General features: G+C 41.9%; 1 protein-coding gene across 1 annotated transcript; it reads left to right on the forward strand.

The window, feature by feature from the left end:
* Nucleotides 1–28,202: 28,202 nt before the first annotated feature.
* LOC114649870 (lipase member H-like) lies at nucleotides 28,203–112,965 on the forward strand. Its single transcript, XM_028799233.2, has 11 exons — nucleotides 28,203–28,339; nucleotides 73,317–73,380; nucleotides 84,417–84,793; nucleotides 88,554–88,662; nucleotides 90,379–90,480; nucleotides 93,207–93,296; nucleotides 96,191–96,358; nucleotides 101,661–101,750; nucleotides 105,750–105,858; nucleotides 111,763–111,936; nucleotides 112,721–112,965. The coding sequence occupies exons 2-11, from the start codon at nucleotides 73,329–73,331 to the stop codon at nucleotides 112,806–112,808; spliced, it is 1,359 nt and encodes a 452-aa protein (XP_028655066.2). The 5' UTR covers nucleotides 28,203–28,339; nucleotides 73,317–73,328; the 3' UTR covers nucleotides 112,809–112,965.
* Nucleotides 112,966–144,179: the final 31,214 nt, after the last annotated feature.

Consider the following 144,179-nt stretch of genomic DNA (forward strand, 5'->3'; position numbering starts at 1 on the left):
ACCAAAATAGTATAAATTCATAGAAGGAAAATGGAATGAATAAGGTTATCGTTATGGTTTGTCACTGTGGTGTACTTACACAGCAAATGCTATCAATTATCATTATATTACAAATCGATAGACAGTATATAATTATGTGGTATAGCAGGTCCACGGCGTCAAAAGAATGGCCAGTTTTAAATAATCCAGATAGCCGTGCCAGTCTTCGTGAGTGCGATCGCATAACTGTGGGGAGTTAATGCGGTTATTGGGGCGAGTCGCACCTGCACATGAGGGTCCGATCTTTCTCAGTTGCTTCATCGGCTTACTGCTGTGTGTGATTAAGATGCTGCTCCCATGGAGCCGTATAAGTACGGGCCGGCACAGGGGGAAAAAAGAAAGAAAGCAAAAATGGCGAAAAAGTGAGAGAAAGATGACTAAAGGACAATCTTGGGAGGACAATCTGGCCACCTAGAAGTGAACGGTAGCACGAACTGGGGACCTGGAAAGGATTGTAGGCTTTGACGTTCTAGGGGCTATTTCTCCCCTCTGAAAAAGGATATGGAGTGGGGCGAGCAGTGAAGGACCTTCCTAGGCATCCGAGGTACGACTGCGGGACCGTGAAGGAAGACCTGAGGCAAGAGTGGTATTTGAGGGTGGCAAGTGGGGTGACTGCCTAAAGGGGCCCCGCTTTTGAGGTCAGCGTGTCCCTTTAGAGCGGATTTGTCAAGTTATATTCCCCAGTAGATATATATTTGAGATACCTCTAAGAGGAACCATTTTTAAATCCCTCTTCAAAGTCAAATTCCATACGTGTACATCTTTGAAAACATTCCATAGTCCACCTTCATTGCCCGAAAAGGGTCTCCAGTATAATCCCTTCCTAAAATAGGTATAGCCCATTAGTCGCTGGGTTGGCTTCTGTTTTGACTTGGGAACAACTGATGGCTTGTCGCTTATGACTCATTCGTGTTTGGAGAGCCTACCATCGTTTCTTAGTCGAGTCTTTGGTTCAGGTGACTACAGTAGGCCTCATTGAAACAGTGCAGGAAGTGTTTGGTAGTGGAACGTGCAGCAACATTTTATTACTGGTTTAGCTGTATCACTGTCGATGCCATTAGTGGAAGAGATCGTGGCGCACTTTTTTAATAGATGATATCGTTATATTTTGATAAAGTCCTTGTGTTATCTTGCTGAATACTGTAATGACAAAATCCAGTGTATGTTAATATTATTTTTATTAAATTCGCGGACAAGTTTATACAATCCACACATACCGGTAACAGCATTTGATGTAACCGGTCCTGCATGGGGTTGGTTGGCCCGGGGCTCCGCACACCCCTAAGGTTGCCTCTGATGGGAGAAGAGCTGACCTTGGGCAGTCTGGTTGCGCAATTAGAATGCAGCCAAGATGGGGAACGGAGTATGATGTTCATGGCTGCTGAGTCTCCACCAAGGAGGAGTCAATAACCGCATTTTAACTTCTGCTTTTATTGGATTTATTTATTATAGATTTTATCCCCCACTCTTGGTTTTTATGGATTATTTATGGACATTTGGAACACTGCACTGTGGACATTGTTTTTGGTTTGTTTTGAGTTTGTTCAATATGAGATTTGTCCCCATTAGTCAGTTCATAACTATCGATGGTGTTGGGTTTCAGAGGCTCCCATATGTGAAGAGGGAGTCTGGAGTGCACCCGCATTGCCACTTATTACATACTAGAAGTTGTTAATGTTTGCAATCCACGTGTTTCTTGCTGAATGGATCGCGCAGTCATGATAACACACATTAGCTAGTGCCTCTCCACACATAGTGTGTGCTGATTCCACTCATGTATTGGAACAACGTCAGCAAATTAAAAAAAAAATCCCAAGGCATGCACGCGTCATGGTTCAACCAGCATTTTCCCCCTAGCTGGGATTAACAGTTTCGTTTGTTTTGTAATGTCTAATTTCATGTTATCTGTATTTATGCCTCTTCCGTTTATGATGTACATTTTTGTTTGTGTTTGTTTTTAAATGAATGTGGCCTCGGTTATGTCCCTTGTGTGTTGTGGGTGGCCTCCCTAAGGGGCGGGGCCACCTGCCAATCACCGTGTTTAAATAAGGGCCTCTCATAATTCCTTGCGATTCATTGCAAAAGTGCAAAGGACTGGAGTGTTAGGTCAAGTTTATACTTCATGCGACTCATGCTCCAGTAGACATTACTGCTACGCAAGCTTTTTACTGTTTATACCCGAGAACATACTTTACGAAATCTGGAAGGTTCCACCAGGTGGCAGTGTGAGATATCATCACTGTTAGAATAGGTTCAGCTTCGTTGTGTTGTGAATTGCCTGAAATATCCATTAAATTTCGAGGACAACTTGCCATAATACCTCTGAAAAGGATGTTTAATGATTACATCCATCCATCAATCTGGGGATGCACCCATTTCAGCAAGCATTGGGAACAACACAGAAACAAAATCCCTGGATGGGGCATCAGCTCATTGCAAGGTGAACACAAGCACACACATACACACTAGCTTTATTTTAGCGTCACCAAATCCTCAAAACTTCATGTCTTTGGAAGGAAACCAGGAAACCCTGCCTAGGATTATGTTCCGGCCTTGCGCCCTGTGTTGGCTGGGATTGGCTCCAGCAGACCCCCGTGACCCTGTGTTAGAATATAGCGGGTTGGACATTGACTGACTGACCTTGCTAATGTGCAGATCAAGACCAGCACTTGCTGCCAAACGATTCTGAGAGAACAACTATACCTCAGGAATGGTGCACTAGAGTTCATATCTTTTGTTCACTTTCTTGATTCTCCGTTCCAGATAACAGAGTTTTGCCCGGTTGGCACCCCAAGCATTTGGCTTTACTCTGCCTTTACATTTGCCCCACTGCAAAGACTAAGAGGAAAAGAGGAAAAGTGGAGTACCCTGAAGAAAATGTATCCACACAGAAATAACCAGGCATGGGATTCAAATCCAGAATGCAGGATCTGTGAGGCAACAACACTCACCACTGTGCCACTATGCCAACTCTACTTGAAATACTGCATACTGTAAGTAATTTGTCCAGCAAACTGGGCTCCTCTGACAACGCAGTGGTCTCCAGCACAAGAAGGGCAAGAGCAGACTGGACTTCCTGTGGCGACTTAGGTCTTTTGATGTGTGCAGCCAGCTGCTGGAAATGTTCTACCAGTCCATAGTAGCCAGTGTGGTGTTCAGTGCTTTGGGTTTTAGAGGAAGCAACTTGTGTTTAAAGACACAGAATGCCTGAATAATCTTATCAAGAAAGCCCGCTCCATCACCGGGCGAACCCTGGACACACTGTGGAATAGATGATGGTGACAAAATTGGATGCCATCATGAAAACTGTCCTTCATCGCCTCCAGGAAGCTCTCTCATGGAGCACATCTATCCACAGGCTCATTCCACCAAGGTGTGCTTAGAATCATTTCTGGGGGGCTTTTGTACCCACTATTATTGGGGAAATTCAATGGTTCCATCTAATGTCCAAGACTAAATACTTGTACTCATTAAATTAATTTTGCCATTTCTGAACAATATGCATATGTATTTATTTGTGTATGTAGGTAGCATGTATCCATCCATCCATTATCCAACCCGCTGTATCCTAACTACAGGGTCACGGGGGTCTGCTGGAGCCAATTCCAGCCAACACAGGGCGCAAGGCAGGGAACAAACCCTGGACAGGGCGCCAGCCCACCTCAGGGCACACGCACACACACAGACACACACACACTAGGGACAATTTAGAATGGCCAATGCACCTAACCTGCATGTCTGTGGACTGTGGGAGGAAACCGGAGTACCCGGAGGAAACCCACGCAGACACGGGGAGAACATACAAAGTCCACGCAGGGAGGACCCGGGAGGTGAAACCAGGTCCCCAGATCTCCCAACTGCGAGGCAGCAGCGCTACCCACTGTGCCACCGTGCCGCCTGTAAGCATGTATTTATTTATTTAATTATGTGGCCTGTGAGTTTGAATCTTTGTTATCTTTTTGTTGCTGTGTGCATCTTAATTTCTGTTTAAGAATAAGAAATAAAGTTTATCTAATCTAACAGCCAAATGGCCAAATCAGAAACGTTGCATATTGGCGCCCTCTTCTGCTCCTAGAGGGGACAGCAAAAAAAAAAAAAAAAGAAAAGCTGAATAAAAAGTATGGAAAACAGGTAAAGCCAAATGTACTTATTCTTCTTCTAAACTCTTTTAACTAGACTTTATAGAAAAAAAATGCCACCTGATGCAAATTCTGAACATGCTCATATTTCATTCGTCCTCTAACTCAGATCAGGGTCATTGGGGGAGCAGTGACTACCGCGGTAAGACAAGACCCAACCCTGCATGGAGCACCAGACTATGACAGGTCACATTCATGTACAGCCACACTCACTCAACACATTTACCTAACGTGCACATCATTGAAAAACAAAGACATTGGTAGAACATGAAGACCACACTCAAGTAAGTACAAGACGCTGCATTTGAACCTGACATGATGGACATATGAGGCAGCTACAGTGACTACTGTGTTACCATACTGCCTAGTAAAACAACCTCCTTCTCAAGTTTTTAGACAGTGTGGCAGGCTGTGGCTTTAATACAGAAGAACTTCTTACTCCATTCAGATTTTTAAAAGATAAATCACTTTTTTCACTTGAACAGCCCTGTAGATAGATAGATAGATAGATAGATAGATAGATAGATAGATAGATAGATAGATAGATAGATAGATAGATACTTTATTAATCCCAATGGGAAATTCACATTCTTCAGCAGCAGCATACTGATACAATAAATAATATTAAATTAAAGAATGATAATAATACAGGTGAAAAAAAACAGACAATAACTATGTATAATGTTAAATATTAACGTTTACCCCCCCTGGTGGAATTAAAGAGTCGCATAGTTTGGGGGAGGAACGATCTCCTCAATCTGTCTGTGGAGCAGGACAGTGACAGCAGTCTGTCGCTGAAGCTGCTCTTCTGTCTGGAGATGACATTATTTAGTGGATGCAGTGGATTCTCCATAATTGATAGGAGCCTGCTGAGCGCCCTTCGCTCTGCCACAGATGTTAAACTGTCCAGCTCCATGTCAACAATAGAGCCTGCCTTCCTCACCAGTTTGTCCAGGCGTGAGGCGTCTTTCCTCTTAATGCTGCCTCCCCAGCACACCACTGCGTAGAAGAGGGCGCTCGCCACAACTGTTTGATAGAACATCTGCAGCATCTTATTGCAGATGTTGAAGGAAGCCAGCCTTCTAAGGAAGTATAACCGGCTTTGTCCTTTCTTGCACAGCGCATCAGTATTGGCAGTCCAGTCTAATTTATCATCCAGCTGCACTCCCAGATATTTATAGGTCTGCACCATCTGCACACAGTCACCTTTGATGATCACTGGGTCTATGAGGGGTCTGGGCCTCCTAAAATCCACCACCAGCTCCTTGGTTTTGCTGGTGTTCAGGTGTAGGTGGTTTGAGTCGGACCATTTAACAAAGTCATTGATTAGGTCCCTATACTCCTCCTCCAGCCCATTCCTGATACAGCCCACGATAGCAGTGTCATCAGCAAACTTTTGCACATGGCAGGACTCCGAGTTGTATTGGAAGTCCGATGTATATAGGCTGAACAGGACCGGAGAAAGTACAGTCCCTTGTGGCGCTCCTGTGTTGCTGACCACAATGTCAGACGTGCAGTTCCCAAGACGCACATACTGAGGTCTGTCTTTAAGATAGTCCACGATCCATGCCACCAGGTATGAATCTAATCCCATCTCTGTCAGCTTGTCCCTAAGGAGCAGAGGTTGGATTGTGTTGAAGGCGCTAGAGAAGTCTAGAAACATAATTCTTACAGCACCACTGCCTCTGTCCAAGTGAGAGAGGGATCGGTGTAGTATATAGATGATGGCATCTTCCGCTCCCACCTTCTCCTGATATGCAAACTGCAGAGGGTCAAGGGCGTGTTGAACCTGTGGCCTAAGGTGGTGAAGCAGCAGCCTCTCCATGGTCTTCATCACATGTGATGTCAGAGCAACAGGCCGAAAGTCATTCAGCTCATTAGGACGTGATACCTTTGGGACTGGGGTGATACAAGATGTTTTCCAAAGCCTCGGGACTTTCCCCTGTTCCAGGCTCAGGTTGAAGATGCGCTGTAGAGGACCCCCCAGCTCCGATGCACAGACCTTCAGCAGTTGTGGCGATACTCCATCTGGACCCGCTGCTTTGCTGGCACGAAGTCTCCTCAGCTCTCTGCTCACTTGCGCTGTTGTTATTATGGGTGGGGATGTTTTTCCTATGCTGGTATCAGCAGAAGGATGTGTGGAGGGTGCAGTACTCTGAGGTGAGAGTGAGAGTGGGTTAGGGTGGTCAAACCTGTTAAAAAAGTTGTTCATTTGGTTTGCTCTCTTCACGTCTCTCTCAATGGTGGTACCCCGCTTCGAGCTGCAGCCAGTGATGATCTTCATCCCATCCCACACTTCCTTCATGCTGTTATTCTGCAACTTCTGCTCCAGCTTTCTCCTGTACTGCTCCTTCGCCGCCCTGAGTTGGACTCGGAGTTCCTTCTGCACGCGCTTGAGCTCATGCTGATCACCGTCTTTAAAAGCCCTTTTCTTCTGATTCAAAAGGCCCTTGATGTCACTTGTAATCCATGGCTTGTTGTTAGCATAGCAGCGTACTGTTCTTACTGGAACTACAATGTCCATACAGAAGTTGATGTAGTCAGTAGTGCAGTCAACAACTTCCTCAATGTTCTCATTATGAGATCCCTGCAGGATATCCCAGTCTGTAGTTCCAAAAAGTTCTCTCAGAGTATTCTCAGCCTCCGGGGTCCACTTCCTGAATGATCGTGTGGTTACAGGTAGGACTCTAACTTTTGGTTTATAGTAAGGCTGAAGCAGAACCAGGTTATGATCTGCTTTCCCAAGCGCAGGCAGCGGGGTGGCGCTGTATGCGTCTTTAACGTTTGCATACAGTAAATCAATAGTCTTATTTCCCCGGGTGTTACAGTCCACATACTATGAGGGGCCAAACAGGCCAAAAATCATATATTTTTGTACGTAAAGTATTGGTTTACGCATGAACATTATTGGTTTATGGATGATTACTATCGGTTTGCGTGCATACTTAATTGGTTTGCGTGCGAACAATACTGGTTTCATTCATATGAACCATATTGGTTCGTGTCCGTATATTATCGGTTTGTGCGTGAACTATATCCGTTTGTATATGCATAGCACTGGTTTGCATATGAACTATATTGAATTGAACTTTATTACTGGTTCACGTGCGTTTGCTATCGGTTTGTGAGGGAATTGCATTGGTTTGCGTGCGTATGCAATCGGTTTGCGTATCAACTATATTGGTTTGTGTTCGTATACTACTGGTTTGCTTACGTATAGCACTGGTTTTTCATATGCAATATACTGGTTTCACGTGGGTAATATATCGGTTTCGCATATGAACGCTATTGGTTTTGTGTATGCACTACATTGAGTCCTTGTCAGTCTTCTACCGGTTTTATGTGTGCGTACTATGTCGGCTTTGTGAAAGTAACATGCTGGATTTATGTGTGTACTATATCGGTTTTGCGTATGAAACATACTGGTTTGCGAACGCACACTATCGGAATGTTGTGTATGAACTATATCGGTTCTGCGTGCGAACTATATTGGTTGTTCACGTGATCTTCAGTGGAAATGGGCGGGGCAAGAAACAGGAACTCAGGGGCCGGTAGTGTCATGGAGCGTGTAGAGAAGCTGACAGGAGACAGATCTGGGCTTACTTTAAACAGCGGCGTATTTTTTTTCCACACGATAGGTTTGGGAAAGGACTTGGTGGTAATTATTACTATTTACTAGAATCAGCCATTGAGTGTGTAATGAACACAAAGCTGAAGTTAAGTACGTATTTGGTCCTCATTTTATTCGCTTCCAGCTACATGCTCGCTTGCAACCCGCGACTGTACTTTTTCACACAGCTTTTGCAAACTAGTTACTTATTCTAAAGGCAAAATATTCTACATTTACGACTGACGCCTTTATCCAGTATAACATTTAGTTACTACTGGTTACATTTCTGATGCCCAGCGATCCCGCACCGTGCCGCCTAGACAGGTGAAGTGACATGCTCATGGTCACACAGTGTCACTATCAGGACTTGAACCGACAAATGTAGGGTTTAGAGAACAAAGCCCTAACCACAATGCCCCACTGCTTGCACATCTGCAACGTGCATATTATTTGACATGATATGATCGTGTCCATTCTTTGAAAAGCTAAATGTTCCATATTTAGGACCAGTATATGTGAGTTACATCATATTGAGCCACCTTACCTTTCACAGTTTTGTGACAAGGCATATGCTTTTTTTAAGATGCAGCCGATTTTTGCCCTGCCAGATACAAGTACCTGCGTATTTCCACTCCAATATCTGATAAATAGGATTTACTGTGCTATCATGGGCACTGTAAAGTGTTAAATCACGTTCAGCCACTTTAATTTTCACAGTTTTGTGACAAGACAGATTCCTTTGTTAAATTAAAGTTGTGTTTAACATTTTTGACCTGTGCAGAACCAAAATGTGGAATATTTATTTTTTCAAATAATTGATCAGTTTGTAATGATTCTGATTAATGTACATGCTGTAGAATATTTTGCCATGCTGTTAGAATAAGAAGCTGGTGTGCAAAAGCTGTATGAATAAGTAGCTGACTGCAAGCATATACTGGATGTAGCTAGGATTGAATAAAAAGCCAGCAGAATGTGCACCTCACGTCAGCCCCGTGAATATTTCAGAAATACGGGAAAATACTGTTAAAAATAATAACCACCAAGCCCTTTCAGAAACAGTGACATGCAAAAGTATTCAATCACTTTAAAAGTCATCCTAATTTTCTGTATGACAAAAGATTTTTCCACGTTTATTTATTCATTCTTTTTAATGTGAACTCTTGTGCTGTAACAATACATTTCTAAATAAACCATTTTCTGTAGATATTTAACTGAAGAAGAAAAACTCCAAAGTTGATGTTTGCATTAAGTATTCAAGCCCAACACATTCATACTTTGTCAAGAACCCTTTTGCTGCCGTAACAGCTTTCGTTCTTTTGTAAGTAGGCCCCAGTTCTGCACATTGCTCAGGAGTGATTCTGCCCCTTTCTTCTTGGCAGGATTTCTAGAGACCCTCTATGTCGGTGAGATGGCACCTCTGAACAGCAGTTTTCAAACAGTGCCACAGATTCTCAACAGGGTTAAGCTTAGGGCTTTGACTTGGCCACTCCAAAACATTCACCTTTCTGTTTTTGAGCTATTAAAGTGTCACATTGTCCTAATGCTTAAGGTCATTATCATGTTGAAAGATGAATCTTCTCCTGAGCTTTCATAGCAGACTGGAACAAGTTCTCTTGCAAAATTGTGCAGTATATCTGTCCATCCATTGTCCCTTCAACTCTGACAAGATTCTCAGACCCAGCACATGAAAAACATCCCCATAGCATCCCCATGAGACTGCCACCACCATATTCCACTGTAGGAATGTTGTTTCTTGAGGCCTGGGCAATGTTAGTGTTACACTTCACATACCTCTTGCGTCTGCCCAAAAACTTCTATTTTGGTCTCATATGACCATAAAACCTTCTCCCACATTTTAACTGGGTCTTTTTAATGCTTTGTGGCAAACGCCATACATTGTTTTATGTGGACCTTCTTAAGGAATGGCTTCTTTCATGCTACCCTCCCATAGAAGCCTGTTTTATGGAGAACTCTTGAAATTGTGGACCCCAGCACCTTTACTCCAGCTAAAGATCGTCACAGACATCTGAGAGTGACAGTTGGATTTCTAGTCGCCTCTCCCACCAGTTGATGTCTCACTCTGATGTTGAGTTTTGAGGGACAGCCTGTTCTAGTCAGAGTCTGTGTATTTTGATGAACCTTCCACTTTCTGGTGATGAATGCAACAGTGCGCAATGGGACATTCAAACTCTTTTGATATTTTTATAGTCATTCCCAGTCTTGTGCATTTCAATAACTTTGTTTCTCACATCAGTAGAATGCTTCTTTGTTTTCATTTTTGCAGTGACTGTCCACCAAAGATTACGGCCCTTACAAAGGGGGCTGTTTATATCCAGAGAGACAGAAAGGACTCACAAGTAGCACCTCATCATGTTTAATTATGACTGTTAAACGACTGTCACCTTTGTAATTAATTTGTCATTGGTGTAATGATGGAGCTTCCAAAGCACAGAGGTTTAAATACCTATGCAAACATTAACTTTGGAGTTTTTCTTCTTCAGTTAAACGTCTACAGAAAATGGTTTATTTTGTCTTTGGAAATGTTTTGTCACAGCATAAGAAAAATACTGAATGAATAAATGTGTATACATCTTTTGTCTTGCAGAAAATTATGACTTTCAAGGGGATTGAATACTTTTGTATGCCACTTAATGTTTGTGAAAGGGCTTGGTGATGATTAACGTTTAACATCTGAAATGATCACGGGACTTAAGTTAGGTACACATTCAGGTGGCTTTTTATTCACTCCTAGCTACACATATGCTTGTAGTCAGCTACTTATTCACAAACCAGCTTCTTCTTCAATGTTAAGTGCATGGTAAAATATTATACAGCGTGTACATTAATCTGCAAACTGATACATTATTTGAAAGAATAAATATCTCAGATTTAGCTCTTGAACGGGTTGAAAATGTTACACTCAACTTTAACAAAGGAATCTGTCCTGGACAAGATTATATTATGTCAAATAATATACACATTGCAGATGTGCAAGCATTGGGGCATTGTGGTAAGGGCTTTGCCCTCTAAATCCTACATTTCTCGGTTAAAGTCCTGATAGTGACACTGTGTGACCATGAGCATGTCACTTCACCTGAATAGGCGGCACGGTGCGGGATCGCTGGGCATAAGAAATGTAACCAGTAGTAACTAAATGTTATACTGGATAAAGGCGTCAGTAGTAAATGTAGAATATTTTGCCTGTAGAATAAGTAACTAGCTTGCAAAAGCTATGTGAAAAAGTACAGTCGCGGGTTGCAAGCGAGCATGTAGCTGGAAGCGAATAAAAAGACGACCAAATACGTACTTAACTTCAGCTTTGTGTTCATTACACACTCAATGGCTGATTCTATTAAATAGTAATAATTACCACCAAGTCCTTTCCCAAACCTATTGTGTGGAAAAAAATACTGCACTGTTTAAAGTAAACCCAGATCTGTCTCCTGTCAGCTTCTCTACACGCTCCATGACACTACCGGCCCCTGAGTTCCTGTTTCTTGCCCCGCCCATTTTCACTGAAGATCACGTGAACAACCAATATAGTTCGTACGCAGAACCGATATAGTTCATACACAGAGTTGCAATAGTGTTCGTTCGCAAACCAGTATGTTTCGTACGAGAAACCGACATGGCACACACATACAACCAATAGAGTTCAAGCGCAAAACCGATATGTTACCCACATGAAACCAGTATAAGACGTGCATGAAACCAATATAGTGCATACACAAAATCATCGTTAGACCGGCACAGAACGCAAGCCAATATAGTTCATACGCAAACCGATAACATACAACCGAAAACCAATGCAGTTCACTCACAAACCAATAACAAACGTACTGGAACCACTAATATACACACGCGAATCAATATAGTTCATATGCAAACCAGTGCTATGCATATACAAACGGATATAGTTCACGCACAAACCGATAATATACGGACACGAACCAATATAGTTCATATGAATGAAACCAGTATTATACGCACGCAAACCAATTAAGTATGCACGCAAACCGATAGTAAATATTCATAAACCAATAGTGTTGATACGTAAACCAATAGATTACACACACAAATATATGATTTATGGCCTGTTTGGCCCCTCATAACATACTGGGAGAATGCAGGCAATGTTTTGTCCAGCGTCACATGGTTAAAGTCTCCAGCGATTAGCACAAGCGCCTCAGGGTGCTGCGTTTGTAACTTAGCAACAGCGGAATGGATGATGTCACTCGCTGACTCCACGTCTGCCCGAGGAGGAATGTATACAATAACATGTCCAAACTCTCTGGGCAAATAGTAGGGACGTAAACTTACGGCCAACAGTTCGATATCCCTGCAGCAAGTGGAGATTTTGACGTTAACATGTCCAGAGTGACACCACCGTGTATTAACATAGAGAGCGAGTCCTCCTCCTTTGTGCTTACCACAGGTACTTGCATCTCTGTCCGCTCTAACTGTGCTAAACCCGGGTAGCTCCACGTTGGCATCTGGGATGGTGTTATTTAGCCACGTTTCGCAGAAACACAACAAACTGCATTCTCTGTAGGTCCTTACATTTTTCACCAGCGCAGCCAGTTCGTCGATCTTATTTGAGATTGAGTTTACATTCCCCAGAATCACAGAAGGCACCGAAGGCTTGAAACGCCACTTTCTCGCAAGCCGCTTCTTTTTTAGCTTAGTGCCGGCTCTGCTGCCACGATACCGCCTTCTTACCTCGTCGGGTAAATATGGAACCACACCGGCACTGGCATTTGTTCTCAGCGCCCGAAGTTGAGTACTTGAATAGGCGAGTCTCGGCGTGTTAAAATCCATGCCCACGTTGTAAAAGTAAGTGTGTCCAGGGAAGGAATCCACATAAAATAAAGTGGTAGGAGTGATCAATAAATAAAAATAGAAAAATAAAAGTAGAAAAGTACACATACATATACAGTCATACACGGAGCTGCTGAAAAGGCTGCCACTCACGGCGGCGCCGGTGTCCTTTGTGTCTTTTTTTAACTATAATTGGCCAATTTTTGTAGTCAAAAATGTGTGCCCCTTTTTGGATATATTAGGGTTGCCAAATTAGAAAATTAGAAATATGGGACACTCTTAAAATCTAGTATATTACTATATATATACATTTATACATGCTCCCTACACACCCAGACCAATATATTATATAAAAGTAGAGATATAATGTGTTGCTTGATATAAGAATTCCTGCCATGTTCAATACTGAAAGTGCAATTACATACACCACAGTGTGCTTCTGCCTTGTTTGATAAATGTCCATTCGCTGGAATATTCATCACGAAATTTACACTTATGTTTTGGCATCTTGGATGGATGGATGGATGGGTTTATTTTTTAAGTTAGAAAAAAAGTGGGCCATGGCAAGTAGTAACAAGACACTTTGTTCACCCTGTATGTTGCAATGCTGATACAGAACTGCACAGCAACGCGGCTGGAGAGCAAAACGGTAAGAGTGTCACTGTCCTCAGCCAACCAGAGCAACTGAACAAGTTGCAAACTGGCAGCAAACACTCATTTCCTCGTTACATTTGGGTTATTTTCATCAAGAGAATCTGAAAAAAGAAAGTATAATTACTTATAAAGTTACAACTAAGTACCGTAAGAAGGTAGTAAAAATATATTTTTATTACGAAATTTGAAAATGAACTAAATACGGGACATTTGGGTGTCCCTGAAAGGTCAGTATGGGACAGGGGACAAAAATATCAAATTTGGGACATGTCCCGTATATAAGGGACGCCTGGCAACCATAGGATATATAAATGTGGGCATTAATGGATAACAGTAATAATATAATGGGAGGCATAGGCAGAGTGGGCAATAATGTAGTAACCTGCATGGCACTAAAAATGCTGCCAGTACCAGTAAGCATAAACTAATAATGCAATATTAATAATTATATTATCTCTCTATTATATAAAAAAATCTTGGGATGAGACAAGACTCTTTGCAAGAGATTTTCAAGTCCCACAAGACGAGACTTTGGCCATGAGATTTTATCAAGTCCCGCCCTCCTCTCAACCATATTCAAACACACACACAGTCCTCTCACCTCTCATTCATGTGAATGCTTTTGACAGACACAGTTCCTGCTCTCTCAGCTCTTATAAATTTTATTGTTTTCCTCAGTTTAAGTTCCCAATTAAAGAAGATGTATTTTGTCCAAATCTTATTGAACAATTTCATCACAAAAGGTATTCAACTGAAGAAATGAGTACACAGGCAATCCTAGCACTAGAAATGATGAAGTCAAACGAATTAATGCGAAAATTATCGATCAGTTACACAGCAGATTGATTAAATGCGTACCAATAGACTAAGCTGAAACAGTTGGTGGTGATGGTGCGGAGCATGAAAACATCAACTTTCAATATCATGAAGAATATCTACAACCATTAACACCGTCCAGTCTTCCACCACACAAATTACTGTAGAAAGAAGGAAGTATCCAAAAAGGTTATGTAGTACATCATCAGGAGATAACATAAGACAACAAAGGAGATCTTGATACGCCATTTGTATTAAAATGTTAACAGTTTTCTGTTAGAATAGCTTTGGCAAAGACAATTAACAAATCTTGGAGCCAAACATTCGAAAAAAGTAATTTTGTTTAATAGTGAGAAAGAAACAAAATTCACTCACGGGCAGTTATATGTTGTGTTGTCACGATGAAAGTCCAAACACAGAATCACAATTCAATGTGAAATTGACGAAAATTTAATTAAAAAAATTGTTTTTACTGAAGTTTAAAAAGTATTTGTGTGTTAATTTCAAAGCCAAACAGAAGGAATTTGTATGACATAATTTACTTTCAAATTATTACGTTTTGCTATTTTTTAATACAGTAATCCCTCGCTGTATCGCGCTTCGCCTTTCGCGGCTTCACTCTATCACAGATTTTATATGTAAGCATATTTAAATATATATCGTGGATTTTTTGCTGGTTCGCGGATTTCTGAGGACATTGGGTCTTTTAATTTCTTATACATGCTTCCTCAGTTGGTTTGTCCAGTTGATTTCATACAAGGGACGCTATTGGCAGATGGCTGAGAAGCTACCCAGCTTACTTTTCTCTCTCTCTCTCTTGCGCTGACTTTCTCTGATCCTGACGTAGGGGGATTGAGCAGGGGGGCTGTTCGCACACCTAGACGATACGAACGCTCGTCTAAAAATGCTGAAAGATTATCTTCACGTTGCTACCTTCTGTGCAGCTGCTTTGTGAAGCGACATGCTGCACGGTGCTTCGCATACTTAAAAGCACGAAGGGCACGTATTGATTTTTGATGTTTGTTTTTCTCTGTCTCTCTCTCTCTCTCTCTCTCTCTGCTCCTGACGGAGGGGGTGTGAGCTGCCGCCTTCAACAGCTTTGTGCCGCGGTGCTTCGCATACTTAAAAGCCAAACAGCCCTATTGATTTGTTTGCTTTTCTCTATCTCTCTGACAGTCTCTGCTCCTGACGCGCACTCCTTTGAAGAGGAAGATATGTTTGCATTCTTTTAATTGTGAGATGGAACTGTCATCTCTGTCTTGTCATGGAGCACAGTTTAAACTTTTGAAAAAGAGACAAATGTTTGTTTGCAGTGTTTGAATAACGTTCCTGTCTCTCTACAACCTCCTGTGTTTCTGCGCAAATCTGTGACCCAAGCATGACAATATAAAAATAACCATATAAACATATGGTTTCTACTTCACGGATTTTCTTATTTCGCGGGTGGCTCTGGAACGCAACCCCCGCGATGGAGGAGGGATTACTGTATGGGTAATTACTTGCTGTAATGTAAAATAGTTAGGTCTATTATGCAAATGTAACAATTCCCATGAAGATAAAAATCAGTTTAAATTGTACATCCGCATTCCCCATACGCGAGGGACAGAACCGTAAAGAGGCAAGCGCGTAGCACAGGTACGGGGGTTGGCGACTGAAGCGATCAGGCCCCCTAGTAATACTTAAATATAAACATGTAACAATATTAATCATACCATATATTTATATTTATATTATAAACGAATTTCCTGGCTATGTGACATGCACTTAAAATTGCTGCTTTCTGTACTTTTCTGTATGTGTATGGCTTTCTATGTAATGTCTATGTGTAGTGTAATTGGGATGACACCAGTGGTGGATACCACAATGGGCACAATGATCACCTTGTCCTTCCTCCACAAGGGATGTATCTTTTTTTCTGTTAGTTTTGTGTTCTTCAGCATTTTATTTGTGTGTGTATTCTGTAAGTTGTGTGTTTGGTATGGCAGTGTCAATAATATCTGTATTTTTATTTTGTTTGTCGATCAGGGTTATTGTCTGGTCTGATATGATGGGTAGTTTTGTCTTTCAGTATAGTTGGCATTTTCTGTAACTCTCATCTGGTTTGTATGTAGGGGTAGTGCCAGTTGTTGATGGCTTATGCCTGCCATTTGATTGTAATTTACAGCCCATGATGTATTGGATTGTTTTGTGTTTCTTTTGCCAGTATCTGCGTGTCCTGTCTGTAGTGTTAGCATTCTCAAGAAAATATTGCCTGTAGTATCTAGTGCTTATAATTTGATCTTGTATGGCTAGTGCAAGAAGAAACTGTTAATCACTCAGTTATTTAATTATCAGTTTTGCCCTCAGCAATGCTAGTAATTAATTAAAACAATCAACAAGATACCCCACAATGGACAGCAAAGTAATGCAGGCTGAGTGAGGGAGCTCTGATTAACTTTCCAGCCATGATATCAGAAATTTGAATAGATCTGTAAATTTTAAGAATGAGATTAATAAATTGACTACAATCTACAGTTAGATCCATAAATATTTGGACACAGACAACTTTTTTCTAATTTTGGTTCTGTACATTACCACAATGAATTTTAAATGAAACAACTCCGATGCAGTTGAAGTGCAGACTTTCAGCTTTAATTCAGTGGGGTGAACAAAACGATTGCATAAAAATGTGAGGCAACTAAAGCATTTTTTGAACACAATCCCTTCATTTCAGGGGCTCGAAAGTAATTGGACAATTGACTCAAAGGCTATTTCATGGGCAGGTGTGTTCAAGTCTGTCGTTATGTCGTTATCAATTAAGCAGATAAAAGGCCTGGAGTTGATTTGAGGTGTGGTGCTTGCATGTGGAAGATTTTGCTGTGAACAGACAACATGCAGTCAAAGGAGCTCTCCATGCAGGTGAAAGAAGCCATCCTTAAGCTGCGAAAACAGAAAAAACCCATCTGAGAAATTGCTACAATATTATAAGTGGCAAAATCTACAGTTTGGTACATCCTGAGAAAGAAAGCAAGCACTGGTGAACTCAGCAACGCAAAAAGACCTGGACGTCCACAGAAGACAACAGTGGTGGATGATGGCAGAATCATTTCCATAGTGAAGAGAAACCCCTTCACAACAGCCAACCAAGTGAACAACACTCTCCAGGGGGTAGACGTATCGATATCCAAGTCTACCATAAAGAGAAGACTGCATGAAAGTAAATACAGAGGGTGCACTGCAAGGTGCAAGACACTCATAAGCCTCAAGAACAGAAAGGCTAGATTGGACTTTGCTGAAGAACATCTAAAAAAGCCAGCACAGTTCTGGAAAAACATTCTTTTGGACAGATGAAACCAAGATCAACCTCTACCAGAATGATGGCAAGAAATAAGTATGGAGAAGGCGTGGAACAGCTCATTATCCAAAGCATAGCACATCATCTGTAAAACACGGTGGAGGCAGTGTGATGGCTTGGGCGTGCATGGCTGCCAGTGGCACTGGGACACTAGTGTTTATTGATGATGTGACACAGGACAGAAGCAGCCGAATGAATTCTGAGGTGTTCAGAGACATACTGTCTGCTCAAATCCAGCTAAATGCAGTCAAATTGATTGGGCGGCGTTTCATGATACAGATGGACAATGACCCAAAACATACAGCCAAAGCAACCCAGGAGTTTATTAAAGCAAAGAAGTGGAAAATTCTTGAATGTCCAAGTCAGTCACCTGATCTTAACCCAATTGAGCATGCATTTCACTTGTTGAAGACTAAACTTCAGACAGAAAGGCCCACAAACAAACAGCAACTGAAAGTAAAGGCCTGGCAGAGCATTAAAAAGGAGGAAACCCAGCATCTGGTGATGTCCAGGAGTTCAAGACTTCAGGCTGTCATTGCCAGCAAAGGGTTTTCAACCAAGTATTAGAAATGAACATTTTATTTCCAGTTATTTAATTTGTCCAATTACTTTTGAGCCCCTGAAATTAAGGGATTGTGTTTAAAAAATGCTTTAGTTGCCTCCCATTTTTATGTAATCGTTTTGTTCACCCCACTGAATTAAAGCTGAAAGTCTGCACTTCAACTGCATCTGAGTTGTTTCATTTCAAATTCATTGTGGTAATGTACAGAACCAAAATTAGAAAAAAGTTGCCTCTGTCCAGATATTTTTGGACCAAACTGTACATTATACACTTTCACTTTTACTGTTGTGGTCCAGTTGTGGCACAAGACTTATTTTATACCCCAGATACTCTTGTGAGAATAAACAAAAAGTATACAATTTATTTATGACATGTGGATAATACAGTAGAAGAGGGATATTTATAAGTATATGTATTTATCTCTCTCTCTCTGTATATATATATATATATATATATATATATATATATATATATATATATATATAGATATAGATATTGTGGATGGGTGCAGGAACTGCTGGAAGAAACTGGGGTGCCAAATGGGTCGGCAAAATAAACAGACCTTGTTTTTGGGTTGTAGTTTACAAAGGTAAATATGGCTTCTTAGCCATCTATTATATAATGCCTTTCACATCTGCTCCCTTGAACATGGGAAAGTTGTTATATAAATAAAATCTATCTATCTATCTATCTATCTATCTATCTATCTATCTATCTATCTATCTATCTATCTATCTATCTATCTATCTATCTATCTATCTATCTATCTATCTATCTATCTATCTATCTATCTATCTATCTATCTATCTATCTATCTATCTAATAGTGCTTTTCACATCTATATCTATTTGTTGTGGTCACCAGAGGGCACTCTGGCTTCCCAAACACTAGACACAAAAAGACATGGACACAAACTGCCAGAAGCAAAGGCTTTTATTTAGTGTGAAACTCTTCCAGGAAGCAATTCCTACAACACCAGCACAAGTACAAGTACAAGCACCCAGCAACTCTTTACCTTTTGTCTTTCTCTCTCTGCCATCTCCACTCCTCATAGCAAGCGTTGTCCTCCTCCTCTGAACTCTGGCAGGCGACTCTTTTTATGAGATAGATAGATAGATAGATAGATAGATAGATAGATAGATAGATAGATAGATAGATAGATAGATAGATAGATAGATAGATAGATATGAATTAATTAATAGATAGATAGATTCATCAGAGTCAATCCAGACTACCTTTTTCTATAGCAGGGGTCCTCAATCACGGTCCTGGAGGGCTGCAGTGGCTGCAGGTTTTTGCTCCAACCCAATTGCTTAATAAGAAGCACTTACTGCTCAAGTAACACGTCTGCTTCACATTTGTCTTGCTCGTTAAGATTTTGAACCCTTATTGCTTATTTTAGTCTTAAACAGCTGTATTCTTGGCTTTTAATTGCTCCTAATTAGCAATAACATGCAAATGACAAAAGAGACCAGCATTTCTCCATTTAGCTTGTTACCATTTACACCTCTGTGTATATTTATCAGACACTATTTGGTTTAATGAAATACTTGGAAGGAAAGTGAAAAGAAAAAAGTGAAGGACTGAGAATTACTCCTCCATTTTAGCCTTCAAATCATTTGGATGATATCCTTAGAAAGGGGAAGAAAATCTAAGATATGAGAATGACCCAACATAGCAGAGTTAAAGCACTAACAAGCCATGAAATTGAATTATCAAAAGCATTTTTAGAAATAAAATGTATTGCATCTGTTGTTACAACAGATGGCACATCACAAACGTTAAAACTGCTTTTTACGAATTCCAAAAAAATGGCACATAACACAGGTATATGAATTTTATTTTTCATTCCAACAAATGGTGTATCACAAACACTAACACTGGTTTTATGAATCCCATACCAAATAGTACATAACAGAGACATATGCATTGTATTTGTCCTACCAATAGATGGAATATCACAAACAGTAATTGACATTGTTTTTATGAATCTCATACCAAATGATACAGACATATACATTGCATTTGTCCTTCCAACAGATGACGCATCAGAAATATTAACACAGGTTTTAAGAATCCCTTACCAAATGATACATAACAGAAACATATGCATTTTCTTTGTCATTCCAATAGATGGTGGATCTATCTATCTATCTATCTATCACAAACATAAACACTACTTTTATGAATCCCATATTAAATGACACATACCAGAAACATATGCATCACATTTATCCTTCCAACAGTTGGCACATCACAAACATTAACACTGGTTTTATTAATCCCATATCAAATGGTACATAACAGAGACATATACATTGCATTTGTCATCCCAACAGTTGGCACATCACAAACATTAGCACTGCTTTTACGAATTCCATACCAAATGGCATATATCAGAGGCGTATGCATTTTGTTTGTCATCTCAACAGGTGGTAGATCACAAACAGTAACACTACTTTTATGAATCCCATACCAAAAGGCATATAACTGAGACATATACATTGCATTTGTCATTCCAACAGTTGGCACATCACAAACATTAGCACTGCTTTTACGAATTCCATACCAAATGGCATATATCAGAGGCGTATGCATTTTGTTTGTCATCTCAACAGGTGGTAGATCGCAAACAGTAACACTACTTTTATGAATCCCATACCAAAAGGCATATAACTGAGACATATACATTGCATTTGTCATTCCAACAGTTGGCACAGCACAAACATTAGCACTACTTTTATGAATCCCATACCAAAAGGCATGAGACATATACATTGCATTTGTCATTCCAACACATGGTGCATGACAAACATTTAATGTTTGTGATGTGATATCTGTTGGAATGACAGAAGCAATGCTTTTAATTCCTATGCATTTACAGCATATATTCCAACAGATAATGCACTGCAAATGTTAATGTTGTAGTCTACATTGATTACTTAGATTTCACCCCATCCTTCATGTGTAGTAAAGCTAGTACTTAGTGTAAAACAATGTTGGTAAAACTTTAGGGGCTACTCAGGTGAATCTGCAGACAGTTACAGCTATGGAATAAGATATTTGTTTGGTCTTAATAAGACAAAAGAGAAATGACACTCTTATTATAGAGGATGCCTATAGGGTTGCTACTACATGACAAGACCTTGACAAAAGCTTGTTTTGGCCTTAATATGTCTTACAAGGCATCAACAACATTCTAGAGCAGCAGATACCAGAACACTACAACCCCTTTGTCTGTACTCAGTATGACAGCAGGGCTTTCCTTTGCCATCTCCTTATCCTGGAAAACTATTTATAAAAGAGCATCACTCTCTCATTGAAAAACCCAAATTTCCAGCACACACGCACACACACACACACACACACACACACACACACACACACACACACACACACACACACACACAATGTAAATGTGTGCATCGCCTCTTTCTCACTCCACCCAAGTATCTGCCTGTGGGCCTATCTGTGCCATTAACTGCTCTTTAAATACCCCTGGGGTGTTCCTCCATGTGGTTCTGGACTATCCTCTTATCCTTTCCTTTTAATCATGTGTCTGTAATTTTCTTCCAGTGGTACTTTCCTTTGAGATTCCCTTGTTGCCACACACCTTCTCCACTTCTCTCCCTCTCTCTTTAACTGTTTCACAGACGTGTGCTGCAGCCTCTTGCTGGAATTTCCCTGACTTTCTAAAGATTCTTATGAGAAGTCAAGCAAAATGACACCTTTTATTGGTTAACTAGAAAGATTACAATAAGGAAGCATTCGAGGCATATATTGATTACATCTTACCTGAAGAAGGGGCCTGAGCTCCTTAATCTTTTTAGTTATCCAATAAAAGGTGTCATTTTGCTTGACTTCTCATTACATCCATAATGGCTAACACGGTACAACACCCTAATACTACAATGATTCTAACAAATTCTGTTTTGATAAGATGGTACTCCTGGACCTCTCAGCCCTGAAAATGAATGGCACATCCAGTTCTAATATTGAGAAATGGATCTCATTTACTAAACTAGCTGTTAATTTGTACCTGGGGTCCTGACTCTCTCCATTATCCTTTCATTGTCTTCTCCTTTTTGCCTTCTGGTGCTCTGCCACTCTCTAACTCCATAGTACTCTCCGTCTTTTTTTCTCTCTTATGGCTGTGCACACTACAGTTACTTTGACCTTAACCTTTTCTGACAGGCAACACAGTTGCGAGGAATTTCTCTTGATGTTTACCATCTTCAAAATGTCTTAGATGGCAGGGGGAGCCAGGAGGGGCTTATGTTCTTGTACTTTTTTTTCTGTTTGTCTTGGCTCATCTCAATAGAAAATCCATCCAATTCATCCATTTTCTAAACTCACTTTTCCAGACCAGGACCGTGGGGAAGCTGGAGCCTATCCCAACATGACTTGGGCACAATCCCTGGACAGGCTGAATGCACGGACATCAGGAGTCAATCAGAAACCCACCTAACCTGCATGTCTATGAAGAGACTGGGAGCACAAGGAGGAAACCCACATGGACATGGGGAGAACATACAAATTCTACACTGGGAGACTTGTACCCCCGTCTCCTTTTTGTGTCACTGTGCCGTAACCCCGTATATATAAAAATTTTTTGGACTTATTTCAGTAGTTCACTGCTACAGAACAAGACCTCAGGCTTTGCGTAGACACAAAGTGACAAAGTGGCCGTCTTTCCAGCTGGTATTATCTGGTGGTCCGATCACAGTTTGATAGCAGGTCAGGGTCAGTTCACCCGTGCAGTTTCATGGACTGCTGTTAAATAATCCAGAGGTTCTCCAGTTGTGGATATAAATACAGTATAAACTTAATAATACAAGGTGGGTCTTCAATTCAAATGCTTGGTCACGTATGAATGTGTTCCATTATTGTTCACAAAAATATTTATCGGAGGAGGATTATGTAACAATATTTTAGTGAAAACACATATGCTGGGGACACTTTGACCGGATGACTAGACTTGTGAATTATGCAACTTGAGTAACGTGAGATTTTTTCACTGATGTTTTTCATATTGTATGCTGTTGTCCAGTGTTTGTCTCCATAGATGTCTATTCAAAAACTTCTTTGACCTGTGGGACCACTGAACCCCCAGACACAATTGCACAACCCCAAGTCCAAAAAATGATTAATTTGTAAGGAAGACACCTCTGAACAGGCTTCTTTAGATAAGTCACACAATCAGCACAGTCCACCGTTTCTCTTCCTTGCGTGTTTTCCTCCTCCTTTCACCCCTCTCATCAAGGTTTGTCCACCTCATCCTCACTCCAAGTTTCCTGGAGAAGCTGAGCTGCTCCTTTTGTGTCAGACCCAGGAGTGTCACACCTGGGGAGCACTTTTGGGTCCAATAATTGAGAGATATTTTCTAGCAGAAATAGCAGAAGATAACAAAGTTTGTGAATAGGCCTCTATGGAGACAAATGCTGAACGACAGCACACAATATTTAAAACATCCATGAAAAAATATCATGTTACTTGTGTTGCGTAATGCACAAGTCACCCAGTCGTATGCTCAAAGTGTTCTTCTGCAGCTCTGCCTTGTAGTCCCCAAAGTATCCCAGCAGGGCTTCTCATCAGGACTACAACTCCCATCTTTCCCTGGGAGCCCTAGTTTCTGAATGCTGCTACTCCGTGTATTGGGCATTTGTCCACAGAGAATATGCCCATTTAGTGTTTTAAACACAAAGTATGAAATCTTAAAATTCATCGTATACTCTATTGGAAGCCAGTGCAGGGGAGCCAAAACAAGTGACATATGACCCCTTTATGCTGGTGCCAGTCAACCCCCTTGAAGCCACATTCAGAACCAACTGGAGGCGGGACAAAGATGATTGACAGATGTCAGTGTGAAGAGAATTGCAGTAATGTAGGCACGAGAAACAAAAATCTGAATAAGTTTTGCAGGTCATTATCTGACAAAAATGTCTTGACCATAGCAATAGCACCAAAAAAACATCCGTCCATTTTCTAACCCGCTGAATCCAAACACAGGGTCACGGGGGTCCACTGGAGCCAATCCCAGCCAACACAGGGCACAAGGCAGGAAACAATCCTGGGCAGGGTGCCAACCTACCGCAGGACACACACAGACACACCCAGGCCAATTTAGAATCGCCAATCCACCTAACCTGCATGTCTTTGGACTGTGGGAGGAAACCCACGCAGACATGGGGAGAACATGCAAACTCCACACAGGGAGGACCCAGGAAGTGAACCTGCTACCACTGCGCCACCGTGCCACCCACCAAAAAAACAGATATTTATAATAGCATTTTGATGGAAAGTGGAATCCATCATTGCTGGCCAACTGAAATGTGAAGAATCAGATGTGAAGTAGAAATGAAAATCAGCAGCAACACATTCATCCAATGCAATGTCAGCAGCCATACCATCTACACTCCAAAAGAGATCATCCACCTAAAACTAAGCTAAAACTAACTTGGAGACCACCTGGGAAAAGCTTGGGTTGCTGCTGGAAGAGGCTGTTGGTGACACCAGCAGGGGTGCTTACCCTGTGGTCTGTGTGTGGCTCTCAATGCCACCAGTGCAGTGACGGGGACACTGTGCTGCAAACATGGCCCCATCCTTCAGATGAGATGTAAAACAGAGGTCCTGACTGTATGTGATCATAAAAGACCACAGGGCATCTTTCAAAAAAGAGGAGGGTGCGTTCCGATGTTCAGGCTAAATTGCCCTCTGGTCCCAAAACTGTCCCGTCTCTCTAATTGGCAATCTACTTCACCCCTTCACCATCTAATAGCTTATGTGTGGTGAGCACACTGGTGCAGTAAAGTCTGCTGTCACATCATCCAGGTGGGTGTGTCACACACGTGCGCATGGGAGGCAGCTAAAGGGCTCGAGGGAAGACAGTTCTGAGGCATGCCGGGATGTGGCAGAGTGCGCTGATTCTTTTTTTCCCTTGCCTGTAGACCATTCCCGGGAAATCTCACCTGGCTCTCATGACGTCACTTCCGGGACCGAGCCAATGGAAGAAGACCTTACCAGCTCTGGCCCCTGTGATGTCACCTCCGGGCTGATCCTGAGCCAGACCCATATGACCTCACTTCCTGTCCTCCCCTTTAAAAGTATAACCATTTCCTCTATGAGTCAGTCTTGTTGTGGACTCTGTTGTATGCACATCAGTGCTCTATATTTGCATTTTCAACGTTGCAGCCAGGATACCTCATTATACGGGTGGCTGCCCCAAACCTTTATCTGTGTGAAGTCCCATTATTGCGACAGGTGCTACACATTGGTGGTGGCTGAAGTGGAGTGCAGTGCTGGAGACACTGTACAGCAAAAATGGTGATGTCCTTTGAATTAGATGTAAAGCTGAGGCCCTGACTCTCTGGGGTCATTAAAGATCTTTGGGTATCTTACGTAAACAGTAGGGTGTACCCCCAAGGCCTCTTCGATTCTGGTCCCCTAATCATTTCCATCTCTAAATGGCTATCTCTCTCACCCCTCTAACAACTGTAACAAGAATGAGTTGGAGACATTACAAAGGTTTGGGGCAGCCACCCATATATTATGCTTGGCTGAAATTGCTCTTTTTAAGTACACAATGTGAATCATCAGAGTCCAAAACAGAACTGCCTGTACTGAGGCAAGATAGCAATTTTAAAGGGCCAGAAGGGAAATGACGTCTTCATCGCAGGAAGTGGGAGTGGTATCCTGGTGTCCGGAAGTGACGTCATCCTCGGGGCCGTCCAGAGGCGGGATTTCCCGGGACAGGTCTGCAAGGGACTGAGAGAGATAGTCAGTACACTCCGCCGCCCCCTGGCCTGGTGTAGAATTACAAGTGTCTAGGCCCTTCAGCTGTTTCCCATGTGCACGTGTGTGACACCACCTAATAGTTAATGTGGAGTGAGAATACTGGCAGAATAATGGCTGCTGTCGCATCATCCAGGTTGGTGCTACACATTGGTGGTGGCTGAAGTGAAGTGCAATGCTGGAGACACCGTGCTGTAAAAATGGAGACATCTTTTGAATGAGATGTAAAGCTGAAGCCATGACTCTCCATGGTCATTAAAGATCTTTGGGCGTCTTATGTAAACAGTAGGGTGTACCCCTATGTCTTGGCTAAATTGCCCACCATGGCCTCATTGATTCTGGTCTCCTAATCATTTCCCATCTTTAAATGGCTATCTCTCTCACCCCTCTACCCACCTAATAGCTAATGTGTGGTCAGCATACTGGCACAATAATGGCTGCCATTGCATCATCCAGGTGGGTGCTACACATTAGTGATGGTTGAAATGGTTCCCCTCTCTCTATGTAAAGAGCTTTGAGTAGTGAGGAAAGCACTATACTGTATAAATGTAATTACTTTATTGTTATTATTATTATTATTATTATTATTATTATTCAGTATTTGTTTCCTCACACATGATGTCTTTGCAGTTTTTTTGCTGGTAAATCCAGGCTACCACAAGAAGCCAAAGTGATGTACCATAACACCTTTCTAATGATGTGTGCAGGGCCCATAAGTGTGATCTTTTGCTCTTCACTAGCTGATGGATGGCCTGGGAGCATCTTCAAGTTTAAATCATGATCTTTCTTTAATGTGCCTAATGCTCCAACCATAACTGGCACAGTTCTAGTTTTACAGTTCCACATCTCGCTAATCTCGATTTCCAGGATGATATTAGGATGATATTAAAACTCTGCACAGAGTGTGACTGGACTTTGATTTGAGCGCAAATTCCTGGGTCCGTGAAACAGCAGCAGTAACCACTGTGCTGTCACACTGTCTATTACAAATAGCCATGGGGACAATGACAAAAATATTCACACTGATAGCGGTTGAGCTGTGATTTGATTCCAAATTTCTGGTATTATGAAATAGTAGCACTAAGCACTGTGCCACCATATCACCCATAGCTAATCTCCATGAACGAATGTGTAACTATTAGAGGGGCACTGAATGGGCTGTGATTTGAACAAAAATCCCTGCCACTCTGAGCAGCAGCATCATCGAGTATGCCATCACTCTACTATGAAAAATACCCACAGGGAAACAATGTGCAAATCTACATACTGTAGATGGTGACTGAGCTGCGATTTGAGCCCAGATCCCTAGAAACGGGAGACAACAGCATCAACCACTATGTCAACACAACAGCCATTACAAAACTCCACGAGAGTTTCTGCAAATGTCACACAGACGGTCAATGGGCTGTGATTTGGACCCATATTCCTGGAACTGTGAGACAACAGCATTAATCACCATGCCACCACACCATCCATCACAAATTCAAATCAGGAACATGAACAGAGAGAGATGGTGACAGGGTTGTGATTTATAAAACAGAGCACAGAGAGCACAATAACCTATCAAATTCAGCATCAATTAGACAGAAATTCACAGACCAAGACATTCATCTATCTATCTATCTATCTATCTATCTATCTATCTATCTATCTATCTATCTATCTATCTATCTATCTATCTATCTATTATATAGTGCCTTTCATGTTGCCTCCCGAAGTGAGTTTGCATGTTCTCCCCATGTCTGCGTGGGTTTCCTCTCACAGCCCAAAGACATGCAGGTTAGGTGCACTGGCGATCCTAAATTGTCTCTAGTGTATGCTTGGTGTGTGTGTGCCCTGCGGTGGGCTGGCGTCCTGCCTAGGATTTGTTCCTGCCTTGTTCCCTGTGTTGGCTGGGATTGGCTCCAGCAGACCCCCGTGACCCTGTGTTAGGATATAGCGGATTGAAGAAAGGATGGATGGATAATGCTTCTCTAAATTCCTATGTGACACCTTCAATTAGAAATTAGATTTGTGTTCAGCTTTCTGCATTCAATCATAATCTACCAAAAGTTTTAACGAAGCCCAGTGTTTGAAAAAATGTGTTGTCCAATGTAACAGCTGAAGAGAATCACAAACAACAAAAGTGAAAAACTGAAGGACAGCCAGCTTAACCTACATAACATCCCAGAAATCCTCAAATGCCAATGGCTCGATTCTCCCCACATGTTTACGAGACTCGGCTCCACAGAAGCCGCTTATCCTGACTAACTCAAGTCTAATCTCCCCAAGTCAGTGAAAGGACATGAACTTGTGTCACTGCTTATTGGCCCGCCAGAGGCAGGTGTGGCTTCAGTTTCAGTTCATGAGCTCAAAGCAAAGGGGGGGGGAGGGGGGGGAGTGCCGCTGTCGCCCACCTAAGGGAGGGGCACATGCCTTTAAGCACAGAGAGCTGCACTTCCTCATTCGGAGCTCCGGCAGCCACTGGATCTGCCTTTTGGAACGCGACGTTTCCAGTGTCACATGTAAAATCCTCTTTCTGCTATGGTCACTGCTGCGGCGGGGGTTTCTGCACCTGATCTTCCAATCCTGGCACAGTAAGTCATATTTTGTATTCTGAAAGTATAGAAATATTTAAAAAAGGAGATCAATGAAGGAAAAAATCTCACTTTAGAGGAATATTTGAAGGTATCCCTGTATTTGTGATGGACAATTGATAATCGAATAGGCTGTGAATGCACCTTTAGTGAGCCCGTCCTGCTCTTATTTTTAGGACTAGGGCTTCACTCACTCAGCACAGGGACCAGAAGCTGAACTCTGGAAATGTCTTTAGGGGGTTAGTGGAGCACAACAAGGCGTCCTTAACTCCTTCCCATTAGTAGTCTCATGGAGTGACATTAACACAGACCAGGAACCTAGCAACTCTCCTGTATACATGCTGTGTGGCATTGCCGTGCTTGCATTGGATCTCATATTGTACTTTTTTTGGCACTATAGTGAGCAGCCTTAGTCACCCTGCCTCATAGCTTCAATGATCAGTTCCCATGAACTTTGCACAGACTCATGTGCGATTTTGCAGGGGTAAGTGGTCTTGTGTTCAAGTTATTGGCAAACTGTCTGGTGTTTGACCAGCCAAGGTGGGCACATGTCACTTCACTTTTCAGGTCACCACATTGGCTCCTTGTGGCCTCAAGTGTTGAGTTCAAATCCTTGATGGTTGTTTACTGACCAGTCAGTGGCTCAGCACCTGCAGTATGTATATGGAGACACTTGTGGAGTCCTATGATCTTTCTCACTCACACATGTCTGCAGAACAACAGTGTCTGATGGCTTCTTTGCGTGGCACCAAACCTCAGTCCAGACTCTTTCTACATGTAGCCTCTCACTAGTGGAATGAACTGCCCACCTCCGTCTGAACGGCTGGCTCCCCCCCGTGTGTTAAAGAAGATAAATTGATGTGAAAGGCACTATAATGCATAGATAGATAGATAGATAGATAGATAGACATGAATGTCACTATATAATAGATAGATAGATAGATAGATAGATAGATAGATAGATAGATAGATAGATAGATAGATAGATAGATAGATAGATAGATAGATAGATAGATGGGTGGCATGGTGGTGCAGTGGTAGCCCTGCTGCCTCGCAGTTAGGAGACCTGGGTTCGCTTCCAGGGTCCTCCCTGCGTGGAGTTTGCATGTTCTCCCCGTGTCTGCGTGGGTTTCCTCCCACAGTCCAAAGACATGCAGGTTAGGTCCCTAGTGCGTGCTTGGTGTATGGGTGTGTGTGTGTATGTGTGTACGTGCCCTGCGGTGAGCTGGCACCCTGCCCAGGGTTTGTTTCCTGCCTTGCGCCCTGAGTTGGCTGGGATTGGCTCTAGCAGACCCCCGTGACCCTGTGTTAGTATATAGTGGGTTGGAAAATGGATACATAGATAGATAGATAGATAGATAGATAGATAGATAGATAGATAGATAGATAGATAGATGTAGATATGAAAGGCACTATATAATAGATAGATAGATAGATAGATAGATAGATAGATAGATAGATAGATAGATAGATAGATAGATAGATGTAGATATGAAAGGCACTATATAATAGATAGATAGATAGATAGATAGATAGATAGATAGATAGATAGATAGATAGATAGATAGATAGATAGATAGATATGAAAGGCACTATATAATAGATAGATAGATAGATAGATAGATAGATAGATAGATAGATAGATAGATAGATAGATAGATAGATGTAGACATGAAAGGCACTATATAATAGATAGATAGATAGATGTAGACATGAAAGGCACTATATAATAGATAGATAGATAGATAGATAGATAGATAGATAGATAGATAGATAGATAGATAGATAGATAGATATGAAAGGCACTATATAATAGATAGATAGATAGATAGATAGATAGATAGATAGATAGATAGATAGATAGATAGATAGATGTAGACATGAAAGGCACTATATAATAGATAGATAGATAGATAGATAGATAGATAGATAGATAGATAGATAGATAGATAGATAGATAGATAGATAGATAGATGAATGTCTTGGTCTGTGAATTTCTGTCTAATTGATGCTGAATTTGATAGGTTATTGTGCTCTCTGTGCTCTGTTTTATAAATCACAACCCTGTCACCATCTCTCTCTGTTCATGTTCCTGATTTGAATTTGTGATGGATGGTGTGGTGGCATGGTGATTAATGCTGTTGTCTCACAGTTCCAGGAATCTGGGTCCAAATCACAGCCCATTGACCGTCTGTGTGACATTTGCAGAAACTCTCGTGGAGTTTTGTAATGGCTGTTGTGTTGACATAGTGGTTGATGCTGTTGTCTCCCGTTTCTAGGGATCTGGGCTCAAATCGCAGCTCAGTCACCATCTACAGTATGTAGATTTGCACATTGTTTCCCTGTGGGTATTTTTCATAGTAGAGTGATGGCATACTCGATGATGCTGCTGCTCAGAGTGGCAGGGATTTTTGTTCAAATCACAGCCCATTCAGTGCCCCTCTAATAGTTACACATTCGTTCATGGAGATTAGCTATGGGTGATATGGTGGCACAGTGCTTAGTGCTACTATTTCATAATACCAGAAATTTGGAATCAAATCACAGCTCAACCGCTATCAGTGTGAATATTTTTGTCATTGTCCCCATGGCTATTTGTAATAGACAGTGTGACAGCACAGTGGTTACTGCTGCTGTTTCACGGACCCAGGAATTTGCGCTCAAATCAAAGTCCAGTCACACTCTGTGCAGAGTTTTAATATCATCCTAAGGGGTATTTGTAATGGGTGGTGTTATGGGATAGTGCTCAGTTGCCATCTGTGTAGATTTCCACAGTGTTTCCCCTTGGGTTTTTCCAACAGGTGGTGTAATGGCATGGTGGCTAATGCTGCTATCTAATAATTCCAGGGATGTGGATTCAAATCGCCGTTTAGTTGCCAACTATGTAGATTTGCACAATTGGAACATTAGAACAATCTGGACGAGAACAGGCCATTCAGCCCAGCCAAGCTCGCCAGTCCTATCCTCTTGACATCAAGTCAAGTTTTGAAAGTCCCTAAAGTCTTACTGTCCATCACACTACTTGGTCACTTATTCAATGTGTCAGTGGTTCTCAGTGTAAAGAAAAACATCGTAATGTTTGTGTGAAATTTCCCCTTCACAAGTTTCCAGCTGTGTCCTCGTGTTCTTGATGAACTCATTTTAAAGTCACCATCTCGATCCACTGAACTAATTCCCTTCATCATTTTAAACACTTCAGTCGTGTCACCTCTTCTTTGGCTTAAACTGTAAATGCTCAGCTCTTTTAATCTTTCCTCATAACTCGTCGCTCTTCTCTGGACTTTCCAGGACAGTATCATAGGCCCCCGGACAAAGTAGTGCAATGGGGCTCCTGTTTTGATAGGAAAGCAGAAACGCACATAAGCATCAGAAACATCATGGGCCACGATGCTCCTGGGGCCCCTTTCCAGTGCCCTTTGTGCCCACATGTTAAGACCAAAACTATCCATAGCACTCCGGAAGAGGCCTCACCAGTGTGTCATAAGACTGAGCAGAACCTCCTGTGACTTGTATTCCACACATCAAGGCGCTATATAACCTGACATTCTGTTAGCCTTCTTAATGAAGAAGTTCTGTTATGTTCGTCATTTCTTAAGTGACTTTAAAGAGCTTTTTTTTGTAGTTTTTTGAAGTGTGTACTGGCCTGTCGTATCTCTAATGTTAAAGTATTCCAGATTTTTGGCAGGTAGAAATATAAATCCGTCTCACCAGTTCTTTTATGCTTTACTCTTAGAATGCTGAGCATGCCAGTGTTAGAGGATCTAAGATTCCAATCAGAAATGTAAGTGAAGAAGCAGTCCAATGTACAAGAAGCTGTTAGATTGTTTAGAGTCTTTTATACAATTAAAAGTACAGTGGTACCTCGGTATATGTCCGCTTTGGAATAAGTCCAACTTGGTATACGTCCTGTTTGGACACGAAAAATTTTGCTTGGTATATGACCTTTGTTTGGAATACGACTCGCGTGCTACAACACCGCGCGCTACCCTTGTTTACCCCTCTCAAGACTGTGGACACTTTTTGTGACTGAAGACAGAGAAGAAAATTAAAATTAGTAAAAACCTTTTATTGATACATACCAGACAAGAGTAAAATGACAGAGAAATACAGTCCTAGGACACCGCACTTCATCTGCCTCGAGCGCAGATATCCTTGCTCTTTTATACCTTTCTAGTCTCCTGATCGTTGACCACGTAAGCAATAAAAATAGCGTCCTGACTCATTTTGTATTATTCCAATTGGTAAAGTCCTTACCCTAAAGGTATATTTTCTTGTCACACACATCATTGAAAGAAAACTTCCAGAAAGTATACATGCTTTTTGTCACGTACGCAAAACACAAACAAGTTTGATCATTCTGTTCTATTTTCTGTACTTACACACATACATTTTGTTCAATTACATCATTTTATGTTTTTACACTCCTCCCTTTTTGAACAAAATGATGTGGGCAGTAGAATTAAATTGAAATGGTTGATGAAGGGGAAGGGGGGGGGGAAATCGGATGGGGAGGAGAAAATGGAAGAAGCTATACGAGACATGTGCTCCTCATGTAGCATATATGCCCTTTCCATAGAGGCAGTAAAGTACTTAGATAGAGATCACCACCCATCCTTGGGTAGCCTGAGAGGGTGCGGGTAACAGTCAACAGAAAAAGTATTTTTAAGATAGTCATTTCTTGCAATGCGATGCGTGGATCCAGGCAGGCAGTCCTTCAACTTTCACGGCATGTGGTGTGGGTAGAAGAATTTGGAATGGTCCTCTCCACCTAGGCTGATGCCAGTGTTTCCTCCGAGTATCTCGAACCAGGATCCAGGTGCCCAAGGGAATTGGTAAATCCTTAGAAGGTGGGCTGGTCCTCCAGGCTTGATTAACCTGCTGGTGGACTTCCTTCAACAAGGTTCGGAGACCTGCAAGACTAGAGAGAAGATCATTGTCCACAGTATGCAAATTCACATTTCCTACAACCATGCCAATGGGCATGGGACGTCCGGTCAGAATCTCAAACGGCGATAGTCCCAGTTGTCGGTGTGTCCGTCCCCTTAGTCCCATTAAAGCTAAGGGTAGTGCATCCGGCCATGATAAATTAGTTTGTTCACAAATTTTTGCGAGTTTAGCTTTTAAAGTGCCATTGCATCGTTCTACGATGCCTCCGCTTTGGGGATGGTATTTACAATAATGGTGCACATTAATTTGTAGCCAGGTGGTTAATTCATTTATAACGGAGTTCACAAAATGAGTGCCATTATCTGTTTGTAACTTTTGAGGGATACCCCATCTTGGAATAATCTCTTTAATTAGTGCTTTAGCTACTGTTTTGGCATCGTTGTGTTTTGAAGGGAAAGCCTCTACCCATCGGGAGAACACATCGACAATCACAAGACAATATTGGTACCCTTTAGACGGGGTTAGTTCAATGAAATCCATTTGGAGGTGTTCAAACGGACCCATTGGATTAGGGGTAACGGCGGGACTTACCTGGGTACCTTTTCCCACATTAAACTTTTGACATATTGCACAGCGTCTGCAAAATTGCTCTGCATATGTAGAGAAACCTACAGCTTCCCAATGTTTTTCAACATCTCGAACCATGGCATCTCTACCTGCGTGATCGAGGCCATGGGCGATTTTTGCCATTCCTGGGAAAGAGGCTTTTGGGAGAAAAGGTTTGTTAGTGTGTTTATGAGTCCAGACTCCATCAGAGAGGGACCCTTCTTTGGACCATTTTCTCCTTTCGATATCCGTGGCTGCACTCTGTAAAGAAATAATTTGATTATCAGGATCCTGGTCATTTCTCTGTTGGAATAAAGAAATTGGTGTGTTATTATATGCAGCCTCTTTAGCAAAGTGGTCAGCTAATTCATTTCCTTTGCTAACAGGATCCTGTTTTCCTGTGTGAGCTTGACATTTAACAATAGCTAGCTTCGATGGTTTGGTTATAGCTTCTAAAAGGGATTCGATCAATTTCTGATGTTGGATGGGTTTGCCAGTACTGGTCTTAAATCCCCTTAGTTTCCATAGTGCTCCATGATCATGGCAGACTCCAAAAGCATACCTGGAATCCGAATAAATTGTTACGATCTTGCCTTCGAACAGCTGACATGCTCGAGTGAGTGCTACGAGTTCAGCTGCTTGTGCACCCAAGCTTGATGAAATTCAATTTGCTTCCAGCAGGCGGTCCCCTTGGACCACTGCGTAACTGGTTGAGATGTGAAGTTTTGGCTTGTACTAGGATAGAATGTACAGCGTGAGGCACTTTAACTGTTAGGGGGCTCATGAGAACTACATCCGTGCTTGCTAATACAGCTTCTGTTGTTGCAGCCACAGCACGAAGACACGGAGGAAGTGCTGCGGCCACTGGATCCAGTTTTTTAGAAAAATAAGCCACCGGTCTTTGTTTATCTCCATGTTGTTGCGTCAGTACTGCATTCATAAATCCCTGCTTTTCGTCCACGAACAAAGTGAATGGACGAGAATGATCAGGCAAACCAAGCGCGGGGCGCAGATAGAAGAGCAGTTTTGAGGTCACAGAGAGCCTTCTCAGCCTGTTCATTCCATTGGACCTGGCCAGAAAGGGGGATGCCAGGAGTATTAGCCAATTGTTGCAACGGCTGTGCTCTTTCAGTAAAATTTAGAACCCACTGTCTGCAGTAGCCCAGAATACCTAAAACAGACATAACCTGTTGTTTTGTGACCGGTCTAGGAAGATTTTGGATGGCTGTAATGCGATCGCTAGAGAGAGCTCTTGTTCCATACGTAATGTCATGACCTAGATATTTTACAGTTGTTTTGATTAGCTGCAGCTTAACTTTAGAAACTTTATGGCCATTGTCCCCCAAAAACAGCAACAATTTCTGGGTATCTTTTGTACAATCATCTTCCGTAGCGCTACATATCATTTCCATCTACATACTGTATCCTGTCCGGCCAAAAGCCTTCTAAAATTTTGGGCAAGAGCTTGTTCATATACACAAGGGGCTTCAGTGTATCCCTGAGGCATGACGGTCCATGTCCAATGGCGGTACCGCGTTTGACGAGATCGGAATGTACGGCGGAGATGCCAGCCTCTGCTTCGGGAGACAGAGGATATTGGGCACGGTGCGGGCGGAAGGAGGATTTCGGGTGGATCACCAGAGGCTCACAATGGGCTATCCTTCCATAATCATTCTTTCCCTGGGACCATAGTGAATCAGGGAGCATAGAGAGCCAAGAAGGGAAAGTGGTTTGCAATGAACAAGCAAAAGAGGAAGGACGGCACAAAGCGCGATGTACTAAAAAATCAGTTTGAAACACCACTTTAGTTATTAAACGGTCAGGAGTATCAAAAATACCTGGAGTAACTTGTAACCAGTCTGTTCTTTCAAGGCATTTTTCTACCCATGGTCCTATTTCCCCCCATTTAACAGTGCGCGATTTAGCTAAGGAAATATGAGGCACTGAGCTGCCAAGATAAAATATATGCTGTGAGCATGTAAGATGAACAGAAGCAGCTGCCTTTGTGGATGAAATAAAAACACAGGAGATGTGAAGGGTTTCGGGGCGAGTACCAGAAGTAAGGAAAGATTCTAGCCAGGGGGTGTCTACTTCTATAGGGAAGTATTGGGCAGTACAGTGTAAAATGTCAGGGGCCTGTAAATTGGGAAAGAGACAGGGGGAAAAAGAGTGTAGGGCTTTGAGGAGAATGGTGTGTGGGGAAATATCTAAAGTCCAAGCTGCAAAAGAGGGTTTGGGGTAAGGGGCAATTTGACACAACAACTTGGGGGTAGAACAGAAAAAACCTTTGTCAGTCATAGAAATAGAAAGAGAAAGTTTTGTCATGAGATCTCTTCCTAAAAGGTTAACTGGACAGAGCTGATTTAAAAGAAAACGATGCAGTAAGGTATGTCCGCCAGGACGTGACTGGACTTGAAGAGGTTTTGATACTTGGAGAAGGTGAGGTTGTCCAGAAGCAGTACGCACAGTAACAGTCTCGTTCGAGGCAGGGACCTTTGCCAGCGAGAGGGTAGATCGAGTGGCACCAGTGTCGATTAAGAAAATAGTCTCAGTGCCATCAACGAACAATGTCAGTAAAGGATCAGTCTCTGAATTATGGGTGAGCAAAGGTAGTTGAAAAGAGTGGCTGGAGGTCCCTGCGTTTTCCTATGGCCAGTATTGTTGGTCAGGGGTGTCAGAAAAAACAGGTGGAATAGGGGGAGGCGGGGGCTGTTGCTGTCTGTGAGGGCACTCCCGACGAAAATGTCCAGTTTCACCACAGGCGTAGCAAGAGTAGGAATTCACATTGGGATTAAAGGGAGAGGGAATAAAAGGATTCTTATTGTGGTCAACAGGAGGAGCTCCAAAACCACCTCGTCCTCTTCCTCGTCCTCGTCCCCTTCCTCTAAGGCCATATCCTCGGCCTCGGTCAGGAGCATTCCTGGTATAATAGTTCATCTGTGCTGCCAATAATTTGGCATGAGAGTCCGATTCCTTCTGCTTAGTTTGTTTTGTCAGCATGTCGTTTGACTTCATCAAACGCGGCACTTTCCCACTCAATACAGGAAGTGCGGACCTTGTTTTGTATATCAAGGTGCAAACCGGAAACAAAAGGTGGAACTGCAGCTCGGGTGCGGTCATCAACATTTTCCAAGCCCGAGTGATTAGCCATAAGGTCTTGAATCCTATGTGCCCATTCATCAACCGTCTCGTCTCTCTTTTGTTTTGCAGCAGAAATTAGGGACCAGTCCGTTCCTTTTTTATATTTTTCTGCAATATTTTGTCTCAACGCCTCCCATTGTGGGTTAAATTCGCCTTCTCCACCAATCCCCTGTCCTCGAGTTAAAGCTGGGTTCCATACCCATGGAACGTCATTGCGGACACCCCTGCAAACAGTGGCCCATGTGGTCCCAAGCTTTCGACGAAGTACCTGGGTCCATTCAGCAGCGTTAGGCTTATACATGCTATCTAACTGATCAAGTTGTTCAACAAATTTTAGTCCTCCTACTTCCTTTGGATCTGGAAGTGCATTCACGACATCCTTTAGTTCTTGGATGTCCCAGTTCCGATTTATCATAACTGTTGTGGGATTTTGGGGTCCGGCTGGATGGGCAGGGTTATAATGGGGATTGGGAACTTCTATAAAGGGCAAGTAAGTAAAGGTGAAGGATTTGGAGAGAAAAAAGTTGGAGCTGGTTTGTGAGTGGAGGTTTGACTTTTGGAGACGGGGGTTTGTCTAGTACGGGGTGGGTCATCACGATGGGTAGAGGGGTCATAGTGATCTGTGCCTGGGGGATCATCAGGGGAAACTTCTGCCAGTTGTAGTGTAGGGGGGGGCAGTCGGAATGGGGGATAGAGGAGGGGATAATGGAGGTGCCTGAGGTTGGTACTGAGGAGAGAAAAAAATAATAGGATAAAGGGGGTCTTTATTTGGATTATTCTTCCTTTTCCTCCCGTCTGCCTGTGGTTCAGTGCCTGTCTGAACTTTCTGTAATGTAATTAGTAATTCCTCTTTCTCCTTTTTAGCCTTTCCCTCATTTGCCCGCAACAATTCATTCTGTTTCTGTACTGCTTCTAAATTTCTGTCTTTTATTACTAATTCCCATCTATCGAACATTATCCATTCGATACGGTCCACTATTATAACAACCCTGCTTATTCCTACACAGGATCTTCCTGACTTCCTGTATTTCACTTACATCTCCTGTCCCCTCTATCGGCCAACGCCCACCACTCTGTCTATTCCATTTCTTACATGCCTTCTTGAAATCTAAACCTGTCTTCTTTTCTATAAATTTCCTAGGAGACCCATTTTTACGGGGCATCTGTTGATCCTCCAAAAATAATTCTTCCAGCATTAATGATTTTGATCCCCCTGTGCGGCGATTAACAGGCTTACTGTTATAAGTTCCCATTATGTCCCCTTGCCCTCCCGGGTCCTGTATTTAATTTTCCAACTATATACTGATTCGTCTAATCCCTTGTACGTATGAATCAGCGAGGTATTAAGTGTGCCACTCACTGTTCCCTTACTGTTCCCTTCTTTAGTCCCAAGGGGAGACACCCAACTATCGGTCCTGTCCCAGTTCCCAGGAGAACACGGTATTCCTATTAGTATGTAGATTTATTTATTCCGTCCTAACAGCAAACCTGCAATCTGTGCTCTTTTTCTGTTTATGTTTCCATATATATATATACCACCCCGTTACTCGTCCCGTTAGCCTGTCCGCTCACATCCCCGGATTCCAGCTCAGGTGACTTCGTGTCCGATTCGGTTCAGCAGAATACTACATCAATACGTCCAGCCGAGTCTAGGATATGGGTGAGGCCAGTATCCTTTCGTCAGACCTTTCGTATGCGTCAAACTGCTTGGGTCAAGTCTCCATCACCTTAAGCAACCCGTTGAGATATGAGTATGACTAGACGGTCAACAGGAAACTCGCCCTCCCGTAATTTAGAAAATAAAAAATGTTCGGAAATTCCCCGGTGCTTACCCCAGCCTGGAAGTGTGCAAGCTCTGTCTGGAAATCCGTTCAGTCACCGTGGATGTAGCAAAGAGGAGACCAGGGGCTCCTCACGCAAGAACTCTTTCAGGACAGGGCAGTCCTAACTTTTGCCGGAGCTGCATGCTCTGCTGCCGGAGCTCAAGTTGACGGCAGTCCGCTGGTAAGACGGATCACTGAAATGGTCTCGCTGGAGGAGTCGACCAGCCGTCTCTTGCCCCACGTCCGGGCACCAAAAAACTGTGGACACTTTTTGTGACTGAAGACAGAGAAAAAAATTAAAATTAGTAAAAACCTTTTATTGATACATACCAGACAAGGGTAAAATGACAGAGAAATACAGTCCTAGGACACCGCACTTCATCTGCCTCGAGCGCAGATGTCCTTGCTCTTTTATACCTTTCTAGTCTCCTGATCGTTGACCACGTAAGCAATAAAAATAGCGTCCTGACTCATTTTGTATTATTCCAATTGGTAAAGTCCTTACCCTAAAGGTATATTTTCTTGTCACACACATCATTGAAAGAAAACTTCCAGAAAGTATATATGCTTTTTGTCACGTACGCAAAACACAAACAAGTTTGATCATTCTGTTCTATTTTCTGTACTTACACACATACATTTTGTTCAATTACATCATTTTATGTTTTTACAAGACAAAGCCACGACTGCCCACGAGTGTCAGTACGCCAGTTGCTAGCATTCAGTGAACAACCCGAGCTATAACTCTATGTGAATTTTCACGTGATTTTGTGTTTTTTTAGCGTAAATTTGAATTGACTGTTGAAAAGTATGAAGGTGGCATGCGTATCCGGGACATGGCTGCTGCATACCGTATGCCGAGAACGACGGTATCTACGATCGTGAAAAACAAAGACGTTATGAAAAAGTAAAGTGAGGTTAAATTTTCATTTATTTCATCTAATTGCTTTTGTATTTATGTATTTTAGTATTAAGCAGTGTTTAAATTACTTTATACAACCCTATCAATGTATAATATGCCAATAACAATAGGATTTTTTTTCATGGGAACGGATTAATCATTTTCCCTTTATTTCTTATGGGAAAAATTTGTTTGGTATACGTCCTGTTCGGTATGAGTCAAAGGATCTGGAACGGATTAAGGATGTATGCCGAGGTACCACTGTATTTTAAAATCAGATCTATCTATCTATCTATCTATCTATCTATCTATCTATCTATCTATCTATCTATCTATCTATCTATCTATCTATCTATCTATCTATCTATCTATCTATCTAAATGACACAGGAAGCCAATGCAGTGACACTAAGAGTGGTGAGACACACTCAGATTTTCTCATTTTACTTAAAATTCTTGCTGCCACATTTTTGATAGATAGATAGATAGATAGATAGATAGATAGATAGATAGATAGATAGATAGATAGATAGATACTTTATTAATCCCAAGGGGAAATTCACATACTCCAGCAGCACCTTTCTGATACAAAAAACAATATTAAATTAAAGATTGATAATAATGCAGGTAAAAACAGACAATAACTTTATAGACTCTTTGCAGCCGACTTGCATCTCTTTTAGGTAATCCTGGTAGGAGTGCATGGAAATAGTCTGGAGCTGAGCTTCTCAGTCCTCAGGACCCCCGGTGGCTGAAGGTTTTTATTCAAACCAACTGCTCAATCAGGCAGTCACTGATAAATTCAATTGATCTCATTGTTTAATTAGCAATCCCATTTTTTTTTTAATTTTATTTTGCATATAGGGAAATGTAATAATGTCAGATTTACTCTTACAGGAAAATAAGACCTACTGTATTTGTATGTTTTCTGTATATTTAACTGCTTACTTTGTTGTTTTTTCCCCCCACTTTTTCTGTGGACTTTGCTTTTTTAATTGTATCAGTAAGCACTCAAGTGCATGAGTAACACTGAAGTAGCTTTCAGGGTCATTTGTGCAGGTGTCTACTCTGTTCATTATTAATGCTCTGTATTCAAATACAATTAATTATTATTATTATTATTATTTTTTGGAGCATGCCCGTGACCTATTATAATGACAATAAATCAAAAGAAAAATGATCTTTTTACAAAGACAAGATTAACGTGTTTCCAGTCTGGAATTCAAATTTAATTAATAAGGCAAATGCCACAGAAAAAAATGAATTAAAAAAATATATTCTTTATCGGGCGGCACGGTGGCGCATTGGGTAGCGCTGCTGCCTCGCAGTTGGGAGACCTGGGGACCCGGGTTCGCTTCCCGGGTCCTCCCTGCGTGGAGTTTGCATGTTCTCCCTGTGTCTGCGTGGGTTTGCTCCGGTTTCCTCCCAAAGACATGCAGGTTAGGTGGATTGGCGATTCTAAATTGGCCCTAGTGTGTGCTTGGTGTGTTTGTGTGTGTCCTGCGGTGGGTTGGCACCCTGCCCAGGATTGGTTCCCTGGGATTGGCTCCAGCAGACCCCTGTGTTCGGATTCAGTGGGTTGGAAAATGGATGGATATTCTTTATCAATTTTCTAGTGATAAAATTATCATGTGGGATTTTGCTTTGTAAATTTATAATCAATTGATATTTTAATCAAGGGAGTAAGTTATATAGGCTAATAAATAAAAACCTAAGGAACCGGGTTGGCCAATAAAAAAGTGAGTGGCCTTAGGACTACTCAAGCCCAATAATGGCATTGCCACTGCTACCTATCATTCTCATTGCACTAGAGGAAAAATGAAAATGTACTCGTATATCATGCATTTAATTATTTCTCATTGTGGCTAGGGCTAGCGCCCTGAAATTCTAGCCCTGCCCCAGTCTGTATCTGAATGCTGATAACACATTCTCTCCGTCTGTATACGAGGGACTTTCTTCTCTTCCATATGGGATCCACTTTCCATTCACGCTCTAAGCACACTCGCTGGGTTTATTGCTGCGTCTGACTGTGCTTGTGCGTTGCTCTCTCGGACTGGCACCCTGTTCCCTTTTTGACGTTGTCATCGATCCAAAATTAAATATCTGTGCAGCCGGGAAACTCCAACCTGTAGCTCCAAGTAGGTGGAGTTGACTGCAATGGGTGGTGAAAGTAGGTGGAGTTGACTGCAATGGGTTAACGAAGTAGGTGGAGTTTACTACAAAGGGCTGTCCAATTGGGTGGGATTTATTCTAATAGACGGTCGAAGTAGGTGGAGTTAACTCCAATGGAAACCAACAAAGTTTATATGGCCGGGATTCTCCGTTTCAACTCTCAGCGACTTTGTGTGAAAATAAATCGATTTGATTGTGGATAGATTTCATTTGTTTAATGCAAATAAAGCCCTGAAATGAAAGTGTCATTGCCTGCAATAGGAATTTGCTCGAAGTTTAACCCTGAGTAGTTTACGCAAGGACGAGCGGTCGGTCGAGTATTCTTTCCCTGAGGGCTGTATTGAGGGAAAACCGCATTCCAGAGTGAGGGAAGTTTTGGAAAGTGATGGAATTGGATTCAAGTCGTTCTCTGATTAGGGTTTTTTTCCCTGCTGAGGCTGCTCACATGTCGTTATAAATTATGAAAAGAACTGGACACGAACGAGTCATCAGTTTTAGTAAGTGTAACCCGCAAGCTAAATAGCCTTTTTTTAATTCTGTCATTGTCAGTCGGACATCTGATGGCGCAGGCGCAGTGCCGAGAAGTGTCTTACGCGCTGCCATTCGTGAAAACTTGAAGCCTGTTCGTCAGATTCTCTTCATGTGTTCTTTTCTAAAGTTTCATTTTTCATTGTGTGGTAAGGGTGGGCAATTGTTGCTTTTAACCGCTGGGCTCGAGCAGCGCGTTGAAATACTGGGGATTTTCGTAATAACGACCCTCACTGGTACGGAGAGGCGGGCGGTTTTCAAGAAGCCTTCTTCCTTTATGGTGGCTACAGTTGGTAACATCTAAATGATGAAATTTTAATTTGTGCAATCTCACGATCTCTGATTCTTAAAAGAGAAAGCGGTCAGGTTTACCGAGGGCACAAGCGTTAGAATGTGGGCAGCATCTCTGTTGAATTATTTTTAAAACATGAGGAAATTCCAGATTGAGGGGTTCAGATCTTAGAACTTTGTTAAATTAAGTAAACTTTCTGGTTTTTTAGAGCTTACAGATTACGCTTTAGAGATTCAGGTCTTCTCAGTAGTCACCAATATTGATAATTCTGCTCGTGCCTGACCAAGATTTGCTGCTGTGGCGCAGTGGGTAGCGCTGCTGCCTCGAAGTTGGGGGACCTGGGTTCGCTTCCCGGGTCCTACCTGCATGGAGTTTGCATGTTCTCCCCGTGTTTGCTTGGGTTTCCTCCGGGCGCTCCGGTTTCCGTCCAAAGACATGCAGGTTAGGTGGATTGCCGATTCTAAATTGGCCCTAATGTGTGCTTAGTGTGTTTGTGTGTGTCCTGCGGTGGGTTGGCACCCTGCCTGGGACTGGTTCCTGCCTTATGCCCTGTGTTGGCTGGGATTGGCTCCAGCAGACCCCTGTGACACTATGTTCGGATTCAGCGGGTTGGAAAATGAATGAATGAAAAGTTACTTGTAAAGGTGCAAGCAGGTATTGGCCCTGCTATGGACTGGCACCCTGCCCACACTCTCATAAATATTGCTTCTTTTGTGGCATTTTATTGGGTTGTGTGGCTTCTTAAGGAGCCATTTCATTTCGGTGAAGGGTTCTTTGCATGTGACATTGGATTTGTTTAGGCTTTAAAAGGGTACCTACCATGTTAAACAGGCGTGATGGTTAAGGGTGTGGAGGCTGTGGGTTCAAATCCCACGGCTGACACTGTGTGACCATGAGCAAGTCACTTCATGTACTTGTGCTCCAAATTTTAAAAATAAAAGTAAATAATTATATCTCATAAATTTTGTAAGTCACCTTGATTAAAAGCAAGGCCAGATTAAGACCCCCACAGGACCCTGCATGACTTTGATCCCTAACATAGAGTTCACCATACTTTTAACCAGGCAGTGTGCGGACACTGGGGTCATTTAATGCAGTGCCCAGTATTTCTTGCTCTTGATTCTGGCATGAGACTTGATCCCTTCTTAAAGTTGGGTTTGGGGTTTTGATGGTTGCAGTCCCACTTGATCATTTTGTTAACATGTGGATACTCGATCATTGTATTCTGGGTTTTGAATTGGGGAAAAAGGGTCCCTTGCTGTCATGGACCCCTGGGCGCACACCCTGAACACCTTAATGTTAACCGTACATTAGTGCTGCGGACAACAGAGTCATTTATTGCAGTGCCTGGTACTTCTCACTCTTGATTATGGTGTTAGACTCAACTTCTTCAATCAAGTTTAGGGATTTGGGGGTTGCAGTCCCCCTTGATCATTTTACTGGCATGTGGATACTTGATTGTTTTGAATTGGGAAAAAGGGTCCCTTGCTGTCATGGGCCCCTGGACGCACACTCCAAATGCCTTGATGTTACGTTAGTGTGCGGACAACGGGTTCGTTTATTGCAGTACTGGTACTTCTCGCTCTTGATTATGGTGCAAGACTTGACCACTTCAATCAAGTTTGGGAGTTCGGGGATTTCAGTCCCCCTTGGTCATTTTGACGGTGTGCAGATATTCAGATCTTTTTATTGAGTTGGTGGAGGATTAGAAAAAACAGTCCCTTGCCATCATGGGCTCCTGGGCATGCACCCAGAACACCCTGATGGTACATCTGCCTCTGGATAAAGACATCGGCCAGGTAATCTATATATATGTTATGGCCCAAACCCGAAGTTCAGCCAGTTCCCGAATTGACTGGCCATTTCGCATTTTGGCCACGAGGTGTGGCCAAAGTCCGAAGTACTAGAAATGACCAGCATATATGCTACTTTGGCCAGCCATTTCGCGAAGTGGTGAGAACTCCCTGGTCAAAATCCGATGTGCTGATATAAGACTGTCCGCTCAAGGTGCGAAGATGCTTAAAAATTTTCAGATGCAGATTCAGAAGTGAGTTTTCCATTCTGCACGAGAAACTGCTCAAGGCGGCTCTTGTTCAGCAAAGCGGACGCCACTTGAGACGGCCTTCCCCTCGCCCAAACACTAACCTTAAGGTCAATAAAATAGGTCCCTGATGTTAAGTCACTATTTTATTGCTAAAATGATAACAGAAATGTGAAATCTACTTATATACCTGATCTTAATTATTGTGAAACAACCAAGTGGCGTCTGCTTTCTGAACATGAGCCGCCAAGGCTACACTCAACGCAATTGCACTACTAAGTGCGCAACAAATTCCTTCTGACTTTGGCCGATCGCCCCATGCCATTTCGCAAACTGGCTGGCCAAATCCTGAAATCAAGCAAAAGATTGGACATTGGCCGGTCAATTTACAGCGACATTGACCATTTCCCGATTTGGCCGGACATTTCCCGCTTTGGCCAATTTCGGGTTTTGGCCGTAACATATATATATATATATATATATATAGAATCCAACGTCTGTCTGTCCATCTTTATGTCTGTCCGCTTGTGGTATAGCGGGTCCCAAGCTCCCATTAAAGGCCAGTTTTAATAAATAATCACCGCGCTCGCGGCTTAGCGAGGGGCCGTGGTGGTGTGTGGCTGACGTGGTTCCTGAGGAGTTCGTGGTGTGCACTTAGGTGAGAAACGGTCCACATCCGTAATTGTTCCCAGGAGCTGCTGATTGCCTCGACTATCACATTCCCCTTCATATATAGAAGCGTGAGTCGGCTAGAAAAGAAAGAAAAAGAAAGGAAAGAGGGAAAGAAGGACAGAGGTTGCTGGAGAGAGATAAAGGGCCGGTGCGGGAGAGCAAGCGAGCGAGTGAGTGCAGGCTCATATGCAGCTGTACGGGAAGCCTGGGTGTTGGGCCGACACCCGGGAGTAGTAGTAGTGGTCGCTCCCGCTGAGTGATCATGTAGCAGGAGTGACCAGTGAAGAAGGACGACTAGCCGCGTAAGGCCGGGAAGGCAGCGGGAGTCGGGAGGCTTGGTGGGTGAAGTCCTTGACGTGAGCGTCCTGGTCGTCAAGGAAACCAAGTCTTGGGCCTGAGATGAGTGCACGACCGAAGCCAGGATTGGGAGGCCTCCAGACCGGTCGAGCGGAGTGAAGGTCAGCTGCAGAGAGAGCGTCTCGCCTGCTGCGGGGCCCAAACGGGAGAAGCAGGAGAGACGCTAGGGTAGAAGACACCGGGCTCTGTAAATGTTTTGAAGTACTGTTTCCTGCGTTATTTTAACCTCGTTGTTTTTAGAAGAAGACTTTTTGTTCTGTTGTTTTAACCTCCACTTTTCACTTCTGGTTTTATTGGATTATTTATTTAAAGGCTGTTTGGAAGGCACTGCACTTTAATTTGAACACTTGTTTTGTTGATTGTTTTAATAAAAGCACTTTGCACTTTTTCACCATCCACCTTGCTATGTTGTTGCCTCACTGTTTAGCTCATCGGTAGCATTACCGACAGTGACGGGTTCAAGGGCTCCCGGACAGATGATGGGAGCATGTATCCAACCCGCACCGTCACACCGCTTTTTACAAGCACTTGGTGTCACGGCCCACCTGCCAAGTTGTTTTGCGTGCCTAAGGTAAAGTCATCCCTGATGGAGGATCACAGGAATCGTGGGGTAGAGGGATCCTTTCATGGGACTGGCTGGCCCAGCGCTGTTTCAGCTGTGGAGTGGCCAATGGGGGGAGGCAGCGTGATGGCTGAGGTCTCCAGGACTCTGAACAAATCCAAATCATATTATGTGATATCATCCATCCATCCATTTTCCAACCCGCTGAATCTGAACACAGGGTCACGGGGGGTCTGCTGGAGCCAATCCCAGCCAACACAGGGCACAAGGCAGGAACCAATCCCGGGCAGGGTGCCAACCCACCGCAGGATACACACAAACACACCCACACACCAAGCACACACAATTTAGAATCGCCAATCCACCTAACCTGCATGTCTTTGGACTGTGGGAGGAAACCGGAGCGCCCGGAAGAAACCCACGCAGACACGGGGAAAACATGCAAACTCCACGCAGGGAGGACCCGGGAAGTGAACCCAGGTCTCCTAACTGCAAGGCAGCAGCGCTACCCACTGCGCCATCGTGCCGCCCATGTGATATTATCTACTGTTAAATTCTGCTCTGTACTTGTAATATTTCTATTGTACTATTATACTGTATTGAGGATTACTTGTGTTCTGTTCTGTGTATTGTATTGTATTGACACCCACTGCACGCCCAACCTACCTAGAAAGGGGTCTCTTTTTGAACTGCCTTTCCAAAGGTTTCTTCCATTTTTTCCCTACTAGGGTTTTTTCTTGTCGTCTTAGAGAGTCACAGCTGGTGGGCTGTCAAGAAGCAGGGCCTGTTAAAGCCCATTGCAACACTTCTTGTGTGATTTTGGGCTAGACATAAATAAATTGCATTGTATTGTATTGTATTGTAACTACTTAACGGATTTAGATTGGGTTTTTTTCTACAATTTGCTTGAACATTCTGGTTGATTTTCCGACTTCGCTCATCGCGCTAAGTATCATAGTTCACTTACAGGAGCGATTTATTCGCGCTAATCCAAGACAGAGGCTGTGGGCCGAGGGGAGGGAGAAGCGTGACGTCAGAAGTAGGGAGCCGGGCAGGGCCTTCCTCACTCACATACCAGCCTCCCTTTGAGTCGGTCTACCTCTGCTTTGCCTCCACTTAGCTAGCGATACCTGTTTGTTTATTGATTTTTAAAGTTTGTCCTGTTTCATTTCTACGCCGGCGGAGCCACAGGGGATAGCTAGTAAGTAATAATTACAATATGAAATCTGTAATGTACTGTATAGTGCAGGATACAAACAGATCAAGAAAACCTGAACTTATCTTGTGTTGCTCTCATTTTAAAATAATGAGCCCATTTGGATTTTTCAAATCTATTACCATTGTGAAATGGATGCTGTATAGCACCCGACCAGACACAAATTCACACTGAGGCACTCGTAAAATAAAATAAGCTATTTATTTTTTCTTCACCTGTGGGGCCCCGTGAACCCCACAGGCAATACACAGTCCCAAACACACAACAGTCACCAAGCACTTTTCCTTCTGGCACCACCACTCCTCCCAGGTGCTCCAGGTGGTTGATTGCTGACATCCGGCTGCACTTCCAGGTAAGGCGAAACCAGTGCCCAAAAGGGTCCAGCAGCTCCTGTTGCAGCACCCCCTGGCGGTGCCTGCGGAACCCCACAGAGCTGCACAGAACTCCAACCCCCATGCAGCCCTGGGGGAGTCCGAGGCACCGCTGCAACCCAGAGAGGCTGCCATCTAGCGTCCAGGGGGAGATACTGGGCTTCCCACCCTTGTCCCTCTGACAGATGGGGTGAAGGGGTGTCCCGGCCAGACAAGGGCCCTGGACATCCGTCAGACCATCTAGTAATGATTATCTAAGGATCTAAAGGTTCGTATTGGAACTTTCATGCGGATGCTTTTTGTGAGGAAACAAAAAATGGTTCCTCTATGGCAGTGGTTCCCAAACTCGGTCCTGGGGACCCCCCTGTGACTACAGATTTTTGTTCCAACCAGATTCACAATCTGTGATAACAATCGATAACAACTGATCTCATTTAATTAGCTGGTCTTTTTTATTCTTCTCTTATTCTGCATTCAGAAAAACGCAACAGTATGGTTTTTACATTTATAAGACATTTAGAAATACTTCTGTTTTTTTTTCTAAAGCTATAAATGCCTAACTCTCTTTTGTTGCTTTCCTATTTTCCTCTTTTCCCTTTGTAGTTTGCTCCCTTCATTTAACCCTAATAGTGACAATTAACAACAAGCAGAACAGACACCCAGGATGATGAAAACTGCAATGACTTCAGTGTCAGACCCTCTAATTAGTAAATAATCAATTAACTAGAAAACAGAATGAAAATTAGGTTGAAAATACTGTTAATGACTTAAAAAAAATACATTTTTGCCATATAACTGCTTATTACATTTTAATAAAAATCTACCAAACTTAGTTTGTAATATCTACATTGACTCCAAAACACAGAAACTGGGAAATAATGACTCACTTAATTAGGCTAAGAGACCAATGACAAAATGGAAGTTGGTGGGAACAAAAACCTGCAGGCACAGGGGGTCCCCAGGACCGAGTTTGGAAACCACTGCTTATGGCATCATAAATGATAATAAATGGTGCGACTCAAACCACTTACACCTGAACACTAGCAAAACCAAGGAGCTGGTGGTGGATTTTAGGAGGCCCAGGCCCGTCATGGACCCCGTGATCATCAGAGGTGACTGTGTGCAGATGGTGCAGACCTATAAATACCTGGGAGTGCAGCTGGATGATAAATTAGACTGGACTGCCAATACTGATGCTCTGTGTAAGAATGGACAGAGCCGGTTATACTTCCTTAGAAGGCTGGCGTCCTTCAACATCTGCAATAAGATGCTGCAGATGTTCTATCAGACGGTTGTGGCGAGCGCCCTCTTCTACGCGGTGGTGTGCTGGGGAGGCAGCATTAAGAAGGAAGACGCCTCACACCTGGACAAACTGGTGAGGAAGGCAGGCTCTATTGTAGGCATGGAGCTGGACAGTCTGATATCCGTGGCAGAGCGACGGGCGCTAAGCAGGCTCCTATCAATTATGGAGAATCCACTGCATCCATTAAACAGGATCATCTCTAGACAGAGGAGCAGCTTCAGCGACAGACTGCTGTCACCGTCCTGCTCCACTGACAGACTGAGGAGATCGTTCCTCCCCCAAACTATGCGACTCTTCAATTCCACCTGGGGGGGGTAAACATTAACATTATATAAAGTTATTATCTGTTTTTACCTGCCTTATTATCAATCTTTAATTTAATATTGTTTTTTGTATCAGTAAGGTGCTGCTGGAGTATGTGAATTTCCCCTTGGGATTAATAAAATATCTATCTATCTATCTATCTATCTATCTATCTATCTATCTATCTATCTATCTATCTATCTATCTATCTATCTATCTATCTATCTATCTATCTATCTATCTATCTATCTATCTATCTATCTATCTATCTATCTATCTATCTATCTATCTATCTATCTATCTATCTATCTATCTATCTATCTATCTATCTATCTATCTATCTATCTATCTATCTATCTATCTATCTATCTATCTATCTATCTATCTGAAGATCCACAGCCGCACCTTTATTTTTAAGAGTGAGGACTGCTTCCTGCCTTGCCTCCCCTTACTGTTGGCATATGCACCGGACCCCCTGTACCTCTGAAGTAAGCAGATTTGAGAGAGTTATGATATGCTAAGTTGAAGCACAGTGATGTGACCCACACGACGATATGAAAACAATACACTCACTTTATCGATGATGTGAATTGGACTTTATTAAAATGACGGTGCAAAGGTTGCAGCTGCATGTCTCATGAATCCTGGGATCGATGCCGACGCCTGTTTGCTCTTGGTCAAGTGGTCTCAGTCTCTTAAAGACTTGCCTCCTACAATCTTATAAAAATGAAGTTTCCTTAATGGCATTTTACTATGTTGTGTATTACTTTGGAGATACATTGCTTGATAAAGAAGCATTGAAATGTGAGATGGGGTCTTTGCACATGAACTTGGCTCTCTGGGCTTTAAGATGGTTTCTAATATGTGGACAAATCAGTAATATTAGCAGATCAAGAAAACCAGAACTTATGATAGAATGGTAGACCATTTGAATAATTTGGACGAGAACAGGCCACTCAGCCCCTCAGAGCTTGCCAGTCCAACCCACGTAATTCTTCCAAAATAACATCACGTCAGGTTTTGTAAATCCCTAAAACCTTAATGATTACCACACTACTTGGTCATGTATTCCTCATGTCTGTGTGAAGAAGGTCCTAATTTGAGCCACAATGACAAAAAAAGTACTTTTACATTTTCCTCATCCTCTAGATATGCACAAAATCAAACAAGTACAGTATATGCAAACTGAAAATGTGTTATCTTCCAAAAAAGTTCATCCCTAAATGTCAGTCCGTCAGTCATTATCCAACCCGCTATATCCTAACACAGGGTCACGGGATCTGCTGGAGCCAATCCCAGCCAGCACAGGGCACAAGGCATGAACAAATCCTCGGGCAGGGCACCAGACCACCGCAGGGCACACACATTGGGGACTATTTAGGATTGCCAATGCACCTAACCTGCATGTCATTGGACTGTGGGAGGAAACCTACGCAGACATGGGGAGAACATGCAAACTCCACACAGGGAAGCAAACCCAGGCCTCCTTACTGCAAGGCAGCAGCACTACCACTGCGCCACTGTGCCGCCCATCCCTAAATGTGATTGTCATAATTATTAATGCAAAATGCCATATGTAAAAAATACAAAGTGTTAATGATTCAAGAACACCCTACGATACTAAATCAAGAACCTGTGAGACTGAACGTTTGTATGAAAATTCAATTATAAAGTGAATATTGAGCACCATATTTTAAATTGCTACTGCATTGTAAGTGTAAGAGACAGACATCTGGTTCACTGGTGTCCATTTATTGTAGGCATTCAAGAGACCTTTTTAAAACCATCAGCCCTGTAGTATTTCACAAATCGGTTATCATCTCTTCATTATGTTGCCTGTTATGGATGTAAATCAGGGGTCCCCAATTCCAGTCCTGGACGGCCCCAGTGACTGCAGGTTTTCATTCTAACCCTTTTCTTAATTAGTGTCCTGTTTTTGCTGCTAATTAACGTCTTTTGAATTAACTTTAATGAACTTGCTCTTGAAGACTCCGACCCCTTAATTGTTTCATTTTTCTTAATCAGCAGCCAAACAATAATGAGATGCAAAATGAACCAAAACATGACCTGCAAACTGTTTCCATTATACAATATCTGAAAATAAAAGAAAGATGAAGGTCTCAGGAATGCTGATCTGCTCAGGTCCACAAAGCATTTCAACAGTGCTCTTAAAAAAGAGAAAATCAACAGTTTCGTAAATGTCTGCTATCGCACAATGAGAGCAGCAACAAGCCACGGAATTAAAGAACGGGTTTAATTAACGACAAGAATCAGCACCTCATTAAGCAACTGGTTGGAGTGAAATTGGTTGCAGTTTTGAGTCTCTGACTTGGTCTTCTGATGGCTCACTCACTTCACATTTCATTTCTGTTTGGGTGCCATTTAAGGAAAGAAATGAAACAATTCAGAGGAACGGTGAAGAAATTCAGGGGAACAAATCTTCAAAAAACAAGTCCATTAAAATAAATTCAAAAGAAGTTAATTAGCAACAAAAACGGGTCAATAATTAAGAAAAGGGTTAGAATGAAAACCTGCAACCACTAGAGCCCTCCAGGACCGGAGCTGGGGACCCCTGATCTAAATAAATAAAAGTCCTTTGTGGAACCTTGACATGTGGATAGTTCATCTATGGTGATGGTCTGAAGAACCACATTGGCACCCTCATTTTGCTCTTAATAATCCTGGTTCTTTAATGGCATTTTATGGTTCTTTATTGGGTTGTGTGGGTCCTCGTAGAACAATTGCTTGAAATGGGTTCTTTGCTTATGATGTTTGTTTGTTTTGGCTTTGGGCTCTTTAGTGTTGGGTTAACTATCTAGCAGGTGTGGCAGGCGTCTGGCGTCCATGCCCAGCCGGGATGCCCCTGCACTGTATCTTCAGGGGGAGCAGCCCTGGACGGTGCAATACCTCCCCCTGGACGCTAGATGGCTGCCCCCCTGGGTTGGAGAGGTGCCTCATGTTCCCACAGGGTTCTACGGGAGTTGGAGTTGGGTGCAGCCTTGTTGGGTCCCACAGGCACCACCAGGGGGTGCTGCACCTGGGACTCCTGCACCCCTGTGGGCCATGTATGCACCGCACCCGGAAATGCAGCCGGAACACGGCAATCAAGCACCTGGAGCACTTCTGGGTGAACTATAAAAGGGGCCAGCGACCACCACTCCAGGAGCCAGAATCGGGAGAAGGAGGACGAAGCTAGACAGGAGGAGTGGTGGTGCCAGAAGAGTGTTTGTGTTGAGTTAAGTGCTTTTGGGACTGTATATTGCCTGTGGGGTTCACAGGGAAGACATGCTCCACAGGTGAAGAAAAATAAAAATCTGTGTTTTCACACGTGCCTCAGTGTGAGTCTGTGTCGGTTCGGGCGATCTACAGCATCCATATCACACAGGACACTAACAGATTAAGAAAAATTGGACTTGGCCTGTGTTGTTGTAGGCAGCAAATATTTCACAAAACTGTCACCATCTGTTCGTGGTAATTAACTATGGAGCCATTTATAGATCTAAAGGTGCTTTCTGGAACCTTCATGTGGATGGGGGAACCACATGAATGTATTGTTAGACTTCGAGGATGGGTGGGTTGTCCTCGGTGACTGTAGAATGCACCCCTTGTGTTACCAAAACGGAGCCCCTCAGTGTCCTTAATGCTGCGGGGTGGAGGTTGGGATTGCATTCTGGAGCACATGCTGTTTGATTTACACAAACAGTTAAGCAATGCCCCGTGGTATCTGGAGCGCATGCCAATTAACTTTCATAACCGGTTGCCTATGTCGCCTAATGGTTTGACCGGCCCTGCTCTTAACTCAAATAATATTGTGACAAAAAGACACACTCATTTATCAAGAAAAACACTTTTACTCCTTTTCTTTATACTGGTAGCATTGTACATACAGGTAATACAAGCAAATTCAAATTAAGCCTTTCTGTTTTTTGTCCCAATCACAGGCGGCATCGGTTAGTGGTGGCAGGCAAACTCAACCCAAAACAGCTCCTAACGCCACCCTCCTACCTCCCCATAACTTCAAAAGAATATTCCAATTACCAAAAATTACAAAAAAAATGTTTAATCAAAAAATGTATAGTTAAAAGTCTAGTTTTAGATGCAGCATCGCAAAGCATCCTGGGATGTCAAACCCTTTGATTCAGAGGGCCATGTGGCTGAATGGCTACTGTGCTTTCAGAAGGCGTAATGCGTTATGCAAATGAAGCATCTCAGCGAGAGGAATTAAAAGGTGGAAGGAGCGCGACAGAGACAGGATTGAGGGTGGAAGTTGCTGGAGCGGAAGCGCTCTCGCTCTGTGTTGGTGACGGGGAGCAGGAGAACACACTGTGCAGCAGTGGGATCTGTGCGGATGAGAAGGAACAGCACGAGATGCAGGAACAGAATGTAGTGAAGAAGCAAGTAGAGGGGAATGAGAACAAAATTGTGGCGTGCTTCTGGGCTGTGACACTGAAGCAGAAGACGAACAGTGTAAAGGAGTTAAACGATTGCCATTAAAAAGTTGAAGTGTCTCCCAGTGAACAGTGGGAGTTTAGTTGGAAGGCAGTTAATAAAGGCTTCTCAGTGATTCCATATTCCTGGAATGTGTGCTGGTGTTGTTCCTCCCTGACTGGTTGTGGGTGTTACACTGGTGTGAGAAGTGGGATTCTAACCCACGTCTCAGAGAAACTAATTGTTTGTTTTTTTGTAAAAAAATAATGTACCTTTCTTTAGAACCTTTTTTTTTTTAATACATCTAATGCAAGAGTGTGTCAAAAATTTTGTAACGCTGTCTACATACAGTGAAACCTCGGGTCACGACCATAATTCGTTCCAAAACTCTGGTCGCCCCATAGGATTGTATGTAAATAAAATTAATCTGTTCCGGAACGTATGAACTGTATGTAAATATATTTTTTTTAAAGATTTTTATGCACAAAAATAGTTAATTATACCATAGAATGCACAGTGTAATAGTAAACTAAATGTAAAAACATTGAATAACACTGAGAAAACCTCGAACAGAGAAAACTAACATTTCAAGAGTTCACGCTAATAGCCTTACGAACCGCTTGCTGTAAACACCCTTTTTTAATGAGTTTTAAGCACAGGGGAAAAAATGAAAATGTGAAAAATCCCTAATTTATACAAAAACTAACCATAAACAACCAAGAAAACTAACTTTGCATGAGTCGAGTTCTGGCATGAAGGAAGTGAGAAGGCAGAACTAGCCACTCGTAGAGAGATAGTTTTGCAGCAAATCGCCATGAATCTTCCTGGCTTTCTCGCATATGATTGGCTCGCTTACACTATCCCCTGCAAGTTACTTCTCGTTCAACCACACTAGCAACAGTTTTTCCACCTCTTCCAGCACTTGAGGCCTCTGCTTGGTTAACACTGTAACTCCTTTTGCAACATCAGCTGCTTTAATGGCCTCTTTCTGCTTTAGAATAGTCGAAATCATAGATTTTGGCTTCTTGTACTTGGTGGCAAGATCAGTAAGACGAACGCCACGCTCATACTTTTCAATAATTTCTTTCTTTAATTCAATTTCAATTTTCTTCAAACCTTTCTTCTCACCAACATTACCACTCTTCACTTGCTTAGAGGCCATGGTTAATTGCAAAACTAAAGCAAAAGCACACGAAATAGAGCACAAAGAGTTCACAGCGAATGCACACACGTCTGACCGAGAACAATGTACAGGGAGAGACTGAACACGTGCGGAAATCATCGGCGTGTACGAACCAGAAGGGAAACTGGCTTGTTTGTCACCTGAGTGTGTGGTCGTGAACAGATGCAAAAGTTTAGCAAACTTTTTTGGTCGTAACCCAATTTGCACATGTTTTCCGAGACGTTCGTGACCCGAGTTTCCACTGTATTTGACTTCAGCCAACATTAAAAGGAAATTGGCTATGTCTCGTTCTGTGGCTTCATCTGAAACGTCCGCTTGCTGCTGCAGTACCGCGGAGTGGGCTGTTTAGTGCCTGGGGACCACCACAGAGTTGATTTAAACAATGGCTTGTTACTGGATTTAGAGTCAGTAACAAAGGGACTTTCAGGAAAAAAATAAGCTTGGGCACGACATTCAAAGAATCTGATAACAAATTGCCTACAAGGGTCACAATAAAGTGTGCAGAAAGTGACAGGGTCGGAATGCTTTCTGAATCCTCTGTTTTATCACTTTTTATTTCACATGCAATTTGAAAATGTCATTAACTCATTTCCATTATGCGGGCCAAATAAGCCTCCTCGTTTCCCAGTAACATCTTGGCACAGTTTTAACAGAGAGGAGGGAACGCCGTTGTTGCTGCCAACATAGGGCCTGTCTTGCCAAACATGTGTCTCCTGGCTGTATGGCGTTTTATTTTATGCTTATCTTGGATGCAGTTTTGTGTTTCGTTTTGATACTTTTGGATTGGGTGTCATGGTGGCCCAGAGGTTAGTGGTGCTGCCCGTCAGCTTCAGGGATCTGAGATCAAGTTCTAGCCCAGTCGCCATCTGTGTAAAGTTTGCACTTTCTCTCTGTGGGTGAGGTGGTTGCACTGTATCAGAGGGTCTAGAATCACATCTCAGCTCAGAGGCCATCTGAGTCAAATTTATACCTTCTCTCTTTGAATTTTGGTAATTGTCGGTCCTTAATTCTTAGCACAGACTGATCATGATATGTGCACATTTTTCCAATTCTCCTCTTGAGTACTATAGGTGATGCAGTGAAAAGTATAGGTCAGGTCAGGTTGGGGAGCACGCATTAGTTGACGAAACAGTTTGGGATCCCAGTTGGCAACCCTCCCAGGCAGACACATGGTCCAGTCCCACCCTCCAGAAATGACCATCTATCTACAGCAGTCAGGTGTTATTGTGGGCATCCCCTTGGGATGGTCCTCAACAATGTGAATCCTGTAAGCTGATCACACTCAGGGAATTGCGTCACATGGCTGTAGTGCCGTAACTGATGCGTCCCTCACAATGCAGGTAATGTGCCTGATCTGGGACTCCATGAGCAACACAAAGTCAAACCAATGGAACCCAAGGATTCTCCAAAGAGACACAGTACCAAAGGAGTCCAGTTTTTGTCTCAATTCACTGAATAGCATCCATGTCTCAATACCATATAGCAAAACAGGAAGCACCAGGACTCTAAAGACTTGGACCTTCGTCATTTTGCAAAGATATTGTGAGTACCACACACCACTTTCCAGCGACTCCCCACCCCATGCTCTCCAAATCCATCTACTGACTTCATAGGCATGAATGTCCTGGGCCCTGCAAAGAGTCCTCCAACTTGCATGGAAAACTTAGGGGTTGGTGGCAGAATTGGCTCTCCACCCACTGTAAAAACATCACGCAGCTCCGAAACGGCAGACAGAACTCCTTTCTGCTCTTGGTGGGAGTAGCTGTGATGCAGCCTCCCATAAGGAAGGCTGCTCGCATTATGAAGGTGATGGGGTAAGCCTCATCCCCGGAAGAGTGAAAACTGCTGGAGGGCCGGTGGGATCAGACCTGTTGGGGATCAGAACTGGTGTGGTGCTGAGGTGTTTTGAGGTGGCCCACCAGGGTAGGCACGTGGAACATCTTGTCTTTCTGTCATGACAAACTTCACTCTTAAAAATAAAGGTGCCAGAGTGGCAATGTCATCGAGGAACCATTTTTTGTTTCTAAAAGACCCAACCACATGAAGGTTCCAGAAAGAACGTTTTATTTATTTAGATCTGTAACAGGTTCAACACAGTAAATATCCACAAAGAGATGGGAACAGAAGTGTGCAATACCAATGGGTTCCTAAAAGGAGTGTTGCTGCATAGAAGAGGTGCATATGGGATTATGAAGAGGTTTTTGACCAGAAATGTGCAGTAGGTAAGAAAAGATTTTGGAAAAGGAGCTAGAAAGGAAAATTAAGAGAGATATTGAGAAATGGGTTTTTGCAGCATCTAAAGAAAGATGGAAGGGCTGGTGGACATTGTGGAATGGGAGGTAGAGCTTTAATGGGTGTAGTGCTTTACTTTACATTTAAAATATGAAAATACTGTTAATACCATTTAATAATAAGAAAGAACAAAAGTTGATAAAATTACTAGATAGATAGATAGATAGATAGATAGATAGATAGATACTTTATTAATCCCAAGGGGAAATTCACATACTCCAGCAGCAGCATACTGATAAAGACAATATTAAATTAAAGAGTGATAACAATGCAGGTATAGCAGACAATAACTTTGAATAATATTAATGTTTACCCCCCCGGGTGGAATTGAAGAGTCAATAGTTTGGGGGAGGAACGATCTCCTCAGTCTGTCAGTGGAGCAGGACGGTGACAACAGTCTGTCGCTGAAGCTGCTCCTCTGTCTGGAGATGATCCTGTTCAGTGAATGCAGTGGATTCTCCATGATTGACAGGAGCCTGCTCAGCGCCCGTCGCTCTGCCACGGATGTCAAACTGTCCAGCTCCATGCCTACAATAGAGCCTGTCTTCCTCACCAGTTTGTCCAGTTGTGAGCCGTCCTTCTTCTTTATGCTGCCTCCCCAGCACACCACCGCGTAGAAGAGGGCGCTCACCACAGCCGTCTGATAGAACATCTGTAGCATCTTATTGCAGATGTTGAAGGATGCCAGCCTTCTCAGGAAGTATAGTCGGCTCCGTCCTCTCTTACACAGAGCATCAGTATTGGCAGTCCAGTTCAGTTTATCATCCAGCTGCACTCCCAGGTATTTATAGGTCTGCACCCAGTCACCTCTGATAATCATGGGGTCCAGGAGGGGCCTGGTCCTCCTAAAATCCACCACCAGCTCCTTGGTTTTGCTGGTGTTCAGGTGTAGGTGGTTTGAGTCGCACCATTTAACAAAGTCCTTAATTAGGTTCCTATACTCCTCCTCCTGCCCACTCCTGATGCAGCCCACGATAGCAGTGTCGTCAGCGAACTTTTGCACATGACTCCGAGTTGTATTGGAAGTCCGATGTATATAGGCTGAACAGGACCGGAGAAAGTACAGTCCCCTGCGGCGCTCCTGTGTTGCTGACCACAATGTCAGACGCACATACTGAGGTCTGTCTTTAAGACAGTCCATGATCCATGCTACCAGGTACTAGTTTGTTCCTAAACTTTAAGCAATGTTTTCAATTATAGTGCCTGTCATTACACATGACACAAGAAAGTTTTGTTTATAATAATTCATGAAATCAAAGGAAAGAAACCACAGTATGTTGACTCCTCACAAAATATAAGCCCCTTTATCTATTTTATAATATAGTGCCTTTGATTACACATATGTATATGACCAGACACCCCTCTAAATGATTGAGTTCAGGCATCTCATTTTTCACGGGCACTTCAAATCAAAGCACATCGTCCTGCAGCCTCCATTGACAAGCATTGGCTGGTCTTCTTGAAGAGCTCAAGTGACTTTAGATGTGGCCCTGTCAGAGGATGCCCCTCAGTTTGTGAAATCTGAGCTCGGCAAGCTCAGCCCAGTCAACCGTAAGAGCCATGATTATGAAGTGGAAACGTCGAGGAACGACAACAGCTCGGCCACAAAGGGAAACAGCGCTACAGAGGTTGAGATGATGGAGTAATGGCGAGAGTTTACACTGGCAGTTCCAAATTGCTTACTGCAAATAAACTAATTTATTACAGTAAGAACTCAAGTTTATTCTGTGACTTTCTCAGGATGACGCAGTATGTCGGAAAGTGGAGAGTGAACTGGCAACCTTGTGACTGTCAGGCAGGCAGTGTGGTGTAGTGGTTAAGGCTCAGCTCAGCAAGCTCTACCCACGCAAACTCACAGTGGGTTGCCAGGCACCGCTGAGAAATGTCCTGTCATCTGTGGCCTCCCTCACAACTGGGTTCCACACTGCCCCTGGAAGCAGAATCAGTGTCAGGATCTTCAGGAAATGAATTTTCACGGACAAGCAGCAGCACACAAGCCAAAGATCACTATGTGCAATGCCAAGCATCAGCTGGAGTGGAGTAAAACAGGGGTTCTCAACGTCGGTCCTGGGGACCCCCTGTGGCTGCGGGTTTTTGTTCCAACCAGCTTCTGTTTTTAATTGGAATCCTGGGATAATTAATCCTGGGCAAGATGACGACGACAGAAAGATATGGAAGAAAATGATCCACTGTGGCAACCCCTAATGGGAACAGCCGAAAGAAGAAGAAGAAGAAGACTGTTTTTAACAAAGTCACAGAGTGACCCCTATCCTTACCCCCGTGGAGTATCTGTGTCCAGTCAGTCATATCCTCTCAGTCATTTCAGATTTTCTTACATGCGGAGTGACGTGACTCCCTCAGGTCCTGTAGAGAGTCTGGTTAGCGGTACAAATTTTTAACCATCGGGTTACAGAAGAGGTGCCCTGCAATGGATGACTTCCTGCCCTATATGTGGTTGGCCTCTTGCAGCTCACAACTCTGTGATAGACAGTATGTGTGTTTCTAAAACATGTGGGTTCCAAAAAAGGAAAGGAGAGATGGAGATGTGATGAGACCTCCACAGCCCAATTGAAGCTGTTCCATCAGGTGCAGGACGCAACACAATTACTTCTACAGACAGAATTGTGTAAAGCGGGTTGTGATGGCGCCCACATTGAATCACAACAAGCAGAACAGAGAGGACCAAATTGAGTTTCTTCCCAGCTTGCAGTAGTGCAACTTTTTTGCCTTTGGCATAGGAGCCGCCAGTGACTGTGTGCTTTTACTTTAAAGAAAGACATTATTAAATACCAGTCAGACTTGTTCTAGCAGCCTCCAGTCCCTTTGTAATCCTGAAATAGATTAAGTGGTTGGGCTATGGAGAGACGGCTGTATGTTTTTAATATATGGAGGTTTACTGGCACTTTGTCCAGGCTTGATTGCTGCTTTGCATCCAGTGCCAGTGGAATAGACTCCTGTAGCCTCGTTACCCTGAAAGAGTTAAAGCAGATTTGAGAATGTCTTATTATGATTTTGAATTATTTAATAAAACGTATTTTTCATTATAACTTATCCATTTATCACCACATGTCTATAAATATATAACTAACTCTGCTATCTGTCTAAGACGTGTTGAAATCTAAGTAATCAGCGTAGACCTCAGCACTAATGTTTGCAAAGTGCCATCTATTGCAGTGTATTTTGTAATGCTTTTTATATCAAAATGCATTGCATTTGTGATTTCAACAGATGGCACATTAAGCATATGTATATCTCTGCCACCCGGAGCTTCCTCCTTGCAGTTCCAAGTAGTTGGGATTGATTCCAATAGGCTGTCCAAGTAGGTGGAGTTAACTCCAATGGGTGCCAATTGAGCCTAGTTGCAGACCTCCAGAGCTCTAGCTGGTTATACTATGGTTAAGAATTTTATTAAGGTGGATGTATTTATATATACAGTGGTGTCAGAATCGGAGAGTTTCAGTTAGGGCAGGTGATGGAAAGGTCCTTATGGATGACACTGCCGTTCTGACCTTCTGGGGCTGGCTACTTTGAGCATCTGTTTAAAGCTGATCCTCAGGTGAGGACGTTGGATATCTCTGGGTCCTCGGTTCATGATCGGGATCTGTGGTATCCAGGGTGAACTTCTCCAGGCGGGTGGTAAGGCTGTCCTCCTGGCATTGCAAGCAATCTTTGCTTCCATTTGGGAGATGGGCATAATCCCACCTGACTGGAAAATGAGACTAACCCCCCCTATCTGGAAAATGAAGGGTGATTGCCTGAATTGTGGGACCTACAGGGGGATAACACTGCTCTTGATGGCAGGTAACGTCCTTGGTGGGGTCATTCTTAATAGGATTCGTGATCACTTGCTCACCTACCAGCTTCAGGCGCAGTCTGGTTTTTACGCCTAAGAAGTCCGACATCGACCGCATCCCAGCACTGAGGGATCTCATGGAGTGAAAATGCGAATATCGGCAGAGTTTCTTGGCAGCCTTTGTTGGATATCATGAATGTCCTATACACTGGCACTGAGAGTGCTGTGCAGAGTGGAGGCAGAACCTCTGTGTTTTTCCCAGTTGATATCTGGGTTTCGTCAGTGGTTTGTTTTTGCTCCTACTCTGTTCAATGCTTGCCTGAACTGGGTATTATGCGGGGTCATGGGGTCCAGCAGCTGTGGGGCATCTATCAGCCAAGAAACATTCACTGATCTTGATTTTGCTGATGATGCTGTGATCTTCGCGGAGTCAATGGAGGCTCTGATCGGGGCTCTTGAGAGACTGAGCGATGGAGTCTGAGTGTCTGGGCTTGCGAGTGTCCTGATAAAAACCAAGATGCAGGTCTTAATGACCTCTGAGACACGGCCATCAATAGTGTGTCTGTTTGCAGAGAGAGTGTCGACCTAGTTGAGAGGTTTACTTACCTCGGCAGTGACATTCATGTCTCTGGTGACTCTTCCTATGAAGTCAGTAGAAGGATTGGCAGTGCATGGGGGGTCATGAGGTCGCTGGAAAGGGGTGTGTGACACTCACGATATCTCTGCAAAGGGACGACGGTCCAAGTCTTTAGAGTCCTGGTGTTCCCTGTTTTGTTATATGATCACGAGACATGGACGCTATTCAGTGACCTGAGATGAAGACTGGACTCCTTCGGCACTGTGTCTCTTCAGACAATACTTGAGTACTGCTGGTTTGACTTTGTGTTGAATGAATGGTTGCTCACGGAATTCCAGATGAGGCACATTACCTGCATTGTGAGGGAGCGTCAGTTACACCACTACATCCATGTGGCATGAATTCCCAAGGGTGAGCTCTGTGGTGCTTGCACGCTGTACGTTCACACAACAAGCTACCATGTGTTTGCCTGCGACAGGTGCCAGCCTGGCCCAACCAATGTGCTCCACAGCTGCATTTCAGACAAAATATGACATTGTTCTGGCCCACTTAGCTGACACCTCTGCAAGCTCACCAATACAGTATAGTAAAACTGCTAAGGAGTCTTCGGGTTGTTTTTTGCCCCGAAGACCACATGAAGCTAGTGTTTAAATGAATGCTTTTCTTATAATAATAATAATTCATGGGTTTTTAAACCGTTCCGATACCAATCAGCAAACAGTACTTGGTCTGGACAGCATAAAAATTCACTGAAAACAAGAAAACAGTTAATTTTGAATCTTACACAATGCTCCTAGTTAGTTTTTTTTCAAAGAGAGGCAGCCAGTATGGTGTAGCTGATTAAGGCTTGTGCCTTCAGAATGTGAAGTGGTGGGTTCAGAGTGGTAGGCGGAGTGGTGGCTCTGAGGCTAGGGATCTGCACTGGCAATCGGAAGTTTGCCGGTTCGAATCCCGTAAATGCCAATAGGGACTCTGCTCTGTTGGGCCCTTGAGCAAGGCCCTTAATCTGCAATTGCTGAGCGCTTTGAGTAGTGAGAAAAGCACTATAGAAATGCAAAGATTTATTTAAAAGATTTTACTGACGCTGTGTGACACCCCAGCAAGTCACTTCACCGGCCTGTGCTCCAACTGGAAACACAAAAGAAAAGAAACCAACCGTATCTCAAATGTAGAAAGTCACCTTGGGTAAAGGTGTCAGCCAAATAAATAAATAAAATTGCAAAGATAAGAATGGGTCATTAGCATAAGGAGAATGTTTTAAACAAACACTACTTCAATGCTACTTTGTAATTGGAGACAGATAAATTGGGGAGATTCCTATAACTAAAAAACAATGCATAAAGGCTTCCTCGGAAAAGGCCAAAGTGTAAATGATCTGTGAAATGAGTAGAAAAAATTAAAGGTTTCCTTGGCAGGATATGAGGGCAGAGTACAACTCTCAGTAAATCCTCTTACCGTTTTAATGACTCATTCCTGCTGTGAAGCTGAACAAAGGACAAAGTTTCAGTTCCACACCTAAACATGTAGACATGCGGCTGGCGCGCTCATATGTATTTCTTTTTTTTTTCTTTTTATAATTTTATTGATTTTATTAAAATCAAATAACATTCCATACAAATAACTCAAGTTTTACAAAAAAAAAAGGTTCGAAACAAATCAACCCGCAAACCCCAGAGAAAGACAGCTAGGCCTGCAGTGTAAAACTTTATGCTAATAAAGACAAATGAATAGATAAAATAATAAATGAAAGTAAGAAAAGGGGAGAGAACCTGCTTCCTCAATTTAAATGTTTATTCTAAAATGTTATTGATTAGATCCTGCCAGGTTTTGAAAAAGTTTTGTACAGATCCTCTAAGTGCGAATTTGATTTTTTCCAGTTTCAAATATTATATGGCATCAGTTACCCACTGACATAGAATAGGAGAGTTAGGATTCTTCCAATTGAGCAAGATAAGTGTACATGCTAATAGTGTAGTAAAGTCCATTACAGTTTGTTTGTTCTTCTCCACTTTAAGCCCATCTGGAAGTCCACCACACACAGTTGTTAGTGGGTTAGGAGGAATTGTGACTCCAGGCTGTCTGAAAGGCATTTAAATATTTTGGTCCAAAATGATGTTAATTTGGTGCAAGCCCAAAACATGTGACCCAGGGAGGCTGGAGCTTGATTGCAACGTTCGCATGTCGGATTTTACCCTGGAAACAGTCAGTCATTCTCCAACCTGCTATATCCTAACACAGGGTCACGGGGGTCTGCAGGAGCTAATCCCAGCCAACACAGGGCACAAGGCAGGAAACAAACCCTGGGCAGGGCGCCAGCCCACACACACACACACACACCTACACACTAGAAACAATTTAGAATCGCCAATGCACCTAACCTGCATGTCTTTGGACTGTGTGAGTAAACCGTAGCACCCGGAGGAATCCCATACAGACATGGGGAGAACATGCAAACTCCAGGCAGGGAGGACCCGGGAAACGAACCCGGGTCTCCTTACTGCGATTCAGCAGTGCTACCACTGGGCCACCGTGCCAGCCCTGGAAACATTTTGGACAATTTAAAATGAGAGAGATCTAATTCAATATCTAATTTTGAGTTGAATAATTCTATGCTTTGCGTATATGGAGTTCGAGTGAATTCTGTGCATGGCTACTTTCCACTCTTTTTCTGAGATGTTGAGTGAGAGATCCTTTTCCCACTGTTCTCTTGGATCTTTGAAAGGGAGGGACTCTAAAATGTTTTCATATATATTACGGAAATGCTTTCCGAGTCCTCAAGACTGATCGATATTTTTTCCGGCATAGAGGTAGGTGGGAGGTGAGGAAAACTGGGCAGGTTCTGTTTAACAAAGTTTCTGATTTGAAGGTTGTGAAAGAAATGTGTTGCTGGAAACTTTGGAGTGTAATTGTTCGTAGGATGCAAAGATGTTGTCTATGTACAGATCTCTAAGTGATTTAATCCCAAATGTTTTCCAGGCATTAAAAACTGCATATGTTTGAGAGGGTGGAAAAAGGTGGTTCTCATGCAATGGTGCCACAGATAAAAGCTTCTCTATCTTAAAATACTTCCTACATTAGTTCCATATTCTGAGTGAGTGAAGCACAATTGGGTTGTTAGTATGTAGGCGATATCTTGTATTTATTGGGGTGCAAAGCAAGGAATATAAAGAAGTACTGCAGGATTTTATTTTCAGGTGTAATTCTATGTTGCCGAAAAGTCGTCACAGTTGAAATTCTCAGATGATCTGCCATCTAGTTGCATTGCTTTTTTATTTTTGTTTGTTAAAGTCCCTTGGGATTAGGAATAAGATGGTGGGTGTCTACATATTAGCTGAGGCAGCTTCACTGCTTGACTGCTGAGAGTTCCCACCTGGGTTTGCAGTCTCCTTGGCAATGAGAACAACTGTTAGACAAGTGCAAGGAAACTCATGGACATTATCAAGCAGAGCCACCCCTTAGTATACACAGATCATGCACTGTGCATGGGGCCTGTGATCACAGAACCGAAGGAGGGGTTTCATTGGGTGTTTGCAGACCTCTGCAATTCAAGAACTCCACAGGACAGCCAATTGGATTGTGTGTTTTTGTTGCTTGGTTTACTCAACTCGCATAACATCACTGACGTACGAGGGGGAGTCAAGCTAAAGTTAGAAAATGGGATTTATTAGAAAATAGAACAAACCTTCACAAAACTGATGATGTCATTTCTCAATGTAGTCTCCACCCTTCTTCTCAATGCACTTGTGCCACCTGCCAGGAAGTGCCTGGATTCCAGCAGAATAAAAGGTTTTGTCTTGTCCTCGCCACCACTCGTGCACCACTTTCTTTACATAGTCATCTGTCTTGAATCGATGACCACCCCAATGTTTTTTTTTAGCCGTCCAATAAGGTGGAAATCATATGGTGCCAAATTTGGCAAATAAGGAGGATGTGGCAATCTCTCAAACTTCAGTTTCTCCAGACAAGCCTTGGTGTTCTTAGCAGTGTGTGTGTCATTATCTTGCAGCACAAGGACTCCTTGAGACAGCAGTCCCCACTGCTTGGATCGAATAACAGGCTTCATGTTGGTCTCCAGCAAGTCCCACTAACTTGCCTTAGTGACTGGAGTACCATTCAACATGAAGTGTTCGACAATAACTCGGGTGCACGAGTGGTGGTGAGGACAAGACAAAACCTTCTATTCTGCTTGAATCCCTGCACTTCCAGGCAGGTGGCACAAGTGCATTGAGAAATGACGTGATCAGTTTTGTCAAGGTTCGTTCTATTTTCTGATAAATCACGTTTTCTAACTTTAGCTTGACTCCCCCTTGTATAATGCAAAGCGACAACCTCCTCAGTGGAGCGGAGCTCTGGCAATCCACCGCTTGACTCTGTTGGGTTTATTGCTTTTTCATGAATTGTCAAATTAATGTCGCTGATGGTCATCAGTTGTGATCATTTTCTTTTAATGAGCAGAGAGATTGCTTCAAGTCAACACCAGTCAGGAGCACAGACAAGAAAAAAAACGAAAGCATGAAGAAGCCGCTCATGCTGCACTTGCAAGTGTGTTTTAGAAATCGAACTTTTAGTAAGCTAGTTAACATTACATCAATTGCCACTACACTAAAGCTACAAGTAACAAGGAGGTAGCATTATGTGTAATAGTTCTGATATTGAGTGTTTAACAGATATTATCTGATGTTTCAGTACCCACCTGACACACAGTTGTGACTTATTTATTACCACCATATTGATCTCAGGACCTTCAAATGTTACTAAAGGCTGCTAACGTTAGTGGACATGTGAAGTGCTCTGAATGTTGTCGCAATGAAAACACGGCAACACACACAGACGGCTCTCTCACTTACTAGTTAGTGATTGGCGGAGTTGTGGAAAAGCACCAGGCAAGCAACTGCGACTTTCAAAAAAAGAGCAAAGAGTTCAGATTCATGTCAACTGTTGGTTCATTTTATTGTTAAGTGCAAATCGTTCAGTGGAGGATGCAGTTAATTTATGCCTCTAGTACCTGGACATGCCTAACACCTATAGTAGGGTCTTGTTTGTGGATTTCTGCTCAGCTTTCAACACCATTTTCCCAAAGTTGCTTCAGAGTAAACTAATCCAGTTATGTGTACTCTATGGTGGATAATGAGTTTCTTGACAGGTAGGAAGCAGTATGTGAGACTGGGCCCCCATCTGTCGAATCCAATGTCAGTATTAGCACAGGCTTCCCCCAAGGCTGTGTTCTTTCACCCCTCCTGTTTTCACTTAGTACTGTAACAGATGGCCGGGATGCCCCTTCACCACATATACCAGGGGGACAAGGGTGGGAAACCCAGTATCTCCCCCTGGATGCTAGATGGCAGCCTCCCTGGGTTGCAGTGGTTCCTCGGACTCCCCCAGGACTTCATGGGGGTTGGAGTTCTGTGCAGCCCTATTGGGTTCTGCAGGAGCTGCTGGCCCCTTTTGGGCATTGGTCTCACCACACCCGGCAGTGCAGCCGGGTGTCGGCAATCAAGCACCTGGAGAACTTCCAGGTACCCAATAAAGGGAGCCAGCGACCACCACTCAGGGTCCAGAATCAGGAGGAAGAGGACGAGGTTGCCAGGGAGGAATGGTGGAAGAAGAGAAACTGTGTTTATTTCATGTGGGATTTTGGATTACTGTGGTTGGGACTGTGTTGTGGCTGGAGGGATTACAGGGAAGATGTGCCCTCTAGCTGAAGAAAAATAAATAGTTTATTTTATTTTACCCGTGCCTCCCGTGTGAATCTGTGTCGGGTCGGGTGCAATACTGCACCTTATCTTACAGTACAAATGACTGTAAATCCATAGACAAATCCGTAAAAAATCCTAAAGTTTGCGGAAGACACAACTGTAGTGTGTCTCATTTCCAATAGTGTCTTCCTATAAAAGAGAGGTAGGCTGTCTTCTAGAATGGTGTTCTTGTAACACCTTGGAGCTCAATGTTATTAAGACAGTGGAAATGAGGATTGACTTCCACCGACAAGTCGCTAACTGTCCACCTTTGCAAATTAATGGCTAGATTGTGTCTGTAGTTCAGTCGTTTAAATTCCTAAGGACAACTTTCACTAATACATTAAAATGGGACAAGCACATCACCTCCATCATTAAGAAAGCCAGGCCGAGACTGTTCTTACTTCACCAGCTTAAGAAGCTTAGCATATCAAGGCGTATATTGTTAATTTTTTATTCAGCCATTATCGAGAGTGTTGTGACCTCCTCCATCACCGTTTGGTTTTCTTCTGCCTCCTCTCGTTCTAAGAGTCAGTGGCAGCGGGTGATTTGTTCAGCTGAGGAAGTCATTGGCTGTTGTCTCCCAACATTAAAAGAATTGTTCATCGCCAGAGCGAAAAATTAAGAGCAGGAAAGATTGCAACTGATTCCACCCATCCCAGCAGCCATCTGGTCATTAATTTGCCATCACAGAAGAGGTATCGTTCTATCACGACCAAACTACACGCCATCTTAAGTGGCTTCTTTCCTCAAAGTATTCTGATCCTAAATAAACTTACATAGGGTCACTACTAACTGTTTTTGCAACATATAACTAGTAAATGTGCTGTTTGTCTATTCGTAAACACTTCATACTTGCTCAACTTGTACTATGTGATATCTATATTATTTTAGTTTTTTTATTTATTTGAGTTAAATATTGAAGTTTGTAAATGCTTGTTCAAGAAATTGTTGTATTTGTATAGTGGTTTGCACAGTGTCAGGTTAACGGTGGGTTGACATTGTGTTATCTTGAGTTGGAAGTGTGTTGTATTCCATTGCTCACCTACAGCTGGTGCAAAATGCGGCTGTTCGATTTTTAACTGGTACAAGAAAACATGAGCACGTTTCCCCGATTTTGGCTTCCCTTCACTGGCTTCCAGTTCGTTTTTGAATCCATTTTAAGATCCTTGTATTTGTTTTTAAATCCTTTAATGGTTGTGCCCCATTTTATCTGTCAGAACTGCTGCACCCATATGTACCGTCTCACTGTCTCTTGTCAGCAGACCAGAGGTTTTTACGTGTTCCTAAGACACGATACAAACTCCAAGGTGATCGGGCTGTTTCAGTTGCACCTCCAAAACTCTGAAATGATTTGCCATTGCACGTTAGGCAGGCTCCTTCACTTGCTGTCTTTAAATCTTATTTAAAAACACATTTTTACTCCCTGGCCTTTAACCCAATGTGAGATGTTGACTATCTGTGTACTTTTAAATATGAGTTTCTTCAGCTCTTATGTGTTTCTGTTTCTTTTACCCTTTGGTTATTGTATGTCTGATATGCTGGGTTTTATTGTCAGCCTTGATATTGTTTTTAAAGTGCTTTATAAATAAATAAAAATAAATAAATATTATGCACCTAATCAAAGTCAATTCTAGTATATTTCACATGCTAGCAATAAAGTGATTCTGATTCTGATTTCTCCACTCTGATTCATTTCCAGTATTGATACATCCCCACAAGTGCCGAGTCCTAAGAAGATTTCTGCTGGCCACATGACCTGGCATAATATTTATATCTTAGACCAGGGGTCTCCAACCTTTTTTCCCCTGAGAGCTACTTTTACAAAATGAAAATGGCCGAGAGCTACTTATGTTTTCTAATGTTTATCCTCATAGCTTATTTCAACCCAAACAAACTGAATAAGCTTGTTTTGCCTGAACATTTACAAAATGTTGGTGTCCACAACTCACATTTTACATTAAAACATCACAAAAAATATTTAGTTCACCTGCAAGTGCATTTTGTATGTCTGTATGCATTTTCTAGTGTATCTCACACCATTGAATTAAAACATGAATGCTGTCAAAACAAAACAATCCATCCATCCATCCATCCATTAGCCAACCCGCTGAATCCAAACACAGGGTTACGGGGGTCTGCTGGAGCCAATCCCAGCCAACACAGGGCAGGAACCAATCTCGGGCAGGGTGCCAACCCACCGTAGGACACACACAAACACACGCTAGGGCCAATGTAGAATCGCCAATCCACCTAACCTGCATGTCTTTGGACTGTGGGAGGAAACCCACGCGAACATGGGGAGAACATGCAAACTCCACGCAGGGAGGACCCGGGAAGCGAACCCAGGTCCCCAGGTCTCCCAACTGTGAGGCAGCAGCACTACCCACTGCGCCACCGTGCCGCCCAAAACAAAACAATGCAATTCCAAATCCACAGATATGACTTATTCATTTGTCATTTTGTCCCATGTCACTGTGTCCAGTTGCGTGTGTGATGTGTTTTTTAGTTAGTGAGATGAGTTAACAAGAGAGGCAGGTGTATGGTGGAGTGGAGCCACGTTAGGTTCACTTTTCTGGAGTCATTAAATGTTTGTCTGTCAGTCTTGTTCTGAACTTTGATTTCATGACATTCATGTCAGACTCACTGAGGTATGGAGACCCAAACAAAGCAGACATTTTCAGAGCTGCTTGGTGAAGATTCTTATACTGTAGCTATCTGGCTCTACTAAGCTCCAGAAATAACTGCACGTTATTTTGAAGGTTTACTAATATCTTATATATAATTCGCCTGCCTCCTCACTCACTCACTCACTCACTCACTCACTCACTCACTCACTCACTCACTCACTCACTCACTCACTCACTCACTCACTCACTCACTCACTCACGTCCGTCCGAAGCCGAATGCGCAGTCGTCTCCTGCGTACTCACTGACGTCAGTCCGAAGCCGAATGCGCAGTCACCTTCTGCGCTGCTGCCCGAAAACCCTTACGAGACCGAAATCCAACCCCAACATCGCGGCAGGCGGTGGATTTAGCCTACGCATTATACAACTGTCTTCAACAGGTACATTCATGACTTAAATATGTCAAAGTTCGTCTCACTTCCAACTTATACAAATGCCTCCAAAGAGAAAATTTGCTTCATCCGACGAACGTCTGTCTGAAGCCGAATACGCAGTCGCCTTCTGAGCATCCAACCCCAACATCACAGCAGGCGGCGGATTTAGCCTACGCATTATACAACTGTCTTCAACACGTACATTCATGACTTAAACATTTCAAAGTTCGTCTCACTTCCAACTTATACAAATGCCTCTAAAGAGAAAATTTGCTTCATCGCGGCAGGTGGTGGATTTAGCCTACGCATTTCGGGATTATTATTCTGAAATCCCAAATCCTTCCGCCCAGGTGTAGGATATTAGCCCCGATCACAGCCAACCCTCACACTCAAAATAATAGGTAAGAACATATTTTTATTAAGTACTTTCAGCGGGCGAGTGATGTGAAGGTGCAAGTTAAACATGGGTCACATCAAGGGAAGTTACTACCAAACAGTGAGAGTGTCTTCACAAAAAATGTAGTCTACAGAGAGATTTTACAACTTTAGTTGCATACTGACAAGCCTCTAGTATACAAACAAAAAACGTTGTCATAGATAGCATGTCTTTTTTACGTGTACAGTATTTTTTGCCGTGATAAAGTCATACATATCCCAAACCTCTTAGTTAATTATCATTACTTACATCACTTTCTTATTTATTTCTTACTTATCATTTGTTCTTCATACACTACTGACACAAACTCGCGCCCATTTCATCTTACGTTGTCGATACGGGCTTTTTGTCTAGTATAATATATAAAATCCAACATCTCTCTGTCTGTATGTCTGTCCGCTTTTCATGAGAGAACTACTTAACGGATTTAGATTGGGTTTTTTCCTATAATTTGCTTGAACATGATTTTGCGACTTCTCTCATTTCACTATGTATCATAGTTCACTTTTTGCGTGAATCCGAGAAACACATAGCAGGCCGAGGGGAGGGGCCTTCCTCACTCACTCGCCAGCTTCGGGACGTGTTCCTTAATTCCACTTAGCTAGCGAACGAGAGAACAGTTGAATTCAACTTTGTTTGATATTTAAAATAAAGTGTTACTTAGGCCTTGATGAGTTTGAGTCCGGATATTCTCTTAAGTGTATGCCACATTGAAAAGATAGATTGCAATTCAGATTGTGGATCGTGATATGATTTTTTGGAAAGGTCGCCCACCCCTAATTTGACTAATCAAGTTTTCAAATTTATATAGGATTCATTAACCCTTTGGCGAGCTACTTGGAAAGGGGTTGTGAGCTACTGGTAACTCGTGAGCGACGTGTCGGAGACCCCTGCTTTAAGGTGTACAGAGTGAAAAGAAAAGGAGACAGGCCTGTTCCTTGTGCTGCTCCAGTGTTGCTCACTTCCATATCAGACACGCAGTTCTTGAGTGTTACAAACTGAGGTTTGTCTTGACAGATAGTCCATTAGCCAGTACACCACAAGCTTGTCCACCTACATATCTGAGTTTACCCCTTAATAGGGGTGGCTGGATGGTACTGAAGGTACTGGAGAAATCAACAAACATCATCCTCACAGTGCTGCCAGCTTTGTCCAGGTTAGAATAAGCCTTGCGGAGCAGACAGATCATTGTATCTTCCATTCCAATCTTTGTCCGATAGGCAAACTGCAGTACGCCTAGGTCGTCTACCACAAGAGGACTCCTATAGTCCAGGACCAGCCTCTCAAAGGTCTTCATGATGTGAGACATAAGTGCCACTGGTCTATATTCATCAGATGAAGAGGCAGATGCTTTCTTTGAAACAGGAACAATGCAGGATGTTTTCACAGCAGCAGCACATTCTGGAGCCTTAGGGACAAACTGAACACGTGACAGAGGTCATCACAAAGTTGGTCAACGCATATCTTAAGAACTTGAAGACTGACTTCATCTGGTCCCACAACTATTCCCGTGTGCAGCCTCCTCACTTGATCGGGCAGCCTGTACGGATGGTCAGAGGTGGACTCATCACTGTCCATACTAGTTGAACTGGTGGGAGTTGTTGATATAGTAGAGATGGTGTTGGGGGTATTGGAAGAAGGTGGTGGTGATGGCAGAACGAAGCAAAATCAGTTAAAAAATTGATCCAGGGCAAAGGTTTAGTGGATGGATTTTGCTCTGAGGTTTCCCAGCAGTTCTCATAAAGATTTATGGAAACTTTATTTTTGTTTAATACTTTGGAACTTTGCTATTAAGCAATGCTTTCTGTGTGGGTTTTTTTTTCCTGGCAATGGGCTATGTAATTTATGAGGCATGAGGCATTTATTCAAGTCAACTATTTATATACCAGAAGAAATGACTACCGTATGCAAAACACTCCCTAAGGCTGAGGCTACAGATTGACAGTTTCAAACTCTTTACTTAAGTCATTGATGTGGGAGGACTTCCACCCTGAAAGGATCCTGCTAATAAATGTGCAATCATGCATAAGCACAAAATACCGGTCAGCGACTCAAACGTTCAGTTTATCACTGATCACAAGAATTGTGCCGCTACTGTGAAGGTCATTTCTTCAAAAGATATTTCTGCTTCCATGACTTGGGTGGGTTCCTATTTGGGCCTGAAGCAACAGACCCCTTCACTCTCCAAATCTGTAATGGAAAAAGTGGGTTCATAAAATAGATTAACCTGACAGTCTTGCTTTTTTAATCACGGCAGCATACTCACACTCTTTTCTTGTTCTCTTCTTATTTTGCAGATACGTACAAGAATGTTTATGTGGTGGATCTCGCTGCTTTTTTGTCCTTTATGCGCATGGTCTGGTAAGACTTGGAAATAAGTAAATATGTAGTATGCATGTAGAAATTAGAGCTGCTGAATAGATTAGATAAACTTTATTAATCCCAAGGATGAAACATTAGAAACAAGGATACAGATTCACAGGACAAATAATACAGACAATCAGTCAATCAATAAATCAATCACTCAATCAATCAGTACATCGGGTGGATGCACTGAATTGCTTGATAGCAGTGAGCAGAAAAGACCCCCCAGAGCTACTTCTTAACACACCATGGTAGAATGAGCCTGTGGCTAAAAGTGCTCCAAGAGTGCACCTCCTGGACGGGATTTGTCATAATGGCATCCAATTTTGCCACCATCCTCTTTTCCACAACAGTTTCCAGTGTGTCCAGAGTTCGCCCTGTGATGAAGCAGGCTTTCCTGATAAGTTTGTTTAGGTTTTGTGATTCTTTTGTGCTCAGGTTGCATCCTTAGCAGACTGCAGCGTAGAACACCACACTGGCTACTATGGACTGGTAGAACATTTCCAGAAGCTTGCTGCACACATCATAAGACCTGAGTCTCCTTAGCAAGTCCAGTCTGCTCTGGCCCTTCTTGTATAGTGTCACTGTATTTATCAGACCAGTTCAGTTGCTTATGTGAACCCCCAGGTACTTGTAGCTATGTGCCACTTCCAGGTCCTACCCCTTGATGGCGACTGGTCTCAGAGGCTCCTTGGCACATCAGAAGCTCACCACCAGCTCTTTTGTCTTGCTGACATTGAGTTGCAGGTTGTTGTCCCTACACCACCAGACAAAATCCTCCATAACCTTCCTGTACTCTGACTCAACATCATTATTAATGCAGCCTATGGTGAAGGAGTCATCTGACAATTTCTGTGCTGGTATTGTGCTGGGAGTCTGTTGGGTAGACAGTAAACAGGAAGAAAGACAAGACAGTTCCCTGAGGTGCTCCAATATTACACACCACCATTTCTGACACGCAGTCCCTCTGCCTGACAAACTGCTTTCTGTTGGTTAGGTAGTCCATAATTCAGGAGATTGTGGGGGCATTAAGATTTAAAGCCTTGAGTTGTTTTCCACAGTTGTTGAAGCAGAATGAAAAGCCCTGGGAAAGTCAAAGAACATTATCCTGCCTGTGGTGCCAGCTTTGTTCAAATGAGAGGAGGCTCTGTGGAGCACGTAGATCAGAGTATCCTCCACACCTGTATGTGCCTGACAGGCAAACTGCAGAAGATCCAGATCTTCTGAAACCAGGGGTTGTAGCTGTTTTAGGACCACACTCTCAAAGGTCTTCATGATGTAGGACATAAGAGCAACTGTTAATGTGTGCAATTCACATGTTGACAATTAATTTTTTTTAATACAACCCTTAAATTAGTAAAGCAGCAGCAAATGAATCCACGTCTATTTATAGCACTTGATTATTTCCTGTGTTGCTTCTTGATAATGGGCTTTATCCACACACACCAGTAGAGTCACCACTTGTCCCTTGTAATAACTGATTGTCCCGTATTGGAACATAAAATACAGCGTACTGCATTAAATCTGTAAGGGACACAATTTGATATACATCATTTCATATATACTGCACACTAGTTCTTTAAAATGCAGAAAATAACATAGAAGCAATTAAAATCATGTTAGTTACACAAGTGGAGCGAATGAGTTTCATTCTCGTGTCGTGCTAATGTCATTTAGTGAGATTGCATGTCAGCACTTTCCTTACCATTATACTGCGTTGATGGTTAAAAAAAAAATCAGTCACATTGCACTGTATTGTGGAATGTCCAGAGTAAGAGTGAGATGTTACGTGTAGTGAGGTCTGCTACTTCAAGTCTGCCCCTTATAAATGTCAGTGGTTGCCAAGGTATAGGTCAGAGTGTGAGACAGAACCTCAGTAGGTCAGCACTGTTCCAGGAAACGAATATGTTTGCTGTTGAGCTATTTTGGTTGCCCATAGTGTGGTATCTGATCTTAAACAGAACAGTGCAAGTGATAACAGATAACACAGGGAGGAATCGCTCAATTCCTTATACCTTACTCATAAGTTGTCCAAAGCAGACATGGCATGTTGTTGTTGTTTAATGAATTGTATGTTACCTACTGTAACTTACATTATAGCCTACATTAGCCTCCTCACACAGTATAGCGGAATGTCCAGAGCAAGATGTTACATGCAGTGATGTCTGCTAATGCAAGCCCACCCTTGAAACTGTGGAAGTAACCCCCAAGGAAAACAGGAATAGTACAATCAATCAGTTGTGATGAGTGGCTGTGTGTGGTACCCAGCAGGGATGCCCAGAAGGACCGGAAGAGGGATTACGCCTCCTCCAGACCACGAGGGGGCAGCCGCCCTGGTTGGTGTGCTGACCACGGGAACAGAGCATGGAAGTTCAACCCTATAGGCGCCCATGGTCACCGCCAGGGGGTGCCCGAATGTCTGAAGAGCCCTGGATGTCAGCACTTCCACCACACCCGGAGGGGCTGGCGGAAGGAATACCAGGGACACCCGGAGTGCTTCCGGGTGCTCAGCCGGCACTTCCGCCACACCAGGAAGTGCCGGCGGAAGCTCATCGGGAGGCACCTGGAGCACGTCTGGGTGAACATAAAAGGGGCCGCCTCCCTCCATTCGTTAGATGGAGTCGGGTGGAAGTGGACGTAGCTCAGAGGAGAGGAGTGGAGCTGGTCAGAAAGAGAGGCATCAAAGAAAGAGGCCAGGACTGAGGGTGATTGGTGCAGGGGCACTGGGTTGTGTGTGTACACTTGTATATAATAGTAAATATGAATAAACGTGTGCTTGGGTGGAAACCATCTGTGTCTGCCTGTCTGTGTACAGGTTGCTTTCCACACAGTCTTTATTCAGTCACCGGTGAGTAAATAGGATTCATGTGTTGCAAGGCAGAAGAGCAAAATTCCACTATTTAAGTTGGCATTTTATATTTTCTCCTTCCCCCTTCCCCTTACTTATAGAAAAGCATCATATCGTTTACCCAAGTATTTCATCTTGTATTGCTCAAATCGGCCAACTGTTTCTATTTTATTTACATCTCAGATGGAGCCCTGAAGAACGAAAGGTCATCTTTCCTCTGTCTAACAGACACGTTCCTATAAAGGAAGTTGTCCTAGGTCAGCTTACTGCACCCTGTCTTATGACAGACACCTGTATGAATAATCTGCCGTTAGAGCAAAACATCTTTGTGAGCTTTTAACCCTTAGTAGCTTACAAGGAGTTAAATTTTCTTTCACAAAAGTAAGTGGCTGTCGAGGTATAGTTCAGAATGAGATGCAGAGCATCAATGGTTCATTCCTTCCCCTGACGACGAATACATGTGCTGTCAAGTTTTTTTGGTTGTCCACAGAGGGATATCTGATCTGAAATGATACGGTGCAGCTGCTGAGCATGTCCAAGCAGCTAAAGAGCAGATAACACAGAGAGGAATCGCTCAATTCCTTACACCTTACTCACACATCATCCAAAGCAGACATGGTATGCATATGAGGCCTATATTAGTCTTGTCACACAGTACAGCGGAATTTCCATAGCAAGACGTCTGGTAATGCAACTCTGCCCTTGAAACGAAAGTGGCTGTCGAGGTATAGGTGAGAGTAAGACAGAACGTCATTGGCTCAGCCCTGTTCCTGATGACAAATACATTTGCTGTCAAGCTTTTTTGCTTGCCCCTGGAGACGTATCTGACCTGAAACAGCATAATGCAGAGCAAGACAATATACACAGCGATGTCTGCTAATACAAGTCCACCCTTGAACAGTAAGTGGCCGTCGAGGTATACGTCTAAGTGTGAGACAGAACATCAGTGGCTCAGCCCTGTCCCTGGCAGCAAATACATTTGGCGTTTGAGCTTTTGTGGTTGCTCAAGGAGAGATATCTGACCTGAAACAGTACGGTGCAGGTGCTGCGCATGTCCGAGCAGCTAAAGAGCAGATAACACAGAGAGGAATCACTGGATTCATTACACCTTACTTGAGCGTTGTCCAAAACTGACACGGAATGTTGTTGTTTAATGAATTCTGTGTTACCTACAGTAGCCTACATTATAGCCTGTGTTAGCATGTATTATATTGTAGCCATTAAAAATAGACAATAGTCAGTCTAAATCGATCATGCTAATTTTCCATCCATTTGGGCTAATTTCATAATTCATAAGTGATGCATTCTAGGAGATTGTACAATTTAAAAGCATCTAAATAAATAACCCTATCAGATACATATTTAAAAGTTGTAATGCCTAATGTATACACGTGTACAATCTTATTAATGGCTCCTCCTCTCCAGATAATGGCAGTGAAGTTGACTTGTGTGGATCATGCAGTTAAACACAACCTGAGCTCTCATTGGGCTGCCTTTGCACAGAAGCTGAACCAGCTTTGATGCTTTTGCTTTTTAATATTTAATTGTTTGTATAATTGTTAGTGCTTTTTGATATGCTGTCTTGCAACAGAGCAGTCCAAACCATATTGGTTTTCCCAAATATTATAGCAAGCCCCTTTGGGAGGTGTTTGGTGGTCATTGGGTGTTGTTTCGTGTTACACAAAACTGTTCAAAAAACTAGCTGAAGTAATTACATTTAATTTTAGTGACTATTAAACTGTTTTTTTTTATTATTAGAAATGAATTAATGAGTTACTTCTGCTTTATAGAAAGTATTAATATGTTTGAAGGATATACAGACAGGGGCGGCACGGTGGTGCAGTGGGTAGCGCTGCTGCCTCGCAGTTGGGTGATCTGGGGACCTGGGTTCACTTCCTGGGTCCACCCTGCGTGGAGTTTGCATGTTCTCCCCGTGTCTGCGTGAGTTTCCTCCAGGTGCTCCGGTTTCCTCCCACAGTCCAAAGACATGCAGGTTAGGTGGATTGGCGATTCTAAATTGGCCCTAGTGTGTGCTTGGTGTGTGGGTGTGTTTGTGTGTGTCCTGCGGTGGGTTGGCAAACCTGCCCAGGATTGTTTCCTGCCTTGTGCCCTGTGTTGGCTGGGATTGGCTCCAGCAGACCCCCGTGACCCTGTGTTCGGATTCAGCGGGTTGGAAAATGGATGGATGGATGGATATACAGACAGTGGTGATTAATATACAGTTAATTTCGATTAAAATACTCGATCATTTGATTAATCATGATTAAATTTTTTAATCAAACAATTACCCTAGAAGAAATATAACAAAAACTTTTTTCCTAGAGTGTCTGAGGAGATTAGTATGTACTTACATCATATGCCAAATACCAGGAGAGCGCCACCTTCTGGACTGCATAGTGCCTAATGTAAAGTTTGGTGAAAGTAGGATAATGGCAGGGTTTGGGCTAGACCCCATGGTTCCACCAAAGAGTACTGGTAATGCTCCAGTGAAGAAAGACATTTTAGGTCATTCTGTGCTCCCAACTTTGTGACAACAGTTTGGAGAAGGCCATTTTGTGTTCCAGTATGACTACGTCCCTATGCACCAAGCAAGGTCCATAAAGACATGGAGGAACTTGTGTGGCCTGCACGCAGCCCTGAACTTAACCCTACTGAACACCTTTGGGTTGAGTTGGAATGCTGATTATGAGCCAAGTTGTCTAATCCAGCATCAGTGCCTGACCAAAGAAATGTTCTTTTGGCTGAATGGGTATAAAATTCCCATGTACACACTCCAAGACCCTGTGGAAAGCCTTCCCAGAAGACTGGAGGCTTTTCTAGCCTCAAAAAGGGGACATCTCCATAATAATGCCCATCGTTTCGGAAGTGACCCGACAAATGCGCGATAGACAAATGCGCGCCGACAAATGCGCGCCAACAAAATCGCAATGTCAAAATCGCGCTGACAAATGTGCGCCGACAAAAACGTGCCGACAAATGCGCGATAATTAGTAGTATAAAAGAATAAAAAGTTCTACTTAAATATGGTTTGTAAAACTTAATTTAGATGTCAATATTATGAGATATGAGAAATAAAACATTTTGCTATATATTACATGATACCTGGCTACATATTAGTGGGTCAGCACAGTCAATAGGCTTTCCACAGCATTGTTGATACAGAGATTTTGATTTTCGCGATTTTGTCGAAAATCAGTTCGCGGGTTTGTCAGCGTGCATTTGTCGGTCGCGGTTTTGTCGGCGCGCATTTGTCTATCGCGCATTTGTCGGTGAACCGGTTTCGGAATGAGATGTCCAGCAAGCTCATATAGGTGTGATGCTCAGGTGTCCAAAACCTTTTGCCATATAGTGTATATAAACCTTTGATGTAGTTTTTTGAAAATCTCTGCATGCTGGGGAAATTCCTAAAGCCTTCCTAAAGGAAGTGAGCAGACATTATCCCATTGTATAAAAATTGTGATTCTGATGATTCTAGTAACTCTAGACCAATCAGCTAGGGAAATTAATGGAAGGTATTATTGATGGAACCGATCAAGCATCATATGCCAAGAAGATGCGTACTAGCAAGCAGTCAACATGGGCTCTGAAATGGGGTGTTGTGTTTCACTAATATCCTGAAATTCTATTAGAGGGCAACAAAAGAATATGATCATAGAGGGGCGTATGATATTATTTTTTTTGATTTTCAGAACATTTTTGATAAGGTCCCTCATGACAGGTTGGGCATCATATTAAAATAGGTTGGGATGGAAGGTGTTTCCAACACAGGAAACAAAGGGTTATGGTGCAAGGAACCTTATCAGAATGAAGTGATGTTAGAAGTGGTATCCAGAAGAAGTGCTCTTTTTTAATTACATATACATAAACCTGGATGAAAATATAAATAACAGGCTGATTAAATTTGTAGATGATACCAGATTAGGTGAAAAGACAGATCATGTAGAATCAGCTCCGGCATTACAGTGGTTTCAGTGCCCATATTTTTCAAGTGTCTTTAAAGTAGAAAATGGTCCTAACTGTCTCAAAAATCTCAGAGTGACGTATATTTGGTCCTACTCTTAGGAGTCAAAAGCATTTTCTTAATTTTCCTAATTTAGGAAATTATTCTTTACTTCACCGGGATTAAGGTGATTTTGTAAGTTGGACAACACAACGAAGGTTTGGGCCGGCCACCCATATACTTTCCCTGGCTGCAAAAGGGCTTAAGTTTTAGTACAATGTTTACAGGTTTGAGTCCAAAATAGATCTCCCTTGGTATGGATGATGGCGAGTTTTTAAGGTGTTTCAAGGGAAGTGATGTCATCGGGGTGGAACCGGAAGTGACATCCTCAGGGCCGGTTCAGGAAGTGACGTTGTTGGACCGTCCTCGGAAACAGGCAGAATTTCCGGTCTCTGGTCTGCCGAGAAAAAAGAGAGAGATTTAGTGCAACCCATCGCCCTCTGGCCTGGCATGGAATTGGCATTTTCTGGTCCCTTTGGTTGACTCCCAAATGCGAGTGTGTGACACTGTCCCATCTTTCTAAGAGATGCTCACTTTGGTGGATGCTCAGGCAGTTGAATGTTCATCTCTGCTAAAATGATAAGATGGTGTTCAGGCAGACATCACCACATAAATTCCAGGAAAGGTGGACTGTTTTGCAAATGCTGGATGACAATTAGCTCATAAAAAGATACAGATTTGTAAGAGACAGAAATATAATTGTAACAAATCTTGTGCGATAGGTGATAGATCCAGCTACATGGAGAAGCCATGTTCTGTTAGATGAAATGAAAGTGTTGGAAACATTACTTGTTTTTGGTCACAGGAAAAAATGCAGTTTACAATAACAATAATTTGTGTGTGTCACAACCCACCATTTCCTGAATTTGGCACCGAATTTTGAACTACTTTACAACGTGTGAAGTAATACGCAGATTCATGCAGTTCCCCATGACTCCACATGAGTTAAAACAATGCTGCATATCAGTATCATATTACCACCACAAATGAGAAGAGCGACTAGGCTGATTCCAGGACCACAGGGGATGAGTTATGAGGAAAGATTAAAAGAGCTGGGCCTTCACAGTTTAAGTAAAAGAAGATTAAGAGGTGACATGATTGAAATGTTTAAAATTATGAAGGGAATTAGTCCAGTGGATAGAGACGGTGACTTTAAAATGAGTTCAACATGAACACTGGGGCAGAGCTGGAAACTTGTTAAGTGTTTACAGGGAGGGATAAACCAGCGATGCACAAATTTGTATCGTGTGTGTCGATGACTGGGATTTCTAGAGAAAAAAAGTCGTCTTCTTTCAGCTGCTCCCATTTAGAGAGCGCCACAGCGGATCATCTGTCTCCATCAACCCCTGTCTATTACATCTTTCTAGAGAAAAATCGGGAGTGGTCTCCCCTAGACTTTCTCGTATACTCAGATATGGGGATGGATATTTGAGGAGTAAACAGCAAGATAATGATTATATTTTTATATTATGTACATTAAAGAACCATCAACAACTAATCAAATCAAATTAATAATATACTGAACAATTATTGTAAAAGTAAAGTTGAATAAAACGGACTCTGCAGCTGCATGAATAAAAGGTAAAGAACCATTTCTGGTTAGCAGAAACAGCTCAAAAGTTGATTGAAATCTACATTCTGTACCTAATACTTGTATGCAAAATTTGGTTGACCTAAGTGAAAGCGTACTCAAGTTATCGTGTTTAAATACACACACACACGCACGCACACGCACACCCACAGACATAATTCCAAAAATGGTATTTTCGGACTCAGAGGTCTAAAACATCGAGATTCATCAAAATCTCAAAATAGATTTTTTGGAGGATTCCAATACTTTCCCTATACTTTGTATCCGAGAAAGTCAGTGGCATCTAAAATGTCGAGATTCATCAAAATTTTGACATCGAATTTTTAGACGGTTATAATACATTCCCTATACTTCATATATGATAAAAGTAAAAAGGTAATGTTCTTAAACATCATGTCCCAATCAAGAGGATAGATCAACAACAACAACACTTATTTCTAGAGCACATTTTCATGCACATGGTGTTGCTCAAAGTGCTTTACAAGATGAAGAAAGAAAAGTTTATAAAAAATAAAAATAACATTAGGCAATACTAAATCACAAAGAATAAGTAAACCAAAACCAAACCAAACAAAAAGAAAAACTCCAGAGGGCTGGAGAAAAAAAAAACAAAATCTGCAAGGGTTCTAAGGCCACGAGAAACCGGGCATTCTACTTAACATAAATGATCTCAATCAGTCCTCGTGGTTTTCAGGCTTCACGTGAAAGAATTTTATGATGATGGTCACGTGGCCTTCAATCCATTAATGTAGGGACTGCACGGTTCCCTGATCATGTGGTGGGGGTGCAGATCGCCACCACAGAAAAAACAGAAAAAGAACAGCAGAGACTAGTAGGGATCAGTACGGATTGTGTAGCCATGATAAAAACAATAATTTAATGCATATATAGTTTATCAGAGTTACACTAAAATGAAGCTATGACTGAATGGGCAAAGACATGGAAGCAGCGTTACGTAAAAAGGCATAAGCAATGGAAACAGTTGAATGGGAAATAAGTAAAAGTTAAAAGAGGATTATAGGAGAAGACAGAAAGTTACTCCTTTTCACAAAACTTGGTGAAATGAAGTGTGCTATTTCAAGGATGCTCATTACAAATGTAATCATTTTTTTATATTCTTTATTGGTGTTCCTAGACATCAAAAAGACACTCCAAAAAGAATTTCAAACATACAACAGTGATTATGAATATGACATTAGTTTTAATTTTTGATTCTTTACTAGCACTCTATGGACCTCTGTCAGGGTGACAATTGACACATTTCTATCACAATCGAGAATATTTTGACTTGAAAAGATTAAATTGTGGCACACATTTTAATATTTCAAATTAGGGAGCTCTGCCCCCTGCTCTCTCTGCTCGCCAACCCCCGGGTTTGGTTAACCTGATATACAATTTAAAGAGATGGTTATTGTCATGGGAATTGTTACATATGCATTATTTTCACTTTTACTTTAAAACTTCAGTTAAAACAATATTTGGAATTAACTTTTCTTCAAGATCACATTGAATTTTGATTCTGTGTTTGGAGTTACATTGTGACAACTGCCTGTGAATGAATATCATTTCTTTCTTTCTAATAAATAAACTGACTTTTTCGAATGTTTGTCCCTGTGATTTGTTAATTGTCATAGCAGAAGCCATTCTAACGAGAAACTGTAAATGCTTTAATATGAATGGCATATCAAGATCTCCTTTAGTGTCTAATGTTATTCACGGAATATGTACTACATTACCTTTCTCGTCGCCTGTTAAAATTTTACATGTTAGAATTATTCAACCAATTTTTAATACAACCAATCGTGTCCCATTGCATAGTTCATCACTGAGACATAAATTACGCAATAACATTACGATACATCCTTCTTTCAACAGTAATTCAGCCGGTGGAAGACTGGACGGTGTTAACGGTTGTAGATATTCTTCGTGATATTGTAAATTGATGTTTTCATCTTCCGCACGATCACCACCAACTGTTTCAGCATAATCTATTGATACGCATTTAACCAATTTGCCGTGTAACTGATCGACAATTTTCGCATTAATTCACTTGACTTCATCATTTCTCGCTGCCAAATTTAGATGAATGGGTGATTCTAAACTGGATCTTTGTAAGTGTCTTTGTGTGTGCGTTTATAAGTAAACCCTTTAATGGATGGATGTCTGTCCAGGTTAACTGCCAGAATGCACCTTATGACCGTGGTCTTGTTTGAAAATAGTTGTAAGTAGGGCGTGTCTTAAAAGAATCTCATGGTAAAAGTCTCCATCTCACGGGACTTTCTTCCAAAAAGTCTCTACAAAAAGTCTCGTCTCGTCGCAGGATTTTTCTCGTCTCTTCCCAAGATTTTTTTATTATAATAGAGAGTTATCTAACTCAGCTATTCTTGTTTATTACGTACGTCTACCTCATGAAGTGAATCATTACATTTCTTATGAACTCCATGAATTAAAGCAGCTTACGCTAATGCAGACTCTTTTTCTTTCAGCAGACACACACACACATACTGATGTAGCCTGTCTCTAACACCTTCATTTCATAAGTAAAGTCCGGATCCTTATTTTCTACATTGAGCGTTTTGTTCTTTTACTTACAGAAACAAATGAAGACTGTGAAAAATTCACTAAACTAAAATTTCATAATTCGTTCATTGGAACCACTTTGGATGTAAAGCTGCTGCTCTATACAAATGACAGCCTTCACTGTGGAAGGTACACCAATCCCAAAAACATTTCAGCTTCTCTACCGTTTGATGCCGCAAAGAAAATGACGTTTGTGATCCATGGGTACAGACCAACAGGCTCACCTCCAGTTTGGATTGAAAGAATCGTTCATCTTTTAGTCGGGATTGAAGATATGAATGTGATTGTTGTTGACTGGAACAGAGGAGCTGCAACAATCAACTATCCGAAAGCAGCTGAAAACACAAGGAAAGTAGCTGACATTTTGGAAACGACGATTTCTCAATTAGTGGTAAGAATTGTTTTGATTTTATTTAAAATGATACTTTAACACATTGACTGCTACAGTGAAAATAGGTACATTTGTTCCTGACGCCAATGTAAAATCAGGGTGCTATTTTAATATACTAAATAAATGTATTTTATTATTGAGCAAGCTCAACAGTATTTTCTCTGTTTGAGTTAACAGAGCCGGTCAATCCATTGGGTGGCATAGGTGGCCGCCTATGATGCGGTCATCTGATGGGCACCATCTGTTAAAGTTAAGGGCCGTGTGCTCTGGATACTGAGGGGAACCTGGTGGAAGAACTATGATGACAGTGATGAGTGGGAGCTGCTACCTTTTGGGTGCCATTTATGAAAGTAGAAGAGCGCCTGCTCTGTACAACAAGGGGTGCATGGTGTAAAGTCTTAAAGCCTTAAAGTCTGTGGTATACACTGGAAGTGCCAGGCAGGATTATTTAGCATACCACCTGGGAGAAGAGGGGGACCTTTGCCTGGAAGGGAAGCCAGAATGGAAGGAAAGTGATGAGCTAACATCCTGTCCCAGATAGGTATGGGGCCTTTACCTGAACGGGAGGACAAAACAAGGGAGCAATGGAGTACGGCTCCCATTTCGGAATTTGTTTATCCCCACTCCATTAGATGGCAGCATTCCAGAACTTCAATAAGCATGTTGACACCTGTGGGGCATGATGGGAATTGTAGTTTCTGTGATTGAGCCCTGCTGTGTTCTGTGGGGATTCGTGTTCCCTGTTTTTCGGGACCTCTGCTTGACCTGGAAGTGCTTCCATCAGGCTATGTCCTGGCACTGGAAGTACTCCTGGGTCTGACATAAAAGGAATCCTTCCAACCTCTTCCAGTTGAGTGAGAGTTGGGAAGAAGGACAGCAACAAGGAAGGTGGATGAAGAGAGAGGAGAGGAGAGGAAGGAAGGAAGGAAGGAAGGAAGGAAGGAAGGAAGGAAGGAAGGAAGGAAGGAAGGAAGGAAGGAGAATTTGTTTGTAATTACTTGTGCAGCCTGTTTGGAGAAAATCATTGTGAGGTATCTGATGATAAAACCCTCTGTTTGAATATGTGACTGTATTTCTGTTTGCTGTTTTCAGGGTTAGGGGCTCAGTGGTGCCCCCTATCTGTCATAATACATAAAAGGAAGCGATTTGTGCTACTGAAGGGGCATGTGCTATGGGCATTGAGGGGCACCACTCCTCCCCCACAGGCCATTGAAGTCTAATAATACTGACTAGTAATACTAGTCTGTCTACCCAGCCTAGCACTCCAAATGGGCTTTACCTAGCACTGCAAGTTAATTTATAGTTGGTGCATGGAACAGAAAACTCTTTGTGCCCGCCAGCTGTGAGTCTTGGCCCAACAAGTTAGATCTTGCATGATCTGTTGCAATCAGAGTTTTTGTTTGAACTTCATAACAGTGAGAATCTAATTATTTTTGTGAAAGAGAAATGTTATCCAAAGTGAAATATTATGTTCTGTGATATCTCACTGATATTTCATTCTTAATTCAAGCACCCAGTATCCATTATGTAGATCTGTTACCCACAAATATGCTTGCATTTGGCACGACAGACGGTTTATGAGATAATTTGTAGGTGGAGTTGTGCAGTATACTGGTACTGGGAAAGTACTGAAAAAACCCAAATTTGTGAAGGGTGTGGTATCAGCATTTCAGGATTTTTGTTACTGAAAGTAAATCAGCTTTGCTCTAAACACACCCCTACCTTCCCTCGACACTCGCTAATGCAGCTGTGAAAAAAAACATTCGTTTCGTAGACTTAGCAAAATGAAACTACACGCTTTGATGTGATCAGGACGTAACAGGGGACCTCCTGCACCTTAGTACTTCAACACAATCAGGACTTCACATTGGCCGCCGCATATTGCTTTGACGTGACTGGGAGTTCATGGGTGAGCGATGTGATCGAAACTTCTCATAGTCTCCCATTTTTCTCCAAAATCTTAGGAAAGTTTATTTTTGTATAGCACAAAATCACACAGGAAGTGCCGCAATGGGCTTTAACAGGCCCTGCCTCTTGACAGCCCCCCAGCCTTGACTCTCTAAGAAGACAAGGAAAAACTCCCCAAAAAACCCTTGTAGGGAAGAAATGGAAGAAACCTCCGGAAAGGCAGTTCAAAGAGAGACCCCTTTCCAGGTAGGTTGGGTGTGCAGTGGGTGTCAAAAGAAGGAGGTCAATACAATACAATACACAGAACAGAACAAATCCTCAATAAAAAATTAAAAATAAAAATTTTTTAGAAGTACAGAGCAGAATTTAACAGTAGATGATATCACATAATAAGATTTGGATAATTTTAGACTCCTGGAGACCTCATCCATCAAGCTGCCTCCCCCATTTGGCCATTCCACGGCTGAAACAGCGCTGGGCCAGCCAATCCGATGAAAAGACCCCACTAAACCACAATTCCTATGATTCTCCATCAGGGATGACTTTACCTTAGGCAGGCAAAACAACTTGCCAAGTGGGCCGTGGCACCAAGTGCCACATTTGAGTACCGAGAAGAGAAACAGAATAGGTGAGGGTTAGTATCCAATTCTAACTATCATGTTACTTATGTTTTAGTGCTAATGACTGACAACAGAGATGCAGTCTGTACAGTTAATCAGCAGTTCTAGTCAGGGTGTGCTAAACTGAAGTAGTGAGTCTTCAGCCAGGATTTAAAAGCTGAGACCAAAAGGGCATCTCTTATAGTAGCAGGGCAGACCTCTCCACAGTTTAGGGGCCCTGTAACTAAAAGCTCGACCTCCCATTGTTATTTTATTAATCCTTGGAACCATAAGCAGACCAGCATCTTGAGATCTTAATGTGCGCTCTGGTTTGTAAGTCATGATAAGTTCAGACCAGTAAGCCGTACCTCGGCCATTTAATGCTTTATATGTTAAAAATCACTATCTATCTATCTATCTATCTATCTATCTATCTATCTATCTATCTATCTATCTATCTGTCTGTCTGTCTGTCTGTCTGTCTGTCTGTCTGTCTGTCTGTCTGTCTGTCTGTCTGTCTGTCTGTCTGTCTATCTATCTATCTATTTATCCTGAAATGTAAGGATGGGTGACAGCAGCTACTTTTGGACACTGCCTCCCCCAAAACACTAGATGGCAGCTCCCCTGGAGTGTAGTGGTGCCCCGGATTCCCACAGGGCATCCTGTGACTTGGACTTCGGTTTCTTAGCCCTGTTGGATGCCATGGGTGCTGCCTAGGGTTGCTGTGAAAGGACCTAGGGAATCATACCAGGAAGTACTAGGAAGTCACGAGGATGGAAGCCCCGAAGTACTTCTGGGCTGATTAAAGACCTGGAATTCTCCATCAGACCCAGAACTGCTGGCAAGTCATGTGGAAGGAGCAACAGGAGCACTTCCGTGTCAAGGACTCTATAAAGGACTGCTGTGAACCCAGCAAGCGAGCTGGTATCGGGTGGAGGTGGACAAAGCTTTCTAGAAGGTGTGGTGGAGAAAATAGAGAAAGAGAAAGAATTGTGATTATTGTTGTTGCATTTACTTGTATTATTGGTGGCTGTGGTGCTTTGAGGGCACCACACAGCCATTGGAATGATATGCAAGCTACAAGCAGATTGCAGCTGAGCCAAGGTTCAAAGACAGTATCCTAGAACTGTGATGTAGCAGCACTAATCCATTTGATATCAAGTCATCCACAGTTTGTTTCTCAGACCACACAGTTCTGAGTTTCTGCCTAATCATGTCCTGCTTTCTGTTGTTTTTATGTTTGGATAATTTAGGAGCTGGGAACTTCTCTTAGTTCAATCCACCTGATTGGAGTCAGCCTGGGTGCTCACGTAGCTGGTTTCATTGGGAGCAGATTTAATGGAACAATCGGAAGAATTACTGGTAAGCTTCATCAACAATTCAAGGTAACATGCTGACTTCCCCTTTCTGCATTTTGTTCCTACACATTATTCACACTGAATGAATGCAGTTTTACTAATGTTGCCAAAGCTTACAGATCATTGTTATTTTTAAGATGTGTTTCATACAATAAAGATTTTTCTTGAAAAATGCTTTTCTTAAATAATTCTGCCTTCTGTTAATACTGAAACATCACCCACTAGAACTGAGCAATGATAACTCATTGGTAGGATTTTTTTCCATTATTTATTTCTATATAGCACCATTCATGTAGATAGATAGATAGATAGATAGATAGATAGATAGATAGATAGATAGATAGATAGATAGATAGATAGATAGATAGATAGGAATTATAAAGACATATTGTTTAGGGTATAAAGAAGCCCCAGTCCCATTTTTTGACACACTTCTGCTGAAAAATTTGTTCCCCGAAAGTCCTAAACCCTAGTGTGTCACAGAGAGGATGTGCAGCATTGGTCATAATGGCCATCCATTTTGTCTTTATGCTCTCCTCTACTACTACCTCCAGTGGATCCTCATGACTTCCTCAGACTGAATCTACCTCCTTAAACAACCTTGTTAATTTGGTGGGCCTCTCTTGAAGTGATGTTACCAGCCCAACACACTAAAGCATAGTTTCTTGAACTATAGATCCATTTTGGGTGGCATCTTTTTGGTTGTGCAGGATCTTTACTCACTTTCATATTCAATGGGAAAAGGTTGCGTACAGGTTTCCAAATGTTTTGCGATGGGCTGCTGTGGGCAGTTGAAGCAATTGTGTTGGCAATTTTGCAGGGGGAAGAGCTATGAATGTCAACTGCTATTCTCCAAGGGTTTGGACTGGGTCTCAAAGACACTAATAAGGGCAAGAAAAAATGTTTAAGAAACAATGAGCTAAAGCATAGAAAATCTCATTGGCCATCACAGTATTTTGTATTATTTGGCACTAGTGACAAGCAAAACAGCTGAATTTCGTTTCGTATGCAATTATAGAAAAATTGCCACTAAAAATGGTTTCACAGGTGGCTTCACAAGTGTGAAATGTGAAATTCCCTATATTAAGTTTTTTTTTTTTTACATTTTTTAAGATGGAAAGCAAGGAATATTGTAATTGAAGGGTTATTCCACAGCCCAAAAATCACTGCCTTTTACCTCAGCAGCCATCCAACACCGTGCAATTTCCACGTGTCCTACCATCTGGCTCCACACGCTCTCCTCTGGCTCATGTGGTGCCAAACTACAAATTCAAGCCATCGGCTCAGTTTTACTCCACTCATTTTGGGGTCACAGGTAACACCATGCAGGTGTACTTTCCCCATCTCCGTGGGTCAATCCAAGCCAGGGTTCTTCCATAGATTCACCAGCAGCCAGACACCCAATTCAATGCATTTTGGCAACAGAGAAGGGCCTGCAGGCACACACACTCTAGACATGGCCCCTGCTTTCAGTACTCTGCTCCATATTAAACAGTGGCGGGCTTTAACACATGAAGAAGAAGGACGTACAGTTCATGTGCTTATGATTTGAATTTATCTTGTGGTGAAACACAATTTGTTTTGCAATTCTTTGCTCTCAAAATGTTTATACTGCATTTCTTGACTTTTCATAGACTTTCTGAATTTCTGCAAATGTTGGAAATTTGCTGTTTTTTCTTTTTGTTTTATTTCACTGATCTTTACCACCAATTTATTTTAGGCCTTGATCCAGCAGGCCCCCTATTTACTGGTAGATCACCAGAGGAGAGACTTGATCCTAATGATGCTATGTTTGTGGATGTCCTACATACAGATATTGATGGTACGTAAGATAATCTCATTTCTCTAATTCCTAAAAACTAACTGTTCTTTAATTTATATGTTCACATTTTGGTTCAAAAGGTTATGGTTTTCTCCAGAAAGCTTCTAAATGATGTTTTCATCTTATATATAAACGTCTACATGTGGAAGTGTGTGTGTCTGTGTATCAAGCCCAGAAGTGCAAGGCTACAGCATGAAGCTTAAAGAGCCGGCAAGGCGGCCCCAAGTTAATGAGTCGGAAGGAAAAAGAAGTGCGAGGCTACAGCATGAAGCTGAAAGACACAAGGAAGTTAGAACATCTTGGTTAAAACCACTTAGCAACCGAAAATATTTTACTCTCACTGTGATGTCAATCCTATTGGGGCATCCCCCTCAGCTTGCTAACGCTGTATGACAGTGGTCTCCAACTCTGGTCCTGGAGGGCTGTAGTATCTGCAGGTTTCATTCTAACCTTTTTCTTAATAGGTGACCAGTTTTTGCTGCTCATTAACTACTTTTCCTTTCATTTTAATTGACCTGTTTTTAAAGATTTGTTCCCATGAATTTCTTCACTGTTCCTCTGAATTGCTTAATTTCTTTCCTTAAATGGCACCCAAACAGAAATGTGAAATGAGTGAGCAAATAGAAGGTCAGGGCCTCAAACTCCAGAAGTTAATTAGCAGCAAAATCAGGTCACTCATTAAGAAAAGGGTGAGAATGAAAACCTGCAGCCACTGTGACCCACCAGGACTAGAGTTGGGGACCCCTTCTGTAGGAGAAGAGTGCTTGAAAATCTTTCCTACACCGCCTGCCCTGCATTTACTTTGTTACTTCAACAACTCTAGATATTAAAACAACATATAGAAATTTGAAAACAATGTGGTATTCATTAAACTAGAATAAGAGTAGCAAAAGAAATTACTGTATAATAAAAAATATAAATGGATAGCAAATTCTGGATGTATATATATTTAGTCTTACACATACAAGGTACGATATATGATTAATTCAAAACCCTACTCGCAGCGCCAAATATATTATCATGGGATGAGTGACACTCACCAAGTTCATTAATGGATCCCTAATCACACATACACACACACACTAGCACACACACACACAGACTTCTATGTCACATGACCAGTGGTGAACATAGAAGCCATAATCAATATGGCCACAGCCATGCAAATATCAACACAAAATGATAGGGACAGCATCATTGTTAAGAAACAAACGGGTGTTGCTAGAATAATAATAAAGTATTAGTATATTAAGAAAACAAAACAATAATGGTCAGGAACACCAATTAACAAAACTACAACTCAGAATGTCCAAAACCTAAATTTATGACAGATTCTTCTCAGCTCAGAAATGGTATAAACATATACATGAATGTAAACAAATTAGATCATTCACCCTGGTGCAGGCTTTTTGCTGATGACATTGTATTGTGTAGCACCAGATAGACCAGATCATCAGGATTCACAAGTTAGTCTGCAGAGAGAGTTACTGAAAAGAGTGGGAACGTTTGAATATCTAGGATCGTGTTTGCTCAATATGGAGAATTAGATCCAGAGATAACCCATAGAGTGCAGTGTGGATGGAAAAACTGGAAAAAATATCAGGAGTATGGTTTGATCAAGGAATTAAGGAAGAGGTTAAATGTAAGCTTTTTAAGACAGTCGTAACACAAGCAATGGTGTGTGGAGTTGTGGAGGAGAAGAAGTTAGATGTGGCAGAAATGAGAATGTTGAGATGGATATGTGGAATCACAGAAAAAGGACAGAGGAAGAAATGAGACCATCAGAGGTACAGCCAAATTGGTAGAGATAGCTAAGAACGTACAGGAAAGTAGGTTTAATTGATATGGACGTGTGATGAGGAGAGACAAGGGATATGTGGGAAAACAAGTGATGGACATGGGGAAGAGAAAGCAAGGAAAGCCGAAGCGGAGGTGGATGGATAAAGTAAAAGATCTCAAGGAAAGGGGTTGACTGAGGAGGAGGTGCAGGACCGAGCTGTCTGGAGAAGGTTGATCAAGTACATTGACCCCACATAGAAGTGCAAGAAGATGAAGAGGAAGAAGAATTACAACATGTCTCATCACAGGGCATTTTACCCGGCTATAAAGATCACAATATAATATTCTTTTGAATCATGAGTATACTTTTCAATGAGCTACAGTACAAGTAGAAACAACAGTTCTGCATTGACACTAACAGGAACTCGGATGAAGACAACCCTTCATGAAGACAGAGCACATTGCCTTTGGTAAACAGATAAATGATGTGAAATAGGAAGTTACAAAACAGGAAAGCATTGTAGAGTCAATGTGAGAAAAACCTGAAGAACAGAAGTAAAAGTCAAGAGTAAGATTCTTCAGCATGAGAGAATGAGGTGCAGCAGGTGCAACTCAACCTTAGTCAGACCTTCACTGCATCATTGGCAATTGTAGCTAAACAACACCCCTACATTAAATAAATAATAAATTATATGTTCAAGGCAGTTGATTGGCTCACCATAAGTGAGTGAGTGGGGCTGATGCATTGTCCAGGTTAAATGAATCGATTTCTACTTTATGTCTAGTACTTCCAGAGCAGACTGTGGTCCACTTTCACCCTGTTTTCAAGAGTATTGCAAAATAATGAATGTATTAATATCATTTATAGATAAATATTTCATTTTTTTCATACTGATTTCCAACTACTTAGATGTTACTTCATATTTTAACTGATGTGATATTTTCAGCTTTAGGTTACAGGGAACCTCTTGGTCATATAGATTTTTATGCCAATGGAGGAACGGATCAACCAGGCTGCCCCAGAACCATTTTAGGAGGTAAGCTTGTGAATTTTTTTGTTGACAAATAAATCACACCTACTGTAAATAAAAATAATAAATCTTGCTGTATTTACATTAGTTAATGGTAGTTTACTGTTTAAAAAATGATTTCAATATAAAATTCATAAGAAGTTTGGTGAGTTGTGACATAAATGTGACATGGCCATCACATACAGTGCCCTGCATAATGTTTGGGTCAAAGACACATTTTATTCCTTGATTCCCTCCCCCCTCTACTCCACAGTTTAAAATTATAAATCAAACAATTCAGACATTGCGACTAAAGTACACATTGCAGACTTTCGTTAAAAGGGATTTGCATACATTTGGGTCACAAACTGTAGAAACAACAACATTTTTTGTACCCCCCAATTTCAGGGCACCATAATGTTTTATGACATAGCAATGGCGGTTCTAATAAAGCCGTCATATTTAGCCGAGTGGCTGTGGGGCATGTGTTGGTGAAGAAAGATTCACTGATCTTGACTTTGCTGACGATGCTGTGATCTTCGCGGAGTCAATGGAGGCTCTGATCGGGGCGGTCGAGAGACTGAGCGAGGAATCTGAGCGTCTGGGCTTGTAAGTGTCCTGGATAAAAACCAATATCCAGGCCTTCATTTGACCTCATGGGCACAGCCATCAGCAGTGTGTCTGTTTGCAGAAAGAGTGTTGACCTCATTGAGAGGTTTACTTACCTTGGCAGTGACATTCATGTCTCTGGTGACTCTTCCTATGAAGTCAGTAGACGGATTGGGAGAGCATGGGGGGTCATGAGGTCTCAGGAAAGGGGCGTGTGGCGCTCCAGATATCTATGCAAAAGGACGAAGGTCCAAGTCTTTAGAGTTCTGGTGCTTCCTGTCTTGCTATATGGTTGTGAGACATGGACGCTATCCAGTGACCTGAGATGAAGACTGGACTCCTTCATGTGTGTCTCTTCAGAGAATCCTTGGGTACAGCTGATTTGACTTTGTGTCGAATGAGCAGTTGCTTATGGAGTCCCGAATGAGGCACATTACCTGCATTGTGAGGGAGTGTCAGTTACGGCAGTACGGCCATGTGGTGCGTTTCCCCGAGGGGTCACCCACGTAACATCTGGCTGCGGAAGATAGAGGGTCATTTCCAGATGGTGGGACAGGACCGCGTGTCTGACTGGGAGGTTGCCAAGTGGGATCCCGAGTTGTTTCATCATGTAGTGGGTGCAGCAATGTGGTGTACCAGTGCATGCTCCCCAGCTTGACTTGACTTGACTTGATATTTAGCCCTTTGTTGAATATCCTTTGCATGCCATGACTACTTAAATCAGGTGACTGGCTTGGCCATTCAATAATTTTCCTTTTTTTTTTTTTTGGTCAGCGATTTGTTTGGGATCAAATCTTGTTATAAGATGAAACAGCGTCCAATGACTTCTGCTCCTCAGAATTCAATGTGCCACTGCTGCAAGCGCAAGCCATAGCACCCCCACCACTATGTTTTACAGATAAGGTGGTCTCTTTTGGATCTTAGGTGGTTCCTTTTCATCTCCACAATTTGCTCTTGCCATCACTCTGATACAGCAGGTTCATCTTTGTCTCATCTGTCCACAAACACCTTTGGCCAGAATTCCACAGGCTCTTTGAAGTCCTTTTTCACAAACTGTAATTTGGCCATCCTGTTTCTGTGGCTAACTAGTGGTCTGTATCTTGCAGTGTGTTCTCTGTATTTCTGTTCAATATGTCTGCTGATAGTTATCTCTGACACATACACACACACACAGGTGGAGTGGTGGCTCTGAGGCTAGAGATCTGCACTGGCACTCGGAAGGTTGCCGTTTTGAATCCCGTAAATGCCAAAAAGGGACTCTGCTCTGTTGGGCCCTTGAGCAAGGCCCTTAATCTGCAATTGATGAGCGCTTTGAGTAGTGAGAAAAGCGCTATATAAATGCAAAGAATTCTTATATTATTATTATTATCTGTCCCCTGAAGACTGTTTCTGGTCTGTCAGACAGGCGTTCTGGGCTTTTTCTTCACCATAGTGAGGATTCTTCTGTCATCAACAGTGGAGGTCTTCCTTGGCCTACAAGACCCTTTAATAATAATAATACATTTTATTTATATAGCGCCTTTCCCATGCTCATTGTGATTACTGAGCTCACCAGTGTATTCTCGATTCTCGATGATATTCTAGACAGTTGATTTAGATCATTCTAAGGTGGCACCATTGCATCCAAAGGTTTTATTCTTGTTCTTCAGCCTCATTATGGCTTCTTTGACTTTCATTGGCCCAGCTCTTGTCCTTATGTTGAACAATGGTGACTACAGATTCCAAAGGGTAGAAGCAGGCTGAGGTATTTTATGAAGCAATGAACCACCTGAAGAATCACAAATACCTTATTTAAAGAGAGATGGGGCTGGAATTTATGCAGATCCCCTTAAATGAAAGTCTGCAGAGTGCACTTTAATCACGATGTCTGGATGGTGTGATTTGTAATTTTAAACTATGGCATAGGGGACAAATCAATGAAAAAATGTGTCTTTGTCCCAAACATTGTGGAGGGGTACTGTAAATTGACAAAGTTTGGTGATGAGATCAGCAACTGCAGTCGGGCAAGTGTGCAATACCCAAGGACTAGAAGTCACGTAATGTGACATCATCTTTAGTTCACATTAATGTACAACAATCAACTAGAAGCTGTTAATAAGACATGAGGTACAGGACTACAACACCAAGCAGTCCATAATCTTCAGTCTCTGAGAAACACTGCATTTTGCTGTTTCATCATCATGCTCTTTTATCCTTTTCTTTATTTTATTAATTGGTGCCTAAATGAAGTCCCTTTGTATCTGCATTGGCTAATGGAATAATACATATCATTTGAATTTCCATTCTTTAACGTAAAATATCTTGTTTTTCAGGCAAAGAATACTTAGTCTGTGACCATCAGAGATCTGTGTTCTTATTTCTGTGCTCCTTGAATAAGACATGTGATATAACAGCATATCCATGTTCATCATATATAGATTTTCTGGATGGAAAATGCACTGATTGTACTGCCTTTTCCCCAGCACCGTGTCCCATATTGGGTAAGTATAATGCCTTGACCATGACTTGCCTCTGTGCACACTAGGGGGTGCTCCAGATCCCCAAACCCAACAGAAAAGACATAGGGCACAAGTTAAAAGCATCAAAGAGCCTTTTTATTGCGTGGGAAACTCTTCCCAAAGCGTTTCCCACCACAGCAGCCACAAGTACAAGAACAGTACAGAATACAGTTATCCTTTTTTCTCTCTCTTTTTCTCTTTTTCTGTCTCTTGGTTTTTGCCTCCTCTTCTGCTCCTCCCAGTAAGCTTCATCCACTTTCCACCTGACTCTGTCTCATCTCTATGAGGCCAGCAAGTCCCTTTATATTGGCCAACCCAGACGTGCTTCTGGTCTTCCGCCCATGTGGTTTGTAAGCACTTCCGAATTAAGGCTGAAACCCCATGCCATATGGCTCCTCAGTCTTTGCAGTGCCCATTGGTGGCACTCATGGTACTCAACACAGCTGAGGAAGAGAACAAAAAAGCCCCATGATGCCCTGTGGGAATCCAGGGAATGACGGCAACCCATGAGAGCTGCCATCTAGTGTTCTGAGGGAGGCAGTACTCTAAAGAAGTTGCCATCCCCCCTCCTTCCATCTTTTGGGTGTCCTGGCCTGTTTCGGCTGCCGGCTATCCCTTACTCTTCTTATTTGTCATTGCCTGGCCACGACCATTACCTATGCATCAGATAGCTTTGAAAAATTGTTATATTGCTAATATTTTTTTTAAATCATTCCTGCAAAGGCTATTGTGATTTGGATATCAGAGAACATTTATAGATGGATGTTTTGGCCATTTATTGCCTCAACGGTAAAATATATTTTTAATGATTATTATGGATTGCATATGGTGTTTATTGATTTGGACAAGAAATATGATAGAGTGTCACATCAAGAGGTCTGGGGGTGCATGAGAGAGAAAGGAGGACTGGAGAAGTGTATGATGATTGTCCAGGATGTGTATGAAGTTTGAGGACTCAGGATAAAAGCAGTGTTGTGGTAATGGAGAAGATCCCAGATGACCAGCCAGAGCATCATCATGATGTCTTTTCCATTTCCCTATAAAAGGTGGCAGGTCCTAAGGCTTAGCATTCATATTTTTGGATAAAAGCAAAATCAAATGCAATTTGCAGTTCTTCATTTTGATTAGAGGTGCTTGCGTCTAGTTACAATTTAGATTTTTAGAGTCTTGGACTTTTGTTTTATGACTTTTTGGCCTTGGTAATTTGCTCCCAACAATTACCTTTGGCCTGCATTTAATGCCTACCTGTTTAATTCTCTCATCCCTCTAGCTTTCCAATATCTTTTCTTGCAGTCCTTCATGATGTGCCTAACATCGCACAGAATACCAAGTTGCCCTCATTTTTTTGATATTGTATCTACATTTCTTGGTATGTGTGACACACTGGCACAATGAGTAGCAATGGTGCCTTATTGATTCAATGACCAAGGATTAAAATTCCTTCCTTCCTTCCTGATGATGTCTGTCAGTGGCAATGCAGCTCTCTTGCAGTAAGGAGACCAGGGTTTGTGTCCTGGTTTCCCCCTTCATGTGGTTTGCATGTTCTTCCTGTGTCTGTGTGGGTTTCATGTCCAGGGCCTGTTTCTCCCTATACTAGCTGGAATAGGCTCCATTCACCACCACAATGACCCTGGGCCTGCATTAAATGGGTTTGGAAATGACCTGACATGCTGTCTGTGTGAAGTTTGTACATCCTCCCTCCTTCTGGTAGAGATTTTCCTCCATGTTCTCTGATTTTCTTTCTACGTCCCTTAAATACGAGCTCCTTAGGTTCATTGGTAATTCCAAACTGGCCCCCTGAGGGTTTGTCTGTAAGTGTGCACTGCCATGAACCGGCAATCTGTTCAAGGTTGTTCTCCTTACCCAGGGCAAGCAGGATAGGCACTGGCTATGCACAACTGTGAATTGGATTTAAGTGGTTTTGAGGACTAGAAGAGAGCCGTCTTACTATTCCTTTGACTACCTTTTTACCTTCACTGAAATTTAGGTGGCTGATGAATGGTTCACATGGTGGTCTCTTACTTTTCAGACATTTACTACTATCTTTTGTTTATATGCCATATTTCTTGTCACTAACCCTTCACATGATTTTGGAGTGTCACTTTGATGTCAACAACCTAGTAATCATGCATAGCTTGTGAAACATGTCACTAACTTGTGACAGTGGCATCTTGAGAATCGAGGCTATTTAACACTCTGTATTCAAAATGAACATAACTGATCTTAGATGAAGTGCTAGCGAGAGCTTCCAGGAAGTTAAAATTCCGATGTTTGGTTTTGAGCCTTGAAAAACCATAGGGTTCTAGTTCAGAACTACCGACATCCCTTCGAAAATTGCAACCATTCCTTTGGATTGGCTTTGGAAGCATTTTTAACTTGTTCTGGGTGCCATTTTTTTAGAAAGTATTTAGACCCCCACATTTTTTACATATTTTGGTATATTACAACCTTGTGCTAAAATCATTTACATTTATTTCCTCCCAACAAGCAACACTCAATCTCTATATAAACTTCTCAAAAAAATTAAAGGAACACTTTGAAAACACATCAGATCTCAATAGGAAAATAAATCCTGCTAGATGTCTCTACTGATATGGACTGATATGGTGATGTGTTAGGAATGAAAGGATGCCCAATCGTTTGATGGAAATGAAAATGATCAACCTACAGAGGGCTGAATTCAAAGACACCCCGAAAATCAAAGGGAAAAATGATCCGGCAGGCAGGTTAGTCCACTTTGCCGAAACTTCATTGCAGCAACTCCAAATCATACTCAGTAGTTTGTATGCCCACCCCCCCACCACGTGCTTGTATGCATACCTGACTATGTTGAGGGGGCACAATGCTCCTAATGAGATGACGATAAGTGTCCTGGGGGATCTCCTCCCAGATCTGAACCAGGGCATCACTGAGCTCTTGGACAGTCTGAGGTGCAACCTGGCAGCGTCGGATGGACCCAAACATAATGTCCCACCCAGAGGTGTTCTATTGGATTGAGGTCAGGCGAGTGAGCGTGAGGATCAGTCAATGGTATCAATTCCTTCATCCTCCAGGAACTGCCACATGACGCCGGGCATTGTCGTGCACCAGGAGGAACCCAGGACCCACTGCACCAGCATAGGGTCTGACAATGGGTCGAAGGATTTCATCCCGATACCTAATGGCAGTCAAGGTGTCGTTGTCTAGCCTGTAGAGGTCTGTGCATCCCCCCATGGATATGCCTCCCCAGACCATCACTGACCCACCACCAAACTGGTCATACTGAATGATGTTATAGGCAGCATAACATTCTCCACGGCTTCTCCAGACCCTTTCACGTCTGTCACATGTGCCCAGGGCGAACCTGTTCTCCTCTGTGAAAAGCACAGGGCACCAGTGGTAGACCTGCCAATTCTGGTATTCTATGGCAAATGCCAATCGAGCTCCACGGTGCCGGGTGGGCAGTGAGCACAGGGCCCACTAGAGGACATCGGGCCCTCAGGTCACCCTCATGAAGTCTGTTTCTGATTGTTTGGTCAGAGACATTCACACCAGTGGCCTGCTGGAGGTCATTTTGTAGGCTCTGGCAGTGGTCATCCTGTTCCTCCTTGCCCAAACGAGCAGATACTGGTCCTACTGATGGGTTAAGGACCTTCTACAGCCCTGTCCAGCTCTCCTAGAGTAACTGCCTGTCTCCTGGAATCTTCTCCATGGCCTTGAGACTGTGCTGGGAGACACAGCAAACCTTCAGGCAATGGCACATATTGATGTGCCTGCCATCCTGGAGAAGCTGGACTACCTGTGCCAACTGTGTAGGGTCTAGGTATCTCCTCACTCTACCAGTAGTGATGCTGACCGTAGCCAAATGCAAAACAGATGAGGAGGAAAAATGTCAGTGGCCTCCGTCCACCTGTTAAACCATTCATTCCTGTTTTGGGGGTCATCTCAATGTTGCCCCTCTAATGCACCTGCTGTTAATTTCATTAACAACAAAGCAGCTGAAACTGATTAACAACCCCCTCTGCTACTTAACTGGCAGGTCAATAGCCCAGAGGTTTGATTTTGCAACTTCTTTCATCGTGCTAAGTATCACAGTTCATTTGCAGAAGAAATTTATTCATGCTAATCCGAGACAGAGGCTGTAGGCCGAGGGGAGGGGGAAGCGTGACGTCAGGAGTGGGGAGTCGGGTGGGGCCCTCCTCACTCACGTGCCAGACTCCATTCGAGTCGGTGTACCATGCCTCTGTTTAGCTAGCAATACTTGAGCAGGAGGTGAGCAGTGCCAGGTTTCTTCAAGATGTGACACTTAGAATTGAGGCCGAATGGTTCCATCTTAGTTTCTTCATACCAGATAATCTTGTTTCCTATAGTCTGAGAGTCCTTTAAGTCCAAGAGGGCTTTCAAGTGTTGTCTCTACCATAAGGTCCAGAGTAATGGAATGTTGCAATAGTGGCTGTCTTTCTGGAAGTTTCACTCATGTCCACACAGGTTCTCTGGAGCTCAGCTAGAGTGGCCATTCAGTTTTTAGTCACCTCTCTTATCAAGCCCCTACTCCCCAGTGGTTGTTCCAAGCTTATCCCGTTTAAAAATGATAAAGGTCATTGTGCTCATAGCAGCCTTCAATGCTGCAGAATGCTTTTGTAACTTTCTCCAAACCTGTGCCTTGTCACAGTCCTGTCTCTAAGCTGGCAATTTTGGCCTGGTTTTTGCTTAACTCTGGGACTTTCTATAGACAGGTGTGTGCCTTTCCTAAACATGTCCATATGAATTGAAACAACCACAGGTGGACTCCAAACAAGATGTAGAAACATCTCAGCGAAGATCGATCAATAGAACAAGATGCACCTGAAACAATTTTTAAATGTCACAAGAAAGGGAATGAACACTTGTGTCAATATGTTATATCTGTTTTTCATAAACTTTCACTAAATATGCAAAAAATTCCTTAAACTCCTGTTTATGTTTTATCATCCTGGGTAAGAAGTGTTGCTTAATGGGAGAAAAAATAAATTTAAATGATTTTAGCAGAAGGCAACAGCATAACCAAATGTGGAAAAAAAAGGTGTAGGGGTCCAAATAGTTTCCGTGGGTGATCTGTATTGGACCACCGCCTTTGAGTCTCCATGGTTTTGTCACAGAGTATACTTACACTAGGTTAGGAGTCTGGAGTTCTTGGATGAAATGAACACAAACAACACACAACTGTCACATGCAGTTTCCGAGCATTACAAGTCCACAGTGCTTCCTGAACTATCATATGGTATCATAGTGTGCTGCTTCCAATAATAAAATGTTTTATTTTCAGGATATAATGTCTATAAATGGAAGGAAGCACTTATACAACGGGGGCAGACAAAAGCATACTTCTCTACGACTGCAGAAGTGCCATTTTGCAGTAAGTATCTTCATCACTTCTTAAGTTATGGCACAGTAGGAGAAACTTGTGATTAAAGAAAACTGAAGAATAAGCTGCAATTTTAATAATTCCTGAAAATGACAGTTTGCTGTGTTTATTTCAGTAATCATTTTGCTTTAAGATCTACAAACTGCACATGTAGCCATGTTAGTGCAGTAATAAAGTATTATCTATCTATCTATCTATCTATCTATCTATCTATCTATCTATCTATCTATCTATCTATCTATCTATCTATCTATCTATCTATCTATCTATCTATCTATCTATCTATCATATAGTGTCTTTCATATCTATCTATCTCTATTATATAGTGTCTTTCATATGTATCTATCTATCTCTATTATATAGTGTCTTTCATATCTATCTATCTATCTATCTATCTATCTATCTATCTATCTATCTATCTATCTATCTATCTATCTATCTATCTATCTATCTATCTATCTATCATATAGTGTCTTTCATATCTATCTATCTCTATTATATAGTGTCTTTCATATGTATCTATCTATCTCTATTATATAGTGTCTTTCATATCTATCTATCTATCTATCTATCTATCTATCTATCTATCTATCTATCTATCTATCTATCTATCTATCTATCTATCTATCTATCTATCTATCTATCTATCTAATAGTGTCTTTCATATCTATCTATCTATCTATCTATCTATCTATCTATCTATCTATCTATCTATCTATCTATCTATCTATCTATCTATCTATCTATCTATCTATCTATCTATCTATCTATCTATCTATCTATCATATAGTACCTTTCCTCTCTTTCTGTTGTTATGGTAGTGATGCCCATGCGTCCCACTGTTTAGATGTTTTTGTTTTTTGATCAGTTTTGATTTCTTAAATTTGGATTTCCCTGTTTGGTATTAAAACTTTGTCATTTCAATTTTAGGCAATTTTCTTTTTCTGTCTTCCTTCCACGTTTTCACCTTTGCTTGACCCTTAACTACAAATTTGTTGTTGCCCTCCTTGTTCCTTTTTTTCTTAATGATTTGAAGTCTTTAAAGAAACTCACTTCAATATTTGCAACACCAATTACAAGAAAAACAGCAGAGAAAATGTTTTATAAGTAAATAACACATTTGTTAAGAACTAACAAAACAAACCATACATTTCAGCTGTACAAGTTCCAAAATTCAGCACATAGACTTCTCGTTGTGTTCTGCAGATATAACACTGTAAGATAATCTTCCAAATATAGAAATTTAAACATACGAAGATGGATTTTTAACAGAGAGCTGATTTAAAAAAAAATAATTCATCTCAGTATAGAAAAAATTTAATTCTCTCTCGAAGGATATGTCCATTAATAATAATAATAATAAAAACAATAATAATAATTTCTTTTATTTAATAGGTGCCTTTCTTAAAACTCAAGGTCACCTTACAATGAAATTAAATAACATTAATAAAATATATAAAGAAAAAGGACGATAAAATCAAATAGCAATAAGGTAGAGAGGTAGTAGCAAACCTACAAAGATATCATTATTTTACACTAAGTATGCTAGGCCTGTTATTGACTCTCTTATGCTATTTACTGTTTTATTTTTTTGATCTGATATACTTCATTAGTCCCTGAGGGAAAATTGTCTTTTCACATGTCCTTTGGAGGTCAGAGTGCTGGGTCAGTTATTATGACGCCAACCCCACGTCAATTTTCAGGTTAAAGGCCTACCTCAAGGGCCCAATGGAGTAGGATCCCTTCCAGCAGTAATAGAATTTGAATCTGCAACCTTCCAGATAGCAGCGCAGAGATCCTTAGTCTCAGAGCCACCATTCTGCCTATACATCTTTATTAAATATAAAATGTTAGATTTACTTTTCCTTTTGTTTTCTCTGTATTGATTTAAAAGTATATGATTATATCTTTCATGTTGCTGTTGTAATGTTCTAAATTTTAACAATAAGAATTTATAGGAGAAAGTACAGGAGTTAACTACAAATACAGTACATCTATTCACTACAGATGTGATTAAAGTGCATACTGCAGACTTTCATTTAAGGATATTTGCATACATTTTGGACACACAATGTAGAAATGACTACAGTTTTTATACACAGTCCACCCATTTCAGGGCACCATAATGTTTGGGACATTTGGTGTCACAGCTGTTTGTGATTCCTCAGGTGAGTTTCATTGCGTCTTAAGATACCTCAGCCTGCTTCTGCCCTTTGGAGTCTGTAGTTGTTCAACATGATGAGAGAGCTGAGCCAATTAAGTTAACAAAAAGACAACATCATGAGACTGAAAAACAAGAATCAAACCCTTCGAGGCATCAGTAAAACCTTACGATGACCAAAATCACCTGGAATATCATGAAGAAGAAAGAACACAATGGTGGGATCAGTAATCTGAAAGGGACTACTAGGCTAAGGTAGACCTTCACTGCTGATGACAGAAGAATCCTCACTATGGTAAAGAAAAAGCCCCAAAACGCCTGTCTGACAGATCAGAAACAGTCTACAGGGGGCTGATGTGTGTTTGTCAGAGACGACTAACAGTGGAAGACTTCATTAACAGAAATACAGAGGACACACTGAAAGATGAACACCACAAAAACAAGATGGCCGGATTACAGTTTGTGAAAAAGGACTTCAAAGAGTCTTCAGAATTCTGAGAAAAGGTCTTGTGAACAGATGAGACAAAGATGATCCTGCTGTTTCAGAGTAATGGCAAGAGCAAAGTATGGAGATGAAAATGAACTTCTCAAGATCTAAAGTAGACCACCTCATCTGTTAAAAATGCTGGGGGTGTTATGGCTTGGGCATGTATGGCTGCCACAGACCCTAGACTTCTCTTCATTGATGATGGAACAGCTGATGGAAGTGGCACAATGAACTCTGAGGTGTGTAGAAACATCTGATCTGCTTAATTTCCAGTAAATGACTCCAAACTCATTGGACAGACAAGATAATGATCCAGACATACTGGTGAGATAATACAGCAAAGCTAAAAAATAGAAAAGTCTTGAATGGCCAAGCCAGTCACCCAATTTAAATCCAATTGATCAGGCCTTCCATATGCTGAAGAAGAGAAAACCTATGGGGACAAGCCCCCAAAACAAGCAGCAAGATGGTTGCATTAGAGAAGACCTTCAGCACCTGGTGATGTCTGTGAATTGTGGACTTCAAGCAGTCATTGCATGCCAGGAATATGCGACCAAGTGATAAATATGGTGGCTTTAATAGACCTGCCATTGCTGTGTGCCAAACATTATGGTGCCCTGAAATGGGGGCACCATGTAGAAAAAGTAATGTTATTTCTACATGCTATGACCAAAATGTTTGCAGATCCCCTTAAATGAAAGTCTGCAATGTGCACTTTAATCACAATGTCTGAATTATTTGATTTGTAATTTGAAACTCTGGAGATGAGGGGTCAATCAAAGAAGAATGTATCCCTAACATTATGGAGGGTACTGTATATAATAAAACGCTAAGTTCTCTGGGTGTGTCCAGTCCCAACAAGCAATGTGATTGGTCAGTTTGTCCTCGGTGTGACTAGTCAGTTGGACCAAAAGAGGAAGTGTGAGTGTGAGGCACATGAGGAGGAGTGAAGGTGTAGGAGGCACTCGGAGACTCGCGTTCAAATACAGGAAGTATAAAAGCAGACAGGAGGAGTGCAAGTAGCCTCGAAATGGCTTCACGTGAACGCGTTTGAGAGACGGAGATGTTCAGACACATGCAGAAACCGAGGTAAGATACATATGGGATAAGAGATCTCATGTGCTTTTTATTCATTTGGTTACTTCAGGTAACACGGATTGCCATATTATCAGCTACACTATGCCATATTTAGATGATTTTATGTTATCAGCTATTTTATATTAAATGTTTGCAAGAATTTTTAACAAAGTGCTTTCTGATAGGAACAAATAGCCACAGTATAAATTATTCACAATTCTAACAAATATCTAATTATTTGCTTTTTGTGTGCTTTTTTTCAAAGAACATACTTACATCATGAATATTATTTCATGGAATCAGAGTCTTCGGTGGGGATTCATCACAGTAAAATTATTTGACGGAGGAAATGTGACAGTAGCTAAAATTGATCAGTAAGTTTTTGCCTTTTTATTTTAAACAAATTACATTCATTAATAATTTTAGACTTTACCTGTGGCACCTCTGCACAAGAACCACCTTTTCCCACCCTCTCAAACATAGTTATTAATGTCTGGAAAACATTTGGTATTAAATCACTTAGAGATCTGTACATAGACAATGTCTTTACACCCTACGAATAATTACACTCCAAATTTAATTTTCCCGCAAAATATTTTTTCCACTACCTTCAAATTAGTAACTTGGTTAACAAACAAAACCTGCCAAAATTTTCCTCACCTCCCACCTCCCTCTATGCCAGAAAAAATATTGATCCATCTTGAGGACTCAGGCAGCGTTTCTGTAATATATAAAACCATTTTATAGTCCCTCCCTTTCAAAGATCCCAGAGTACAGTGAGAAAAGGATCTCTCACTCAACAGCTCAGAAAAGGAGTGGAAAGTAGCAATGCACTCAAGCTCCATATGCACAAAGCATAGAATTATTCAACTCAAAATTATATTTTGAGAGCATCTGTCTAGTTTAAAATTGTCCAAAATGTTTCCAGGGCAAAATCCAACCTGTGAACGTTGCAATCGAGCTCTAGCCTCACTGGGTCACTTGTTTTGGGCCTGCACCAAATTAACATCATTCTGGACCAAAATCTTTAAATTCCTTTCAGACAGCCTTGGGGTCACAATCTCTCCTAACCCACTAACAGCTGTGTTAGGTGGGCTCACAGAGGGGCTTAAAGTGGAGAAGGACAAACAAACTGTAATGGCCTTTACTACACTATTGGCACGTAGACTTATCTTGCTCAACTGGAAGAATCCTAACTCTCCTATTCTAAGTCAGTGGGTAACTGATGTTATATACTATTTGAAACTGGAAAAAATCAAATTCTCACTTAAAGGATCTGTACAAAACTTTTTCAAAACCTGGCAGGATCTAATCAATAATATTTTAGAATAAGCATTTTAATTGAGGAAGCAGGTTCTCTCCCCTCTTAATTATTTATTAAGTTATCTATTTACTTATTTTTTACTAGCCTGAAGTTTTACTCTGCTGGCCTAGCTCTCTTTCTCATGGGTGGGGTTTGATTTGTTTTGAACCTATTTTTGTAAAACTTGACTTATTTGTATGGAATGTTATTTGTTATTAAAAGCAATCAAATCCAAAAAATAAATAAAATAAATAAATAGTTGTAGACTTGCATTAGGCAGTAAATATGTACAATAGATATGAACACAAACAAACATTGAAAGCTTATTGGGAAAAAGAAAAACGTAGCCCTGGACAAGTGGCCAGTCCACTACAGGATACTCTCACACATGCTGTACATCCACTTCTGCTCATACCAACACCAACCATTCTAACACTGAAATCTCAAAGATGGAACACATACAAACATAGGAGAAGGTCCACTTCCTACTCAGATATCAGCCAACCCCAGAGTTAGAGAGCTGCATGGTGTGACGATGCGCGTTCTGCTTCACGCTCCCACTTCTCTTTTGGGAGCCTTTTGAACCCGACACTGTCGGTAATGTAACCGAAGGAGCTGGACAGTGAGGACACCAAACAAAACAAGGGGAAGGTGCAAAGTGCAGAAGTGCTATTAAAAGCGAACAAAACAAATCGAAACAGTGTTCAAAAGAAGGCTGGAAGTAGTCCTTTAAAAAACGGTTCCTTCTTTAGCTGGTGGCTCCTCTGCTTCTCCCATCCGGGCCCTGCAACAGGGGAGTCGCCCCATGTGCAGCTGACCTTCCCCTACTGGTCTGGTAGCTTTCTGACCCCTGGCTTTGAATGGCTCCGCCAGACCGAGACTCGGGTTCCCCAGTGACCAGGGCACTCGCGCTGGAGCTTTGAACCTCCCAAGCCTCTGACTCCCACTGCCTTCCATGGCAAGCTGTCCTCTGAGTTTTTCAGAGGAGCAAAAGTGACCCAATCCATTTGCCCCCGAGTGTCGGCCAAACACCCCACTAGGGCTCACTTCCCAGCTGTCAGTCATTATTACAGTGAGCCTGCTCTTACTCACTCGCTCCTGCACCGGCTCCTTCTCCAGCCTTCTACCTTTATAACCTCCGTCCTTTTCTTTTTCGTCTCTCCTCCGCACTCACGATTCTCCTATTTATAATGGGGACGTGGCACAGGTGCAGCAATTAGCAGCTCCCGACATCAATTACAGACATGGGCGATCCCACACCTATGCACTTCAGTGCGGAAATGCCCAAACCCGCATCGCACCTGGGAACTGCTCTGGCCACACTACCACACCCCTCTTTAAGCTGCGAGTGCTGCGGATATTTATTTAAAAATTGGCCTTTCCTTCTGAGCCGTGGATCCGCTATATCAGACATGGTAGCAGTGCTGGCCACTGGGACATCTTGCTGTCTGTTGAACTTATTATATGGATTTAAAAGGAACTGTCCAAGATACAAAGCAAAGCACCTCATCTGTTAAACTGGGTGCTGGGGGTGTTATGTCTTGGGCATATATGGCTGCCACAGGTCCTGGCACACTTCTTTTCATTGGTGATGAAAGTGCTGACGGAAGTGGCACAATGAATGCTGAGGTGTACAGAAACATCTAATCTTTTCAAGGTCCAGTATTTCTTATATTAAGAAGCTAGAAAATGTATGCCTAGCGTAACATCTGGGTGTGCATAATTTAACTGATTTGAAAGTTGAATGTTTTCTCTTATTTATTTGCTTTATCAAAGAGACAGATGTTACATCTTTGTTTTGAAATAGTTTGCAACAGGAATATGCTGCACCAACACGCTCTAACATTTCAAATGTTTGTGCTGACTGGCATGTAAAAGAGGAAATAAATTATTCAAGTTGAAAGTTGAAATAACCTCTCTCAAGCTAAATCCAAAACAGTGAACTAACCTGTAGTTGAAATTGCGACGTGCAAGTGTGAGTTACTTTGGGGAGGACAGATTATAGTATTCATTGATCCATTCATCTAAACTCTCATATTCAGCGCAGGGTGCAGCTGAAGCCTATCCCAGCAAGCAATGGATGCAGGCAGGGAGAACCCCTGAACAGAGTGCCACCCCATTGCAACAACAACAACAACATTAATTTTTGCAGCACATTTTCAAACAAAGAATGTAGCTCAAAGTGTTTTACAAGATGTTAAAGACAGTTATATGACAAGAAAAAAAACAAATAAGATTAGGTAAGAACATTGATGAATACGTATTAAAAAGTAAAAATAAATAAATAGATAAATAAATGAATGAATGCAAATGAATAAATATATACAATGTTGTTAAACATAGATATACTGTACAGTCATTGTCCGCTTTATTAGGTACACCTGTCTAGTACCAGTTTGTACCAAGGTTATTATAGTTTTTGCCTATATTTCTATATTTTTTCTGACCTTAATTAGAAATTCAGTTTAATTTTACTTTTCCTTCATCAGTCTTAATTTAGTTTTTATTTCACAAAGATATTTCTATTTTATTTTTATATCTATTAGTTTCAGTTTTAGTTAAAGAGCTACTATGGAGTTTAGGTTTGTGTCACAAATCAGACAGAACTGTACACTTAACAGGTTAGGATATGAGTTTAAAAGCTTACTACACTACATCATTTACTATCTGGTTTTGTTTTTGTCTGGTAAAAACAAGTATAATCAAAACCAGATACTGAATATGAACAATTTTATACTTTAAAATATTTTCTATGTCATTTGTTTTGAACAAATGTGCGCTGATTGTTGGCACTGTTTATCTTTTTCTTTTATTGCCCAGAGTGGGCCAATTTGTAATTAAATGTTAGGTGAATTTTAAAGTGTCCTGCGGTGGGTTGGCACCCTGCCCGGGATTGGTTCCTGCCTTGTGCCCTGTGTTGGCTGGTATTGGCTCCAGCAGATCCCCGTGACCCTGTGTTCGGATTCAGCGGGTTGGAAAATGGATGGATGGATGGATGGATGGATGGATGGGTTATTTTGTTACTCTAAAGGTCTATACCAGACAACATATCCTGCTCCAAGATAATGTGCTTATAATGAATTCCTTCAATATTGCATTACAAAATCTCCCATACTTGGCTTTTTATTTTCTACCAGCCATACTGATCTCTGATTCCATCTCAGGCACATTACTTTTTTTAAACAAAAGTGATTGGTCAATAACAATATGCTGATCTTGTATGATGACCTAGTCAGTCTCTCAATCAGTGCCGCTTTATTTTTGGAAAGGATTTCTACTGTATGAAGTGCCAGGTGAATTATTGTCAACAAAAATAAACTGAAACGTTACTCACTTGTGATTTTTATGTCCATACGGTAAAGGTTTTGTTGACTAGCACATTCCGATTTCAGGCGTTTTAAATTACATCTTAATATATAATACATGGGCAAAGAAAGGCGGCACAGTAAATCACTTTCTATTTCACGTTTGTATGTGCCCGTAGTTAGCTCGCTCTGTCACTGCAAATGCTATGTGAAGACCGCATTCCGTCACAAGCCGCCATTCACTGGATGAATATTTTCAAGTGGCTCATGGTGGATTTCTTTCTGTTTTAGAGTTAAAAGTGACAAGTGTTAAAGACTAATGGCAAGAATATTCATTCAATAATGATAACTAAAAATATTTTTAGTAAATTATTGTTTTATTTCAGTTAGTCTTTCCAGCTACTTTATTAGTTTAGTTTTAGTTTTTTATATTGGTTTTGTTAATTATTTTATTTCTGTTTACAAAAAAGATTTTTTATAATAGTTTCAGTTTTGATTTTAGTTTTCGTTAACTATAATCTTTTTTTGGACCCCCCTTTTGCCTTCAGAACTGCTGTAATTCTTCATTTCATAGATTCAATAAGGTGCTGGAAACATTGCTCAGGGATTTTGGTCCACATTGACATGATATCATCACGCAGTTGCTGCAGAATTGTCGGCTGCACATCCATGATGTGAATATCCCGTTTCACCGCATCCGAAAGGTGCTCTATTGGACTGAGATCTGGTGACTGTGGAGTCCAGTGAACTTATTATCATGTTCAGGAAACCAATTTGAGATGATTTCAGCTTTGTGACATGGTGTGTTATCCTGCTGGAAGTAGCCATCAGAAGACCATCAACGAATCACTTCATCTTTACAGCTCATACTCAAGGAATGAGAAGTGTGGAAGAAATCATTACGTTACAAATATGTCTATTACTAATCAATTTGACTAATCAGGCAGGAGGATGCTTGTCCACTGCATCTTTTATTTCTCTTCATGAAAAGAGATACACTTCATCACATGCTCAACAAGCAAAATTACAGGCTCATATGTATACACAATTAAATTTACATAACAGCACTGAATTAATCCTGACATTTACTCTGATTTGGTTTGTTGGCTTGACATTTACTCTGATTGATTAAAAGACATGAGATGTTTCCAGCAGAGGGTATATTCAGCTTACATACCCCAAAATAAAAGTCTCATTTCGCTACATTCTCGGTATTTACAATACTTTTCATTACTTCTTGAGTTCCTGTGTGTGACATCTGTCAAGTCTTACTGAGTACATAATAGTCAGCCATCACCCAGAACCTTCTTGTTCTTTGTTGTTCACTTCACCTTTATCTGGCTTCCTGATATGCTTCTGACATTTATTAACCCTTTTATACTACTTCTAAGATAGATGGAAAGCATAGCAAAACACTTTATGTATGCGCAAAAATTATATTACCCCTAAATGACTATGTGACCCCTAAGTGTTTTCTTCCACAGCAGACACTTGCACTAAGACTTGGTGCTTTGTGAGCCACTTTATTAAAAAGCTTCAATTAAACAAATAAAGTAAAACTAGACTGATTAATGGAGGTTGTGGATGAAGGTTTTATGATTTATGTTTCAAATATTTTATAACATATTCTCATTTTCCTATATATGTTATTTTTATTCTTTGTCATTCAGCAAAGCCTCAAAGTTTGAACAGTACACAGAGACCAAGCTGCTGGCCCAGTTTGACAAAGACATGGATAAAATACAGAAAATCTCAATAAAGTTTTCTACTGGGAATGTGATTGGTCCGAGATACAAGCTGAGAGTTATTCGTTTGAAACTGCGGTCATTGGAGAATGACACCAGGTAATATGCTTTTCATGTACTGTATGAAATGTCAAGTTTATCAAGAACACGGGGACACATTTGAAAATTTATTAATGGTAAATTTTGCACAAACATTAGGAAGTTTTTCTTTACACAGTGAACCACAGATACCTGGAATAAGTGAACAAGTAGTGTGATAGACAGTAAGACTTTATGTTAATTTGGAAGAATTAAGTGGATAGAACTAGTGAGCTTTGTTGAGCTGAATGGCCTGTTCTCATTTAGATTGTTCTAATGTTTTAATGTTCTACTGTAAAAAGCCAAATTTTCCCCTAAGGACAAATAAAGTTCTGTCTAAGCATTAAGCAGCACCAGATGTCTTAAAATTTTAAAGAAAAACAACAGGAGTTAAACCATTTAAAGGTCTGACATTGCACATGTGAGGAGCAAGCAGCAGGCTTGGTATGACCTCCAGTAATGATATTTTATCATCCATGATGGTTGTAATGGCGAGAACTGCAGCAATTCAACCAAACAATAAGGATGGAACCAAAAAACAAAAATGCAAAGTATCAAATCTGGATATAGTGACAGGAATTTTAAATGTTGAACATTTTATGTATTTGCTATATAGAGTAGCTTTAAATATTTAGCCAGTTTCTGTGTGGACCTTAACCATTAAATTGTAAGAGAAGCCCAAAACCAAAGTACAAGGACAAAAGAACTCCATTTTCTATGTATAGGGCCAACTTTATATGCATGGGCTTTGGATTTGATTACATTGAATTATTAATTTTAATGAATTCATTTGTTTATTTCCTAGGCCATCCTTGTGCAGATATGATGTTATCCTGGAAGAAAATACGGAAGTGACTTTTAGACCAATCATCTGCCGGGACACAAAAAATTAGAGAACACAGGCGTTCAAGCAGGACAATCTGTATTATATTTAATATGAAAATTTCATTATTTTTGTATGACTATGCTTTTTAAAAATAGTGTAATTATTTGAATATATTATATTTTAAAAAAAATTTATAAATAGTTTGTACAGTTAATTGCATACTGGTCTTCATTGTTTTCCTTTTTGGTCACAATTATGGCAGCCTCACATGACACCTTAAATGGATTAAGCCGGTAGGAGAATACATGGTACATATGTTTGTATATTAAATATTTTTGGGAGGACATTAATTGAGTAATCCTCAATTTAGCCTTCATTACACTATCATAAAAGATACAAGACAGGATTTTTTCGTCTTCCTAAGACATATTGTACAAGGCATTTCTAACTCATCTTGCGACTTTGTGGTGCGTGTCAAGAAGAGGAGCTTTCTCTCTCGTTCAAAAGAAGGCAGTCATGGAGTCCAGATGGAAGTACAGAAGAAATCTTTATTACACAGCAGTTTAACAAAGAAACTTCACCATAGTGCAAGTGCTTAAACTAGAAAGGGTATCGGTTTATATTACATTTCTTATTATCTATGCAAAATACTCTCCTCCTTCTAGTTATTCCCTCCATTACCTAATGTCCATCACTTGACCCAAACTGGCGCCATTACTACATACAAGCAGTCATACAACATCTGTGCTGGTGTTCCCATCATTTTACTGCAAAGTACGCATTAAACAATTAACACAATTTAAGTCAAAGCCTATGAAAAACCCATATATGGAATACCAGGCCACTCAAATGGATGTTATTGATGTAGAAACATGTTTCAAAGTTGAAGTTTTAAGCTTCTACATTTCTTACGACAATGGCCTGCTTGGTCATTTTATAGCACACACTGTCCTTGACTTTGCAGTCATATGTGTAGAAAAGGTAAAGTAGTGGGCTCAGCACACAGCCTTGTGGAGATCCAGTGCTGAGCAAAAGGGAAGAGGAGAGATGAGGGCCAAGTTTAATGCTTTGTGGGTGGTTTGTCAGAAAGTCCTTCATTCAGGTGCACGTAGAGGAAGCAAGGCCTAAGTCTGTCAGCTTGCTTACCAATATGTCGGATATTGTATTATTATTGCATTAAATGCAGAACTGTAGTCTATAAAGAGCACCCTTACATAGCTCACATTTTGGTCTACATGGTTCAGCACAGTATGTAGCACGTTCTCTTTATGTCTGCATAGATTTCTTTCCTACTTCCACAGAGGTTTACAGGTTAGGTCAATGAGTGATTTACATTTCTTAATGACAAAGTGTCATTTGATGGCAAAAGACTCACATCTCTACCGAGAGTCCACCCACTCAACTTTAACGGTTGAAAATGACAGTATTAATTTGAAGGTGCATTTCATGTTAATGAGGTGTCACTGACATGAATCAATGAAGAAAGTATTAGAAACATAAAGATATAAAGAACAAAAAACATATTTTATGACACACTTAATTATTTATTTACACATATCATTTTGTTATAAGTTATTTATTGCCACATTCAACATCCATCCATCCATCCATCCATCCTCTTCCGCTTATCCGAAGTCGGGTCGCAGGGGCAGCAGCTTGAGTAGAGATACCCAGACTTTCCTCTCCCCGGCTACCTTCTAGCTCTTCCGGGGGAATCCCAAGGCGTTCCCAGGCCAGCCGGGAGACATAGTCCCTCCAGCGTGTCCTGGGTCTTCCCCGGGGCCTCCTCCCGGTTGGACGTGCCCGGAACACCTCACCAGGGAGGCGTCCAGGATGCATTCTGATCAGATGCCCGAGCCACCTCATCTGACTCCTCTCGATGCGGAGGAGCAGCGGTTCTACTCTGAGCCCCTCCCGGATGATTGAGCTTCTCACCCTATCTTTAAGGGAAAGCCCAGACACCCTGCGGAGGAAACTCATTTCAGCCGCTTGTATTTGCGATCTCGTTCTTTCGTTCACTACCCATAGCTCATGACCATAGGTGAGGGTAGGAACATAGATCGACTGGTAAATTGAGAGCTTTGCCTTGCTGCTCAGCTCCTTTCTCACCACGACAGACCGATGCAGAGCCCGCATTACTGCGGATGCCGCACCGATCCGCCTGTCGATCTCACGCTCCATTCTTCCCTCACTCGTGAACAAGACCCCGAGATACTTGAACTCCTCCACTTGGGGCAGGATCTCGCTCCCAACCCTAAGAGGGCACTCCACCCTTTTCCGGCTGAGGACCATGGTCTCGGATTTGGAGGTGCTGATTCCCATCCCAGCCGCTTCACACTCAGCTGCGAACCGATCCAGAGAGAGCTGAAGATCACGGCCTGATGAAGCAAACATCATCTGCAAAAAGCAGTGACCCAATCCTGAGTCCACCAAGCTGGACCCCCTCAACACCCTGGCTGCGCCTAGAAATTCTGTCCATAAAAGTTATTTATATATTGTTTATCATTTATATATTGTTGTAATGTGAAATTTTGCATACAAGTTGATAAATATTTTGAATGTCTTTATTTGTAACTTAATAATAATAATAATAAATAATACATTTTATTTATATAGCGCCTTTCCCATGCTCAAGGCACTTAGACAAAGCAATGTAATATTAGTGTTACATTATTGATAATAACGGCAATGGTTTGATGGTTTAATAACCCCTTCGCCCCCTTTTAGGAACAAGTCTCTTTGTAATTTTATGAAAGGGTCAGTGTGAGTCTCTCAAACAAGTTTGGCTAATATTTCTCTGCCAAGGACTCTCAGTCAACCCCCACAGGAAAGCCAGGCAGCTTAACTGCCAAGCTTTACCTTAACACATATTTTTGGGGGGTGGAAGGTGTGAAGATGTTCTCTGACCCCATTGGTCTGAAGTATAGTTGTTTGGAACTGGCTTGTATCAAAAGCTTTTAAGTACTATGACGCCCTATTGGCTGTAGAGGTTGGACAGAAAACCTATACAGTATATTTGCTTGCTTTACCTCGTTCGCGCTCTCTCTCTTACCAAACTGATGAAAGACCATCTCACACACCATGAACTGAAGAGGACAACACTATGAAGAGCACAGCTCGGCAGCCATATTGAGAGAGGCATGTGGCCTGTTCTGAAGAAAGCTGACCACAAATGATGCCTTAACTAGAGACATTTTAAGTAACTAACAAGTCTGTGTGCTGCCTGAAACTACACATCAGCATTTATCAGGTTGTATTGTTGCCAATATTCAAAGGTACTTTGCATATTGTTATTATTTATGAATATTATCAATAATACAATATTTAAATTGTAACTTAACTCCTGCTTGTCTTTTACTACACGTAATTGCCTGAGGTTATAGATGTAGAAGGGAAGGTGAGGAGAAGTTATATGGTACAATACCTTATAAACAGTGTGGTGGGCGACCGGGTCCCATGCCCGGCTGGGACACCTCTTCTACTTATGTTCCGGGGGAGCAGCCATGGGCTCCTCAGTACCAACCCCCGGGACGCTTGGTGTCAGTCTGCCTGGCTGACGATGGTGCCTCAGTTTCCCGCAGGGTTACATGGGAGATGGAGTTCTCCACAACCCTGTGGGGATCTGGGGTGGCCGCCAAGGTGTGCTGCATGGATGCTGGAGCCAGCTTGGACAACTCTACAGCCCCGCCTGGAAGTGCAAAAAGGAACAGGTGATCAAGTACCTGGAGCACTTCCGGGTGGGCTATAAAAAGGACCAGCAACCACCACTCAGGGCCAGAATTGGGACGAAGAGAACAAGGTTGCCTGGGAGGAGTGGTGGTGCCAGAAGAAGGGTTGTGGTTTGTGTTTAACTGTGCTTGGGACTGTGTTGTGGCTGGGGGGTTCACGGTGAAGACGTGCCCTCCAGCTGAAGAAAAATAAAGTTTTCTTGTGTTTTTACACATGCCTTTGTGAGTCTGTGCCGGGTCGGGTACTATACAGCATCCAGTTCACAACAGTGATAAGTCTGGGAGATTTGAGGCATTCTGACAAAGGCTATATATTAATAATACAAAAGGGGAAAGTAGAGTAATATATTACTCTATCAAGACAAAACATATATACTAGCTATGTAAACCTGTTCTGTAAAAAGTCTGGGGTCCTAGAAACTATTGAAATTGTCAGAAAAAAAGCTGAAATGTAGACATGTCAGGTAATTGAAAGGAACTACTCTGGGTATCTCTCTCCTAGGAGGATTCGATTTGCCGACATGTTCGCTTCGCTTGTGTATTAGCGGCTAAGTGAGCGTCTCTTTCTTTGGAGGTTTTGTTTTGCCGATGTGTTCACCTTGCTTGTGTATTTCCTTAACCCCTTCACCGCCCTCTGCCGGATATATCCGGCACCGCTGTTTTAATGCTAACGCCATACTGCCGGAATTATCCGGCACATTTGCCTGTGGTTATATGAATGCCTGGCAAGTAGTATAACTGACGGTTTGGCGTGGGTATTATTACTACGTTGTATTTCGACAAGTCTGTGGTTGTTTTGGCCGGTCATGTGACGTGATTCGCATGTAACAGCTGTGAATATGGCGAAACGTAAACTGACTTCAAGTGAGGCTTTGCAGGCGATTTTGGACAGTTCTGATCATGATTGTAGCAGTTCTGAAGAAGATTTTAGTGACAGTGATGAGCAGCAACGTGCGCTGCATGATATTGTGAATGAAGACGCATCGGATGACGGCGCGGAGTGGGTGTATCCCCAGCATCTCAGCTGGGCTGCTGCCCGTGGTGAACTACCTTTTCTGCATTCGTTTGAGGGAACGTGTGGCTTTATTGTTGATGTAAACAATTACACTGCTGAGCAGTTTTATGAGCTGTTTGTGTCACCTGATTTGATCAGACATTTTGTTCATCAGACAAATCTGTATGCAGCACAGTTTATTGAGAAAAATCCCAATTTACCTTCACATTCCCGTGTTCGTGCTTGGTTTGACACTGATGAAAACGAAATGAAAAAATTCATTGGGATTTTGATGTTGATGGGAATAATCAGAAAACCAGATATTGAGATGTACTGGTCTACAGATCCTATGTATGCAACACCTATTTTTGCAGCTGTCATGACACGTAACCGATTCTCTTTGCTGCTGAAATTCTTTCATTTGAATGACAACAGAAACGAGCCAGATAAGAAAGATCCAAACCACGACCACTTGTTCAAGCTACGTCCTTTGATTGATCATTTATTTGAAGCATTTCAGTTGCCCTACATGCCAGGACCGTCAGTTGCAGTTGATGAAAGTTTATTGTCGTGGAAGGGCCGCTTACAGTTTCGACAGTATCTACCATTGAAAAGGGCACGGTTTGGTATCAAGATGTTTTGCTTAGCTGAGAATTCAGGTTACATTTATAGATTTCGTGTATACACTGGCAACTTGCACAACATTTAGTGGTCAATACTGCTTGAATAAATGTAAAAAATGTAAAAAAGTAAAAAAACAAAAATTGTTCAGATTTCGCCTGGCTTGGGGAATATTTAGGGAGTTGGCGGTTAAAGGGTTAAGCGAGTTTCTGTTTCCTCAGAGGCAGAGCCCTAACCCCGACTCCACCTCTCACTTCCGGGCCTGACAGACACATACAAGTCCACATGTAAATGTTTACCTGTATATATAAGATTACTTACTTGTTGTCCAAATTAATCCTCCATATTTTTGGAACATAATGCCACAGGTCTATTAAGGCAACCGAATCAAATATTTCCTTCGTTTAGTTTACCACTGTACACCTGGTGCCATTCATAAGTTTAAAGAGACCTTATTGTCCTGAGTGTAGAGTCCCATGATATTCTTACTTGCCTGTGCTAAGCAACATGCCACACGTTTGCCTATTGAGAACTATTGAATTCTCTGTTTTGGTTTACCAAGCCCCCCCGTAGTGGTTACAATATGTGTCTGCCCTTAGAATTTCCTAGATATTCTGGGAAATGATGCCCATTCCTTCTGCAGGAACTCAAGCCATTTGTAGTTCTTGGTACATTTTGTTCAAACAGAAACTATTATTGGTGGGGCTCGAGTGATAAATTGTGTTGATTGGCTGATGACAAGCAATGGTGTCATCTAACAAATCTGTTAGTTGTTTGGACTTTGGGGAGTTATCGGTGAAGATGGAGCATCAAACTTCACATCGTGTCACTCTTCATAGCCACCTCCCTTGGTGCGCCATCCCATGCACCTCATCAGAGCAATGTTCATGGATGGGTCCGCTGTGAACTCCCAGATGTGCTTCTTTTCTGTGCACGTCACATATTTATGCATAAAGGTTATAGCTCCTGTTGTGCGGTGGGAATGCAAACACATGATAGTGGCCAGGGGCCACAGGTGGTCTAGGGCCTACATCATACAAGAACTCATTGGTTCCTAAAAAGAGTGTTCCTGCATTGCCAAAGCACCTATAGACTCTGTCAAACCCAGCCCTGGATGGAGTTCTTCTTTGTCAAAGTGAACTGTTGGCTTCACCTTCCTTTTATCCAGGTCCTCAGTGATGTAACACCTTCCTGGCCAAATTTTTTTTCCTGGCACCTCCATTTTCTCTAAGGGGACCTGGCCATAGATGGAGATCCATGGGTTTCTCAGATGAAGACTCGGATGAACTGTAACACCCTGCAGACACAATGACCTCACACATAATTTGATCATTGAGTGTTTGAGGCAGCAGCAGTAGCCAGTGCACCCCCCAACTCACAAAAATTAATATAATAAAAATCGGGAGTAGTCTACCCTAGACTTTCTCGTATACTCAGATACGGGGATGGATGTCTGAGGAATAAACTTCAAGATAATGATTATATTTTTATATTATGTACATTAAAGAACCATCAACAACAAATCAAATCAATTAATAATTTATTGAACAATTTTTATAAAAGTAAAGTTGAATAAGTCGGACTCTGCAGATGCATGAATTAAAGGTCAAGTACCACTTCCGGTTAAAGGAAATAGTTGATAGAAATCTACTTTTTGTACCTAATACTTGTATGCAAAATTTGGTTGACCTAAGTGAAAGTGTACTCAAGATATCGTGTTTACATACACACACACACACACACACACACGCGCACATGCACACACACACACACACACACACACATACATAATTCAAAAAATTGTTTTTTCGGACTCATGGAGGTTTAAAACTTTGAGATTCATCAAAATCTTGAAATGGAATTTTTTGTTGGATTCCAATACTTTCCCTATTATTCGTATATGAGAAAGTCAGGGAGGTCTAAAACGTCGAGATTCATCAAAATCTTGACATTAAATCTTTGGATGAATACAATACTTTCCCTATACAGTGGAACCTCGGTTTGCAAGTAACTTGGTTTCCGAGTGTTTTGCAAGACGAGCAAAAATTTTTAATAAATTTTGACTTGATAAACGAGCGAGGTCTTGCATTACGAGTAGTATGTATATGCTTTGTCTGCTGAGCGTCATGTGATCACAACTGAGCTGATGGTTCTTCTCTCTCTCTCACTGCGGGATTGTGGGCAATCGTCTCCTATTCTCCATCTGAGTCGGCGTGCCTCACTCATTTAGTCAACATCCGTACGAGCGTATACTGTTTACTGCAGCATTAGCATTGTGTCTGTGTATGTGCGCGCGCGTGTGTGTATGTGTGTGTGCTCTTCACTCGCGTGTGTGTGTATGTGTGTGTGCTCTTCACTCGCATGTGTGTGTGTGTGTGTGTGTGCTGTGATGTGCGAGTCCCCGTCTTGCACCCTAAAACACGAAGCTGAGTCTCAGTACTTTAGCAACACCAGCTTTATTCAACTTGAAACAGCAACAGCACGGTTATTTATTGTAGCGGGATCTGCCACTCTCCTATACACAGACACAGCAGTCAGGCAGGGCCCTGCGCATTTACAATGTTCCTTGTTCCTTGTATCACCCATCGACGACAGGCGCTTATAGCATGTCTGCGATCTTTTCGGATTCGGTTTCACGGCGAACTGCTACAACACTGGGAGACTGTGATTGCTTTGGGATGCTCTTCCGCGTGTCGTCCCATTGGGTGCAATCCCACAAGAGTTTAGAAACTCACTCACACCAGCCATGATTCTTTTCAAAGATAAAGTGCAGGTTAATTTGTTTTATGTATTTTACTTTATATTTTGAATTAATCATTTTTATATGAATAGTTTTGAGTTGTGGAACAAATCATCTGAGTTTCCATTATTTGTTATGGGGAAATTCACTTTGATATACAAGTGCTTTGGGCCGCGAGCACGTTTCCGGAACGAATTATGCTTGCAATCCGAGGTTCCACTGTACTTTGTATACGAGAAAGTAAAAAACAAGCAACTATACATGAAATTGCCAAGTTTCTCGATCCAACAGCCAAAACACACGCATTTCAGAGTTTCATTCACTTGAAGCTACGCATGAAGCTTGGGTTGCTGCTGGAAGAGGTGTTGGTGAGACCAATGTGAGGCGCTTGCCCTCTGGCTTGTGTGTGGATCCCAGTACCCCAGTGCAGTGACATGGACACCATGCTGCAAAAAAGTCGCCGTTCTGAAGATGAGATGTAAAACCGAGGTCCTGACTCTCTGTTGTCCTAAAAGATCACTGGGCATCTTTCGTAAATAGTAGGGTGTATCCTGATTCCCTGGCAAAAATGCCCACCACACCCTAGTTACTCTAATTCCCTTATCATCCCCAATCTCTAATTGGCTATCTCTCTATTCACTTCACCACTTAATAGGTAATGTGCGTTGAATGAACTGGAACAAAATGGCTGCTGTCGCATCATCCAGGTGGGTGATACACGTTAGTGGTGGTTCAAGTGGCACCCCACTCTCTATGTAAAGTGCTTTGAGTAGTAAGAAAAGCACTATAGAAATGTAAGGCATTATTATTATAATTATTATTATGATCCATTTGTACTTGCATTGTCTTCACATTTAGTGCTGCCACTGATTGAGTCATCAGCCATATATACTGTAGAAGGCTAAAATGGACACTAAGAAAATGTCCACTCAGTCTGCACTGCAGACCCCTCTAATCACACAGCACCGCATCTGAATGTGAATGTCACAGTATGAACATGCTTTTAACTGAGCTAAAAACAAGTTTCTCATTTACTGGCACTCATCTGAAGGTCAGCCACTGTAAACTTCCTGATTTTTAAAGTATATGATGAAATAGATAAGAAAAGACCAGTAGAAAAGATGAGGATATTTAAGGTAAACCTACAAACTGAAACTGAAGAGTAAATTGTTTTCACCTGTGTAAAAATCCATCCATCCATCCATTTTCCAACCCGCTGAATCCGAACACAGGGTCACGGGGGTCTGCTGGAGCCAATCCCAGCCAACACAGGGCACAAGGCAGGAAACAATCCTGGGCAGGGTGACAACCCACCGCAGGACACACACAAACACACCCACACACCAAGCACACACTAGGGCCAATTTAGGATCGCCAATCCACCTAACCTGCATGTCTTTGGACTGTGGGAGGAAACCGGAGCGCCCGAAGGAAACCCACGCAGACACGGGGAGAACATGCAAACTCCACGCAGGGAGGACCCGGGAAGCGAACCCAGGTCCCCAGATCACCCAACTGCGAGGCAGCAGCGCTACCCACTGCGCCACCGTGCCGCCCCCTGTGTAAAAATTTACATTTCAACTTCACATATTCTTTCTTCTGAAACATCTACCGGTAGCTTGGGCTATGTTGCCATCTAGTGGCCATTTCTATGTATTTAAAGTCAGATTGAAAACTTTCAAATATGTGCAATGCAGTGTGAAGCGAAGTAAAATGACATCCAGCCATCCATCCATTTTCCAACCCGCTGAATCCGAACACAGGATCACGGGGGTCTGCTGGAGCCAATCCCAGCCAACACAGGACACAAGGCAGGAACAAACACCGGGCAGGGCGCCATCCCACCACAGGACACACAAACCAAGCACACACTAGGAACAATTTAGGAATGGCAATGCACCTAACTTGCCTGTCTTTGGACTGTGGAAGGAAACCCACGCAGTCACAGGGAGAACATGCAAACTCCACGTAGGGAGGACCCAGGAAGCGAACCCAGGTCTCCTAACTGTGAGGCAGCACCACTACCACTGCGCCATTGTGCCGCCCCAGTAAAATGACACTTTTTTTTAATTATTTTGATTTGATATACTATATTAGTCCCCGAGGGGGAATTGTTAACAGACTGAGTAGACTACATGTGAGCTTTTGAGGCAGCTCAGGCTCCTTCTTTGGGCAATTTGTTTTTTTGTTTCACTTCTTTTACACCTGAACACCAGCAAAAACCAAGGAGCTGGTGGTGGATTTTAGGAGGCCCAGACCCCCTCATGGACCCCGTGATCATCAGAGGTGACTGTGTGCAGAGGGTGCAGACCTATAAATACCTGGGAGTGCAGCTGGATGATAAATTAGACTGGACTGCCAATACTGATGCTCTGTGCAAGAGAGGACAGAGCTGACTATACTTCCTTAGAAGGCTGGCGTCCTTCAACATCTGCAATAAGATGCTGCAGATGTTCTATCAGACGGTTGTGGTGAGCGCCCTCTCCTACGCGGTGGTGTGCTGGGGAGGCAGCATAAAGAAGAGAGACGCCTCACGCCTGGACAAACTGGTGAGGAAGGCAAGCTCTATTGTTGGCATGGAGCTGGACAGTTTAACATCTGTGGCAGAGCGACGGGCGCTCAGCAGGCTCCTATCAATTATGAAGAATCCACTGCATCCACTAAACAGTATCATCTCCAGACAGAAGAGCAGCTTCAGTGACAGACTGCTGTCACCATCTTGCATCACTGACAGACTGAGAAGATCATTCCTCCATCACACTATGCGACTCTTCAATTCCACCCGGGGGGGTAAACATTAAAATTATACAAAGTTATTGTCTGTTTTTACCTGCATTATTATCAGTCTTTAATTTAATATTGTTTTTTTGTATCAGTATGCTGCTGCTGGAGAATGTGAATTTCCCCTTGGGATTAATAAAGTATCTATCTATCTATCTATCTATCTATCTATCTATCTATCTATCTATCTATCTATCTATCTATCTATCTATCTATCTATCTATCTATCTATCTATCTATCTATCTATCTTTGCATCTGTAAATGGCTAACATGGTAGGTACATCACACAACTACAACAAAAATGTTCAATGAGTAAAGTTTTACAGAATTCAGTTAATTTCAAGTTTTATGGTCTCAGTGCAGAAAATTAATATGCCACTAAGGGCTATTAAAGACTGTGGTGGGCTGGCGACCTGCCCGGGATTTGTTCCTGCCTTGCACCCTGTGCTGGCTGGGATTGGCCCCAGCAGACCCCTGACCCTGTGTTAGGATATAGTGGGTTGGAAAATGACTGACTGACTGACTGGCTATTAAAGACAGATGGCCAACAGTATGGACACTCCTCCAAATGATTGAGGTCGAGTATTTCATTGTTAACAGGTGCATCAAATCAAACACAAAGCCATACAATCTTCATTGAGAAGCACTGGCAGGTTGCAGTGAGGAGCTCCGAGACTTTAAACATGGCACTGTCACAGAATGCCACCTTTGCCAAAAGTCTGTATGAAAAATTTCTGCTCTGCTAGATCTGCCTCGCTTAACTATAAGTGCTGTTATTGTGAAGCATCGAGAAGCAATGACAGAATAGCCATTAAGTGTTGGACCCCACAAACTTACAGAGCAGGGCTGCTGAGAGAAGTAAAAATGACCTTTCTTCTTGGACGTCACTCACAATAGAGTTCCAAACTGTCTCCGGAAGCAACCTCAGCACAAGAACTGTGCATTGATAGCTTCATTAAAATGAGTTTCCAAGCTGTACCCAAGCCTAAGTTCACTATGCACAATGCCAAGTGTCAACTAGGGTGGTGTAAAGCACACCACCGTTGGACTGTGTTCTCTGGAGTGATGAATCACACTTCACTATCTGGCAGTCTGATGAACGAATCTGGGTTTGGTAAATGCCAGGAGAACGCTACCTTGTGGACTGCATAGTGTCTACTGTAAAGTTTGGTGGAGAAGAGCTAATAGTCTGGTGCTGTTCCTCAGGGTTTGGGCTAGGCGCCTGGATTGCAATAAAGGGTCCCATTAATGCTTCAGCACATAAACACATTTTAGATAATTGTGTGCTTCCCAACTTTGTGGTAATAGTTTGGGTAACACTTTTGGGATGAGTTGGGAACAATACCGTACGAGACTTGCCCGGACACCATCAGACAGACACCGCATCTTTATAAAACTCATGTTTATTTTCTTGTTCTTTTGCACTCCAACCACACAACACAGTCCCGCACAGCACACTGTGCTTCTTGCCCCAATTACCTTTCTCCCGGGCCTTTTTCTCACTGTCCCTGGGCCGCCTTTTCCTCTCTCCATGGGAGCTTCGTCCTGCTCCCACTCCCGACTCCAGCTCACTGATTGGAGGGAGGTGGCCCCTTTTATTCTTACTCGGATGAGCTCCAGGTGCTCTGCCTGACAACACTTCCTGGTGTGGCGGAAGTGACGGGAGAGCACCCGGAAGCATTCCGGGTGTCCCTGGAAGGATCGACATCCATATTCCCGGGTGTGGCAGAAATACACCTTTCCCGGGCTCTCTGAGACTCGGGGTGCCCCCTGGCGGTGGGCATGGGCCCCAACGGCCTTGAGCCACCTTGCTCCCCTTCCGTGGCCCTCTTCTGATCCAGGGCGGTTGCCCCCTCGTGGCCCGGAGGACGAACACGCCACCTCCCAGTCCTTCCAGGCATCCCGGCTGGGTCTGTCCCCCAGCCTCCTGTGACAACCGTATTTACTCGCATTTAAGTTCTCCTGCGGATAAGTCTGGGCTTGATTTTACCATATACTTTCTGGTATTTTATAATGTCGGTTTTATAAGTTGAATGAACTAATGGTCCAAGAGATTATGATATGCTCACGCCCACCTGAGAGAGTAACCATGGAGAACACTGTCTTTTTTTTTCTATGTATTGTGCATACGTGACCACACGGTAATACCCAAACTATTCCAAAGTGACATTTGCACTGTTTCGTGTTTTTTGTATCTCACACCTTCATACGCCTTTATCGTAAAAGCGTTCCTTATCTACGATGGAGCGTTCGATGAGAAGACAATATGAAGCTGGTTTTAAATTAAAAGTCGTTGAAGTGGCAAAAGAAATTGGTAACTGCGCTGCTGCAACAAAGTTCGATGTGTCTGAGAGACTGGTGCAAGATTGGAGAAAGCAGGAAGATGTAAAAAAAGAATAAAACATTTAAGTATTGTATTTTTGAGTGGGCATATAAGTCAGGGTCGGATTTTATCATCGATTTATCGGGTTTCAAGACCCGACTTATATGCGAGTATATACGGTAATTGCAAGCCAGGTCTTCTTGTTCAATTTCAGTGCCTGACCTCAGAAATCCTCTTTTGGCAGAATGAACACAAATTCTCACAGACACACTCCAAAATCTTTACGGAAAGCCTTCCCAGAAGAGTGGAGGATGTTATAGCCGCAAATAGGGGGAATACTCTATATTAATAATCACGCTTTCACAATGAGATGGCCACCAGGCTCATATAGAAGCGATGGTCAGGAATCCACAAACTGTTGGCCATACAGTGTATCGCGTGAAAAAGAAATGTAGCAATCACACGAGATGTCTGACGGTTACAATTATATTCACCAGCCAGTCACATAAAGTAATCAATCAGTCATCCAGATCTATAGTGTCTTTTACATCAGAAGGCACTTTGTGTGTCTTTTAATATCTATAATAGTGTCTGTCTTAACATACAGTAAGCTACATTGTGTATCTTTTTATATATAGGGTGTCTTTTATGTCACAAGATGCTGTGTGTGTCTTTATATCTATAGTATCCTTCTTATCACAAGACAATTTGTGTCCATCCATCCATCCTCTTCCGCTTATCCGAGGTTGGGTCGCGGGGGCAGCAGCTTGAGCAGAGATGCCCAGACTTCCCTCTCCCCGGCCACTTCTTCTAGCTCTTCCGGGAGAATCCCGAGGCGTTCCCAGGCCAGCCGGGAGACATAGTCCCTCCAGCGTGTCCTGGGTCTTCCTCGGGGCCTCCTCCCGGTTGGACGTGCCTGGAACACCTCACCAGGGAGGTGTCCAGGAGGCATCCTGATCAGATGCCCGAGCCACCTCATCTGACTCCTCTCGATGCGGAGGAGCAGCGGCTCTACTCTGAGCCCCTCCCGGATGACTGAGCTTCTCACTCTATCTTTAAGGGAGAGCCCAGACACCCTGCGGAGGAAACTCATTTCAGCCGCTTGTATTCGCGATCTCGTTCTTTCGGTCACTACCCATAGCTCATGACCATAGGTGAGGGTAGGAACATAAATCGACCGGTAAATTGAGAGCTTTGCCTTATGGCTCAGCTCCTTTTTCACCACGACAGACCGATGCAGAGCCCGCATCACTGCGGACGCTGCACCGATCCGCCTGTCGATCTCACGCTCCGTTCTTCCCTCACTCGTGAACAAGACCCCGAGATACTTGAACTCCTCCACTTGAGGCAGGATCTCGCTCCCAACCCTGAGAGGGCACTCCACCCTTTTCCGGCTGAGGACCATGGTCTCGGATTTGGAGGTGCTGATTCCCATCCCAGCCGCTTCACACTCAGCTGCGAACCGATCCAGAGAGAGCTGAAGATCACGGCCTGATGAAGCAAACAGGACAACATCATCTGCAAAAAGCAGTGACCCAATCCTGAGTCCACCAAACCGGACCCCCTCAACACCCTGGCTGCGCCTAGAAATTCTGTCCATAAAAGTTATGAACAGAATCAGTGACAAAGGGCAGCCCTGGCGGAGTCCAACTCTCACTGGAAACGGGTTTGACTTACTGCCGGAAATGCGGACCAAGCTCTGACACCGGTTGTACAGGGACCGAACCGCCCTTATCAGGGGGTCCGGTACTCCATACTCCCGGAGCACCCCCCACAGGATTCCCCGAGGGACACGGTTGAACGCCTTTTCCAAGTCCACAAGGTAATTTGTGTGCCTGTTTAAATCTATAGTGTCTTTCTTATCATAAGCTAATTTGTATAGCTTTTAATATCTATAGTGCCTTTCACATCACAAGGTACTTTGTATGTCTTTTATTATCTATAGTGTCTTTCACATCATAACCTACTTTGTGTGTTCCTTTAATTCTAAAACATGATCCTGTGTGATATGGATTCCTGTTTGTCGATTACTTTTATTTTCCAGAGGTGGATTATTCAATAATATTTTAGTAAGAATACGTGTCTTTGGAACACTGTAAGCATACAACTGAATGACTTACAATGCAATACAATACAATACAGTTTATTTTTGTATAGCCCAAAATCACGCAGGAAGTGCCGCAATGGGCTTTAACAGGCCCTGCCTCTTGACAGCCCCCCAGCCTTGACTCTCTAAGAAGACAAGAAAAACTCCCAAAAAAAACCCTGTAGGGAAAAAATGGAAGAAACCTTGGGAAAGGCAGTTCAAAGAGAGACCCCTTTCTAGGTAAGTTGATCGTTCAGTGAGTGTCAAAAAGAAGGGGGTCAATACAATACAATACAATACAACACACAGAACAGAACACAAATAATCCTCAATACAGTATAATATAAAAGCCAAATATCACTGATTCACTCATCACGAAATCTCCTCAACCATGAGGACTTGGGACTTGAAATTTGGAATGTAGATTACCCTTGGACCATAGGTGCTCACTAAGAAACACTTTTAAAAATTTCGTAGTTCAAGCACAAAATTTCTTATAGTTTTTTAGACCCGTTTTTATTTCTGTCCGTTTTTTATGAGAGAACTACTTAATGGATTTAGATCGGGGTTTTTTTCTATAATTTGCTTGAACATTCCATTGATTTTACGACTTTCTCATCATACTAAGTATCATAGTTCGCTTGCGGTACCGATTTATTAGCGTGAATCCGAGAGAGACTCATCGGGCTGCCTCGGGGTAAAACCTTAACTCTGCTTAGTTAGCGAACGAGAGAACTACTTAACAAATTTAGATCTTTTTTTTCTATAATTTGCTTGAACATTCCGGTTGATTTTGCAACTTATCTCATTGCGCTAATTAGCATAGTTCACTTGTAGGAGCGCTATATTCGCGCTAATCTGAGACAGAGGCTGTGGGCCGAGGGGTGGGGAAGAGTGACGTCAAGAGTAGAGAGCTAGGCCGGGCCCTCCTCACTGTCCTGTTTCACAAATATGATGGCAAAGCCGCAGGGGATGGCTAGTACAATATAACAGTAAAATAAAAATATTACAAGTATGGAGCAGAATTTAACAGTAGATGATATAACATAATATGATTTGGATTTGTTTGGAGTCCTGGAGACCTCAGCCATCAAGCTGCCTCCCCCAATTGGCCATTCCACTGGCCATTGGCGCTGGGCCAGCCAATCTGATGAAAGGACCCCTCTACCTGACGATTCCTGCTATCATCAATCAGAGATGACTTTACCTTAAGCAGGCAAAACAATTTGGCAGGTGGGCAGTGGCACCAAGTTCCACATTTGAGTACCAAGAAGAAAAACAGAATAGGTGAGGGTTAGTAACAAATTATAACTGTCTTATTACTTATGTTTTAGTGCTAATGACTGACAACAGAGATGCAGTCTGTACAGTTAATCAGCAGCTCTAGTCAGGGTGTGCTAAACTGAAGTAGTGAGTCTTCAGCCGGGATTTAAAAGCTGAGACCGAAGGGGGCATCTCTTATAATAGCAAGCAGACCAGTCCACAGTTTAGGGGCCCTGTAACTAAAAGCTCGACCTCTCACTGTTATTTTATTAATCCTTGGAATCATAAGCAGACCGGCATCTTGAGATCTTAATGTGCGCTCTTGTTTGTAAGTCATGATAAGTTCAGCCAAGTAAGCTGCACCTCGGCCATTTAATGCTTTATATGTTAAAAGGAGGATTTTGAAATCTTCCCTAAACTTAACTAGGAGCCAGCATAAGGATTTAAGAACTGGAGTTATGTGTTTGTATTTTCTTGTTCTTGTAATAATTGTCATGTCAATTATGACTTGTCATGTCAATTATGCAAAATGAGTGCTTTTAATATTTTCCACTGTTAACCAACGTCGGTCACTATTGCTTGTAATACATCATAAACTTTCATTTCTCTCCATTCTCCATGGTAACACGATGTTACATTTTTTTAGGCCATCACTATGAACTCTATGGGTTAAGTGACATAAAAATATCATTTTTGGTGGTGTAGTCCTTTAAATGAAAGCTTGTGAGTTCCTGCCTAAAATGTACACAATGATGTGTACGCAGAAATACAAATTTACTAGTTGCCATCACTCGATTAGATGTAATGAGAATATATCTGTTAGAATCAAGACATTGAGTCTAAAAGGACCTCATCAAATCAGCTACAAGGCTTTTTTGGGTATCAAATATTAATGTTAGAATATATAACTGTCATCTTGATATACCGCTCTGATTAGAATTGCAAAAGCGTTCATGGCTATGTTTTTTTTAAATGACGCAACTCATCCTGAAAGTATGATCTATCCATTAGCATAATTAATATGACGTGGATTGTAAAGCATTTTTGTTCTCTTTAATTAGTTTGAAAAATGGTGACAAGAGATCAAAAGGTAACGAAAGATTTCCCAGGTAGGATATTACTTAAAGCAAAATGAAAGAATTGATTGTGCCTTGCACTGAGATTATTTGAGGAAAGTTTTAACAAGTTTATGGAGCAACTGGACAAAATGTGCATAATTAATGTTAAGCTTGGATTGGCTAGTGTGATAGTAGATGGACTCCCTTCATCTCTCATTCTCCACAAACAGAATATCCCTCCATCCAATACATGAAAACTGGTTAATCAAGATCAGCATTGTGGGAAGCCATAGAGATTAGAGGGAGACAGAGAAGCAGTCCATATCCCCTAAAACAAACCAGGGTCAGACAACCCTACACGTTACTAAAATCTCTAAGCCTCTGTTAGAACGAACAGGAGGTCATGCTTATCTTTTTTAAAATGACAGCTGACACAAGGTAGGAATCGGTCCTGGACAGACTGCCAGAAAAGTATATCTTCTTATCTTCCCATTAGGGGGTGTACCCCGACCCCTGGGGTCGGTTGATGATGCATGCACATTAAGTCCTTCTAATTATTTTTGCAGAAGACATTTATTGCTTACTCTTTATCATAAGGGTGTAATTTCCTGCATATAGATCTCAACCCCACTTCCTGGAGACTGGTATTAAAGTGACCCTTTGGGGTATCCATATTTGCCTATCATCTCAGAATGATCAGAGTCACTATCTATTTCTACAAGGTCCTGAAAATGGTTGGAGACCTCCAACTCTGGGGTTAATACTCCTGGACAGTGTGCACCTCTGACTTTGACACTTACATCAGACTGTGACCAACTTGTTTCTACCGCTGTGATCTGGAGTCTCCTCCCATGCCAATTTGGGTGCCCTCTAGATAAACGACACCTGGGCAACACTCACCAGTTGTCTATTATAACAGGCATGTCAAACTCACTACCATTGGTGGGCCGCTTCGACTGCCTTACGTACATCAGCGGGCCGCACTGTAACAAATACTATTATACTGTTATACAAAGTTACTGTAGCTTTCTTTCCAATACTGAAAACTTTAAAAAATGTAACACTTAAAGTTTAAAGTTTAAAGAAAAGCAATTTATTTCCATACAGTCTCCATACAACAGTGTAGAATTAGAGTCTTAGCCTCTTAGCTAGGTCCTTATTATATTATATTCATTATATTATATTCATTGCTTATATAGGAGCCTTACAGCGTGAGATTTATTTCTTTTGTCCTGACACTTGGCATCTCTTGTTAGTAACCAGTTCGTCAATATCAGGTTTGAAATCTTGTGCAGCTGCAACTTTTATAACAATAATAATAATACATTTTATTTATACAAGGCGCCTTTCAGGGAACTCAAGGACACCGAACAACAATAAATAAATAAATAAATAATTAATTAAATAAAAGACACAATTATAAAAAAACTTAAAACATCAGAAAATCTAGAAATTAAAACCAAACAAAACCATTATAATCAGGAGGAAAAAGAAAAAGCCATTTTAAACAGATGCGTTTTAAGTTTACATTTGAAGGATGAATATGATTTGATATTTCGGAGATCCGTAGGCAATGAATTCCAGAGCTTGGGAGCAGAACGGCTGAAAGCTCTGCTCCCCATGGTGGTTAGACGGGCGGGAGGGACAGTCAGATGGGTGGAGGAAGAGGATCTAAGGTTACGGGATGGAATGGCAACATGAAGAAGGTCAGACAGATATGGAGGGGCGAGGTTATGGATGGCCTTAAATGTTAATAGTAGAATCTTAAAATCAATACGAAACTTAATCGGGAGCCAATGAAGCTGCTGCAAGACCGGAGTAATATGGTGAATAGATGGGATTTGAGTGATGATACGTGCTGCAGATTTCTGGACTAACTGAAGCTTATGAAGAGATTTATTCGGGAGACCAAAGAGGAGTGAATTGCAGTAGTCCAGCCGAGAAGTGACAAGACTATGAACAAGAATGGCAGTGGTATGAGGAGTGAGGGAGGGCAAATGCGATTAATATTACGTAGGTGGAAGTAAGCAGACCGGGTGCTGTTATTAATGTGAGATTGGAAGGATAGAGTACTGTCGAGGATGACACCCAGACTCTTGACCTGAGATGATGGGGAAACAACAGAGTTATCAATAATAAGAGAAAGATTATTGGTTTTGGATAATGATGATTTTGAACCAATGAGGAGAACCTCAGTTTTGTCACTGTTTAATTTAAGAAAATTCGAAGAAAACCAGGATTTAATTTCAGCAATGCAGTCAATAAGCGAGGGTGGTGGAAAAGGGGAGGTGGGATTACCAGCAAGGTAGAGCTGGGTGTCATCAGCATAACAGTGAAAATTAATGTTATATTTGCGAAAAATATTGCGAAGGGGAAGAAGGTAAATAATAAAAAGAAGAGGCCCCAGGGCAGAGCCCTGGGGCACACCAGAAGTAACAGCGGTGGGTTGGGATGTGAAGGTTTTAAGTTGTATGAACTGAGTGCGGCCTGAGAGGTAAGATCTAAACCAATCAAGTGGAGTGTGGGTAATGCCAATCAGAGATAATCTATTAAGGAGAGTGGTATGACAAATAGTATCAAAGGCCGCACTCAGATCAAGGAGGATGAGAATAGTGATTAGACCAGAATCAGCAGCCATAAGGAGGTCATTAGTAATTTTAACAAGTGCCGTTTCTGTACTATGAAGGGGGCGAAAACCAGACTGGAACTTTTCATATAGATTATTGTGAGATAAATGGGTGTGAAGTTGGATAGCTACTATTTTTTCAAGAATTTTGGAGATAAAGGGCAAGTTAGAAATGGGGCGAAAATTATTGAAATTAGTAGGATTAGCACCAGGTTTTTTTAGTATTGGGGTTATAGCAGCAGTTTTAAAAGATGAGGGAATAATACCAGTAGTGAGAGAAGAGTGAATGATGGCAGAAATGAGAGGGACTAGAGAGGGGAGGCAGACCTTAACCAGTACTGTAGGCAGGGGGTCCAGCTGACAAGTAGATGACTTGGATTTGCAGATGAGATCTGAAATTTCAGAGGAAGTGGGAAGCTGGAAAGAAGAGAAAAAGTGAATAGGCGAGTGTAGTTCAGAAGGAATATAGAGAGGATCTGGACCAAGGTGCTGATGTATCTTTTGGATTTTCTCGTTGAAAAAAGACATAAGAGAATTACAGAAAGCAGTTGAGTAAAGGTGAGATGGTAAAGAGTCTGGAGGTTGTGTAACATTATTAAGTAAAGAAAACAAAGTCTTGGTGTTACCTGTATTACGAGTAATTAACTGAGTGTAATAATTAGATTTGGTTTGGGCTATACAATCCTTATAATAGAGAAGATGATTTTTATACATCTCTTTGTGGACAAAGAGTCCGGATTTTTTAAACAACCTTTCAAATTGCCTGCCCTTAGCTTTCAGAAGCCGAAGTTCAGGCGTAAACCAAGGGGCAGAAAAAGAAAAAGAAACAGAACGGGTTTTTAGCGGAGCCAGAGAATTAAGAATACCATTAAGACAGGTGTTATAATATCAGACCAGTTCTATGGGAGTAGATAAATTATAAAAGTCCATTTGGGAATCGATTCTAGAAAACAGCAAATTCAAGTTAATATTCTTAATGTTGCGAAAAGCTATGAGACGTGGAAGCTTAGGAACAGAAAAGGTAAGTTAGTTGGTATCCTTATTAACTCTGGTTTACATTTTGGCTTTATCCTCACTTTCAGATGTTGTCAGCTACTAATTATTTGATATTCTGTGATGTATGTCTGTTCGTAAGGCAATTACTATTTACTGTATATTAATAATTTCTTTTCACTATTCTTTTGTTTATATACTGTATGTTTATGTTACACTGAAGGCCTCGATAACTGATGGTATGGACATGTGATAAGGAGAGACAAGGAGTATGTGGGCAAAACAGTGATGGGAATGGAAGTGCAGGAGAAGAGAAACCGAGGGAGGCCAAAGCAGAGGTGGATGGATAAAGTAAACGAAGATCTGAAGAAAAACTTTCAATCAGGTGCAGGACCGAGGTGTTTGGAGAAGGTTGATGAAGCACATTGACCCCACATAGATATGAGAAATGATGAAGAGGAAGAAGATGTGTTATCTTCTTTTGTACATTTTTCACTAAATATCTGGTGGTTGTTGATGTTTCATCTCCAGCTGCTGGACTTGGCTCTGAAGAGAGGATGATTGCCCGAAACGCTTCAGCCAGACTGTTCAATACTCTTAACCAAATGGACATCTTTCTACTGTCTGAGCATTTCATTTTGTTCCTGAGGTTCTGATTAAATCTTGACATTAAGCAGACATTGATTTATAGGGCCTTTAGCCCTGAGAATTTATTATTAGTAAAATAATTATTATTCTTTGTATGGTTGTATATCCATCCATCCATCCATTTTCCAACCCGCTGAATCCGAACATAGGGTCACGGGGGTCTGCCGGAGCCAATCCCAGCCAACACAGGGCACAAGGCAGGAAACAATCCTGGGCAGGGTGCCAACCCACCGCAGGACACACACAAACACACTCACACACCAAGCACACACTAGGGCCAATTTAGAATTGCCAATCCACCTAACCTGCATGTCTTTGGAATGTGGGAGGAAACTGGAGCGCCCGGAGGAAACCCACGCAGACACAGGGAGAACATGCAAACTCCACGCAGGGAGGGCCCGGGAATCGAACCCAGGTCCCCAGATCTCCCAACTGCGAGGCAGCAGCGCTACCCACTGCGCCACCGTGCCGCCCTGGTTGTATATTCTCAATGATAATAATATTAATAATTCTTAACATTTATATACACTTTTCTCACTACTCAAAACAGTATATATATAGTGAGAGAGAAGCCACTTCAACCACCACTAATGTGTAACATTCACCTGGATGATGTGATGGCAGCCATTTTTGCACCAGTACATTCACCACACATGAGATATTAGTAGGTGGTGAAGGATTGAGAGACAGTTAGCCAATTACAGACAGGGGATGATTAGGAGGCCAGAATGACTCTGTCGTGATGGACAATTTAGTCAGGACATCAAGACACCCTACTCTTACAAAGGGATCTTTTATGAGTCAGCACCTCGGTTTTATGTCTCATCCAAAGGATGTCACCATTTTTACAGCACAGTGTCCCCATCACTGCACTGGTGGCATTGGGATCCACATTCAGACCACAGGGTGAGCACCCCCTGATGGCCTCACCAACACATCTTCCAGCAGCAGCCCAGGCTTTCCTAGATGGTCTCCCACCCAAGTACCGGCTGGGTCTGGACATACGAGATGTGATCAAAAAGTATGGAGAATGTTGATGCAGAGCACCATCCAAGAGCAACACAAAACAATTCAACGCCAGTTCTGACAGGTCCATCCAAGAGCCTAGTTTGTGACAAGTTTCAACTCATTGATACCGTCAGTTGTTTGTGAGCCACTGTTGAGTTCAAGTGTGTTTTTCAAGTTTGTTCTTAATAATGGATATTGAGCAACGCATTAACATTAACATGAAATTTTGTTTCAAATTGCAAAAAGCTCAGGAAACCCATCAGATGTTTATGGTGACACTGCACCGACAATTAAAACTGTTTACAAGTAGATCGACTTTGTAATGGATCTGACTCAGTTGAAAATGACAAAAGATCAGGACATCCTTCAACATCAATAACCGAGGAAAATGTTGAAACGGTTTCATTCTTCATCATGACAACGCTTCTTGTGACACATCCCTTCTAGTACAACAATTTCTGTTGAATAAAAACATTAACACTATGTCCGCATCCACCTTATTTGGCACCGTGCGACTTCTGGCTGTTCCCTAAATTGAAAATGACCATGAAAGGCAAACGATTTCAATCCATTGAGGACATCCAGGCAGCCACGACAACCCAACTAAAGACACTCTCGAAAGCAAACTTCCAGAACTGCTTTGCAAAGTGGCAGGAACGTTGGGGATAAGTGCATTCGAAGTGGAGGAGAGTATTTTGAGGGTGACTAGTAATTGTAAATCTTTGACTGCAATAAACGTTTCTTTTTTAAAACATTCACCGTATTTTTTGATCACATCTTGTACTTAGCTTCAGGTGGATGACCTCTTCTGAGGCGCATATGGTATGGCTGTTGGCTTGTATATGAGCTAATAAATATGAGGGATGTTCAAAAAGTTTCCGCACTTTTATATTTTTGTTGGAAACGGTGAAGGTGGGAGGAGTAGTAATATGTTGTGTTTGAGAGTGTCATGTGACTGGGAAAATTGCATCGGAAAGGAAGGTGACTATGTAGAAAAGTGAGTTAAAGAAAGTGCGGAAACTTTTTGAACATCCCTCGTATTATCCCCATTATTTAGTTGAAATAGATTTTCAGTGTGAAACAATTACCTTCTCCTTTAATGATTGTTAGTAAAGAGGTGAATTGACACTGACAATATAATTGGCGAGGTTGAACAGAGCAGTGAACTCTTGTGCCACCCGATTTCCTGGGCAAGGATAAAAAAAAAAGCAAAAACATATTTTTATATGACACGGCTCTTTTTTTAAAAAATTCTAATACATCTATGGTGTGGTCTAGATGGATATAAAATTCTCGGTCTGAATTTTAGTCCCAGTCCAGCCCTGAGTATTGTAATTGAGTTCAAATAATTAAATAAATGAACATAAACTTTTATTTTAAAGAAGGACTGCTTCAGTAGTTAATGAATGTTTTAATCACTGATAGTGATTTTCTAGTAGGACTGACTACTGCAATGCTGTGTTCACTGGATGTTCAAACTGTTCTTTATACAGCCTCCAGTTAATCAAAAATGCTGCTGCAAGAATTATTACAAGAAAATACGAACACATAACTCCAATTCTTAAATCCTTACACTGGCTCCTGGTTAAGTTTAGGGCAGATTTCCTCCTTTTAACATATAAAGCATTAAATGGCCATATCATGACTTACAAACCAGAGTGCACACTAAGATCTCAAGATGCCAGTCTGCTTATGATTCCAAGAATTAATAAAATAACAGTGAGAGGTTGAGCTTTTAGTTACAGGGCCCCTAATCTGTGGAATGGTCTGCCTGCTACTATAAGAGATGCCCCTTCGGTCTCAGCTTTTAAATCCCGGCTGAAGACTCACTACTTCAGTTTAGCACACCCTGACTAGAGCTGCTGATTAACTGTACAGACTGCATCTCTGTTGTTAGTCAATAGCAATAAAACATAAGTAACATGATAGTTATAATTTGTTACTAACCCTCACCTATTCTGTTTCTCTTCTTGGTATTCAAATGTGGCACTTGGTGCCACGGCCCACCTGCCAAGTTTTTTTGCCTGCTTAAGGTAAAGTCATGTCTGATGGAGGATTGCAGGAATCATCAGGTAGAGGGATCCTTTCATCGTATTGACTGTGGAATGGCTAATAAGGGGAGGTAGCTTAATGGCAGAGGTCTCCAGGACTCTGAACAAATCCAAATCATATTATGTGATATCAACTACTGTTAAATTGTGCTCCATACTTGTAAAGTTTTTATTTTTATACTGTATTGATAGTACTAGGGTGTTGTACTGTGTTAGCCATTATGAATGCAGAGAAAAGCCAAGCAAAATGACACCTTTTATGGGCTAACTAGAAAGATTATAATATGCAAGCTTTCGAGGCAACTCAGGCCCCTTCTTGCCTGAAGAAGATGTCATCTCGCCTGAAGAAGGGGCCTGAGTTGCCTCGAAAGCTTGCATATTGTAATCTTTTTAGTTTGCCAATAAAAGGTATAATTTTGCTTGGCTTTTCTCTATACTGTATTGAGGATTTGTTCTGTTCTGTTCTGTGCATTGTATTGTATTGACCCCCTTCTTTTTGACACCCACTGCACGCCCACCCTACCTGAAAAGGGGTCTCTCTTTGAACTGCCTTTCCCAAGGTTTCTTCCATTTTTTCCCTACAATGTTTTTTTTGGGAGTTTTTCCTTGTGCTCTCAGAGAGTCAAGGCTGGGGGGCTGTCAAGAGGCAGGGCCTGTTAAAGCCCATTGCGGCACTTCTTCTGTGATTTTGGGCTATACAAAAAATAAATTGTATAGTATTGTATAGTCAGAAGAAGCTTTAATTCTCAAATCACAAATCTATTAGATTCAGTGAATTTCAAGAAATGCAACCTATGACAACTAAGCATAAAATATCTCTCTCTGTCCCTCTCTCTCTCCCTCTGTCTCTCTCTCTCACCCACCCTCTCTCTCTCTTTCTCTCTCTCTCTCTCTCCAGCTCGCTCGCTGTCTCCCTCTCTCTGTTTCTCTCTCTCCTTCACACACCATCTCTGTCTCGCTGTTCAGCTGAGTGGTGTCGCTTTCTTGAGCTGATATTCCAGTGGTTTAATGTTCCCTTGGACTATACAATGAAGTAGACACATTATTGTCCTCTATAGGGGAAAGTAAAGGTAAGGCTCTGCCCCTGTTTCATTTTATTTAATCTTTATTTGGGATGGAGTGGGGGGCATAATTTAGTTTCTTATGATATTTTGTATGATACTTTTATTGCTTAAACTGCACTTAATAATGTGAAGCGATACTCTAAAAACAACAAGCAAGGAAATGACAAATGTTTCTAGCCTTCATTTTTAATAATCTATGTTCTCAGGAGGCTGATAGTTTCAATGATTTATGTATGTTAGATTGCTGTTCCTGAACTATGTGCATACTGTACGTGTGAAGTACATCCCAATGTGCATTGCTGACTTCTGCATGAAACCTTACAATGTATTTCACAAACTTCTACTGCACCACTGAGTGACTGTGTTATGAATATGAATTAATGATCATTTCCCCCAAATACTACTTAAAGTGGAATCAAGAGTTCTGAACTTAACATAAAATGAATTTCAATAAATCATTTACTGTAAGAATGCTATGCTATGGTGTTTATTATATTGCTGTTTATTTAATCTAGATATTTTGGAATACGGAAAGCAAAGGGATTCATTCAAAACATTAACTGCCATCATTTCTGTTTATAATAACAGTTTTCAATTCTATTCTGTACATTCTGTTTTCCGTTATTACATATGTACATTATGTACATTCTGTTTTCCGTTATTACATATGTACATTATGTACATTCTGTTTTCCGTTATTATACAGATACAACAGGACTGCAGAAAGTGTTGCTTGAAAAGTATTAAGATAACATTCTCAAAACCATTTAAACTATTTAGAGGTTGTGGGGGAATCAGAGCCTATCCCGGCATTATTGGACACAAGTTAAGCCAATGTCACATTAGGTGACTTTTAGCCATGGGGCATGCTAGACTTGCAGACCACTGTTGCTCATCTCATCACCAGACCAGGCCAATTTACACTGCTAATGTCACATGAAACCAACTGCCAAACATCTAGCACAGTCATTCTTGCCCACCCTTTCTTTGACAGCTAATATTGTGCTGCCTAATGGAGCCAGCTCTATACAAAGCTGGAGAGTGGGGTACGTAGATTTTAAATTTGAACCCCCCCCCCCTCCGAAATATATTATATGACCGTTCCAATTGACTGATCCTAGACAGAATAGTTAATCCTGTAGTCTCTCTTCCAACTTCCCTGAAATGAATCCCTGGCTGTATACATAATATTGGTGGATTGAAACTTGATAATTAATAATAATTCTTTGTATTTATATAGCACTTTTCCCACTACTCAAAGCACTCAGCAATTGCAGGTTAAGGGCCTTGCTCAAGGGCCCAACAGAGCAGAGTCCCTATTGGCATTTACGGGATTTGAACCGGCAACCTTCTGATTGCCAGTGCAGATCCCTAACCTCAGAGGGTCTTTAACTTCACTGAGCAGTCTGTTCTGTTGCGTAGGCTTGACAATTACATTGGGATCTAAAGCCGGGTCCTGGCATGCTGTAGTACACACTGTATTACTACTATTACTATTTATCAAATCAATTTCCGATTTGTACAGAAAAGTGATGAAACAACTATACGATTAGGTATGGTATTCTGCAGAGCTTGGTCATCAGACTGTTGTTCTTTTCACGTTATATGCTGCCACTGGAAGCGGTTGTTAGAAAACGTAATATTAATTCACCAGTAACAGCTCACTGCACGATAACGTGCAGTGAATACACTTGACTTATAGTTTTCATCTTCTTTCTCTTTACGTTTAGCATTTGTTTGCTCAGAGGTTGATGTGCTTGCTGCTTCCTCAGCGGCGCTTCTTTTCTCTACCCTAGCGGCCCACTTCTTCTCTTCTTCTGTCGGCATCTTTTCGCTTTAAAAGTGCTTAAGTCAGTGTTTGTTTTGCAATTACTTGTGCATTTTTCATAATTTTTCACTTAAGTAAGATATGAAGAGGTAGAGGAAGTGACGGTGAAGGTGGCAGGGAATGACAATGGTGCCCGTACGCATGTGCTGCACGGCCACCCTGCTGTGCACTGCCGAGAGTTGATTCTATAATAAAATAAAATAAAAATAAAAAGAGGTATAACCTTGGAGGTCAATCATCACCATAAAAGTGAATAGCAGACATCGCGTAGCATATGTGAACCAAATTTCAGGTCAAACGGTCAAATGGTTTGTGAGCTACAGGTGATTTAAAATCCTGGACAGACAAACGGACAGCCACGGTAGCGTATTATATAAGAAGATATGCAAATGATATTCAGCTACAACTCTTCTTCAAATCAATGCCATTTCTCTTACTGAATCCTTAATTGACTGTTTCAAATTGTTAAAACATTGGATTAATTGTTAAAACATTGGGCAACTACTTGTCTTTAAATACATACATACATTAACTCTGTAAGCCTAAACATTCATTTTACTGATGGAGCACACAATTTCACACAAGCATTAGGAAGTTTTTCTTCACACAGAGAACCACAGACACTTATAGTGTGGCGGACAGGAGGACTTTAGGTCTTTCAAAACTCAAGTTGATGTTATTTTGGAAGAATTCAATTGATAGGACTGGCTATCATTGTTATGCTGAATGGCCTGTTCTCATCCAGATGTTCTAGTGATTTTTAGAATCTTTGCATTCTAAAAGTCAAGGTGGAAAGGTAGTTCATCTTCTACACAGGTGAGATTATGCTATGAAGGAGTGGAACTGTACTCTTTTCTCCACCATTTTGTTTTTTCCAGGGTGGCACCTTCTTCTATTGGTGTCATCATGACACAACAATGGCTCCTATGGTACATGGTCCTGACAGTTCATACCATCAGCATGCTGCTCTAAGTATTGGTACATCAGATGCATCACCATCCGAGCTTACAGACATTCAAAGTAAAGCAACCTTTGTCGGTGTATTTGTTTGGCTATTTAGACTTCCTGGTTCTTGACTTTTGCTTTCTGGCTGTGGTTCTACAATTAGCTGGTGGACTGATATTGTTGTTTTTCATTTGTTTTAATTAGTTTTAGCTTTGTTTTTGATGTATTTGCTGCTGCCATGGCCGGATTAAGGTGGGTGCTATTGATGCTGCAGCATTAGGCCCATTCCTGAAATAGGCCCAGATGAAACCAAAGAAGAATTTTCCGGAAGCCGAACAATTTTCCTTTGCTATATTAACCTCAAAATAATTCTTAGAATGAAATTTGGAGTCTGATTTTTGGACACCTAGACACAGCGTTACTTGTACAGTTACTATTGTTCTTTGCGATGTGACATAACTATAACGTCGTTGTGTTTATTGTTAACCGAAGATTTCAAGTTAATGCTATCAATTTTACGTTAAACAGTTTACTTAGTAATTTAGCTGCATTTTTTGCAATATCTTGGGGATTCTTGCCACTTTAGTATTGTTCGGTAAGTGCCACATAGTAAATTTTTCACCTTGAAAGTTAGATGTACAGTAAAAATCAATGGCTATTTAAATGGTTATCTGTAAAGGTAAAACTAAAACCCGGACCGCAGGCCCGGCATGGATGTTTAGAATTTTTAAAATCCTTGACAGAATTCTGGTCTATTATGAAATTTATATCGTGGACAAATTTTTACCCTCAAGAGCCTGAACTGACTTTGACCCAATGTCTCTGCAAATTCATTTTTCCTTACTGTGTTTCGTAACTGAATTGAGAAATTTTGTGTATTTCATTGTTAGATTGTCTGCATTAAGTGCACTTTTCAGACAATTGCTATTGAATGTTGATGTTACATAGTTTGATGTTAATCTCGAGTTGTTACGATACTATGTCGTTATTATTATTCATGTTCAATAAAGGCTGGATGGTTGCGTCGCAAGCAATTAAGGCTCCTTGGTCGGTCTGAGTGCGCATGTACGGTGAGTGTTGAATGCACATGCACCAATGCCAAGAAAAAATAGGCCTTTTTTGCACTGCAGCATCAGGTCCAATTTCATCTTAATCCGGCCCTGGCTGCTGCTTTGCAGTTAGGAGACCCGGGTTCGCTCCCTGTGTCTGTGTGGGTTTCCTCCAGGTGCTCCAGTTTCCTCCCACAGTCCAAAGACATGCAGGCTAGGTGGATTACCGATTATAAATTGTCCCTAGTGTGTGCTTGGTGTGTGTGTGTGTGTGTGTGCCATGCAGTGGGCTGGCACCCTGCCCGGGGTTTGTTTCCTGCCTTGCGCCCTGTGTTGTCTGGGATTGGCTCCAGAAGACCCCCGTGACCCTGTAGTTAGGATATAGCGGGTTGGATAAAGGATGGATAGATGGATGTATCCTCATATGTGATAGTTCTGTATTTAGTGAGTGGTGTAATTGATTCTTGAATTTTGCCTTGTATTTTGTACTGCTGTATTATTTTTCTGAGGTGGCCATGACAGATTAGCAATCTAGATCCATGAAGAGGATTACTTGTCTGTTTTGCTTTGTGCGTTGTATTTATTACATTTTTTGACATCCATTGCACGTGCAACGTACCTGGAAGGGGGTCTCTCTCCGAATTGCCTTTCCCAAGATTTCTTCCATTTTGTTTTCCCTACAAGTTTTTTTGGGAGTTTTATCTTGTATTCTTAGTCATTATTCTTATTCTTTGGAGTCAAGGCTGGGGGGGGCTGTCAAAAAAACCGAGCCAGTTAAAACCCACTGTGATTTTGGGGGTATATGAGAAATAAACTGGTGTTGTTGTTTTTGCTTGACTGTTGCTTACTACAATTCCTGGGATTAGATTTATGTATAGATGAACTCTACGACTGATTTTTGGTTTTGATTTGGTTTGGTTTTGTTGTACATTTCCTCTGCTTGTCATTCCCTTTAACCTTAGTATCCTTTCCTGGTGCAAAGCTAACAGCCAAGGCCCTACTTAGTTATCTGATCTTATCTGATTAGTACAAACATATTTGAATGCATGTTACAATCTCGAGATGCCCGTCCACTAAAGATTCCAAGGATTAATCAGATAGCAGTCGGAGGACAAGCTTTTATCTACAAGGGACCCAAAGCTGTGGATTGATCAGCCAGCTTGTGTTAAGTTTATTCATCTTTCTCAGGCATTAGTAGGACACCCTGATTAGCTCTGCTGACTACATGTTTCTATTATATCTCTATCAGTTATCTACAGAAAAATACAAGCGTGAAAATTGTTTAATACTGTTACGGACTTCTCTCCATTCTGTTTCTCTTCTTGTTATCCTGTAATATTGTAGAACCGCCAAGATGGTGACGGCAACCAGTTGTCCAAAGTCTTCAGAACTGTGACTTTGCCTAAATTTGACTGTGACTTTGTTGAAAGTGACTGATACCTTTTTCAGGAATGCTGCTAATGGAAATTTGTCTTTCCCTCTGTTCTATTGGCAACTTCCAATGGCTCATTTATCAAATCAAATCAAATCAAATAGCCGTTTATTGTCAATTCACTATATGTGCAAAACATACAGGAAAATCGAAATACTGTTCCTCTCTCATCTTCGTAGAGGGAAGGTAGTGGACAGAG

Source organism: Erpetoichthys calabaricus, chromosome 4, assembly GCF_900747795.2.
Source record: "Erpetoichthys calabaricus chromosome 4, fErpCal1.3, whole genome shotgun sequence".
Taxonomy (NCBI): domain Eukaryota; kingdom Metazoa; phylum Chordata; class Cladistia; order Polypteriformes; family Polypteridae; genus Erpetoichthys; species Erpetoichthys calabaricus.

Bases quoted from the DNA above. Each gene is read 5' to 3' on its own strand.
- LOC114649870 (XM_028799233.2), top strand. From the start codon at position 73,329: ATGTTTATGTGGTGGATCTCGCTGCTTTTTTGTCCTTTATGCGCATGG. The intron at 90,481-93,206 runs GTACGTAAGATA...TGATATTTTCAG, and splicing joins CCTACATACAGATATTGATG to CTTTAGGTTACAGGGAACCT. The intron at 96,359-101,660 runs GTAAGTATAATG...TTTTATTTTCAG, and splicing joins AGCACCGTGTCCCATATTGG to GATATAATGTCTATAAATGG.